The following is a 144179-nucleotide window of genomic DNA, read 5'->3' as shown; positions in this document are numbered from 1 at the left end:
ACAGCATGAAATACTATTTAGTATCTAACCTCAACCTTACTTATTTAAAATATATTCACTGCAAAAGATTAAACCTACAGCTTGTTACTGCCTCTAAAGTAAAAGACTTGTCATTTGCTTCTGAGTGAAAGAATGAGAGAAAATACATCCTAGTTAGTTCTGAGATAAGTATATACACTAGAATGTACAGTCTTTGTTAAGGCTGGCATAATTGTGCACATCTTAGATCTGTTGCATTTTGAGACAGTCCTTTCCTTTAAATAGCTTTACATATTAGGATCCAGTTTACCAGTACAAATTCTTCCTGCTTTTTAGCAGTGTTAATAACTAGACGTCTGTGTTTAGTTTTGGAGCTCACAGGGCTATTTCCTTCAATTCATCTCTTACCAGCATTTTTGCTTTTTTGGGAAAGTAGATTTCTTCTGTTAAAATATAGTTGAGGAAGGGAGGGAGGAAGGAAGGAAGGAAGGAAGGAAGGAAGGAAGGAAGGAAGGAAGGAAGGAAGGGAGGAAGGGAGGAAGGGAGGAAGGGAGGAAGGGAGGAAGGGAGGAAGGGAGGAAGGGAGGAAGGGAGGAAGGGAGGAAGGGAGGAAGGGAGGAAGGGAGGAAGGGAGGAAGGGAGGAAGGGAGGAAGGGAGGAAGGGAGGAAGGGAGGAAGGGAGGAAGTCACTGCTCCAACTCCAGTTTTCACAAGAATAAAGGGATTGTTGCTGTATAAAAATCCATTCAAAATATTCCTCCAAGGAAAATGGGTCAAATATTCAGCTCTAGCAATTGTGCTAAATTGAAAAATGTTCACCATAAAATCTTCCTCACAGTATTTTTGGAGCTGTTAAGAGGCTGGAAATCATACTTACCTGGTGAACATTCTCTCTCTTTTCATGTCTGTACATGGTTTTGTATATATTTCAGAAAACCAAACCCTCAGAACTCACAGATGTAAGATGTTATTTGAAACAATTTCTTCTGGCTCTGACTGGAACTTCTTTGATATGAGAGAGCTGTGGTGATTGACTGAACAAGGTTTCTGCTTTGACCTGAGGATAATTGGGAGACCTGAGCAAAGACATTGGAGGCATTGGAGGGCACCAATAATGCAAAGCCTCTCCACTTTAAATTAAGCTATCCAAAATGTGATTCAAATAGCACAAGCATATCATATGGAAACTGAACCTAACCCAGCTGGGTCAGTAAGTTTCAGTGTTATCATGAGTTGAAGGGTGTTTAGTGATTCACACAGAATAAATCAGGGCTCTTTGTCTTCTCTATTGGTCACGTGTCCCTATCATTAAAAAAACCAAACAAAAAAAAAAAAAAAAAAAACCAAACAAACCAAAACCACTGTTAGAACATGGACAAATTTCTCGTGTAGTTTCCCTAGATGTGAGGAGTCAAAAAGATTGTCACTCCTTCACCCGTGGAAGCAAAGCACTGTTTGTCACAAGTGTCCCACATACCAAATGTCTGGCACTTGCCACGCACCCTGCCAGGACCCCACAGATCCTGCTAGGCTGTGCAGTCTATTTGAAAGACTATCCTGTGTGGCCCCTTGACCTCCTCTACCTTAGGTCTGCAGTGTGTTACCATAGGAGCTTCATGGCCATACTGAGCATGGTTGCTCAGAGAAATCCAGCTTCACAATCATGCTGCACTGCTTCCCAATAAACTTGGAGCAACAAAGCTGTAGGTCACACACAGAGCTAGGCAGGTGTTCTCCTTGCTAGCTGGGGCAAGGTGTTTGGACCCACAGAGGAGAATCTACCACAGATCACTCCAAATGCTAAAAATAGTTCATGATCTTTTTTGTTGAAAGTAATTAGTCAGGTTTGCACTGAGGAGACCTGTTTGGTTACATTTGCAACTGATTAATTCCATGCTCTTGTGTCCCTAATGGGGCTCCATACTGTTACATTTCTGATTCCTTGCAGGAATTTGCAAGTGTGACTCCCATTTAACTTCTCTGTGATAAACAAAATTGGCTGCACACTCCAAATCCTTCATGAGAAAGCTTATTTACTATCCTTTTCATTTCTCTGACTCTTTTTCCGTGCTTTCTTTAGAATACTAACATCCTACTTGAACATGCTGCTCTTTTACAAACCTGGAGAAAAAAAGCAAACAATCAAAAAAAAACCCAGAACCATAAGGTGAAATTTCATCTCTTGAACCTTCTTTAAAAGTCACCAAGTTTTGCCATTCAGCTATTTCCCATAAGCCTCAACTTATTTTCAGAACTGCTGAAGTTCTCTACTTATAAGTAATGTCTCCTATTATTTGCTGCAAGCAGGGTTGCTGTACAGTATGGCTGCTACCTTTCTGTCTCATTTTGTTGAGAAAAAAAAATAAAAATTAAAAGCCGCAGTGCTGTATGAAAATGGAATAAGTCATATTTTAAAATAATATGTAGAAAGAACCTGACTGCGCTAATACAGGGGATCCTTTCATGTAGTTATCATAACATCAACGGTTTTTCCAAGGGAAAAAAAACAGCTTGTAGGCAGAAAATTTCATATCTACAGTGCAACTCATAGTGAAAAGAGAACCATATTGAATATTGCTTGCAATATTATTTATACTCCCATTTCCTACATTTCAAGAAGGAGCTGCCAGGATTAATGCTAGAAAATTAAGCATAATGTACAGGCAGAATGGGCATGGCAGTAAGTAAAAAGCCAGGGGAGCAGTCTGACATACAGACAAGAGAGAAAATATATTTTTTCCAACATACTGCAGGAGCTGGGTAACTTTGTTTACTATTCTTTTCATGGTTCGGATCTCTGGCAAACAGCTAGCTACAGCTCAGGTTATTTTGTTTGGTGAAATCTAAAAAAGTTAAGCCAACTAACACCATGAAACAAATGGATCGGAGGTATTTGAGTTTTGGGAAGTCAAAGTATTAAATAAATTCAAAGTTCATACTGTACAAGGTCTTAAGTTTTCAATGATTTAACCTGAAGGATGAAGTAAAGTAGAAATAAAAAGTATGAGTAATGTAACAAAGCAAATATAAATAAGATAACTACTGTATTCATGGTCTGCTCACATAGGAATTCAGCAAACTGGAGTGTTTTCCCTGAAAGAAGTTCAAAGAACACAGCGTTCTATTTGTGCTATGCTTTACTCCTTTCTTTGTCCTTGCCTCCTTCTACACTTGCTAAAAGCTTAGCAATACAGAATCAGAGTAGGAGTTTTGGTTGTGAAGCTGACGAAGTATCAAGGGTTTTCTTGCAGTCTCTGTGGGTGCAGTTCTCCACCATACAAACACCCACTGGATACAATAGGAATATAAACATAAGCAGCTGTGTGCACTTTGCAAACCCAATATTCCTGGATGCTGAATGCACTTTGCGTGCTTAGGCTTGATCCTTGTTTTGCCTGTGAATCAGGCCTGGTAGGTATTCAAAGAGCACTGAAACGTACTTCATAATAGGTCCTCTCATCCACCCAGACCTTCAATCTATGAAAAGATATTAACTAAAGTCATTTTTATAAAGTGTAGTCTATTTTACTGTGACAACAGTGGTAGATAAAGCAGTATATTTAGAAATCATCTGGCATAGCATAAGAAACAACTATATGAGGACTTCAGCTTGGACCAAAAATGAAAAATGAAAATTGAAAAATAGCAAAACTGAAAATAATATGCAAGTAATTTCCAAGAGAATGTGTTTTAGTGTACGTGTGTGACTTTAGTGTGACTTGCAGTCACCTTTAATTCACTTTTTTTTTCTTTTTTTTTTTTCAAATTTTCTTTGTTTGCTTTGGCTGACCTTGTTCTCACACAGATGGCACTTTCTACTCCTAAAGCAGATGAGCAGAATGGAAATTCTAAAAGTACATGTTAAAAAGTTCATTCTTTTGCTACCTGTCCAACCTGGAGGGTGCTGAAGTTTAATTTATGGCAATTATTGAACTGATCCAGGAGAGCTGATAAGCTTCTGGAAAAATCATGCACCCCTGAGGACTGGGATGCATGGACAAGTCCAACACCAGCTCAATGTGTACCTGTTATCTAAGCTTGCTTTTTGCTTTAAATCTAAGACTGAAATGTAGCGTCTTAAAAATATGTCAGTGAAGTAGTAAGTCTGAATGTAAAGGGCTTGCTAAATGTTGGATTTCATTCAAGGAGACGAGAAAGGCATAATTTCCATGGTATTGGCCAGATTAGGGCTTTTTTGTTGTTGGAAGGTAAGATTTTGTCAGGGAGGCTGGAAGTTCCTTGCCAGTAAATGGGCAGGTGTACAAGAAGCTCCCTTGAGTTCAGAATCTGTAACTCCTGTTTCATTTGCATTTGAAGGAGTATTTTCCATAGTCATTCATTTGCCATTGAGTTAATGTGTCCTTGCATAATCAAATAAAAGTGGAATAGAATTACTAATGATAAGAGGGATTAGAGCAAGGGCATGGCAAGAGAGCAGCCTTTCTTTGCCCACCTAATCTAAATAGACCTAAATTTTGGCTACCTCAAGTGATTTATTTTTCTTCCCAAGGTAGGAATAGAGATTTGGCTTTGCTGTTTGCTTTTTTTTTTTTTTTTTTTCCCTCTTTGTTTTTCCTCTAAAGCACACTCAGAAACCTAAATGCTGTGAATTGTCTGCAGCAGGTAATTCTTCATTCTGTAGAGATGGAGTGCTCTCATATGAGTCCAGGTGAATACTATCATTTACCTACCAAATCCAACCTGTCCATTAATGTCCATTAATAGCAGAAGAGTAAAAATGTTCCCTGTGAAACAAAGAGGAAAAAAAAACAAAAGAAAAAACAAAGCTGAAAAAAAAACTTCACTCCCAAAGGAAGATATTCTTAGAGCGTGCAAGTCAACGGTCACAACTGCATTAAAGCAACTGCAATTGTCATAAGCCTTTCAGATTACAGTGTGCCTCTCGTGAAGAGGCCTGCGCAGAGGGAAGAAGTAAGGCTTTAGTGAATGGTGCTAACCTTTTAGGGCTTGGAAATCAGCAACCTAAGCTTTCTTGTGGATTTTGCTTTATTCCTTTAAAAATACATGTGTGCATTTCGCTTTTGCAAATCATCTGTTCAGAAGGACAGATATATATCAACAATAAACCATTCTAAGTAACATAACCCACACAGGCTTGCACTGGCTTTTGCAAATGATTTGGACAAATGTTATAGTTAATTAGGAATTTAATGGGCAAAGGAGACGTCATTTTCCTTTTCCAATTCACCATTGTGTCCTGCATTTTTTTCCTAAGTCACTACTGACTTTGAGAAGAGTGTGCTTAAAAAAAAAAAAAAAAAAAAAGTAAAATAACATAGTCTCAGTGCAATAGACTTACACCAATTTCACATCTGAAATCCAGAGGAATTATGGAGTAAATAGATGAAGCTGCAAAACTGGGCAAATAACAAATGGTATCCACTGAAATAGTCTCCTGAAGAGAAGCACTAGATCCTTGTGGATCAAGTGTTTCCACCACTGTCACTGAAACTAAACTTTGTGACAACTAATACTGTTGAAGAGCATTGGAAATCCTAGGTACCTCCTTTAAGCAATACCAAGAGTGAGTCCAAGAATCACCCTAAAGTTTACAGTAGCTTAGTCTGTCGTGAATAAAGCCTTTTCTTAATCTTACCAAGCTCAGCTATTTCTTCTAAATTCTCTTTTCTTAGCAATGTAATTGAAAAAAATATAGCTATCTAATTTGAATAGGATTTGTAATTTGATTATCACAATAGTGCTTGAACACAGCACTGCCTGAGAGCCATAATAGCATCTACCTTCATCAGGCTATCTTCATCTATCTTTCTATTTTCATCTATCTATCTTCATTTTGGGGACAAGCTCTTTATCTAATGATTGGACAAGGGGGTAAATTACTTAATAAAGCAAAAATAGGGTAGATTTTGATTAAATATTAGAAATTTTTTGCTGTGAGGGCGGTGAAGTCCTGGCACAGGCTGCCCACAGAAGATGTGGGTGTCCTATCCATGGAGATGTTCAAGGCCAGGCTGGATGGGGTTGAAAATGGATAAATGGATAGGCTTTAAGATTCCTTCCATTTCAAGCCATTCTATAATTCTATGGTTCATTTTGGATTATGGGAATTATGATATAGGTAAGAACATACTTCAGAATTTGGATTTTTTTTTTTTTTAAATCTATCATCTTTGCTTATCTCCAAAATCACTTTATAATTTGCAAACTACATGGGAAAAGTGATGGTATTGAGATCCAGTGCAGCAGCAGAACACAGCGCAATAGGACTCCTTCTGTGGAAAGTGGAGCACATCTCAGCAATTATTTGCTGCAGGGAGTTAGGTAAAGTTCATATAATACCCAAGGAAAGTACTCATAGGGAAGGTACAATCAAAGCGGAGTGCTTATCCTCTCTGAAACAGCGAGATTCAGGCAATGTACACTGTGTTCAAATCACAGGAGGTCAGGAAAAAAAAGGTTTTCCTTCAATTGTAAGCAGCTTCACAGAAATTCTACTTTAACATTGTGTTCTTGTACCACAGAAAAAAAGGCATGTTCTGACAGAACCCACACTAGAGTGACTATGATTAATCGTAAATTCTTCACCTTGTCTCTAAGTGTACTTATGGTAGGCAAAAGTAGAAAGAACTGCATGCTCTCATGTTCAAATAGCATTTTGTTCCCTCAGTACTGAAGGTTCTATTCCAGCACAATAGTAAATCACTAAACTGTTTGTAAGAGTCTCCAGCCTGTACAACATTTTCCAGAACAGTTGTAACTAGCTTTCCCACTTGAAGGAATTAGGACTGACCTTCAGGTACACAGAAAACAACTAGGAATTTCTATGATCTTTAAAATACAAAATTCCAGCCTCACTGTATCTGTATGAAAGTTTTTCCTCTATTTTCCTTTAAGACATAGAAAATGTTAAAATGTGTGAGGCATAATGATGATCAGAATTAGAGTTCCTGTTGCATTGTTTATTGACATTAGACTATGCTATTTACCTGGACTTCAGCAAGTTGTTTGACACGGTCCCTCACCACATTCTTTTCTCCAAATTGGAGGGATGTGGATGAGATGGGTGGACCACTCGATGGATAAGAAATTGGTTGAAAGGCCGCAGAGGGTGGTCAACAATGGCTCCATGTCCAGGTGGAGGCTGGCAACGAGCGGTGTCCCCCAGGGGTCTGTCTTGGGACCAGTGCTCTGTAACATCTTTATCAATGGCATCGATAATGGAATTGAGTGCACCCTCAGCCAGTTCGCTGATGACACCAACACTCAGCGCCACCAGCTGAGTGGTGCTGTTGACACAATTGAAGGAAGGAATGCCATTCAGAGGCACCTCGAGAGGCTAGAAAGGTGGGCCCGGGTGAACCTGATGAGGTTCAACACAGCAAAGTGCAAGGTTTTGCTCTTGGGATGGAGGAATCCCAGGCTATACAGACTGGAAGGAGCAGTCCTTGAGAGCAGCCCTGCAGAGAAGGACCTGGGGTTTTTGATAGATGAAGAACTTAACATGAGCCAGCAGTGTGCTCCTGCAGCTCGGAAAGCAAATGGTATCCTGAGCTCCATCAGCAGAGAGGTGGCCAGCAGGGACAGGGAAGTGATTGTCCCTCTTACTCTGCTCTTGGGAGGTCCCATCTGCAGTACTGTGTCCAGGTCTGGAGCCCCCAGTACAAGAAAGACAGAGAGCTGTTGGAGAGGGTCCAGAGGAGAGCAGTGAGGATGACCAGGGAACTGGAGCATCCCTCCTACGAAGACAGGCTGGAGCTGGGCTTGTTCAGCATGGAGAAAAGAAGGCTGTGGGGTGACCTCATTGCGGCTTACAATACCTAAAGGGAGCCAGCAAACAGGAGGGGAATCAAATCTTTGAAAGGTTGGATAAATGCAGGACAAGGGGAAAAGTTTTTAAGTTGAGGGAGGGAAGATTTAGGTTGGATGTCAGGTGGAAGTTCTTTACTGTGAGAGTGGTGAGGTGCTGGAACAGCTGCCCAGAGAGGCTGTGGATGCCCCGTCCCTGGAGGTGTTCAAGGCCAGGTTGGATGGGGCCCTGGAGCAGCCTGGTCTGGTATTAAATAGGGAGGTTGGTGGCTCTGCCTGTGGCAAGGGGTTGGAGATTCATGATCCTTGAGGTCCCTTCCAACCCTGGCCATTCTATGATTCTATGATTTTGAGTGATATGCCACTGCTCCCAGGCTCTGAACAGATGTTTACTGAATTGTCCTTTTGCAGTGGTTATAGCTGGTTGCCTCTGACTTTTTGCAATGAAAAGGATAATCCTTAATTCTCTCTAAAGAACTCCCTGAGCTGTGGTCCAGAGTTCCAAAGAGTAGAAATTTATGTTCAGGACCTAAAATCTGCCAACAATGTGAAACTAATATTCAAGACATACATCCTTAGGAAAGTTACATCAAAGCCTTAGAATGGCAGAGATTTTTGCTTCAGTGTCAGTATATATGAATATCCACTCGTGCCATTGATAAGCCACCAGAAGAGTTCTTTGAAAGTTCCCACACCTTAATTTTTGTAGGAAAAAAACAGAGTATCAATCCATATCCTCTCAAGAAACAGGATCCTAAATCCTAAATAACCGAAAAACATAGACTATGTCTTCCATGCAAACTGAGTAGAGTGGAAGGAGAATGCATGCAGACACTGACCACTGCTTCTGGAGGCAGCTCATCCTCAGGAACTTGGGGCACCTGCAGGTTTACAAAGTACTTATGCAGGGAATGTGCAATAGGCCATAGCCTGGTGTGGCCATGGGAAGCTTTGTAAAAGGAGAGCTGCAGCTCTGTGGAGCCCTGCTCCAAGGTGGTTGTGTATACCAGCAGTAAGAGAGAGGCACTTCAAGATGGGCTTATTATCCCTGTTGCTTGTTTTGATCAAGTCTTGCTGAGCTGTGAAAATAGACCAAGTGGTCACCTTTATGCTTTTGAAATGCATATAGTTAGGGAAATTTCTGCCAAAAGATTTCATTTCCCTTTTCCTGATTTAGTGCTTCACAGCAACCTACAAAGAAGTCCAACGGACAAGAGGGAAAACAGTGCTGAGAAGAGGGAGTGTTTAAATATGTTTTTTCCATGTTTTTATCAAACACCTGCAAATCAAAATCATGTTGCTTGATCATAATATCTTGTACATCATACTGTATAATTGCTCCCATTGTACTCCTGCAGCACAGAGTATATGTCAATTACTGTTTCTAGATTTGGAGATGTATACTTTGTTACATCATTCCTGAAAGGCTTGAAAATAAAAGTGTTTTCATTTAGATTATTAACATTATGTAAATGGCAACGTAACTAATCTTGATTTGCTGCCACTAACTTGGAAATATTTAAACATTATTATTAACTTAGCTCAACATTCCAGTTTTATCACTGAAATTAATGCATTTAGGCTCAATTTAGGCTTGTCAACAAATAATGATCATAGATGTGAGCTGGTTCATAATCCAGAGGTACTAGGTTACAATGTGTTGCCATGGAAACTGTGTTTTATTGCATTTTCTCTACTTGATTTAAGACATTTGACAATCATAGCAACTGCTTCCCTGTCTTCCCATGTCATAAAAAATTCAAAAACACAAACAACCAATAGGGGAAATTCATGCAGTTCGTGGACCTTGCTATAAAAATAAAAAAAAAAAAAAAAGAAATGACAACCTTATACTTAATAGGGGCCTTTTGTGAATAGTTTATCTCACAGAATGTCTAGGAGTGTTGGAAAATTCAATCAGTGGTTAGTCATCGAATGGAGCTGTCTTGCCTGTGGTTCATTTTGTTTATTGCATCATATATCTTTTATGATCACTGGGACTTTAGCCTGAAACAGCATTTTCTTTAACAACAGCCATGTTTCCTCTAATGTTGTTTATTGCATCTGAAACATTGCTCTTTGAAACCACGGTACGTTTTCAGATGAGCAAAGGTCTGTAACAGAATACAGCATGTCTGTGTTTACTCAGGATCCTGGGTAAAAAATATCCCAGTTCATGTAACATTAATCACGTTGCCAGTGTTCAGCTGAGGTCATTGCCACATTCCTAGCAGTATTAAGCCGAGTCAAGATTAATCACATACATTAAACCCTGCAAGGAAAGCACGTGAAGCGGATCTGAAATTAGACATTTGGTGAAGGACTGGGAGAGCGCTGTTACAAAATATGTTAGCAGTGCTGCAGCAAGCTTTCAGAATGATGTGGGGTTTTTCCTCCTGTATTGCCGTCAGCTCATCTATATTTAAGGCTTTGTTGCTGTCTCCTTTATTTAACTCATTTTTTAGAAATTTTAGATAAAGCCACTAAAATCTTCTCTGAATTGCAGGAGTGATAACACCTCCCCCTCCCCCTGCATTATTTATTTATATATTTTAAAAATGCATTAGTGTGTTTTTATTTAACTGAAATAGGCTTTGGGGATGGAAGGAGGGAAGGAAAGGAGGAAGGGAGGAAGGGAGGAAGGGAGGAAGAGAAGGAGGGAGGGAGGGAGGGAGGGAGGGAGGGAGGGAGGGAGGGAGGGAGGGAGGGAGGAAGAAAGGGAGGGAGGGAGGAAGGGAGGAAGGGAGGAAGGGAGGAAGGGAGGAAGGGAGGAAGGGAGGAAGGGAGGAAGGGAGGAAGGGAGGAAGGGAGGAAGGGAGGAAGGGAGGAAGGGAGGAAGGGAGGAAGGAAGGAAGGAAGGAAGGAAGGAAGGAAGGAAGGAAGGAAGGAAGGAAGGAAGGAAGGAAGGAAGGAAGGAAGGAAGGAAGGAAGGAAGGAAGGAAGGAAGGAAGGAAGGAAGGAAGGGGAAGGGGAAAGGGGGAAAGGGGGAAGGGGAGGGGGAAAGAGGGAGGGGGAAGGGGGGAGGGGGAAGGGGAAGGGGAAGGGGAGGGGGAGGGATTATTTTACAATGACCTAAAAATGGCCTGCCATAACAAATCCCCTCTTCCTCTGCACATCTAAACCCCAGCATCTAGACATGCCCCAGTTGTAGCAGGGTGCAGCCATGGCCTACCAGTCACAGCCAGTGGATAAAAGTGCTGTCCTGCAGCAGCCATGTAAGAATACAGAACCAATGGAAAGCTGGGGCTGGGCAGTTGCATACTGGAGGAAATGTCATAGAATCATAGAATCGCCTGGGTTGGAAAGGACCACAATGCCCATCTAGTTTGAAAACCCCTGCTATGTGCAGGATCGCCAACCACCAGACCATTCTGCCCAGAGCCACATACAGCCTGGCCATGAATACCTCCAGGAATGGGGCATCCACAACTTCCTTGGGCAAACTGTCTTCTCTTCCTGTAAGTCCCCATATGGGCATCACCACATCACCTTTCCTTGACAGGAAAGGCTATTTTCTATGGAACAGGCACATGGAATCTCATCTTGGTAAAGAATCCAATCCTGGAATAGCTGCCTGGCACCAACCTTTGAGAATAATGATGTTTCTCCAGGAGTTCATACACTATTAAGTTTTCAGTCTCCTAATGAACCTTCAAGATTGAGAGTAGGCTTTTTGTAGTGGACCAGTGTTTTTTTTGTGGTTGTTGTTGTTTCTTTGTTTTTTAATTGAACTAATTTATATTAATTGGTTTCCTATTGCTGACTTGGAATTAATAGTGAGTGGATGACAGCTCTATGGCCCAGAATACCTGAATGATCCAGAAAAGGAAGAAGCCAGTGGGCAACATGGCAAGAAATCAGGTGACATTGTATTGGATTCCTTCTGTTTGGAAGAAGTTGTGCAGAGATTTACTTTCAGTTTCTTAAATCACTCACCTTGCACTCAACTATATACAGACAAAGATAAGAAATACTTCTTCAGTTACTCCCAATTTCCTGACATTTTGCAGCATTCTTCTATAGTCGTTGGTCTGGATGAGAATGTTCTGTGCAACAATTCCAAATAATTAGTCTTCCTAACTGTCTTCTCATTTCAGCTCAGCTCATCATCTCTTAGTATGTTGATCTAGCAGCAAAACCTCTCTGTCGTGAAAGCAGTTTTTTTTTTTTTTCTTCCCTTTATTTGCTTGGAATTTCCCCTCTATGAGGTCACATGCATTCCCATTCTAATACCTTGATTATTTTGGCTTCTCTTCTTTTTTCCATGTGAGGAAGCTGCTGCAAAATAAGGTGTTGTGAATGTACAGCACAGTCAATCTTCTGCACTAAATCCCTCATGGTGCAGATGCTGTGAAGACACAGGTGGACCTTTTCTTTTTAGTGCACTTGTGTGAGCGGAAATGGTTTCTATCCCCAGATACCAGAAGATTTTACCTGTTACTCAGAAAAGCTGCTTACATGAGTATGTCCCAGCCTGCTCCAAGATACCCTCCTAAGATATCAAACATACTTTAAAAAGTTGAACTTTTGGCTGTTCAGCTGTCAGGTGATGGCAGAAGGGGCAGGAGCCATGTCTCTAACCTCAACCTGTGTTCTGTCTCTCAGGCTCCTACCTGGCCCCATGCTGCCCAGAGCTCAGTCCCCACCAGCCAGGTGATCTGCTCCAGCCACCAAGAAGCCCAGCAAAAAGCTAGCGGGACTCCGCTGGCTGAGCAAACCTGTTGAGTCACTGAGAGGTCAAACTAGCAGCAGGGAGGATGGAACCACGCAGCTTGAGGTATGGGAGGGCAGTGTGGGTGGCCCTGCTCGATCACATCACTGTGCCATCCCATCATGTTCCTGCTGGCCTCACCATAATTTCACTGATCCACAAGTCTTTTTTTTTTTTTTTTCATCCATGCCTGGGACAGCAAATGTAATTTTGAATTACATTTTTAGCAATCAATTTCCTCCTTACTGGAGGCATTCAAGGCCAGGCTGGATGTGGCTCTGGGCAGCCTGGTCTGGTGGTTGGCAACCCTTCACATAGCAGGGGGAGTTGAAACTAGATGGGCATTGTGGTCCTTTTCAACCCAGGCCAGTCTATGATTCTATGATTCTAAGATTCTATGAATTTTGACCTTTTCCCCTCTAGTAATTACCAAGAACCTTCTACTGGAAGCAATGCCTTACCAGCAATGGAGGAAGTTTTGGGACACAACTGTTGGCTTCCAACATCTGATGCTGACCAAACAGAGGTGTTCAGTGTATTTATTGTAGCTGGTTTATCACTGTACTCATTCCTCTCCTCCTAGAAATTACAGAATATCTTACTTGCCATTTGAGCTAGCAATAGTCCCTCTAATTCGTTAAGTGAGCTCAACTACCTACGCAAAGTAAATAATTTGTCTCATTTTGCTGGACACAGTCGAGGGAACTATCAGGTCAGGGGAAGGCGATGCACTACCCCCAGGCAAAGCATGAGCAGTGCCTCTCACTGGAACAGCGGTTTGCAGAATGATGTCAATCTCCACTGCTCAGTCTCTTAGGGAGATAGCCAAAGTTTTGTTGGAGTGAGACATTTTTAAGGACCAATTAGGTATATATTGAATAAGCCATTAAAACATCATTTTATTGTAATGATTTGTAATGATTTATTGTATGATTTGGCTGACACGCCTGAAGGCTGTGCTGCCATTCAGCAAGGCCTGGACAGGCTGGAGAGCTGGGCAGAAAAAAACCAGATGAGGTTTAACAAAAGCAAGTGTAGAGTCTTGCATCTGGGGAGGAATAATTCCATGCACCAGTACAGGTTGGGGGATGACCTGCTGGAGGGGAGCCCTGCGGAAAGGGACCTGGGTGTCCTGGTGGATGACAGGTTGGCCATCAGCCAGCAGTGTGCCCTTGTGGCCAAAAAGGCCAATGGCTTACTGGGTGCATTAAAAAGAGCGTGGCCAGCAGGTCGAGGGAGGTGATCCTCCCCCTCTACTCTGCCCTGGTAAGACCTCATCTGGAGTACTGTGTCCAGTTCTGGGCTCCCCAGTACAAAAAAGACAAGGATCTCTTGGAAAGAGTCCAGCGGAGAGCCACGAAGATGGTGAAGGGCCTGGAGCATCTCTCCTATGAGGAAAGGCTGAGTGAACTGGGTCTGTTCAGCCTTGAGAAAAGGAGACTGAGAGGGGACCTGATCCAGGTCTATAAATATCTGAGGTGTGGGGGGCAGAATGGCGAGGCCAGACTGTTTTCGGTGGTGAGTGGAGACAGGACAAGGGGAAATGGCTGGAAATTGCAGCATAGGAAGTTCTGCACAAATGTGCGCAAGAACTTCTTTACAGTGAGGTGACGGAGCACTGGAACAGGCTGCCCAGGGAGGTGGTGGAGTCTCCTTCTCTGGAGATGTTCAAGACCTGCCTGGATGCCGACCTGTGCGACCTGCTGTAGGGAACCTGCTTTGGCAGGGGGTTGGACTCGATGATCCCTGGAGGTCCCTTCCAACCCCTACAATTCTGTGATTCTGTGATCTGCAAAAGGCTGTAAATTAGTACTGGCTTATTAAACTTTACTGTTGAAGTTATTCAAAAAGACCCGTGAATAGAAGGATGATACTAAAAAAATTACACATATTTATGTTTGCACATGCAGTCACACACATGCACATGCAGTCATATTACTGGCGGAACAGCTAAAATCAGTTTCTTTTTGTCTCACACAAAATAAATGGCAAACACACAGCTTGAGAGCTGCCAAGAAAGCTGATTACCAGCAACTATTTTATATTTTACAGTTCATTCTTTCACTCTGTATTTGTTTCTCTTCAGATGGCATACTCAATGCAACACAAAGTTTTGTAGTTTGCTGGAATTCCTAGATCCTTCCTGAAGGCTTGTTATTAGGGAGGCTGCTGAAAAGTAGCTGCTGGTTGATCCTGAAATGCATAATAGTAAGCAGTTATGGAAAGAAAAAAAAAAGAAGAAAAAAAAAGATTAAAAAAAAAAAAGATTAAAAAATGTAAACACTTATGAAGAAAAAAAAAACCCGGGACACTAATTTTCCTTATTCAGTATAGGAGGTATAATGTCTTTATAAAGTAATAATTAAAAGAAAAACAATTACTGGTGCCTTGTGCCTTATCTGGGCCTTGCAGCTGTGTACTTCTCCCTTTTGCATTAGCAGTGTGTGTTCTAAGGTTATGACAAACCATGAAAATTGCATCTTAAGAGGAGTTTTATTCTTTTTCCTACGATTTGATTGAAACAGACAGCTACATTTTGTGTATATATAATTAGGCAGTAAAATAGGCTTTGAAGGCAGATTTATGTTTAGTATGTGAGTCACACGCACACGAGTCTTTCATTCAGCAACTAAAGACTGATCTTTTTAATGCCTCAACTCTCTCAATGTGTTTTCTGAATGCTACATCTTGCAGGAAAGGGGAAAAAAAAAAAAAAAAAAAAAAAGAAAAAAAAGAGAAAGAGAGGATGGAGAAAAAAAACAAAAAGCCAAAAACCCCAGCTTTTTAGCCATATTTCTCTCCTTCTTTCTATTTTTTCCGTTATTTCCCCAAATGAAAAACAATCTGAAAAGCCAATCTAGCTAGTCTGCAGTGATTTAACCTTATGACAAACTGATTTTTATCATCTTTCTTTCCCAATTGTTGTCCAGGGCAGCACTGAATGCTGCACCAGCTCTAGGCGTATCTAATCCCTCTCATAAAAGGCCACTGTGGCTGTAAAACTGAGACCAATGGCTTTTTCATTCTCCACCTCTCAGCGCTCCAAAGTAATGGCATCAGAGTCTCCTCTTCACGTTTTTCTTTTCAGATGCATAGTTTCTCCCTTTAATAAGTCTAAAATAGAGAGAAATAAAAGGAACACAATCACATTTTCTTCAAAGCTTTTTCTATAAATGCCTTCTGAAGAACAGAATTTAGAAACAATTATCTGCAGTCTGAGTTCTTGTGACAACGTGTATGAATATAGCAGTGTATCCTTGGAATTTTCTGATCATTCTGAAGTATGTGAACATGCTAAAATGTTGGGCAGATAATACTCAAGGCTTCACGTTTTCTGCCCAGGATCACATTCAGGCATTCTTCCTCTCGCTGAAGCCTGAGGAACCGCAGACGTGATAACAGTATTACCCAACAGGCATAGTTCTCATACCTCATCTTTGCAAAGAAACCATGGAGAAAACATTGCCCTTACTTTATGCACATGCAACATAGCTTTGTCAACAACATTTCCTCCAGCACAGACAAATCATAACCCAGTTTTATTACAAAGAACATGTAAGAAGAGAAGGCAACAAATATTCTCCTGAAAAAACACTACCTTTTTTTTTTTTTTTTTTTTTTCCTCAAAAGCCTTGACCTCAGTGTTTAAATGTTTTTATTAATAATACACTCATGGATTATATTTCAGAACTAATCCCCCTTTTTGAACAGCAGTACAAGAGAAAGTTGGCCTGCATTTGATTACAAATTTTTATTTGACCTCAGAGGAATGCTTTTAACCAGCAAAATACAGAGTGCTAGATAAAAAGATTTACAGCTAAAAACAGCTCAAGCAAACTCATTTATCCATAGCAAAAAAAAAAAAGAAAAAAAAAAAAAAAAAAGAGGGCATTTTAGTACTCCTTACTAGTATCAATTAGAAACTATATTTTAATATCATCATTAGAAATAAAAATCAACAGTGTTATTCAAAAGCTATAAACTTTGCTTCAGGCAAAATTTAAACACCGTATTTTAACTGTGAGAGTGTTATATTTGAGCACTTAAAGTTACAGAACTGTTAAATTAAAAAGGAAATGTTATAATAAAAGTTGTATAACTTACCTTCATTTTGATTGTGGGAGAAAGGGAAGGAAGAGTATACACTCAGAAAAACACTTTCCCATAGTCCAGATTATGACATAATTCATAAGCATCACTGTCCTTTTGCTAGGCATCCTTGATGAATATAAGTAAGAATACACTATTTAGATGCAATGGTGTAATGATCCTCACTACATTTCTTTTAGATTCTTTTATATCACTTCTGTTGGAAGATAGTTGAAAAAATAGCACTTCTGGTTCCAAGACCCCACAGAACACCTTGGGCTTCAGGATTATAGCTGAGCATCTCCTAAGGGATTAAAACTTCTTTGTTCAGAATTTCGAAATGTTTTCAGAGGCTCTCTGGACCACAGAACATCTCCGTGGCTATCCACAGAATCACAGAATATCCTGTCTTGAAAGGGACATTCAAGCACATTCAGTTCCAACTCACATGCCATGGGCTGGTTGCCACCCACCAGATCAGGTTGTCCGGGGTCCCATCTAGCCTAGCCTTGGGCACCTCCAGCGATGGGGTGTCTGCAGTTCTCTGGGCAGCCTGTGCTGCTCAGCATAAGTAAAAACAAATTTCTGAAAAAGAGGGAGTGGGAGAACAGGGAACATGTTAATGTAACTCTTTCTGGTGCTCATCTATTAGTATTTGGAAGTGACCTGAGACAGCCAGCACAGTTTAAACCAGGACAGATCATGTCTGACTGATCTGACAGAATGACAGTTTCAGTGAACAGCAGAAGGGCAAGTGATGGAGCTTACATGGAGTTGTGTAAGGCATTGACATAGTCCTGCATCATATCTTATCTCTAAATTTGAGAGATATGGATTCCGAGGCTGGACTATTCAATGGGTAAAAATGGTCAGAACCAGAGGGTTTTAGTCAATGGCTCTACATGCAGGTGGAGGCCAGTGATGAATGGTGTCCTCCAGGGGTCTGTGTTGTGACCAGTGCTCTTCAACATCTTTATCAACAACACAGGCAGTGGAACTGAGAGCATATTTAGCACATTTGCAGACCACTAACCTGAGTGGCTTAGTTGATATGGCAGAAAGAAGGGATGCCATGTAGAGTGACCTGGAGAGGCTTGAAGACTGTGCCTATGAGAACCTAATGAGGTTCAACAAAATCAAGTACAAAGTGCTGCATTGAGGACAATCCCAGATATGAGTACATACTGGGAAAAGAACGCTTTCAGAGCAGTTCTGCAGAGAAGGACTTGGGGTCCTGGTAAATTAAAAGTTGGGTATGAGCCAGGGGTATTCACTTGCAGCCCAGACAGCCAACAGTGTCCTGGGCTGCATCAACAATGGGTTGGCAGCAGGTCAGGGAGGGGATTGTCTCCCTCTACCCTGCTCTCATGAGGTTTCTTCTGGGTTTTCCTTCCAGGTCTGGGCCCCCAGCACAAGAAATATATGCAGCTGTTGGAGTGGGTCCAGAGGATGGCCACAGAGATGAAGAATCTTTACTGTGAAGAAAGACTGTAGGTGTTGGGCTTGCTCAACCTGGAAGAAGGAGGCTCCAGGGAGACCTCATTGTGATCTTCCAGTACTTGAAGAAGCTTAAAGCAGGAGAGGGTCCAGATTTTAACACGGTCTAATAATAATAATAGGACAGAGAGCAAAGACTTTAAGCTGAAAGAGGGGAAATTTACATCTCGTGTTAAGAGGAAATTCTTTACTTGGAGAGTGGTGAAGCAATGGAACGTGTTGCCCAGAGACACTGTGAATGCTCCAAACCTGGAGGCACTCAAAGCCAGGTTGGATGGAGATGCTGGGCAGCTTCAGCTGGTGGGTGGCAACCCTACCAATGGCAGGAGGGATGGAACTGCATGATATTTAAGATCTCTTGCAACCTAAGCCATTCTATGATTTCTCTCTAATATCTAATCTAAACCTCACTGCTTTTATATTTTAGAGCTATCTCCCTTGTCCTTCATGCTCTTGTAATACATTTCATTATTCCCTTATTCAGGGAATAAGACAAAAAGTCTGCAGTCATCCCTACTTAAAGGCTTTGAAAATATCGAAACTCTTTATATAAAGCAAATACACCTCAGATCTGTGCACGATTCTTTGGACTGTATACCTTTCCTACAGTCTGATGGCACAGAGCAGTTTCAGGCAACGGAAGGTCTGTGTTAATAGTACTTATTTATAACACACACATCTAAATGTAACGCAGATGTTCTTAATCATGTCAGAGTCAATAAGATTCACAAACATGTCCTCAAGGCACCCTGTAAGGTAAGCAACCGCAATTACAAGAAATTACAAGCGAGGAAGCAGAAGCAGTGTGAGAAGATCCATAGGCTGAGCAGATCACTTCTTTCTTATTGTGGACATAAACAGAGCTCACTCATAACTTCCTTTCCCAACAAGAAGAAGGATCGACCAGTCACAATGATCTTTGTTATTTGTGTCACAGTTATAAAATGACACACCAGACTAATTCCATGACCTCTGCTGTGCTTCCAGCTCTAGACATGGAAGCAAAGATCATCAGAAGAAGGTTTGAGTGTTGCATGCATACTATATATTGATAGACTAAGAGAACACTGTGATCTTTTTGGGTGCTGTGTAAAATTTTCTGGATTCTCAGATGACTCACGGCAGTGTTGCTTTTCTGATGTTTTTTTTTTGTTTGTTTGTTTTGCGACTGGGTGTTTCTTGTCAATGGACTTCTGAATCTATACATTCCTCAGAAGTTTTTTGCTTTTCTTTTTGCTCTTCCTTGCCATTTCTTTTTGTGGTTGTTGTTTACCAGGCTTCTCTTTTTGCATTAACTTTTGTGACTGTATCTATGCAGTCAGTATTTAAGGATTGGATGTGCCTTCATAAGTGTCAACAGTGCAGTTCTACAGTGTTTAGGGGTAGCTCCATGGAGAACGTGAGTAAACCTTCAGTGTGAGTAGAGTCTCATCTGATCAATCCGCCTTTCCTTACCACTGATTATTATAGCTGCATTATCTTTGGCTGAGGAATTAAGGAAGTACCATCCATACAGTGGTTTTGTTGCCGATCCAAGGCAAGATCACTGAGTCACAGAGAAAAGTACCATGACCTTCACAAGGCCATGAACTAATTATGAGAATGCTGAGAAAAAGAACCCCTAATCCCTCATCCTCTGTGCATTCTTCCTCTTTTTATTCATGATGTCTTCTCCTTCTCTTGACCTTAATTCCCCTTGTCCTTTTTTTTTCCTGCTGTCTCACTCAGTGCCTCTGCCAGCTCCTCTTCCAGCAGATCCCTTCTTTGTAGTTGAGAGCAGGCAAACAAGAACTTCTACTCTTGTTTCTTGAAAACAATGAGAATTAATGGATGCTTTCTTACATGTTGCTGAACCAAACACCATTTATCAACATGCCTCTCAGCCTGATTACTGAGGCACGCCTCTTCTCCCGCAACACTTATTTTCTGCTTCATCACCTTCTGCAGCTCTAAAATTCAGTGATGTCAACTCCTGAACATATTCTGATAACTATTTTGTTGAGTTTTCAGGTTCATCATCATCTAGCACTTTTCTCCCAAAATCATGGTTTGTGCCCACCTTCCTGTCTTAATGCTGATGCACACCTGACCTTGGCTTTGAAAACTTTCACAGATTCATTCCTCACCTCACACACTCCTAATATGTGCAATCTGATTTTATTTGTGCCTATCTGCCTATCCCTTTTGCATACCCAGGGCCAAGCTCCAACCTGCTGTCTCTCCTTTCCCACTGGACAACAAATTGCTCTCACTGCAGCTTCTGCTAAAGGCTCCTTAAGTCTGACTGACTACTATTCTGCAAATTCCATTTCAAGACTCATCTTCCCTCTCTCTGGCCTATGACTCCTAGCCTTCTCGCTAATAAAACAATCTAATACTATTCCCTAAGCCTCAGTTTCATTTCCCCATGCTCATTTGTTCTCTCTGAAAATCTGAAGTACGGCACCCAACCACTGGCCTTGTGTACATTTTTCACCCTAGCACCACTATAATGTGGAATCTGCCTGACTAAAATACTGTTCCTCTATCCATCTACTACAAATTGTAATAAATTGTGAAATATTACGTTATTTTGTATGAAAATAGCTGTAAAAAATGCACTGTGTAATAGAGTACTAAGGCTATGGCAAAAGGCTGGAACACAGATTTTAACATGCATTGCCTGCTTCTTATCACACTCAATTTAATGAGAAATACATGCTTTTAAATATTATCTGAATGTTTACACTGCTCTACATAAATAAATAACCTCTTGTTTGAATTACTTGAGGAGAAATTGAATATATAAAGAGCTGAATGCTACATTAATGTCTGGGTCAAAGGTTTGTAGTACAAATTCTACAGCAGAATTTCACAGAACTGCGAGTTAGGAAATGGGAAAGAATCACCATATCAGTCAGTCCATTCTGACACCAGAATGGAATTATTCTCCATAGTATTCACTTTCTGTTGCTTTCCACATGATGGAAAGGAAGAACCTGTTTTGAGACACCATTTATTTCACTGAAGATTTCTTTGTTAGTATTTTTATTATTATTATTATTTATCTTCAGTTGGTGATTTATTATTATTATTATTTTATTTTTATCCTTCTTGCATTTAGGCAGCTTCTATCAGGTGTACCTTTGGACTGTCCCTATCCCCATAGGAACACACAGGGTTTTCCTAAACTCCTTCTTCCAGATGCTAGTTCTCAGGTGATATTTTGGTGCTGTCTATAAACACTACACAGGTACTTTGTTTCCAGACGTAACTATATTTCTGTGCTGAAGCATCAGAGGAACTGACCTTTAGATCAAACTGAGAGACCCCGTGAATACGCAGATAAAGGTAAGAGAGTCTACAGACTGTTCTAAGGAAGAAAACATCGTTAGCAATGCCCTCTTCAAAAATAAAAATAAAATAGAATAAAATAGTATCTAACATAAGTATCTGCCAAGTGCATGAATGTCTGTATCGCCAATTCCCACACTCCAGTTTATGGATCACTGGCAGGCTGTGAGACTGTAATAAATTATCCACAACGAATCTGCAGCACCAGTGGTTCGCACACACCAATTAAAATAGCGACCAAGAGGACCGCAGGACAGGCTGTGATGAATTCCGGGGGTTGTAAGGGTCTGCTAATCCAAAATGGTCGGATCAATGTGATCGTTTCCAACGCACTGCTGTTAAATATGCTCATGTCTGCAAAACGCTACGTGCAGCGGCAATGCCATTCACCCAATTAACCTGGTAAATAAATCCTCAAGAGAAACAGGACTTTGCCCTCTCCCTTAATACGGAAGAGAATGAAAAAACGCTGTTTCGATCACAGCAGCCCTGAGGTGCGACCGGCACCAACGCGCACGCGACACTCAGTCACAAAGGGTGCCGTCGGAGGAAATTGTCTGCATAAAGGAGATAACGGCTGCGCTGCAATCGCTGCTAGAATCACACGGTGTTTCCAGCCGCCGGCAGACCCGGTGAGGCCGGCTCGGCCGCGCGCCCAGCAGCAGGGCAGGGCAAGGCAGGGCAAGGCAGGGCGGCAGCCGGAGGCGCGCCTGGGGAGCGCGTGCCCGTCCAGCGGCTCCAGCCCGCACTCGGGCTCCCTGCGCCTCGCGGCCGGCCGCACGCCGGCTCTCAGCCTCAACGAATCAGAGGCCGCGAAAGCGATTTCTGTGGCGCTGATTGGCTGTCTGCCTCCGCGGCCCGGGCGGCGGCAGGGAGAGAGGCGCGCCTCCGCGGCAGGGGAGAGCGCGTCCCCGTGCCGGCCCTGCCAGCCTCGATAGCCGGGCCGCGGCAGCGGAGGAGAATGCTGGGCTCAGCGCGGGTGTGATGCCAGTTGTCCGGGGCGCGGCTGGGGCCTCGGGTGCCTTCCGCTGAAAATAGATGTTTGCCCGTGGTTTTTCCTAGCCTACGCGATGCGTGCGTCCGGCGAGATGTGGGGGGTGGTTCTCGCTGGGATTGTTAGCAGTCCGCGGCCGCGTTAATCAGAACCGGATTTCCCATTTTAGACAAACGTCTCTAATTCGTCGCCCTTTTGCCAAGCGGTTACGGGCGAGCGGGCCGGCCGAAGCCAGGTGCGGAAGCTGCCCGACCCCCGGCGGGGCTGCTAAGTACGTGAGCCAAGGGGCCGTGCCCGCCGCCGGCCCCGCTACCAGTTCCGGACGGGCGGTAATGCCGTGGGGCAACGGTATCCCTGCCCCCTCGTCCAGCGGCTCCGCCTCGACTCGTACTCAGACCATCTGTTGGCAGCGATTTTACTCGGTCTGGAATGATGTTCTAACAGTGGCAGATCGCTTCCCATCACCCCTTCCCCCACTCGGCGCTCAATGCAAATCGTCTCCTACTCGCTGGATAATAATGTGAAAATGACTGTAATTTCGCAGACGAGCAGCAGCCCAAAGTGAAACGTGTCTAAACAGAGGTCGATATTGAAAAATCAGGGCTATTACCTAAATCTGAAAAATACATATCATAACGAAACAGGAGCAGCGATACGCGGGCTGACAAAGCCCAGCCACCCCGCCGGACTCTGCAGGTCCCGCAGCCGCTGCCGGGTGACAGGCGGCATCCCGCACCGGCGGCAGGCCCGGAGACATGCGGGTGTTCCCGAAGAGATAACTCGGGGAAATGTCGAGGGGCAGTGAGTCTGGCCCCGAGGTGCGAGGCGTGCCGGGTCCCCACCGCCTGGCCGACGGGCAACGAAGAGTTAAGCGCAATTTGAGGCGGAGGTGCGGCGTAATGGCTCCCCAGCTAAACAAAGAGGATGATTAAGGGGGATATTTTCGAGCGACACAAAGCCCGATTGGGAAGATTTGTGTTACTAATTCCTGTGAAAGGATGTTCACGTGGTAGTTATATGGTCGCCGGCGTTCACAGTTCAGTGCGTGCGGCAGTAAATCAGGGGCCTGGAAACAAAAGGGTTATTTTCTACTCTCTCTCCTTCCTAAAAAAAAAAAAAAAAAAAAAATCCCCACACCACTAATAAAGGCCGACCTGCCTAACTTAAGGCATATTGTCAAGCCAAAGCACGGCCGTGGGCGCGGGCTGCTTCTGCCGAGGCAGCACGTGTAGCAGCCCCAGCCCGCCGGACTCCAAGCGAGGGACAGCTGGGCGCCGAGCTGTTCCCGCACCGCCTCCGAAAGCGGCACGGGAACAGCATTCATCACCGCCGCGTAAGCCGCCTTGGAATTAAATTAAAACAAAATGAGAGTCTTCCTCTCAAAGAACGAATCCTGGCACAGCGACTCTGCACCTTGGTTTTCTGTCTTGGCCCCGCTCCCCTCCCCCCCCCCCCCCCCCCGGCTCTATTTTTTTTTTTTTTCTTTTTTTAAGCCTTAAATGTTACAGGAGGCAAATTGGAACGAGAAGCGAGATTTGCAGCCGGCCGGCTGCAGCTGGCGCTCACACGGTACGGCCCGAGGGCTGCGGGGATGCGCGCACAGCCCGCGCTGTGCCCCGCGTGTCCGCGCGTCCCGCGTGTGTGCGCCTCGCTGCCTTACAGCCCGCCGGCAGGCAGGAGGAACGGCGGCCAATGGGAAGGCCCAATTTCATAAAAGCTGGGTTCCCATTGGCCGGGAGGGAAGGGGCATTCTGAACAAAGAAAAGTCCCTTTCAGGTACCGCTCTGGTCCCACTCCCCCTCCGCGGCCGCCGCGGGGGCACGCCGGGCCCGTGCGTGTGTGTGCGCGCGTGCGTGCGGGGGGCGGCCGGGCCTCCCCGCGCTTTTGTTTTTAATTTTCCTTTTTAGAAAGAAAGGAAGGTTCATGGTATCTGGTGCTCTCTTCTTCCCAATACAATAAATCTGTTGAAGACATTAGATTTTTTTTTTTTTTTCCAAAAATAAAAAGCGGCTGCAACAAACACACACCCAATGCAGTTAGAAGGAACAGGCCACCTCCATCCAGTACAGACCGTAAGTACGGTTGCGTGGTGTGTCTGTAGCACGAAGAGGGGGTGATTTTTTTTTTTTTTTTAATTATTATTATTATTTTTCTGCCAAGGGTAGCGTTGGGAGCCGCAGTGAGCAGGGCGGCCGCTGCGAGCAGCGAGCGGCCCCGGGCACGGCGAGCACGAGGGCAGCCGCGCGGCTGCGCGCGTACCCCGACGGCGCGCTGCCCGGGGGTGCAACGGGGCAGGGCCCGCCACAGCTCGGCACGGCGGCCGGGCGGGAGCGGGGAGGGTAGGGAGGGTGGGCGAGCGGGGCCGCCGCACGGCCCGTCACCCTGCGCGGCTCCGCGGGACGGGCGGCCCACAGGCCTCCGCCACCCATCTTTGCCGCGGCGCAGCCAATGGCGCCCGGCAGGGTCACGTGCGGCGCGCGGTAACGGAACCGCAGCGCCGCGGGGGTTGGCGGCACTGCCTCGCGGCCCGCCCCGCCCCCCGCCGCCGCCGCCGCCGCCGCCGCCGCCGGCTCATTAGGCGCTCGGCTTCCCCCCGCCGCTAATTAACAACGCCGCGCTGTGGCTCCGCTCCGCGCCGTCCGGCGAAGCGGGGGAGGGGCCGCTCGCCGGGATACAACGAGGGGGGAGCGGCCTGTCCTGAAAAAAGGTCGTCGGCTGCGTCTCGCCGGGCTCCAATTACCGCAGCGCGCTGCTGAGCGCCGCTGTCGGTACGGTGCAGCCGGGGGCGAGCGGCCCGCGCTGCCCCCCCTCCCCATTCCGGCCCCTCCCGGTATCAGCACGGCGCTCCCCGCCCCGCCCCCGCGCCCCCTGAAGTAACTCGAAGAAATCAGATCTGTCAGGACGGGCGAAAAAAATGCCACTTCCCAGCGAGCGGGCGGAATCCAGCCCGGATTTTCAGTCCTTTCTTCTCCTTTTCTCCCTTCCTCCCTTTCACTAATTTACCCGATGTTAGCACATTCTGCCGGTAACACCCGGCCGCCTGTGGGCTGTCGCACGGGATCGTTTCTCACTGCTCAGGCGGGCTCCGAGCGCGGGGCTGAAGATGGAGTGGGAAGTTGGGGATAACATTTTTATTTTATTTTTTTAAATTACTGTGACTATTATTACGATTCCGTGCTTACTCAGGAAAGCAAAACAGGCGCGCGCGCAAAAAAAAAAAAAAAAAAAAAAAAAAAGCAAAACAACAAAAAAACAACAAAACAACAACAACAACAAAAAAAACAGCAAAAAAAAAAACCAAACAAAAACAACAACAACAAAAATAACCTGATGCTCCAGTTCTGACAGTGAATGCTGCCTACCGGCATGCAGAGCTGTGAGTGAGGAGCAGCATCTTTTTTTTTTTTTTTTTTTTTTTTTTTTTTTTAATTATTTTTGTAAGCGAGGAGGAAAAACCAAACAAGCAAAAAAGGACCTCTGATCCGAGTGCCAAAGTAGGGGAGATGTGTCACTGACCGGGCTGCGTGGTACTTGCTGCCTACTGCGTGATCGCTTGCTCTCTAAGTAAAATGAGACACAGAGCTGTTGCTGAGACGAGTGGGAACAGCACTTTGATTTGCTGGTTTAATTAAAAAAAATGATAAAGGACTGAAGGTAAGCATTCTGCATCTCTATGTATAAATATTTCGATAAGCGGCTGTAAAAGGGAGAGATCCCTTTAAAAATCGTTTTAACTGAGCTTTGTCAAACACACACTCATTTGCGGTCACTGAGGCCACCTTGGTGCAGATCACTTAAAGTGTATGTCTTAATCAGTTTCCTGTACAGTCAGTAATACTGTATTTAACAGACCTAACAATCGTGTGACTGCTAGAATTGCTTGTAGGACTGTAATCTTGAGCTGATGTTTCTTAAGAAAGATCTTAATTCTTTTCTTTCTTCCTCTTTTTTTTTTAACTGTGGGTTTTGATATTTTTCATTTGTGCTTACGGGTTGGTTGTTTTTAATAGAAACCGTATTGTGTGAAGGAAAATTAGGTTTCTCTCTTCCCTCGACTTCCTCTTCCCCCCTCCAAATAAATAAATAAATAAATAAATAAATAGGGGCTTAAGTACAAAAAGGAGTAAAAAGATAATACAGAAATAACACAAAACTTCAAGGGTCTGATTTAAAGCCACAAAATCCATGGAATGTGGTGAAGAGAGAGCCTGTGTACTTCCTTTTCTGCCTCTGGTGCCTAGGTGGTGGTCCTGGGGTTAAATTACAACATGTGCTCCCACAGCTAGGCACCAGCTCTGAGGCTGCGTTTCCTGAGCTTTGTGGATTTAAATCACCTAGCTAATGGATTTTTTTTTTTCTTTTTTTTTCCCTTTTCCTTGATGTGGCTTTTGAGGATGTTGGGAGACAAGTAGGTTAAGGATGCTCACTGTGAAAGCATGACAGCTCTTGCCTCTGCTTTAACAAACTTAAGGGGGAAAAAAAATGTGGGTAGCAAATGATTTCAGTCCCCCCGCCTTGGCCTTTTTTTTACTAGTTGTGTTATATTCTGATAAGACTCAGACAAAACATGTTTGACTTTTCCTCTCCTCACAGGAAAAGGTGGATGTGGACCACAAGTTACAAACCCAGACACACCTGGAAAAGGAGGACGAGAAGAATTAAATCTAGAAAAGCCCAGCGGAGATAAACGAATGTCCCCACACCTCCAAAGGAAAGTTCATCGAATTTTTACTCTAGAGATCTCATCTTCAGGATGTCATTGAACACTTCCAGTACAGGAAAAGGTGTGGATCCAAACACAGTTGACACTTACGACAGTGGCGATGATTGGGAAATCGGTGTTGGGAATTTAATAATTGATCTGGACGCAGATTTGGAGAAGGACAGACAAAAATTTGAGATGAGTAATTCTACCAATACCACCAGCAGCAGCAGCACCAGCTCCAAGGATTGTGGGGCTCTGGCTTCCAGTGGGGCTAATACTACCTCAGCCTTAGCTGATGGCCTAAAATTTGCTTCTGTTCAGCCCTCCGCTCCCCACGGGAATTCCTCTCACAAAGAGACTACTAAATCAAAAGTGAAAAGGAGTAAAACTTCTAAGGATTCTAATAAATCTCTGCCTTCTGCTGCCTTGTATGGGATTCCTGAGATCGGCAGTGCTGGCAAAAGGCAGGAAGTCCAAGGGCGCCCTGGAGAGGCAACTGGCATGAATTCAGCACTGGGTCAAAGCGTGAGCGGTAACCCAAACGGCAATAATAACAGCACCAGCAGCACCACCGCCATTGCCTCTTCTGGGAAAAACAAGGAAGAGAAACCATGTAAAAACCAGGGCAGCCGAGGCGCCAAGCGGGATAAAGATGCGGGGAAGTCCCGGAAGGACAAGCAGCACGACGTGCAGCTGGGCCCCCCCAGCGGCCCTGGACAGGGCCCCTCCGGGCACCTTTATGGCTACGGGTCCAAGGGCGGTGGGGGGAGCGGCAGCTCCTTCCACTGCACCGCTGCCGCTGGGGAAGTTAGCAAAGGCGCCCCGGATTCAGGGTTAATGGGGAACTCTATATTGGTAAAAAAGGAAGAGGAGGAGGAAGAGAGCCACAGGCGAGTCAAGAAATTGAAGACAGAAAAGGTAGGACAAAGCTCCTCTCCATCCCCCCGTTTGTGACGGACTGCTTCGTGGCACACCTCCGTCCTTCCCCCACCGACGGCAAGGTGCCCCGCAGCCCGTCCCAGCTCCCGGCGGCACCTGTCCGTCCCGCACCGCGCGCAGCGCCCGGCACGCAGTGCCAGTGTCAGGCTGCGGGTGTGCGCGGGCCGTCCGCAGCGCCGCCGGGAGGCGTCGACGGGGACGCGGGCTCCTTCCTTGGGGACAAGGGACGCCGACGGCACGGCGTGCGCGGCGCCACGGGCCCCGACGTGCGGGGCGGGCGGCGGCGGGCGGGGCCTCCGGGCCTCACGAGGGCGGGGGGTTGGGAGAGGGGGAGAGGGGGAGGTGGGGGGCGCGGAACTCTGCGAATCCTGCGGGTCCGGCCGCCGGTGCGCCGAGCGGTGACATGCAGGAGGGGCGCCGAGAGGAGGTGTGCGCTTTCCTTCATCGGCGTAGCGGAGGGTGCTTCCCCGACGAATGCCCACCGTCGCGCTCTGGGGGAGGGCGGGCGCGGTGCCGGCATCCTGCCCTGCCCGCGCGTTGAGGGCCCGGGCCCGCGGCTGCCGGCGGGGTGCCCGAAGCACCGGCAAGGTGAGCGGTGCCGGGTGGCCCGGAGTTCTGCTGGTACCGCGTCGTCTGCTCGTGCCGCTCCCCGAGCGGCGCCGCTGAGAAAACGCGCTGACGGAGCGTCCTGCGAGTGTCGGCAGGGCAGAGGTCTCGGGGAAGAAGTCACCTTTCCTTAGCGCCCGTCTGTGCTGCTCTCTCGTTTCTGAGGTGTTGAAGGTTTTTTGTAGCGTCCAAGTCGACTTTCCAGGATTGGATTTGTGTGTTTGTGACAGGAGTTACCAGTAAAAATCCGAAAATATTTTTCAAGGGCTTGCATTCGAAGCAGGAAATAACGTGAATTTCTCATTGTGTGCGTGTTACTGCTTTTAATGTAGCGTGTCTACGGATGAATTTGAATGAGCCTTTGTGACCTTGTCTGAACGCGGATGAGAAGAGAGGCAAACGGGTGTAATTCATACGTATACGTTTGCACTTTTATTTATGGAGGTTCTGTTCACTGTGAAAAGGTGTCACAAAGTCTCCCGCTCCCTCTATTAACTTAGTACAGTAGGCATTTGCTTTTGTTGCCAATGGTCTTCAAATTGCAGCTCTCTAATCTGTTTTAACTATCTAGATAAATTGCCCTAATCCAGTCCTCACAATGGCTGTGGTTAAGGAGTCAGAGCCGTTTGATTGGATTCAGTGGCTGCCTGGAATGTGGGAGGTACTGCCCTTTTGCAACCCCCTTAGCCTTTTAATCTTCCAGCCAAATGTTCACATTCAACAATTTTGTTTAGCTGGCAATCTGAACATTGCAGTATCTCAAAGGCTGCTGTCATGGCAACAGCGATTAGAGAGCAGTGTGGTTTCTCCCGTTTTTGTGTTCTTTTTTGCTCTCGGGTCACACGGGAGACCGCACGAAGGATACACATACGTGCCAGATGCCGCGCAGTGCACTGCGCTGTTTATCGTTATGGGTTTTTTGTTTTTGTTCTCGCCTTGGCTGGAGCTGGGTATGCATCACTTGCACAAAGCACCTTGTATCTGGAAATATATAGTTTTCAAGCCTTGCATGTTAAAAATCAGTGTCCATTTATCATCATGTTGTGAAAGGCACGTCTCATGAATTTGGATGTGTCCTACTAGACAGAAAGGAGTTAATGCCCGCTGAGTGAAAATCCAAAGGTTTTTGTATGTGGTGTGAAAGACAACGCTGCATTTGTTTACTATTTGAGAAAAGCTTGGAGCGGATTCCCAGGACTTGCAGTCACTGCTTAGTTTTCACAGCGTGCTTCAGTGTCTATTTTTGGTCTATTTATTCTGTTTCTTTGCTGCGGAAAGTTGTGTAAAACATGATAAATTGATCTTACGAAGCCTAATTAAATCAGTGACTGTGTTCTGCTGGCTTTTTTTTTTAATGCAGAAACCGCAAATATGTTGTAAAAGTTGCCACTCCCCTGGTATGTGGATAAAGTCAAAGCATGCTGTAATTCTCAGATGTTTGAACTACATTCGTGCAGCCCATTCTGTGGTTAAGCCATTGGTGACATGTCTGAATAAGTAGCTTTGACAGGTAGGCTAACCACTCCTCAGGTTCTTGGTGTTAAAACCTGTTTCCATTTTCCATCCCTTATCCATGCTCTGCCATTTTTAGCACAGTTACTGTCTGTCAGCAAGAACAAATCTTCCTCTTTTTAGCCGCATTTCCGTATTTCTAACAGCTGCTACATTGTTTATCTACAGCCATTTACTTTGTGTGCGTTAGGGGAAGGTCGGGGTCTGCAGCAGTCACAGCCTAACTGAGGTACGGAGGGGTTGTATTTGGAGTGTAGAGATCTGTGTGCTTTGATGAAGATAATATGGAAAATCTGGAACTGCAGCCCGAGGTGCTGAGATGTGGCTTGTAATTGAATGCTTGGTGACACTCAGGAGCGAATGTCCCTCTTGTGTTGGCATATTCCTTCTCATTTGGTTGTTTAAAGGAGATAAACGTGCTGGCTGGCGTTGTCTCGCCTTGGCGCCTTGTGGCAGGACTGAAAATAAGCCATGCTTCATCGGGCGGCCTTGTGATTTGTGCCCGCTGATGTAAATCATTTAAGTACACGCTTTGATTAATGATGTGACAGAGATATGCTTTTCATGTGCTGTCCCGGCTGGCCTTGGATGTAGCTTATTCACTGTGAAATAAAAGGGCAAGCGGGTCACCCGCTTCAATTAAAGAACAAAGTCTATTGTTGTTTGACAGCAAACTGTTTTGAAAGCTGCACTGGGGATCTGGCTGCTGTGGAGCAATAAGGCTGGGCGTCTGCAGCGGTGCGGCTGGAGCCTGCTGGGCCTGGCGGGCCGGGCGCGGGGCTGCAGGCAGCGCTGGGAGCCCGCAGCCTGGTGGGGAGCTGCTGGGAAAGCGCCTGTCTTCAGCATCGGTAATTTTACAATTTTAATAACTTCGTAAATACCCAGTAAAAGGGAAGGAATTGATTATCCAGATGTCACGAGGTTAACCGTGTTCTCCGCGTTAAAGGGGCTTGCTGCAAGACTGTTTTAATTATAGCTATATAAAGACTTGTTTTTCCAAAGTAGCGTTTTATAGTCCAATAAATGAAATGTATGTTAAAAGTGCTAAGCAAAATCTCCTGTAACCACAGAGGTGTTCAATAACCAGATTCAAGTAACATGGAAAGTACCATCTGTTCCTAGTTTCCAGCCTAAGAACAGGAACCGAATGGTTGACATTTGCTCATACTTTCAAGACTCTTTTCTTTATTATTATTATTATTATTATTATTTTAAAAAGTTCACCTGGCACTTAATAGAAGCTTTGTGAGATGCAGTAATACAGGAGAGGCTGTGAAAACACATGTTCGTACAGACAGTTAACTGGTTCTGCTTTCATGTAAAGAGATTTCCAGAAGCTCAGTCACTGAAGAATTCATAATAGAGATCACCTCCAGCAGGCAAACACAATAAGGGTCAGATCTTCAAAGGTCTCGCTGTTTGCTAGAACCTGAACGATGCTGTTTTTCCCGAAGAAGTAAGAGGAAGGAGGAGAGGCAAAAAAAAAAAAAAAAAAAAAGTGACTCTCAAAAGACAACTTTAGCAAGCTGTTATCAGCTAACTAATTATGTGTAATAAAACCACTTACAAAAGTTTTCCATGCACAGATTAGAGCTGTTGATTACAGGAAAACTACTCTTTAAAGATAACTGGAGTCCTGTGCTGTTTGGAGATACCACTCCTGGCTGCAGCCTAAGCGCTGGATAAAGCGCCATCCGGCCTTTGTTTGGCCCTTTGACTGAAGCTAATAACTGGTCTTGTGGCACCCATGATAAAGAACATTATCTGTGCCTGCTCTGACAGGAGGCAGTCAGGTTGGTGGTGGGCTGTGGGGACTTCTGTGCAGTGCTGGCCAACCCACTGGCTTCACTCTGTGGTGCGCTGTGCTTTTCCACAGGGTTTGGTCTCTGGGACATCTGCTTGTTGATGATGGTGTGAGTCAGAAGTCTGAAAGGCACAGGTCTTCTTGCATGTTGAAACTCATGTTGTGGGTATATAAGAAGCAGTGGAGTGTTTTTCAGAAGCCCTATCCCCAGGCTTGCTGTCACTGATGTCTGTGGGAGAGCCTGGGCTGTTCTCTATTAACTGGACACATGCTGTTCATGTCAAACAAACACCGTGTCCCTGACGCTGCTGAAATGCTGCCAGGTGCAATGCTAACACCCTTTTCTCCCTTCTAAACTATTGGGATTGCATGTGTTCCAAAACAACACAGGAGATTAAAGGCCACAAAACAGGGTCTGTGCAGCAGTAGGTCAGAATGACCTTCCTGAGCAAAGGGTGGAAAGAAATGGAGTAGGAGATCTTGGCCAGATTGGCACTGAACAGCTGCCTTCAGAGTGCCCATTGTGTAAAGAGACTGCATTGTAATGGTTTTTCAACTCTCTTTGTGTTTATATGCTGTGTTCCTGCGAGCCTTAGGTGGTGCTACCAGTGTGCATGGTATCTGAGCATGTTTCACAAGCTTTGTCAGGAGGGTATTTCTGGGAACACCTTATCCACTATCAAAACTGCTACCTTTGTCTGCATTTTTGATAAATTCCCTATTATGGGTTTCCATCACCCACTCTTGGAGACAGATTGCCTCACTTAGCTTGGTGTGTAGTTGCTGGATGTTCTGTGTTTCTCGGAACTGTCTGTTTTTGACTTGTCAGCTGTATGTGGCAGATTTTTCCCATAGTACACAAGTAGGACTGCTGACTAACCCATGTCTTTGTCTGTCTTGTTCTGAACTTTGTATAGGGCATCAACAACCAGATTATTCTTTACTTGACGTGGCTGACACTATGCCAACTTCACCGTTGTTCTTATAGAATGTTCTAATGTACATTTCATATGTCACTGCATTTCCTGAAAGGATGGAAAGGTTATCTGACTTCTCAGTTGTGCTTTATTGCCCTGCAATAGAAATATATCCTTTCATGGGCACTTGGGTAGTGGTCATATCTGTAGACACAGTGACTTCGGTTGCAGGAATGGCCGTGGTTTTGCAAAAACCTAATGTTTCTCTAGTTAAACTTACATATCAAGGTACTATTTTTATTTCTTAATAACAATCACAGGGAAAATACCAATTAAAAAAAAAGAAATTGTGGTTGCATGTAACGCTCCCCGTTCGCTGGCAGACAGTGTAATGGTGGTCTATGAAAATTTCTTAGTATCATGTAATTGCAAAATGTAAATGGCTCTTTAAAATCTACAGAGCTTATTTATGTTTCTTTTCTTCTTCAATCTGGCAAACTTTTTCCCTTGTCATGCCAGAATGTTTCTGCTCCAGCACTTCTGTGCTGTAGTACTTAACTGAAAAGTGTAACAGGACAAGCTTTCACTTTTTAATTTGTCCAAAAATATGCTTGAAATAAGATAATTCAAATAAAGATTATAACTAGCTTTTGTAGCAGAACTTGAGGAGTTTTCCTAATGTATGATTTTAAATTGCAGATTTTTTTTTTTTTTAATTACGTTTAAAAATTAAAACCGCAGCTTACTGTGGGCTATAAGTAGCCATTTGGGCAATTGTGAAGTTTAAACTATGACTTTGAGCTGTGCTGTAGCTGGGGTTTCAGTAAGCACTCCCTGTTGCATTTCATCTTAATTCTGACAAAATGGTCTTGGCAATCGGAACAAAAACATCTGGATAAAGGGCTGTGAAACTATTCAGAGTGATCTGACTGACAAGCAAGTTCTTTATAATGTTTTTCATCTTTTTGAGAAAGCAAAAAGAAAATGCAAGGAGTAGGAATAGTTTCTTCTTGTGAACCTGTGCATATGTACACAGATACATTCTCTGTGCTTACAAACAGGACTCTTTGGATAATAAAATCTGATGAAGTAGGGCAAGCTGCAGAGATTGAAATAGGATTGAGGACTGCATAGTATGTTGTTGTTCTGCTTGAAGTGTTTGATTACCGAGAAAGGTTTGATATGTCAATTTTTCTATTAGGCTAGCGCTTAGTGATAGATCTTGGCTTTTCTACCATCTCCCCATAGTGTCCAGTGAGGCTGTTCAGAGCAAACTCATCAAGAATTTAAATTTGAAGTTCGTTTTTTCCTAGTAAATTTTAGAGTCAGGAAGCACAGTGTTGAGTTGTGTCCTTTGTGATAAACCTTCCTCATTATGACTTAACAGTCTTTGCACTATATTTGCACAGAAATAATGAGTGCTGAAAACCTGGCTCCCCCGTCTTCCAGTTTTTGATTTGTCCTAGCCTAAACCTTATTCCCGGGCACAAACCCAGCTTTGCTGAGGTGATTCAGTCTCCTGAGAATCTCTGCTGTCAAATAATAACATAAGAAAAATGTGCCCGTGGGGATATTTGAAGCATATGCCAATAGTTGTGTGTGAATGTAATTTATTGCAGTCAGAACAGGGAACTAGAATCTATTGATTGTGGTTACTTGTTGTTTTCAGAACACTGATATTCTGGTTGTTGAATTGTCTTGTCATGTTAACCAGCAAGCAGATGGCATTATGCCACAAACGCATATTTTACTTCAAGGAACTTCAGAGGTTTTGATGTGTTTCCCCCCACCCCCCTCTTATTTCCCCTGTGGCTTCTTTTTATTGAAGAGTAACATGAGAAGACCTGGTAGCAATTTTATTGCTTTCCCATAACAGTTTGAAATAATAGCTTGGTCTTTGGTTGCCAGTCAAGTTTCTACTAGTCAGCTTTTTTGTCATGTATATTTGCAGCTTGTCCACAGTAACTGGCTCTATTTTATATGCTTCAATTAGCAATGGAAGACTAAGCTTGAATTGGTTGCACTTACCTGAACTCCTCAAATTCACCCCGTCATTCTGATTTGGGCAATAGCTGGCATGTCACAGTTTGGTGTTATTTTGTTTTTTTTTTTTTTGTTGGCTGTTTTTTTTGCGTTATCTCTGGAGTTTTTTTGGGGCTCTGTTATATCCACTGACTATCATGAATTTGCACACTCGAATACCACTGCCTTCCCTGATGAGTTTTAGTGGTCCTGTGTTGAACTGTGGTAGAAATTGGTCTCCGCATTCCCATAGGTGATCATTAGACAAACACAGGTTTTATGTTTTTCATTGCTTCTTTCAACCATTAAGAAGAGTCAAAAGCCAGTTGTAATCTCTGTTCTCAGAGCATGCGGGTCCAGACTGAATTATTTTTGGATTTCCTGTTACCTCCTTGGCCCGATTTCTGCAGATGGCTCACGTTAAAAGCAACAATAATGTTTGAATTGGAAGAGTTAGGTCTTTGGGTTTTCATTCTTCGTGGAGAACTGTTTATTTGTGTGTGGTTTGCCACACTACATGGATAGCACTATCAAATCTGTGCTTTATTATAGGCTTACAGCAGTGGAGTAATGGCAGTAGTTGAACGTCTCAGAGTTTCATGTTCTTGCCAGTTCTCTTTTTAAGAAGGGGAATGGATCTGTATCTGTGCAGCAAAAGGTATTAGAAGGAAATGCAATTAGAAATAGATCTCATTTTTCAAGTCAACTCTGTTTTGCTGCAAGAAATTTCAAATGTGATTTAGTAAATATCGAGGGTTGGTTAGCTTACACTGAAGATACAGATCTAATACTCCAGAGGTATGCTGGCTATATCGAGCATGTTTGACATTAAGTCTTACCAGTTGCTTTTTTGCCCAGGGTTTAATGTTAGGCAGTGTACATTGAATTGGTTCCTGGAAATCAAAGGAAACATTTTGTTGTATTTTGAAAGCAGTTTGAAGATTGTTGTTTCACACCCAGTGTTACTGAAAATCTTACTCACAGACCTCAACTATGGTGTAGTTTTACACAATCCTTTTAAGGATTGGATTATATAAATGTATGTGTGTGTATATAAATTAATATATATATTTGTGTGTATATGTGTGTACATATGTCTGTGAGTATAGGGTGTATGCATACCCACATCTATAAAGAAAAGCTACTTTTTTAATAAAAACAGCAGCTGAGTTTTGGCTGATATTCTTTATTTACATTTCTTGTCCAGATCCTTTAATGGTCTTTCCTGTGATATTATACCAGATGCCATACACTGAAGGAGAAAGCTAGCAGCTGTTTCCTTCATGGCATTGGTACATTTTCCTTTACACTTTAATTTTTATACACTCCTCCAACCTTTTCGAATCACCTCTTAAAAAGAGTTTTTCCTTTTGCTTCTGACGTATCTGTTTGCAGGTTTGTGTGTTATTGCCTGCTTTAAAAATATGAAAACTTGATTTTTTTTTTTCTTCTGTTGAGAGCATAATGCTTTGACTCTTGCTCAACTCAGCTGGACAGTCATTACATTATGTTGCGTGAGCCCTGCTTGAGATGAGTCCATGTTACAAAATGGCCATGTTACACTATGACTGATTTGATTATTCCTGTAGCAACTTGAGTCACTGCATGATTTGTATTTTGTTTTTGCCCACCACCTGCAATAGTATTTGTTTCATTCCTACTGTTTCCTGTATCATCTCTCTGAAAGTAAGAGCTTCTTGGCTATGGGCTGTTATTGCTGAGATATGACTGAGAACTGCATGCACTACAGTGAAGCACATTCATTTTCAGCTAGTACCGTTTATTGCCTTGAGCATTGTAAATCTGTCAGCTCTTCACGATGCTTTCACCTCTTTCTTCATTTGCTCCAGCTTCTAGTTTGACAATGTTCCCCCGAGGCAGAATTTTAATCTGCTTCCAATTAGTTGCAAAATGTGACTCAAATTTCCACATTATGGCTGCTGTTTTACTTGCACACACACATCTAGAAACAAATTAATGCTCCTTGAATATTTATTTTTGATCCTTAAGATTTATTCTGGGAGGAGAACTTGCCAACTACGCTTAAAGTACCTCCAAGATTCACCTTTATAACTTAGATTGTAATACACATTTCAGGCTTAAAATGCCTCTTCCTACTTAATGTTTACAAAACCTTTTCAGCTGATATGTAATTATTGAAGATGCATCACAAATGGATAAATTCTAAAAATGAACAGTGCTTACAAGTAATGCTAAAAACACGTTGTGATTGCTATGCCAAATCAGGATATGAGGCTTTGTTTGTTTGTTTGTTTGTTTTTCTTTTTTTTTTTTTTTTTTTTGCAGAGCTGGCACAACAGATTTTATTTTTATCTTTACTTAGTTTTGCAGGATAAACATATTTGTTTGCCAGACATTGAAAACCACCTATTATTCAGAACTCCAGCAGTGATCCACATTTGTTGAGAGGGTGAGAGGAGAATCAGAGATCCGTTTCGTCATTAGTGTGTCTTCATAGAGACGGCTAATTATATCTGTTAGCATACTTCACTCAGTAGGTGTCTTCACTAGTGTTAGTAGTATGCCTTTAAAAACCTTACATAAATTGAGTTTTCAGGATCCTCAGGATATGTTTGTGCTCCTGTTAGTAGTTGCATTAGGAACACGGCCTTTGCAGTTCTGTTCATTGAGGAAGTGAATTCTTGAGTAAAGTCTGAAGATCGCTATGGAATGGGCTGGAATCTAAACCCTGCTGGGAGTGTAAACTTCAGTCCTTCTTTGGGCAAAGCTGACGTAAAAGGTTTCACAACAATTCTGTTTGATTACCTTCTGCCTGGCTGCCTTATGTATGTAGTTGCCTGTATGGAGAAACACAGTGTATTCAAACATACCAGTAGCTAAATTTATAGGTGCAAATCTTTAGTAGAGCTTAGCACTCTGTAGCTTGGCAGATTGATGTCAGCAACAGTAATAGACTTTAAATAGGCTCGTGGAATTTCATTGGGCGTATATTGCTGAAGTTGATATTGCTAAGTACCTGTCATTTCTAAATGAGATTTGCACCTGCAAATTTAGCTGTTCATTTGTAGTAATTCACTTACCTATATACGGATTTCTTTTAATGTTTCACTGTCTTTACTATCCCAAACTGGGGCTGCAGCCTGCTGTCTGCATGAGCATCTGAATGGAATTGAACACATGTGCATAGTGTTTGGGTTCACAGTTTCTGACAGAGTGTTCTCCACCAAGGACAGAAATGTAAAAGCAAGAAATAGAAGAAAATGACCTCGATGTTATTCTGTGCTTCTTTGGGTCAGAAATGACTCTTTACTGCATAAATGAGAAGCCTACCATCTTATTTATTGATTTGACTTTCTCTGGTGGACTCCTATGATTCACAACATCATTTCATGAGGAAAAAACATTTACAAACATTGTGAAATGCTGGAGTAGTGTGACCTTTTTGTTTTCCTCATGTCATATTCCTTGAAGTTCATCTCTGCATTCAAGGTGAACTGCGGTTCCTGTGATTATCAGCTGTTGAGGAAAGGGTGCAAAGGTAATTGAACCCAAAATATAATGCATGCATTTGTAGCTTACAGCAGTGGACTTAAAGACATCTGACAGTGCACTGGTGTACCACATAGAAAACACCTCCCATGCCCAAAGGTATATATGCAAACACATGATTGTACACACCCCCACTTTATTAACTTTTCAGTCAAAATCCAGAATGCTTTTATCACAGAATCAAAGAATGGCCCGGGTTGGAAGGGACCTCAAGGATCATGAATCTCCAATCCCCCTGCCACATGCAGAGCCACCAGCCTCCCTATTTATTATTAGACCAGGCTGCCCAGGGCCCCATCCAACCTGGCCTTGAACACCTCCAGGGATGGGGCATCCATAACTTCTCTGGGCAGCTGTTCCAGCACCTCACCACTCTCATAGTAGAGAACTTCCCCTGACATCTGACTTAAATCTCCTCTCCCTCAACTTAAAACCATTTACCCTTGTCCTGCAGTTATCAACCCTTTCAAAGAATTGATTCCCCTTCTGTCTGTAGGCTCCCTTTAGGCACTGCAATGAGGTCACCCTGCAGCCTTCTTTTCTCCAGGCTGAACAAGCCCAGCTCCCTCAGCCTGTCTTCGTGGGGGAGGTGCTCCAGTCCCCTGGTCATCTTTGTGGCTCTCCTCTAGACCCTCCCAAGTCCTCTGTCTTTTTTGTGCTGGGAGCTCCAGACCTGGACACAGTACTGCAGATGGGACCTCACAAGAGCAGAGTAAGAGAGGCAATCACCTCCCTGTCCCTGCTGGCCAACCCTGTGCTGATGGAGCTCAGGATAACATTTGTGTTCCGAGATGCAGGAGCACACTGCTGGCTCATGTTAAGTTCTTCATCTATCAGGACCCCCAGGTCCTTCTCTGCAGGGCTGCTCTCAAGGACTGCTCCTTCCAGTCTGTATGGATGCCTGGGATTCCTCCATCTCAAGAGCAAAACCTTGCACTTTGCTGTGTTGAACCTCATCAGGTTCACCCAGACCCACCTTTCAAGTCTGTTGAGGTCCCTCTGCATGGCATTCCTTCCTTTCACCATCTCAACTGCACCACTCAGCTTGGTTTTATGAGCAAACTTGCTGAGGGTGCACTTGATTCTATCATAGATGTCACTGATAAAGATGTTAAAAAGCACTGGTCCCAAGACAGACCCCTGGGGAATGCTGCTCATTACTGGCCTCCACCTGGACATGGAGCCATTGCTGACCACCCTCTGTCTGCGGTCTTTCAACCAATTTCTTATCCATCGAGTGGTCCACCATCACATCCACATCCCTCCAATTTGGAGATAAGGATCTGGTGGGGGACCGTGTCAAAGGCCTTGCTCAAGTCCAGGTAAATGACATTGGTCACTTTCCCTTGTCCACCAGTGCCGTCGCTCCATCATAGAAGCCACCAGATAGGTTAAGCATGAGCTTCCCCTGGTGAAGCCGTGCTGGCTGTCTCAGATCACAGCTCATTCCTCATGCAGTCAAGCATGACGTCCAGGAGGATCCGTTCCATGATCTTCCCAGGCACAGAGGTGAGCCTGTAGTTCCCTGGGTCCTCCTTGCTCCCTTTCTTATAAATGGGAGTGATGTGACCCTTCCTCCAGTCATCCGGGACCTCACCTGATAGCTATGACTTTCCAAATATGATGGAGAGCAGCTCGGCAACCACCTCACCCAGCTCCTTCAGAGTCCTGGCATGCACACCATCCAGCCCCATAGACCTGTAGACATTCAGTCTCATGAGGCGGTCTCGGACTTGCTCTGCCCTTACAGTGGGGGGGATTTACTGCCCCAGTCCCCATCTAGAGGTTTAGGGATGCAGGGCTCAGGGACATGAGAAATACTGGAATCCTGGCTGCCAGTGAAGACTGAGGCAAAGAGCTGATTCAGTACCTCAGCCTTCTCTTTGTCCATTGAAGCCAGTTCTCCTTTTACATTTACTAAAGGAGGTACGCTGGTTTTGGCCTGTCTCTTCTGGCCAATGTACCTGTAGAATGTCTTCCTATTGTTTTTCACATCCCTTGCCAAGTTCAATTCTGTCTGTGCCTTGGCTTTCCTGATCCCATGTCTGCAAGTCCGGACAGCATCCCTTTTGAGAAGCATTAAATGCTTTTGTTGATAGCTTATAGTTTTATAAACTCCAAATGAGCTTATTGCCTTTTAACCAGCACTAAATAATGGAAGAACCTATGAGCTTCAACATTGGACAGGAGCCAAATAGCCAAAGGGGGGGGGGGGACGCTGGGGGGGGTAGGAGAAAATGAATGGTTTAATTGTAGAGCAAATCAGCAAATCATTTGTTTACAGATTAAGACCTATTTGGCAGCCAAATCCTATGGACAAGGAGATGAAAGAGTGAGGCACTAAGGTACAGGAAATGAGCTCTATGTTTTGTTTTTAAGTCCTGCTATTTTTCACCTCCTCCCAAAGAGGAGCCAGGGACAAAGAAGGTAACAGCACCTGCTGCTGCTGAACATGGCGCAAGTATTTAGCAGGGAGAAAAGGGTGGGAGAAGGGAGCATTAATGTGCTGTGCACTCTGAAATCAATCTGACATCTGGAGCTGCTTCCTTGTAAGGGGCACCTGTTGGTTGCAATGGGGCTTGCCCTAATTTGTTTTCTGCCTCAATGGGGGAACTGGGATGTCCAGTTAATCTCAGAAAGTAATGCGTTTGCCTGAAGCCTTCTCCCTGAAGTACACCTGGGCATATTCACAATTTTTTTTTTCTTTATCCTTCTAAGAGAAATTTATTTATTTATTTATTTATTTTAATGGGCCTTTGTTTCAGTATTGTAATTAATGAGCGGGCGGTTCAAATGGTTCAACAGTGCTCACCTTTCCTGATTTATTGTTGTACAGCATTTTTTCAAAGTACTCAAGAGCTGGTACCCCGCTATTTGAAGATTTCATGAATGAGTGTATTTAAGATCAAACTTAAGAAAGTATTAAAGCACAAGTGAAACAACCTCTACTATTTAAGGCTGGTTAAGCTTTCTGTTGGAACTTCCTAGTTTTTTTTTCAGAAAATTGCAGACTTTCGATGCTTCTACCTTTCAAGCTGAATTTTCTCTGACTTCTTTACTGTAATTTTCCAATCATCACCACCATGAAAATTAATTTGGGAAGTTCAAACACGGAAAATGTATGTTAGAAAGCAAATACTCAAGTCAAAGAAAACATTCTGCTTTTATACGAAGCATCACTACTACCAAGGGAGACAGAGCCTTCTGGGAAGATGTGCCAAGATTGTTCGTGTGAAAACTGGCTTTGATTTGATCACCTCATGAACAGGCCTGAAGGGGCCTATGTATGCTTGGTTACAAGTATGCAATTTTCCATCTTCAGCTACTGCAACACTTAGTGTAAGAGAAGGAGTGGGCTTAGATTAGTGGGCTTGGCAAGTTGTGTCTGATGATTTAAAGCCATTATAAAATGCTCTTTTTGTTTGATTCCCTCTAAAGTAGGATATAGTAGGTAGTGAGGTGTTTATCCTTTTGACTCACAGCTAGTTCATGTAAAGAAGAAAAAGAGATCTGGGCAAAGATTGGCTTACCAGTTGTTTGTGTCTGAAATGCAGCCAAGAATTTCACTGGGAAGAAATAGGAAAATTTTCAGTGTCTGTTATGCTGAATAATTACAAGAGGAAAGGAAAAAAGTTAAATGAGCTTCAGGTGTGGCCTTTTTTTTAAGTGCTTGGCACTGCAATTGGTTGTTTCTTATAGTATTATTCTTTTTGCTAACATATAAGCAAGCATAAATCATACAAAATGGCTTGGATTGGAAGGAACCTCAGGGTTCATCAGGTTTCAAGCCTCTTGCCACATGCAGGGCCACCAAGCTCCCCAGTTAATACTAGGTCAGGTTGCCCTGGGCCCCATCCAACCTGGCCTTGAACACCTCCAGGGATGGGGCATCCACAGCCTCTCTGGGCAGCTGTTCCAGCACCTCACCACTCTCTCTGTAAAGAACTTCCCTCTGAAAAGAGCAGTGCCAGTAGCCCGTGCTATTAGACTTGTTCCCGGCAAACTGTAGTCTACCATCTAGTAACCCTAGGAGCTCTGTTCTTCTCAACAATTTTTTTTTTTTTTTTTCAATTAATTTCTTCTGGATTTCCTTACCCAGAAAATGAGAGTCTTTGTGGTAAAGTGCATCCATTGTGTTTACAGGTGGAATCTGCTTGCTTGGGAGTGAGCATCTGTGCAAGGAGGTTACTGCCTAGAAAGTTACATGAGAAGTATGTATGGTCATCATAGGCCTGGTCTTGTGTGTTTATTCCTTTTGTTTTCTCCTATAGCAATGCAGAGAAACAGTTGTTTCTCCTGGAACATTAAACTGTGGTCTGTAGTTATCTGATATCTATTTGGTAAGGTGAACATTGACATTGTATGGTTTGTGACTGAAAGCAATATTCTGAGTGAGTCTTGCAGAACTTTTTGTGCTGGCATTGTGATCTCACTCTGTGCGTTAGAACACTTATGGCAGAGCTGGCAGAAACACAGAAGCAGTCTATGATAGGAAGTTTGTTTCCTCAGGAGTAATCCCTCAACATGGTAATATTTTTTGCATCTAATTACAAGTGTATAATTTTATTGTTGTTGCTGCCTCTGACAGAGGCATGGATGGCCTTTACATTGCATTGTAAAAATGATAGCACTGAAGTAATTGGTGATGTTTCATAAATCCTCATGACCAAATTATTCCTTTTATTCTGTGGATAAGTGAGGCTCAACTGTCCATAGACTGCTTCACCCCAGACTACATCCTAATTTTTTGACCAGTGTAGTGAAGTCAGGCTTACTAAGCTTTCCTTCCTCCGTAGTAGAGTCAAACCCAATCTTTAAACAACGTTGCCCTCAATGTGTGCCTCAGTGAATTCAAAAGTAAAATTGCTTTCCAAATCAACAATTTAAGCCCAAGAATATTACTTCATCTCAGAATTTTGGAAGATTTCATATAAGCTCATTTTGATTTTTTATACTGAAAGCCAAAGGTCCAGTAAGATGATAAGAAACACAAAGAAAATGCTAATGTGATTTGAACTCAGTGAGGTAAAAATAGCTAGAGAATAATATTTATGGTGGCATAAGATCTCCTCTGCCTTTGATTACACGTAACAACTTAGAACTCTTCCAAGAAAAGACTGACAGATTTAATACTGCTTCCAGAATTGAGTGAAGGATGGGAGGAGGAAACCAGTTTAAATCAATCAAATTTTTTCAGGATTTTCCAGGAACCAAACCTTTGATGAGTTTAAATACAGAAGTCAAGAGTACCTCTTTTCTCTGTGTTGTTTGCCCTACCTATGTCTGGCCCTTGGGTGTTTTCAATCAGAGCTTGTCTCTATTGCATAAAGAAGTCATTGTCTTTGCTTGCTTTTGAAACCAACTCTTCAATGAGGAGTAGAATACCTGTTGTTCATTGCCATAGGTTCAGAAGTTTCAGTGCTTTATCTTAGAGAACGTCATCCAATCTGGAAACTGGGAGTCAGTATGCCACGTTTTTCAGATATCTAGGCTAATTGGTTTTATCCACTGCTAAATTTGTAAAGCATTATCTGAGAAACAAGGTTATGAGCAGGAAGGAATTGTTAGTTATTTTGAGATTAATTGACCTTCCTTTTAAATTACATTTTCATTTAAAAATAAATGCACTTCTTGCTTGAGGGCTGAATTACTTCATTCATTGTGTAGGGGGTGTAAGAGTAGAGCATCCTTACAAGTCTATTCAGAAGGGAAACATAATTCCTTTGCTTTGGTATAAGTCAGGCAGCACTGAGAAAAGCCAGTACTTCCAAGATCAAATCCTATTACTGTGCTGTAGAAATTCTTTGTTAGCTTTATCAGTTTGCCACTGTGGAAGTGGGCTATGGTAAATCTCATTTTCTTGACTTAAAGCAACAAAGTCACATTTTTGCTGAATCCTCTTGCAAAAGATTTTGTGCAGTTCTCTTAGAAGAAAATGCTTGCAAATTTGTCTTGGCTGTATGTAGCCTTTGCATCTGGATGTATAGTGATGGAATCTGTGAGCTGGGCATTAATGGAGCAGTGCCAGGACAGAACTGGCAGCTGACTGCCAGAGGATGCCTCAGCCTGCAAGTATCAGTGGAACACTTCTGTTAGCTTTCTGAAAACTGAAGTGGAGCTGTGATCCCATGTGGGGTTCTCACTGCATTTGCCCAGGGTACGATCAATGCCCATCACTGATGGGTACTTTCTCACATTTACTCCTGCTTTATACAGGCTTGATTGTTCCTTAGCTTTCTTCTAGTTGGGGGGGTAGGGGGAAAGGGGTGAAGGGGGAAGCCCAAGAAGTCTGGGTGGTCCGATAGCATGCTTATTCAAACACAGCATCCAGCTTGTTTGAAATAAAAAGTGACTGTGTGTGTGGTTATGTGTGCAGTTTTCTGGTGATCTATGGGGAGGTGAGGTGGGGCAGGTGGTGAGGAGCTGCCTTTGACACCCTCTGTTGGGTCTGGCTCAGCCGTGAGAAGGTGTGTGACTGCGGCCCAAAGGTCCTGAGTTTATTTGAGCATTAAGAATGATGCTTCCAGTCTCCTGATTAACCGGAGAAATTCATTGAACAGCAACAACAAAAATAAATAAAAATGTGTGCTTAGCATCTTTCTTTTTGAAGGTTACCACGACTTTGTGTTTAACTCTTTCTCCATCTACCTGATCAGTGATCACTCTTACCTTTGCCTGCATTTATGTTATAGTAATTCCCTGTGTAATTTGTCATGGAAGTGCCTTTTTCTTTTTCTTTTTTTCTTTTTCTTTTTTTCTTTTTCTCTTTCTTTCTTTTTTTTTTTTTCTTTTTTTTTTTCTTTCTTTTTTCTTTTTTCCATCTAGTGCCATATTCAGCATTACCTGAAGAGGTGGAAAGTAAGCAGAAACTTTCCTTTAAGGCCCTCCTGTTGGTTTGACAGATTGTATGTGTAACCAAATCTCTTATTCCCTGCTGTAGCCTGTCAGTTTTCCCTCTGCTTTCTGTGGATTTATCAACCAGTTACTGAGGAAAATATTTCCAAACTGATAGGAAAATGTGTTATGAAACTGCAAAAATGTAGCAACATTTCCAGGGGAGGCTGTATGACTGGAACACCTCTTTCAGGGCTTTCGTTCTGTTGAGGGAATTAAGTAGGTTTCGTTAGCCTGAAGTGACAGCGCCTTTGGAAACCTGAGTGTGAAATCTTTCTTTTATCACCCTGTCTTACAAGTGTCCATATAGACTTCCTCCTTATCAATATTTGCAAGTTCTCCAGTGTCTGGTATCAGGGCACTGCAGCAGCTAGGGGTACACAGGCAGCGGGGAGGATGGAGCTTTGGGGCATAATGGTAGGAGTGGAAGGGAATTGTTTCATGGGAGAGAATTGCACTCAGGATGGAAGAGAACTCACCCCTGTTGTTTTGAGGAAACTCTTATGGTGGGGATGATGTTAAATCACACCTGGAGGGATTTTTCTTGCCTTAATTGCCTGCACGCTTGCCAGAAGGCTTTCAGAAACTCATGTTCCAGTTTTGTAGATTGTTTTGGAGCTGGCACAATACAGAAACAGTCTTGTTAGCACAGCACTCTTCAGTGCTGAACAGTGTTTTGGGGATCTGTTACTGGCCTGTTATTTGTCCAGTATACAAGGTATAATAGTTAGGGTAAGCTGTGCTAATCATATGATTCATTGTGTGGGTGGTTTAATTTGGTAGATTCTCTGCTTATATGGCAAATCCATGAGGTGGCCAGGTGAGATGGTGGTGGAAATGGGACATTGTTCTGCTTTTCATGTGGAGCATTAGCTGAGTTCTAAGATATCTAAGATCTTGAGTTCTAAGGGAAACGCAATGCAAGAGATTGTAAACCATCTGATAGGTGTGGGCGCTCTCCAGTGTTTCTGTTGCCAGTGGGAGCTTACCAAACTGAGGAATCTTCTTTTTTTTTTTTTCCCCTTTCTCAGGCCATACCCACATTAGTGTTGCACATACTTTGTGTCACACTATGATGTAGATTCTTTGTATCTAGTGTCCCTCAATGAACAATTAGTTCCTTTTTGATACATTTTCACACTGTGGAGAAACAGATGGGAATAATGATTACCGAAAGATTGGTTTTAATTTCAGTGTCCCCACATTTTCCTATAAATGCTTGTGCTTGTTTTAACTTGGATTTCAAGCTGCTTTCATTCCAGCGAGGGAAGACTAACAAGCACAAGAGATGTGTATTGGCAGCCACTTATACATCAGTACACAGGGGTGAAAGCAAACCTCTGTGTTCCTTGGGTAATTGTTGCTGACCTCTGTTAGAATTCTTAATGGTTTAAACTGGCACCAGCTCCTGGTTCTCTGCTCTGGAACTTCGTCTTTCAAATGTTTACATGCAAGTATCTTGGCAGTTATCACAGTGATGACATATGCCATTTTCAGGGCTAGCGTGATTGACCTCAGAAACATGCCTGGGTATTCTAGAGAGACAGTGTATGAGGCGTGTCAGCACCCTGATGCCAAATGAACATCAAGACTATTTTGCTTTTTGTCTAACCTAATTAAAGATCTTAAAAGATGTGTTAATAAGCCACTGGTATGTACTGTGCAGAGACCTGCACCTTGTTGCTTCCCTGTAACTTGAGCTTGACTAAGTGTGTAAGTGGAAGAAATAATTGGTTGTGATGGCTGCAGCTGTAAATCGTATGTGTTTGGAAAGTGAAGGCTATAATTGGCATTTCCACAAAGTCTATGACTAACTTAACTCTGTCTTTGATTGTCAAATCACAGAATCAAAGAATGGCCAGGGTTGAAAGGGACCTCAAGGATCATGAATCTCCAACCCCCCTGCCACATGCAGAGCCACCAGCCTCCCTATTTATTATTAGACCAGGCTGCCCAGGGCCGCATCCAACCTGGCCTTGAACACCTCCGGGGATGGGGCATCCATAACCTCTCTGGGCAGCTGTTCCAGCACCTCACCACTCTCATAGTAGAGAACTTCCCCTGACATCCGACTTAAATCTCCTCTCCCTCAACTTAAAACCATTTCCCCTTGTCCTGCAGTTATCAACCCTTTCAAAGAGTTGATTCCCCTTCTGTTTGCAGGCTCCCTTTAGGCACTGAAAGGCTGCAATGAGGTCACCCTGCAGCCTTCTTTTCTCCAGGCTGAACAAGCCCAGCTCCCTCAGCCTGTCTTTGTAGGGGAGGTGCTCCAGCCCCCGATCTTTGCCGCCTCCTCTAGACCCTCTCCAACAGTTCTCTGTCTTTTTTGTACTGGGAGCTCCAGACCTGGACACAGTACTGCAGATGGGACCTCACAAGAGCAGAGTAAGAGAGACAATCACCTCCCTGTCCCTGCTGGCCACCCCTGTGCCGATCGAATCAAAGTTCAGTCAAATGGTGTTCGTTCCCAAGATGTTAACTTGCTGAAAAAGCCACTGCTTATCAGTTGGCGATATTTGTGGAATGAGCATGTTGTTAAATAAACGAATTAAATACCAATTATAACACAGGCATAGCAATATGAAAATGTGGCTATATGACCTTCCTAAAGATACAGCTTGTTGCTACTCTGTGCCAGTGTTATCATTAATTAGAAATAAAAATCTAATAATGAGAATGTTTGCTCTCTGATGAAGCAAAATGTGGAGATCTCATCCCTGTTTGTTGCTGCTGTTACAAAGACTGGTGTTGTAGCAAAATCCTCAGTAGTCACTGTTAAATCAACGTATTACTGATCGGAATTTTGCTCTGCAGATTAGCAGTTCTTTGCTGCCGGTATTTGCTCTTTCAAGCACCAGGGTAGCCTAAAATGGATCCAGATTGTGATGTATGGCTGCTCTTGTGAAACTGCAGCTGCGAATCTAAAAGGGGATGTAGCCATGCAGAATCGCTCTTTTAGATGGTCATTAGCACCGCATAAGTACAAGCCACTTTTTCAGATAGCATTTAATCTTCACGGTTCTTCTACTAGTATTTGATGGCAATGTCATTTGCCAAGCACTGAATAACAATGAATGTTTTATTGAAGTACAGTATTCTGAACCAGTGCTTTTTAAGCTGTTTAAGTGCTTAATTTTCATTTGACTGTTCCTTTTCATGCAAATGTGAGCGTAGCACAGAAAACTTGCACATTGCCCTCTGTTGTGCTATTGCGGTGGGCTAAGCCTGTGGGCCAGGCTTGTGAGCAGGAGAAGGAAACAGCTTAATTTTTCCCATTTATCCAATGCTTCAATTCTGTTCTTCATTCTCCATCTTACTTAGAGCATAGAACCACAGAATTGCAGGGATTAGAAGGGACCTCTGGGGATCATTGAGTCCAACTCCCAAATGAGCAAATGACTGCCAAAAAAAAATATATAAAAAAATAAAAAAAATCCAAACCAAATCAAAACAGCAACAACAGCAATCAAACTAACCAAACAAAAAACACAGATAACTTTCTGTGTGATACTGCGATATTGTGGAGAAAGTGATCCAGCCTCTCTTCCTTACACCCAAACAGATGAAAAACCAGATTCCAGAATTCTTTTACTTAAAAGGAAAGAGGAATTAAGTCTCCATTTTTCAATGCTTGGTTCTTTCACTTTTCTTGCAAGGATCTCAAAGCAAAGTAGTCACTAGGAGTTCATCTCTGAAACATGGGTTTTAATATAGTTAACAGCTACAATTGCAAACGGTGAGTCTATGATTCTAAGAACTGTGGTTAGATTTTTCACTACTCTCAAACCTACTTCTGTTATTAGGAGGGAATCAGAGGGGAAGCCATGCACCCACCCGGTGTGCTTTGCTTTTTTGAACACCTGGCCTGTTGTTTCAATTTGCGAGCTATCCTGAAAATCAGTTCTGCATTTTAAGATATAATTAAACATAGCATACAGGCTGCTGATAAAGTTTGTAATACCAAAGCCATCCCCATTTTATTGACAGTGAGACTGGAAAGAGCGTTCTGTTACTGAAAATGGCCAATGCATTTTCTTATGGAATAGCTCAATCAGAAATAGCTTTTAGAGCCTAAGTTCACAATGAAAGAAATAGAACTGTTATTTCTAGGTTTTAGAGCCATGAAGTATGAGTGCTGCTCCAGAAGTAATGCCTCCTATTTTATGATGTTGGCTCACAACATCAGCAAGAGACAGATCTTAGTGATATGACCACAGAGGCTGAACCTTCCCGCCAGTATTCCATTCCGTGTTGTTGCAATGATTGATGGCAGCAGAGGGGCACTCTGACAGAATGAGGTCTGACTTGGAAATGTGGCTGAACTAAAGGTGTGTAATTGAATTCTGCATGTGGAAAACATGGTTTTCATTGACATTCATTGATGCTTGCTGAACATTTATAGAGGCCAAATGGGCACAGTGAGATGGTATACTTCAGCAATGACAGCAGTAACTGTGATCACCTCTGCTGGTGATCTCAGATTTGTATGGGTGAGGCATGAAGGCTCTTGTTCATTGCTACAGATAATGGTGGTGACTGTTGAAAAACAGCGCTTTGTAGCTGAGAATTTGTTCTATCAGTTGGTGTTATTGTACTGTTTGTATCTTGCAGTTGCAGTTACCACAGAAATAAATAGCAGGTGTTACTTTAGAGTGGGCTCTGTGACATGGAAATCAGTCACGCCATAAACACTGGCTGCATTAATTCTTAAATTATCTTCAGACTGTTTGACATGATTTGAAATGTGAGTTAATATTCAGATTTTTGGACTCAGAACAGCAAATATTATACCTGTTTTAACAGCAGCAACCAAATACTGTGCAGAATGTAATCATCCTGATGCTAATTTTCAGTAGCGTGCATGGCGATTCCCTTTCAATTATAAACAATAATGACAGCACGTGGTCAGCTTGCAGTGAACACAGAACCTAACTGAGTTTAGGTTAGCTTAAATTATCTTGTGTAAGAGTGAAGATTTTCTTTATAAGGCAAGCCACAATTGAAGAAATTTGTGTTGACATAAGATTTTTTTTTCTTTATGTGTCTGAAGTTCTTCACTTACAGTCAAAGATCCTCCAGCTCCATCTCTGTCTTACATGTCTGCTTACATTTTCTCTAGAGTTATTTTTGGTGTGCTTATTCTTTCTCTATTCACAAACATAAATGTCTTGAGGTACCTTGCATTAGCTTTATTTCTGCTTGGCCATTAGTCATAAGCAGTTAGTTTCATTAATCTTTCAATATTCCTGCTGCCACCTGCCTTTATAAACAGCTCCCAGCTTTTCTGTTGGTCTCCTTGCAGTCCTGACAGGCTGCTGTAAGGACTCCTTGGAGCCTTCTTTTCTCCAAGCTGAAGAATCCCAGCTCTCTCAGCCTGTCCCCAAGGGGAGGTGCTCCAGCCCTCTGGATATTGAAAAGCTAATTTTGTGCAACCATATTCATGTCTATGTTTGGCATCAGTTTGTATTCATTTAAGTTTGAAAACAATATTATACAACCCTAATATTAGAGAATTCATTTCCTTTTTCAGCCAGCTGAACAAAAAACACGGCCTCTTAATAAATCTAAATTATTTTCACTCAGAAAATGTATATTTTTTTCCTTTATCAGTTATTCTGTGATTGAATCACATACTTACTGATGTGCTTATGAAGGTTAGCAATTAGGTTCAGAAGACTTCTCTCTGAAAAATGTTTTCCCAGGTTAGCTATTAACCAGCAAGCTTAAAATCATGAAATCATCTCCATTTTAATAACCTCCATAAAATGACAGAGATCAAGCACAGGAGAATATACTGAAATTAGTAACTTCAGGTTTTTGAAGGTAGCTTCTCACAGCACAGGTCCTTTTTGGACATATGAGAGACATACATCCTTTCTGAACATGTATCTGATAAGATATTCTCTTTGAAAATGTACTCTCAAACCATGTCTAGAATGAAAAAAATGTAGATATATACTTCTAAAATCCTGACAGCTGTTATGCTATGAACGTTAGATTTTTAAAGATCTGATGTGCATACAGCAGGCTATACTTCCAGGCATTGCTTTCACTGCAGGAACAGGAAAGCAAACACAAATTAGCACAGTAGTACTGTACACAATGTGGAGTTGTGGAGAACTGGTATGAGCTCACACCCAGCACATCTCTACCAGCAGCTGCCATCTCCATGGCTGTGTCAGCAGAACAGTTGCGTTGGACAACTGTCCTCTCCAGTGCAAACTATTACATATAGAGCATAGTTCCACTGCTTCAGAAATCAGCCTCACACTGAGCTGTCGTGTCCCACGTGCCCATGGTTCCTGGGTAGCTTCACAGAATCATAGAATCACAGAATCATAGGGGTTGGAAGGGACCTCCAGAGATCATCAAGACCAACCCCCAAAAGCGCGGTGGCATGCCAGGATGCATGCCAGGTGGATGAGATCCACCAAAATAGAGACAAATCAAGTGGGGTTTTTTGGCCAGATCCAAGCTGTGCTCACCAGAGCAAGTAGACTGATGTCTCTGTGTTTTGTTCTTTGCTGAGGGACTGCTCTGCAGTACGAATGCAGTACTTAACAAGCTTCCTGCCTGTGTGATTATGAACCAGTGGCTGCCAGTTTGCCATCCTCCAGCAGGATATGCCACTGCCCAGGCAAGAGCAGCTGATGGGGACAAATGTCTGGAAGAACAGAGCAAAGAGGAAATTAAAAAGTGTCTAATCTGTCAGAAAGTGTGTATTCTGGTGTAATTCTCACATGGCAGACTGCGTGAAAGTAGATCCATCCTAGAAGTTTCCAGCTTCTTATCCATTTGCTCAGAGGCTAATTGCTGAGATAGCTGATGTTAAGGTAAGGTAGCTCTGGAAAGTCTCATAAAGCAAATTCCCTCATCCCTAGCATAACTGCTAGTCAGCCATCTCACAAGGAAGTCATGGGGAAAGGCACAATTGTGGGATCTTTTCCTACATCTTTGAAGACTGGGAATGCACTTAAAGATGAGTTTACAGTATATTTGTACTTCTAGTATTCTATAATATTTTGTTAGTTGTTAGTGAAACGGAGCAAATGGATGCCTGCAAACCTGGCAAATGTATTTATAATAGCATTATAATATATAATGCAATATATAATAGCAAATTATAAACAAGTCCAGTTTTGGGGGAGAGGAAAACCATCAAACTCTTCTGTGCATGGGTGTTCCTTTCCAAATATCTGAATAATGACTGAGGTTGTATAATTGATATATTTGGGAGAGGAATGCATAGAGTTGTCGCTTTTATCGATCAAATAGAGCTTTTGCACCTTTTACAACCTCCTGTATGTTAATGAAAAACATTTTCTGAGAAATTGGCTGCTTTGCACTTTGTAGCTGATGCCAGCATTTTTTTTCATGTACCAGTGCAAGGCAAAGTGAAAGGAAAAATGCCTTGTTTTAGTGCGTGAATTACTCTGACAAGCTTTCACATTGCCCCTCCTCTTATTAATATTCTTTTTGATCTGAGCTTGTAAAACAGAGGATTGGCTGTTAATCTCTCGGATCTCAAGGGCTTTTGGCAGTGGCCCATAATTGATGTGTTCACATGGCTGTTGTCTGACTACTAATGATTAGACAGCAGTGTTATCTCCCAGCTAAATCTGTGCGGCTTATAAATCATACTCGATAAAATGCTGTTCCATTTCTTCATGCAATCGGTACATTTCTGTGTACTTTGACAGAATTGCCAGAGGCATTTCATGATTCCACGACAGCTCATATTAGGTTTATTTTTTCATTTCAGTTGGACAAAATGTTTGAATTTCTATAAAGTGCACAGAAATGTTTCTTTTTGTTAAGAGCCCATCGTGCTGTGAATGTAACATAAAGGATGTGTACAATTTGGGCTGATCAGAGAACAGAAGGTGCAGGTGACTGGAACATGACATTTGAAATGTGGAATACTTGAGCTAGTGCTTTCTTTTGCTTTGTTTGAACAGAAAGGGAGCTTCATTTGTGACAGGTGTTGATCACTTTGTTAGACTTTAAAACAGTCTATGAGACAGTGTATGAAAGGAGAAAGTTAAAGGTTAGACAGATGTACTGAAGCACAAGGTGTTTCAACAATGGTGTCTGGGATTTTCTGAAGGAAATCATGTCCTTTCTTTGTCCCCTTCTTTCTCAGCAGGAGAAGAATGGTAAACCCTTACTGAAACTGCAAACTTTTTTCTTGCTTTTTTCATGCCTAATGAGGGTCCCTAGGTACTGAGGTAAAACCAGTAAGGAAAAAAATCTTTGAGGGAGGGACATAAGGAGAGAGATCTCTGGTTACCTGCTTCTAAGCTACAGAAAGACCAAGATTTGACTGTCTGTTTTGGGGCCTGAAACCATATGATTTGATGCTGATTGTATTACTTTCATGAAAGAAAATTAAAAGAACACTAAATTTAGGTTTCTTTTCTCTGCTCAGACTGAATTGCTTCAAAACTGAAGCAAATAGATAAGATTTACAGATGTTTTCAGTACTGACTCCTGTTATTTTTCTTTGTTGTAGCTTAACTGTGGTTTAACCCAGCAGATGGCCAAACACAACGCAGTTGTCCACCATGATTCAGAAAAACAAAATCAACGAAGTAGAATTCATGGGTTGCGATGTAACTATTTACTAAGATAGAGAAAATGAAAAAGATAATAGTTGTGACTATATATGTAGATGTGTATATATGTATATATGCGTGTGTGTATATGTATATAACCAGTGATGCACAAGCAGTTGTTCACCACACACTTAGCAATGCACAGCTAGGCCCCGAGTGCCTGGCAGATAGTGAGATGAACTCTCATCCCCCTTCAAAACTCTCTTTGCACATGGTGTTATATAGTATGGGCTATCCCTTTGGCTAATTCAGCTGTCCTGATTTTGTCTCTTCCCAGCTCCTTGCTCCCTCCCAACCCCTTGCTGTCTGAGAAAATTTTAATGGCCTTGGCTCTGTAGAACACTGCTTAGCAACAGCTAGAAACATTGGTGTGTTATGAACATTGTTTTTCTTCAAGCGTAGCATCATACTAGACATTTGGAAGAAAAACAGTTTTGTCTCAGCTGAAAGTAAGAGAATATTCACCCCTTATTCTATTCCATTTACATCATGCTCAAGTCCCACAATTTCTACATATCCTAACTAATTACTCTCACCTATCTTGATTTTTTGATATATGTACTCACACATATTATTCTTACAGTCTCTGATACATCCATGTAAATTGTCCACGGTGTTCGTTTAGTTTATAACTTTAAGCTCCATCTGTCATAACAGTTCTTCAGTGCAGGAGGGATGATTTACAGTGTTGGGTTGCTACATACTGAAGCTAGTAATTCTTCCTTAACCTGGATGGTTCTTGCTGTAATACTGTTAACAAGACATATAACAGCCATAACGATGACATGCAGTGTTATGTAGCAATTTTAACATAATACAATTCAAATTATTGGCTGTTCTCACTTAGCATCAAATCACTTCAAGGTGCACAGCAGATATCCCCATCCTTCTGCCCTATCCACCACGTGAGTCCTTGAGCAAAAGCAATCCCACAAATAGGTTTGCCTTTGCCCGAGGCAGGAATAACACAGGCTGTCTTCCCCAGCATGTTCTTTATGTAATCCACCAGGACTACAGCCCCTTCTGTGGTATGTAGGTGGTTTGATTGGGCAAGACCAGGTTGACTGGCAGCCCTCAATCCCTGAGGGTTGACTAACCAGGTGGCTTTTGCTAAATCTGTGTCCCAGTGTTTTAATGTCCCAGCACCCATTGCTCTCAGTATAGTCTTTAACCATCCATTGTATCTTTCAGTCTTTGCAGAGACTGGTGCATGATAGAGGATGTAATATACCCAATCAATGCCATGCTCTTTGGCCCAGATGGTTATGAGATTGTTCTGGAAATGAATTCTGTTGGCTGACTCTGTTCCTTCTGGAGTGCCACATCACCACACCACTTGCTTTTCAAGACCTAGGATGGTATTTTGGGTGTTGGCATTGGGCACTGGATATGTTTCCAGGTTATTGCTTGCACCAGTGAAAACACATGGCATTTACCATGTGGGAGTGTGATGTAATCCACCTGCCAGGCTTCTCCATGTTTCTGTTTTAGCCATTGTCCTCCACATCAAAGAGATTCTATCTGCTTGGCTTGCTTAATTACAGCACATTTCAGATTCATGGATAACTCTTGCAATAGCATTCATGGTCAAATCTACCCCTTGATTCCAAGTCCATCTTCCTTTTTGGCTGGAAGTGTCATGGGCTCACCAAGCTAGAAATAGTTCACCCTTCTGTTGCCTGTTCAGATCTTCCCTAGCCACTTCACTCCTAGCAGCCCGATACATCTGTTGGTTGTATTGATCTTCTTCAGTGGCACAACTCTTGGGTACACGAGCAGCTAGCTACCTGACGTACCTTTACAATCGTATTCTCTAACCAGGCAGCAGTATATTTCCGCAGTGTAACAGTCCATATGGGTTTGCTTCTGCACTGCTAGTTCTGCTTCCGTGGTTGTAACCACCCCCACAGGGGATTTGCCATCATCCAGGAGTCAGGGTAGAGACAGAACACCAGCCACCTCTCATTCATTCAGAAATGCCTAAAGCCAGCTGGGTGGCTTTCACTTATGTAAATTGGCTCAATTCACCCTTTCCTGTAGGACGGCAAACTGCAGCCTTCCACATCCAATGCTATCCCACGATGTGACAGGGCCCATCAATGAACAGGGTGTATTTCTTCTCATTTTCTGTCAGTTTGGAGCCTCTTCAGCATGTCTCTTCTCCTCTTATGATTAATTCGGAAGTCCTTTCCTTCAAGCCAGGACCTGATCAGTTCTAAGATTCCTGGATGACTGAGATTCTCTATTTGACCTCCACAGTGTGATTTGCATAACCCACTTACTCTACATAGCATCAGTTGCATGATGTGTGGAGGGGAGCACAGGCAATCAGGGTGCCAAAAGGCGCTGTGCTTCAGTACCAACCACTTCCAAAGCAGCTCAGACCCCTTCATATACTGCCAATGTCTCGTTTTCAGTAGGAATATAAAGTGCCTCAGATCCTCCGTATCCAAAACCCTAGGGGTCAACCTCAAGTCTCCCCTGGGCTTTTCTGCCAGAGACTTCAAGTGGGGCCATTCTTCCCAGCTGCAGAGGAGAACATGTTGATTATGTCTTGTCCTGTCCAGACTGGCCCAAGACCTACTGCACGAACTGTCTCCTGTTTAGTTTGTTCAAAGGTTTGTTGTTGCTCAGACCCCATGTGAAGTCATTTTTCTTATGAGTCACTTGATAGTTCACAGATAGTAATCCAGAATATGTGTCCTCCAGAAACCCACAACACCTAAGAAGTCTTGTCTTTTTGCTAATTGGTAGAGATACAGCAGTTATTTTATTGATCACATCCATTGGGATCTGAAGATGTCCATATTGCCATTTTGTTCTTAAGAACTGGATCTCCTGTTCTGGGCCCTTGACCTTACTTTGCTTTATGGCAAAACAGGCTTTTAGAAAGATTTGAATTATTTTCTTCACTTTCTTAAAAAATTCTTCTGCTGTGTTGCCCCACATGATTATGTCATTAATATATTGCAGTGTTCAGTAGCATTCCCCTGTTTCAGGGCAGCCTGGATCAGCCCTTGACAAATGGTAGGGCTGTGTTTTCACCTCCGGGGTGGTCAGTTCCAGATATACTGGATGCCCTTCCAAGTAAAAGCAAACTGGGGCCTACACTCTGCTGCTAGAGGGATTAGCGATATCACTAGTGCCATACTACTTGGCTACCTTGGACTCAGTTCATATTCAAGCTCTATTGTGTCTGACACAGCAGCTCTAGTGGTATTTAAGTCAGGCCAAAGTAGTCCATTATTAGCATTCACTCTCCACTGGACTTTTGGACTGGCCATATGGGATTATTGAAGAATAAGCAAGTTTTGCTGATGATTCCTTGGTTCTCCAGTTGGCAAATCAGCTGATGAATGGGAATTAGGTAGTCCTGGTTGGTATTGTATTGTCACCTGTGTACAACTGTAGTAGATCAGCACCTACTGTTCTACCCTTAGCAACCCCACAGCAGGATTCCACGAGAGTCCAGGCAAGGTTGACAGCTGCTTGACATCCTCCATCTCCAAAGATATCTTCAGCTATACTGAAAGCTCATCCTTTTGGGTCCTTGAAGTACCCACTCCTGGGATATCAATAACAATGATGCATGGAACTTCTGGCCCTGTGCAATGGGTTGTTCTTGCCACTCATTTCCAGTTAGGCTCACATTGATCTTTAATACAGTTAGCACTTGGGGTTCCTCTGTTGTTCCAGAAAAACAGATGAGATTGCCCTTTTATAACTCAATGGCATTAGAGTACAGTGTGCACTGGTGTCATTTCTGTGGTTCTGATGAGCCAGGCCATCAAATCCACACAGTCCAATAAATCTGATTGTCCCTTCCTCCACCTGGCTAGGGACAGAGTCCCTCTAGTTCTAGTTATTGTATTTGTTACTCATTTCTCATGTATAAGATTCAGAAGGGTTAATGGCAACCTCAGAGATGAGAATGGACCAGCTTCTCTGTCTGGAGAACTGCCCACTGGAAACTTGAATTGCCATTTTCCTGGAAGGACCCTCTTTTGTGATTGTTTTCCTTTGCAACTCCCATACTAATGCCTGTAGGGCTGAAGTGGATTTTCCGTCTCATTTCCTCATATCCTCTCTGTGGTCATGTCAGTAAAATGACAGGATGTATGTGGTGCGTTCTCATTATATCCTCTCTCTTGAGCAGAAGTACACTTAATTATAATAGCTGAGATTCATTTGTACAGATGGGGAGCAAGATATATAATATTGGAATTGCTTGAACTTCTATGATGGTTTCTCCACAGCTGAGAAACAGGCCTGTAGGGAGGAAAAGAGACTATCTTCGTATTGTTGAGGTAGGCTGGTCACTTCATCCACCATGGGTCTTTTGTTGTCTTTCTAATTCATTCCTGCCAGGGAGTTGGCATATGATAATGGTGTCTTCTGTACAACTCTCTGCCACATCAGTCGTGTACATATCATGTCATCTGGATTTTGGGAGTTAATATTATTATCCAAGTAAATCTCTACCACAGCTTGTTTGCTCTAGTACTGAATACCTTCCTCCATGGTGGTCTATTTATCTGACTTAAATGCAAGATCTTCCTTGGAGGGATATTTTTCCCTCATGGATGACAAGAATCACCAACATAGAATGGAAGAACGGATCTCTTTTCCAATTTCTTTGTTAATGCCACTTTCTCTAGAAGGAGATCATATGATTCTATGACTTATCAGGCAGAGAAGCCAAACAGCTGGGATCTCTTTTTAGTCCAGACAACTGGCCTCACCATCCCAGCACCAGAGCAGCCAGGTGGCAATGCACTCATTTGGACAATGGCTGTAATTTTTTCTCAAATTAGTGTTAGAAGTTGCATGGTTTCTGTTACTCTTCCTCCTGCTTTTGTGATGGCCCTGCTCCATCTTCATCATCTTCTCTGAATTTATAAGCTTCTCTCTTTGCTAAAAGTTCTGGCTTTTGCAGACATATTTTCATCTTGCTTCTAGGGGCAACTGACACTGGTGTTGGTTGGTTCTCTGGCTGAATTGTGGGGCCTGTCACAGAGATTGGAGTGACCACGGGGGTGGTTGCAAGGGTTATGGCAACTGCAGGGCCCTTTAGAAGATTTAGGTAACTTGGTAACTACAGGGTCTGTCAAAAAGGTCAGAGCAGCCACAGGGCTTTGTCACAGGAGCTGGAACAGCCTCACAGCTCATCACAGGAGTTGGAGAAACTGTAAGGCCCATCACAGGAGTTGGAGCAGCTGCAGGGCTTGTGGCAGTGCTTGGAGCAGCCACAGGATGCACAGCATGGGTTAGAGCAATCATGGGGCTCATTTCGGGAGCTGGACTAACCACAGGACCTGTCACAGGCAGCGGAGCAGCCATAGGCCTTGTTGCAGGTGTCAGAGCAATCACAGGGCTGTATCTCTGGGCATGGTGCACCTTCCCCTGGAGGAATTTTCTTATTTTTCTCATCCAAATATGTGGAACTGTCTCTGGACCAATAGCATGGGTTGGAGCAAGCACAGGACTTGTTTCAGGAATTGGATCTGCTGCAAGGTTGATCACCGCAGGTGGAGGGTCCCTTGCATTGCCTTCGGGTTCAGACATATTCTCTTCCCCTAGAGGATGCTGGATAGCACTGAACAGAGCTCAGCAGGTATAGGCCAGGCCCCACCACGCTGCAGTGATTTGTGCCTCTTTTAGGACAGCCAAGGTGACAGTGGACCTTTTCCAAAGGTCTAGTTTTCCAGTTTTTAAGTTTTTTAATTCTGCAGTGGCTCACAGGTGAAGATCCAAACCTCTGGAGATGCCCATTGCTCTAGACACTTCCCTGCCACCCATAACTATCCCACCTCTGGGCAAATCTCTGGGTAATATTTTTAAATAATTGTTTAATATTAAACGTAACCTGAAACATACTCATAGAAATAGGAGCACACTGGTTTTGAACATCCTGAGGATATTCAAAATTCTCAAGAGCTGTTTTATCTTATCTAGAGAAAGAAGGAAAAGTGAAAGAGAAAGGGAGGCTGGAAAATGCCCTTCCCTCTATCTCCTCCATAGCTGGGCTCCCCAAGGAGACAAAACAAAGAATATAAAGACTAATGGCATCCACAGCATGGTTTCCGAAGCCGAGAGATGATTGCAGTGCCAAATTCACACACCACTTTAGTTTCTTCACTGCCAATTTTATGATAATATAAGCCAAGGCCACTCAGTATAGCAAAATAAAAACTGCAATCCAGACCCCAGGGATAACAAACAACACAGCAGGGAAAAAATAGACAGCAAGCAAGATGCTGTACAATGTAGTTCAATAAGAAGACTCAAAGAGTTTCATAAATAGTGAAAAAAAATGGCATATAGTGACTAGCAATTATCAAACTACCACAACACCCTGTGTTAACATGCTCAGGTCAGATCTGCTGTTATCTCAACCCTTCAGGCTCCATGTTGGCTGCCAAAAGTAGCTGCTGCTGTTTAACCTGGCAGGCGACTGAGCACCACGCAGTTGTTCACTCACCACCTCTTCCCCAGTGAGAGGGGAGAGGATCTGAAAAAAAACCCCAACCCAAAGTGGAACTCATAAAACCATTTACTAAGACAGAGCAAAAGAAAAAGGATAATCATAGAATCATACAATAGCTTGGGTTGGAAGGGACCTCAAGGATCATGAATCTCCAACCCCCTGCCACATGCAGGGCCACCAACCTCCCCATTTAATACCAGACCAGGCTGCCCAGGGCCGCATCCAACCTGGCCTTGAACACCTCCAGGGACGGGGCATCCACAACATCTCTGGGCAGCTGTTCCAGCACCTCACCACTCTCACAGTAAGGAACTTCCCCCCAACATCCAACCTAAATCTTCTCTCCTTCAATTTAAAATTATTTCTGTTTCATAATAATAATTATGATTATACATATATATATGTGAAAATATATATAACCAGTGATGCACAGCAATTGTTCACTAGCCATCGATCAGTGCCCAGCTAGCCCCAGAGCAACTGGAACACAGTCAGATGAACTCCCAGCCCCTTCACAACTCTCCTTCTGGATGGTGTTGTTTGGTATACAATATCCCTTGGGCTGGTTTATGTTAGCTCTCCTGATTCTGTTCTTTCCCAGCTCCTTGGGGCCCCCCAGCCACTTGCTATCTGAGAAAACTTCAATGGCTTTGGCTGTGCAGAATTGCTTAGCAACAGCTAGAAACACTGGTGTGAACCAGAGTGAAGCATCGTACCAGACACTGAAGAAAAACAGTTCTATCTCAGTTGAAACACAGTCTTCATGCTGTAAATTTAATCCTTTAGCTTCATTCATAAGGTTTTTTGCACACATTTTGTTCAGCGTAGAAATAGAAAAGGAAACATTCTGAATGAAATAAGTATTAGCAGTTTCCTCCTCACAAGACTTATTCCCTCTTAAAAATCTTCACATTAGATCTATTTGAAATGCTGATTACCTCTCTTGCTGGTAAAACAAATACAGCAAATTCTGCTATTAGTTCCACTTCAGTGAAGCTATTCTGGATTTACACCCAAGTAAAGTTATGCACCAGTAGAGGGGAAAAAAACTGACTGATTTGATTCCCTGTTCAGTGGAAATACCAGTGTGAAAACAGAGGCAAGGAGATCATTTTCAACTTAGTTTCTTTAGTGAAATGCTGAATAATTATGAACCTGTATGCCTCATTTTTAAGAATAGTAAGATATTAATCTGGTTCTTTAAATAGAGCTAGAGGATGGTGTTAGACTCTAGTGTTTAAATACTGTATGAACAAGAAAGTGAAACTTGCCAAAACAGAATTCAACATTCTGTGGAAAAGCCCAAGTTGGAGACCTCTGGCAGTATTATAGGAAGATCCACCTGTTACACCTAGGAAGCTCAAGGGCTAGCTAAAATGGAAGTTTTCATGTCAGTAGATACTGTTAAATGCTGATCCATGAAATGAAATGATGAATTTTCAGACCTGGTGTATTTTCTTAAAAAAAAATAAAATAATAATAATTGTATTGAGGGATCAACAGCCTGAATAATGTACAGACTTCAGAGTCTCAAAGTAGAGTAGTCAACAAATGGATGGGTGAGACAAAACTGACATTGCACGCTGACATTCAGAAAGCCAAAGAGGTGCAAAGAAGCCTGACTAAAAGATAACCTCGCTTTCCTCGGAGTCATAATTTACTGTGAATTATACTGATATAAGCTGACAAATCAATACAGATCCCTGAAAAGTAAAAAAATCACAAATCTATATTCTTGATATTCCTATATACACTCCAGAGTGGCTGCAAAGTCAGCTATTCCACCTGACTCTAGTCACATCATTGACTAACTTAAGCTGTCTTTTGGTACTGGATGACTGCTGCTGCAGAGTAATAGAGCAAGATATTTTTGGACACAGAAAATGAAAACTTGAAAAGAAATGCAACAATTAAAGTAAAACAGAAATAGTCTTTGAAATGAAAACCATCACTATCATAGTTACTTCTTCCATGGTTTCACAAAACTAAATCAAATGATATCTAGTCTTCTACCAGGAAATTTCTGTGCCTTCATTTTTTTTGTACTTGATCAAATGACAATATTTGATACTGGAGATCTGCATGCATGTTCTGCCTAAATCAGTTTAGAGAAATTCCTTTCTTGATGCAGTGTGTATGCTTGCAAATGGGGTAAGGATCTTGAGAGAGTTTTGGTGTTTGCTTGTTCTGTGTTAAAGCTTATCAAAGCAGTTGCACCGTAACTGAAGAAAAGGGTGAGAACGCAAACTGCACTGCTGAACAGGAGAAATAAAGTTTCACTGGAGGAAGGTGCTCTAGAATCTCACCAAATATGATTTTCTTGGGCTAAAAGAAGAGAAATGTCTGCAGTAGAGCTTTGCAGGTGATGATTTGGAAATCTTTACAGGCCTCTGCCAAACTTTTGAACTGACATTCAGTTTTTCACAGATGAAGCCTTTGGCAGAAGGATATTGCTGGCAGTTGTCAAATGCTAATCTTTCCCACAGTGAAACGGGTGAATGGTTGTGGAAAATCTCAAGGGTCTGGGATAGAATAGAAGATAGAAGGACAAACAAGTTTCCTTGCCTGGCACCATTGTCTCTGCATCAGACTCCGCTGAGAGATTTCAGATTTTCCTATGTTGATTTTCTTCCAAAGTAGTTTCAGTTATTTTGTTGGAATGTGTGATGGTGTGAATGAGATTAGAACAAGATTTTCTGGAGTTGTTGCTCTAGAACAGCAAGATAGGGCAGATGTATCTTATATAAAAACAAGGAAATCTGTCTTTTATCCTAAGATGTAGAAGAAAATTAAGGCTTCCATACAGGGCTAATTTCCTCTATTTTTCGCTTTTCCCCTTAGTCATATGAACCAGTAGTTACTAACGTTGAAGAGCGTGTCAGTGTCAGTTTCAAAGTTGGAGGTTTCTCCTTTGTTAAGGAATTATTTAATTTTGCTGAGGTTTTGGTTTTTTAAGTACATCCCATGATAGGACTGAGATCTTCTTCCCATATGGTTTCTACTAGAGCAGCTACTGGCGATGCTCACAGTAAAATGTGCACAATTTAAATGGCAAGGGGTCATGCTAAGCCTTAAACCTGCTGCTCTGCCTTTCTTCAGCCTTTGTATTGGTAGATGGATTAAATGGCTTTTGTTATGTGTGTTTCAAAATCATGTGGTGAGTGACACTGGAGTAGTGTATGACCTCACTTGGTCTTAGGCTAGTATGCTATTCTTCACTGAGATACATCTTCAAAGATACATGGTCATTAATGAGGTGGATCTACACATATTTCAGTGTCTACTAATGTTATTGCACATGTTAGAATTTCGCATCATGTGGCCTTTCTGCATGGCATCTATTTTCTAGCTTGTATTTCAGGACTGATGGCAGAAATATTTCACACATTGGACATTCACCCTCTGAAAGTTTTCACAGTAGAAATGAATGACATACATAGATACAGAATGCATTATTTTGAGTAATACTGTGAATTTGTTTCTGATCAGATCAGTACTATGGCAATTAGAACCATGGATGTTCTTTGGGTTTTGCTCTTCTTTCATTCAGGTGGGTTTCCCAAGGGAATTCATGAGAGAATGCATTCCAAAAGGTCTTAAATTCTTCCATCCTCACTGGAATCAGAATATAGGTGTTGGCAATTGTATGATACTGTGTGTTCTTCCTCCCAGTGTGCTGAACTTAGCACTGCCCACTGAAATCCTTCCTGGTTGTCAGGAAATTATGTGTAAAGGACAGAAAATATCCATTTGTAAGCAGGATTTTAGAAACTCACACTGCATCTGAAAGACCAGTTTTGATGAGCAGAATTTAATTTCAGCATGTGAAGTGCAAGAACAACTGAAGACAAACCCAATTTGTTATAAAGTCTGCCTGTTTCTAGTTAGAATGACATTTCCATATCCATATTCTCTCCCACACACAGGCTAAAGTCATGCAACCACCAGAAGATTTTTTCATCATGTTCGGATAGGGGAGCACTCCATGGAGCGCTGACTACAGTGCCTGGCAGACATGCTTCATTCTCTATGAGCTTTCTACTACCAAGAGCCATAGCTCTCTGATGCAATCAAACACTTGGCAGTGGAAAACTGCCATGAATAACACTCCAGCTTTGTAGCCTTTGTTACTAATCAGCTCTCAAAAGCTCTTGGAATTGGGTGAATGAAGAAAATACTGCTTGAATATTTTAGTTTTTTTTCTGGAGCCTTTTGATTACGTGTATAAAGAGAGCATCTTTGTAAATAATCCTTTTTTTAAAAAAAAATTATTATTATTTCTTACATTGGGTCATGTGGTAAACAGAGCCTCCTGCTCTGTATGCACCAACACCTGGGAATAATCATTCAGAAATAACAGTAAGAAACTGCAGTGTCTGTTTTTGACATTAACTTTCTTCAGTTTGACAGTCTGCCACCACCAGATGTTAGTCTGATGTGCCTGTTTTCCAGTGGAGACTGTGCCCTTCCTGCCTCCCTGCCTCCCTCTGCCAGTGATAGGTTACATCAGTGCCCTTTTGGAGAACTCATGGAAACTGTTACGTCATTACAGTGATCACTGAGAACCATACTTTGCTGTGCCTGTCTGTGAAATGTGGTGGGATGATTTTAAAACATGGGAAGCCCAGCAACGTGTGAGCTCTGTATTTCTTGTAAGGTCACGGTACTGTGCTGCTCTCTGGAGCTTCTGAGTTGAGCTGCCCAAGGAGGCTGTGGATGCCCCATCCCTGGAGGCATTCAAGACCAGGCTGAATGTGGCTCTGGGCAGCCTGGTCTGATGGTTGGCGACCCTGCATATGGTGGGGGATTGAGACCAGATGATCATTGTGGTCCTTTTCAACCCAGCCATTCTATGATTCTGTGATTCTTTGATTCTGTGAATTACTAAAGGCTTGGTTCTGGCCACAGCAGAGCAGCAGCCCCTTCTGCTACAGATGCCGTGTTTTGGCTTCATCCTCTAGGACTCTGTTTCCTGGAAAATACGAGCATTTCGTAGCAGGTCTGTGTTAATCAGAGCAGAGCACAAATATTTGAGACCGGTTGCTCTGTAGGGTACACTGCCAGATCCATGCCTTCTTCTTAGTTGTACCTCACTGTTTGTAATATGTTGGAGAGAGAAAGAAACACCCGTCGTTGTACTCTGCATTCACTTAAAACTTTTGCTAGTCTAGTAATGATAACAAACGTTTTTTTTCCTCTGGCTTTGTGATGAGCGTGTTTTATGGAGGAATGATGTTGCACGTATACGGGGAGGTTTTTCACAGCTTTCTGAAACACCATGTAAACTATCAAGCAGGCCACTCGATTGCAATCCTTGATTTTATAAAGGCTGTCCAAAGCTTCATTCTACAGCAGCAGGCCGCATATATCTGCCAGTTGCTGATTGGGTTCTCCTCCAGCTTGCACAGGGCAGCCATGTCCAGCCCATGGCCCAGCACAGCTCACAGCCCAGCCTGGCCCCTCAGCACCAACTCAGCATCAGTGCATGGTGAAGCCAGTCTGGGCTGAAGGTGGGGCTCAGGAAAGCACAGTGCAGGGCCAGCTAAAGTGACGGCAGACCATTTTATGATTTTGATACATTGGCTAAAAACATCCCCATGAGCAGCAAAAGATATGCAGCTGTGCTTTCCTGTGTGATAAGGGAATTTGAGAACAGGTTTCAAGATTGCTGGAAAAAGGAACGGTTTGGTGGTTTATTTCTCATTCCATTTTCAGTTAGCAAAAATACATTATTTGTGAATTTTCAAATGGAATAAATTGAGTTGCAATCAAAAGGTGATGGTGCCTCTTTACTGGACTTCTGCAAGCCCTCTCTTATTGGAGAGAAAAGCCTTTGCTTCATAGTTACATCATTTTTTGGCTCTAGGTACATTTGTGAGCAACTGTTTTGAAGGACAAACTACAGAAAGAGTAGGATTTCATCAAAAATCTCTGACGAACACTTTGGGAAATCACAAAGAGCGGCTACTACCACCACTGAACCAGACTGATGCATTAGTTTCACAGCAACCAGGTCACATTTCCCGACAGCGTTATGGCTTGGGTCCCTCTATTTTTTTTATGTTTTAATTAAAAAACATTAAAATTTAAGCTTTGTTACTTCATATGCATTAATTATATTATATATTTTCTGAGGGCTTCTCCAAAAATAATGCCTATTTTATGATAGTGGCCCACAAAGTCAGAGGCAGATGTTGGTGGGATGTCAGTAGAGGTTGAACCTTCCCAACAGTATTTCATTCCATGTTGTTGCCGTGTGACAGATGGCAGCAGAGGGGCAGTCTGACAGAATGGAATCTGACAAAGAAGTGCAGGTGAAGCAAAGGTGCAGAATTTAATTCCTGTATGCAGGAAAAACTTGCGCCTATGGACGTTCATCAGCTCTGAATGTTTGTAGAGACCAAAGAGTGGATGCAGCGCAGTGAGGCAGTGGGTGGTGTGTTTCAGCTGTCACAGCAGTGACAGTATGTCATCTCTGCTCGTACAGATTAGTACGAGCACAGCGTGCAGGCTTTTGTTCATCACTGAAGAAAATGAATAGCTAATGGTGGTGACCGTGTGAAAAAATAGTGCTTTGTAGCAGAGAATTTGCTCGGTGTTATTGTGCTGTTTGTATCAGTTGTAGTTTACGTGGAAATAAATGGGAAGCATTACTTCTGGATTGGCTCTAAGTCCCTCCTGTCTTCTCCTTGGTTTTAGCATAATCAAGATTAGAACCCAGGCTTATTATACAAAGATCAGACAAAATGTTTCTGTTTAATATTTAGCACACTCAGGGCCTGTGCACATGATGTCGGTTGTCTGTATGAGTGAAACTTGAAGTGCAATAATTAATTGTTGCAATGGCCATTCGATTTTCATTTCATTTGCTCGTTATGAAAAATGGCCACGTGATTTAGTGATCAGATCCAGGATACAAAGAATAAGTGGTGGAGGAATAACACTCCTCTGTCCTTCATTTTCCTTATGTTCTATTTGCTTGCTTGGCTTTAACTATGATCTATGTTAAGATACACTTGAATGAAACAGAAATGATAACGTGCAAGGTGTCATTGTGTCTTTCCTCTTGAACCTTCCTAGAGATGTCCAAAATTAAAAGCAACATAGACTTAAAGATACTTGAAACTCATTTTGTAAGTAGCTAGACAACACTCATCTTCTGAACTGCTGGATTGAGGAAAGATTTCTTTCCTCAGTTTTTCTGATTTCTGTGATCCAAATGGCCAAGTAAACATGAATTTTAGATGGTTCAGATTTGAGTGGGCACAATGATAACTTTGTTTGACTATCTTTTATGTGTCAAAAGACCTTATCACTGCAGTGAAACACCAAAAACTCTCAAGCCAAATCTTTATGCAGAAGCTCTGCTACTGGTTCTATTGGAAGTCATATGAGAAGGATAACTTTGAAGTGTTTAAATACAGGCTGCATCTGAGTTGTCTCTGTAAAGACCGTTTGTTGGGCAAACTGTATTGTTGCATGTTTTGGAAGCCCTTAGGAAACACACAGTTTGGACAGATTCATCTGTTATTTCAAGTAGAAAGATGTAAATGTTATCTGTAACCTGTAAGGTGGGTGACCTCAATGCATTTAAGAATGTAAGAATTCTAATACATTCAAGATTGGGTGGCAGGAGATTATATTTGATGGCATGTGGCTATTAGAATTGTTCCAAGTATGAATTTCTCTATGATGCACGTGAAAAAAAAAAATGTCATTTGTCTTTGTACTGTTTTTATTAATGTTTTAATTTAAATAGAAAATGAAGTTGCCCATTTACCAAATAAATTTCCATCTACAAATCAGTCTCTGTCAGCATTAAGAGAAAAGATTGGCCTTAATCCTTTTTCTTTATAAAAAGAAAGAAATTAATTTGTCTTTATAAAAACAAATTAAAAAAACAAGAACAACAAAAACAAACATCCACTGTTATTTCATGCTAGCAGTCTATAGCAATAGGGAATAGACTTGTAGAAACTTAGCAATTTGCCTTGTTTAGCATGATGGATAATTTTGTACATAATTCTTTGTGTGCAGCATTTGGACTGATGTCAACAAAATTGAACTCAAAACTGAAATTGCCCATAGTACACCAAATCCCTGCAGACACAAATGTAGTGTATGCAAACTGGGTTTTCTTTTGTTTGTTTTTAGCTTTTTTGTTATTATTATTAAATATCACAGCACTGTTATAGTAAGTTTGTCTGTTGTTTTCAGGTTGATCCCCTGTTTACAGTGCCTGCACCTCCACCTCCAATTTCCAGCAGTATCACACCTCAGATTCTGCCTTCCTACTTTTCTCCATCTTCATCCAATATTGCAGCACCAGTTGAGCAGCTTTTGGTACGGACTCGTTCAGTGGGTGTAAATACTTACGAAGTCGGAGTAGTAACAGAACCCGAATGCCTTGGACCCTGTGAGCCTGGGACCAGCGTGAACTTGGAAGGAATTGTGTGGCATGAAACTGAAGAAGGTAAATTGTTTTTTCCATTAGGCTTGTCTATTAGATATCTTAACGAGGAGATTCTGCCTGACTTACTAGTCTGTGGGAACATAATGTACAGTGGCAATCATAGTTGTTAGCTAAGCCAGTGGGTTTTTTCTTATAAAAACAAATGGCAGATTTTTTATTACTTAAGCAATCATATTTTCCAAATGACCCACCATGTAACCCCAATTAACAACAGAATTGTTTCCCACTGCTTTGTTGAGAAAAGTATATGAAGAAAAAGCTAACAGAGTAGCATAAGTATGCTGTTTAAATGTGTATGAAGAGAGGAATGTTCGTGAGAGGCATGTATTTATGAATGGCTTGAATTAACGCTTAAAAAGCTGGGAATGTTGGAACTGAGATACTCAAAAAACAGCACCATTATGTAATGATAGAAGCCCCAGAGACTCCTCAGAAATTCTAATTGTTGCTTGTGATAACTTTGCAATTTGGTTGTTTGAAACATGCTACACGGGGGAAATGTTCTAAGAGAGATGTTCCATATGGTGAAGAAGTGCTCTCTAAACCAGACCAATTTCTGTAACACCCTCTGACAGCATTCAGCCAAGCAGGAGAGCTGGAGAGCTGTGGCAAATAATAAATGTGATTGTTTGTGGTTTAGAACAAAGTAGAAAGAAGATTATACTTTTATATGCAGATTTTTCCATCTTGGTTTCTAAAGCTCGTTATTAAAAAGGCAGTTTTCTATAGTTAATGCTAAAAATACTGTGTGTATACCCTAACCTACTGCAATTTTTGTTTTAATAGTAGTGGATTTCTCTAGTTGTAGCTGCCTGATAGTCTTCCTATGACTGTTCTTTGTTTTTGAGGATCATTTAATTCTTAGTGGTCTACCATCCTCAACTGTGAGAACAAGATTATTTACAAAAGGATAAAATGAAAGAGTGCAGCAGTGCATTGCTTCATGATAAATCCTGGCATCCTGCAGACATATGCATAATGGCATTTGGTCCTTTGCAGTGATATATAAGACCTCACCCAAGTGCTCTACACCGTCCTCTCAAAAATCAATAGAGAGAGTCAGATTTACTCGCTTTTGTATGCTTTCATCCATCCATCTTTTTCTCTGCGTATGTCTACAGCAGATTCATAAGGTGCATTGATCCTTTTAGATTGTTTTTAAAGCACAATATAAATTCAGTTTTAAAATATCCCTGCAGAGATGACTGCCTGTAGCCACTCCAATTTTCCTCAACTTTCCTGTATCAACTGGACTTGAAATGTGTGGGTGTTAACTGTGACAACATGAAAGAGCGGTAGCTGTTAATAGTGTTATTCTTGCTGAATAAACTAAACTTCTGACCCCCACTGAATTTAAGAAGTCTGTCTCGTTAGAGCTTTGGCACCAGGAGCATTAAAAAAAAACAACTGCATTCTTGTCACAATGACATTCCATTTACCAGTTTCTCAGCACTCCACTGGTTTAAAAGCTCTTGGTATTTAGTAGAAATTAAGTCCCTTAACCTTTTCCCGGCTTGTCTGAAACAATTTCTGAAAGAACTCAAAATTAGATGATGGCATATTTGAACATAATGGTTTTGAATCTGCCAGTTTTCATGGCTTAACAAATACTGTTTTGCAACTCTGCTGCTGCGAGTGAGTATAGTAGTACATGCAGCGGGATTTAAAGCTGTCCTAGAAATGTAGCTGCTAGCATGCAGATTCAGAGGCTAAATGCAATGGATGCAGTATTGTGTTGTATGCTTTGTACTGCTGTTTTTCATGTCATACTGTTTCAGACTCTGCTTAAATGAAGAAAGTATCATAACTTGTATTCTGTTTTTCCCCAAACCAGTGTTCACAATCAAGCCTCTATTATGAAAAAACGAGTTCCTAATGATCAATTTTGCATTTTAAATTGAGTTTTGCTGTTCAGAGCACACATATGTATGTATTTAGCTGTTTTCAGATTTTTTTGACACATTCATGAAAGCAGCTATGTAGCAGCTTGCCTGAAACAATTTCTGCCAGATTTTAGAAAACAGGGTGCAGATGGGTCTTCTATTTATCTTCAGCAGAAGGATGATTATGAGATACTCATTTTCTCCAGCTATGATTCTGACTTTAATTAGTTCAGAACATGACCTTTGCTAAAACTAGTGTAAATCCAGAATATGCTGAACTCATTGTAACTGGTGAGATCTAAAACCATCTCGATGTTCATAATTCCCAACTGAAATATACATTTATTTTGTGATATCCATATGTTTCTTTTACATTCACTTCATTCACTGCTTTCCAAAGTCTACTAAAAACACACATGCAAACTGACATCTCTATCCATAAAATGGATGGCTTTTTTAAGGTAGAAGAATCCCAAGAAGCTAAGGTATGAAGATTTCTGACCTTGCTTTGAATTTTGAGATATTTGAATGATTTTGTATGTGTTTTAGCCACTCTGTAAGGTGAGTTGTAAGCTGATTAGAACAGGTTTGTAGTATATCTGCATATCCTATGGCATATCAGAACAGTGACCTAAATGTGCTGCTGAGCAGCCTTCATATGCTGCAGGAGGAGCTAGCAATCAGAATGCAAGTGCAGAAGGGATGTGGTAATTACAGTTATTAAAAAAAGAGTGAAGTGAGACAGGTGAAATCCAGTGGAGCTGTTAAACTCATTAATTCCAATACATGCTTTATAGAGAGGAAGGACTCAAGAATGCATGTTTTGAAAGTTTTCAGAGTCTGCAGTAACCAGTTTTTTGTTAGGGATGCTGAAGAAGTTCCATTGCATTTCTTCTTCACAGCCACAGGAATAGTGATGTTTGCTTTCATTACTCATGTTTTTAACATAATCACTACAAAGTGGGAGAAAAAGCTGCACTGGATTTCACACAAAATCACAACTGACCAAAGAGAGTGTTGTTAACTACAGCTTTTTTTTTCATTTATTCCACAGCAATGGATTCAGTTGATTTGGTGAGCAGATTTAATGAATCGGACTCTTTTTCCTGTTTCAATCCTAAGATATGTGTAGGGAAGCTGGCATCTGAAATCTGTCACATTTTATTTATTACAAGGCATTGTAACTAATCGTAGCTATGGTTTGCTAGTAAAATTTACTGAGAATGCCTGTTATTATTTCAGCTTTTCTCAGTTGCATTACTCAGTTGTGCAGTGTGTAATTTCTCCATAAGTATTCTGTCTGCATTTTTCTCTGCTTAATACTCTTGTTTAGATATGTCTTGGGAATGTATCCAAAGTGCTGTAAATACCTAAATTAAAAAGAAAAAAAAAAAAGAGATATTTTAAAGGAATTAATTGATGTTACCCTGTAGTAGTGAAAAATGGTCATAGGCAGGACCAATCTGAAAGCTGGCAGCTTAATGTGGACGTCTGATACCAGAAACAACCAATAATAGCAGAGATCTGTCATAAAAAGCAACTTGGTAGTGTTATTGGAGTATATTTTTTAGGTTTGTTTGTTTGTTTGTTTGTTTTCTTTTTTTTTTCCACTGATATTCTGGGAAGCAGTTGTCTGTATTTCTGTACTGAGAAATAAGGTTTATCTAGAATTGGGTACATGCTAAATGGGATAATCATCTTCTGGGAAAACAGTTTTGAAGAGAGTAGTAATTGTTTCTAACTTCCTGGAGGAAATAAAAATGACCCAGAAAAAAGGAAAACCACCAACCAGCTTCTAACAAACTATTGCCCTGGGTCATGTTCTGTTTTTGGTTCAGCATCTAGTAATAGAATCTGCCCATAGCTGTGAGAAGCACTACTTCTGATGATGTCTTGTTTGCTTTCAAACTGTGTAGGAGACAGCCATCCATCACCTTGCTGCCTTTGTGTGCAGAGCAAGCTGTCAGCATGCTGTGTTGGAGTTCTTGCATGGTTGCATTGACATTCTTCTTCTTGTGTGGTTTGGGTAAACAGCTTCCTGTTGTTGTTCAGTAATAGATAATGGAAAAATGAATTGGATTTTTTTACATGTTCTCTTGTCAGGGCTCTCCTGTTGTTTTTATAACTTGAGACTAGTTGTTGAATGTAATAAGTAGGAGTCTGAAGCTTGCTGTAATTAATTATACAGGATCTCAAAAATGTGGTGGGATCACCTGTAGAGGTTCCAGATCTATTAGTGTCAGTTCTGGCACTGTTTTGCAATAGAACACCTAGATGAGACAGAGACATGCTGACACTTCTGGGTGGGTTTTCCAGTCTGCCACATTCGCATCTAACATGCACAGACATTTTGAAAGCACACTCGCTGCACAGTATTGAGGTTGATTCTTCCTTCTTAAGTTCTTGTTTCTTGCTATGTGATGTTATGTTTGCAAAAACTATTTTTGAAAGAACAGAGTCTGTTTTAAATGTCTGGTTATTTATGTGTTCATACATGTGTGTAAGTAAGGGTGTGTATGTGTGTATAGAATTAAAGGAATGAGAAGTATTCTGGCTGCCTTTGATACCCTTAGCAATTTCTTGTGGTTTAACAACCACACTTTCCTACTTTCATATATAGAAGCACATGAATCCTATGTTGAAAAGTGTATCAAAAGTTCAGGTAAACAAATGCAGAAATTAGAGAAATTTATTTTTTTTTCTTCATAATATATTTTGTCAAATAATTCTAAACAATACTAAACAGAAATTCAGATAAATGTAGTTTGTAGAATCATTAAGGTTGGAAAAGACCTCAAAGACCTCTAATTCAACTGCCAACACTGTTGTCCTGAGCTCAGGCAAGGATTATAGAGAGGTAATGCTGTTTACTAAACCAAGCAATGAAGTTGAAAAAAAAGCCAACAGATAACCTTTCTGGCTGGGTGCATTTATATACTGCTTTTTATGTACCTTTAGCAATAAGTACACTGAATTTGTGGGGCCTAAAGGGCCTTCTTGATCATCTCACCATTGTTCTTTACCTTATCAGAGCATGTACGTGTTTATGAATGAAAATTCTGATGTTGTCTTCTGCAGTGTTTCTTATACACACACTGTATGAAACACACAGTGATGGCCAGTGTGGAAGGGAAAGAGTGCTTGCTCTAAGACAGTAGGGCATGAATTTCATTCTGATATTTGATATTTTATGACAATTATATGTTTGTAGCTGAAATGCTTGTTCTGAGATAACCAAAAGTGAACTGTGAACAGACTATAAGGCACACCCTTCAGTTTCCCAGCTAATTTTCTGCTTGCTATTTCATAGAATCATCACAGAATTGATTGAGCTGAAAGGGACCCTTGAAGGCCATCTATTCAATTAACAGGAACTTCAACAGCTAGATCAGGTTGCTCGGAGCCCTGTCCAACCTGACTTTGAATGTCGCCAAGAATGCGTCATTCACTACCTTTTTGGGCAACCTATTCCTGTACCTAATCACTTTTATTGTAAAAACACTTCTTTCTAATATCCATTCTAAATCTCCCCTCTTTAAGAAACAGAATCACAGAATCACCAAGGATGGAAAAGACCTCCAACCGTCCACCTACCACCAATATTTCACCACTAAACCACGTCTCTCAGTACAACATCTAAACATTTCTTGAACATTTCTAGGGACAGTGACTCAACCACCTCCCTGAGCAGCCCTTAGGGAAAAAAATAATTCATAATATCCAACCTGAATCTCCCCTGGTGCACTTGAAGCCAATCCCTCTAGTCCAGTCTGGTCCTCTCTAGTCCTGATAGGATGCAGGATAAGAGGCAAACCCCACCTCACCACAACCTCGCTTCAGGTAGTTGCAGAGAGCAAAAAGGTCACCTCTGAGCCTCCTCTTATCCAGAATTCCAGCTCCCTCAGCTGCTTCCCATAAGACTTGTAATCCAGACCCTCGCAGCTCTGGACAGGAGAATGGCCTCTCCAGGGCTTCAATGTCTTTCTTTTAGTGAGGGGCCCAAAACTGAACACAGTACTCAAATTACAGCTTCACCAAGGCTGAAACCACTTACCCTTGTCCTGTCACAACAATTCTTGCTAAAGAATCTGTTCCCTTCTGTTTTACAGCCCCCCTTCAGATAGTGACAGGTTGCTGTCATCCTGTCCTTGTAGGACAGGTGTTAATTCTATGGATTATATTTGTGGCTTTCCTCTGGACTCGTTCCAACAGGTCCATGTCTCCCCTGTACTGAGGATTCCCCATCTGAATGCAGTACTCCAGGTGAGGCCTCACCAGTGCAGAGTGGACGGGCAGGATCTCCTGCCTCACTGTGCTGACCATGCTTCTTTCAATGCAGCCCAGCAAACTGTTGGCTTTCTAGGCTACAAGCTGTACTTGATGCTGTTCTCACCCTAAATAGTTGAAGCAGATATTACTTTTAGGGGCAAGTCTCTATGCTATCCGTAGAGAAGTGGTTTTAAGGTGTTAGACTTGCTCTTACAAGCCAGGTATACAAGGCTGAATTGATGTAGTTTTAATGAGTTGCCATGAATCAACCAGCCTACAGTAACCAAAACTTTGCAGGCTCTTAGTCCACAGCAAACAGTAGATAAATCGTGTCAGTATAAACCTTCTCAGTGAAGGAGAAATGCAGAATGGATTATTGATGTTCCCTGCTGTCAGAGCTGTAGATTAGAGAGAAGTATTACCTCATTGAATTTAATTCTGATTCTTCTACAGAGCATTCCTTTTGTTCACAAATGCTCAATTAGTCATTAATTTGAACATTAATTTAAGGCTGTTTATTTTGGTGATTTAAAGCATCACAGATAAGTAAAGATCTGTGCATCACCCCTTGCATTCCTTCCTTACACAACTGCTTCAGATCAGGAAGCATGTCTAAAGATGATGTTGTGTTAAATGTTAAATTTGGGCCTAATTAGTCCTTGAACATGTACACACCTTAGGTTTCTAGCTAGTGTTAGTCCTATAGCATTGTTTAGAGAGGTGTCACGGCGTTGACCAGATCAATCTATGTCCGTGCACCTCTGCTGCATTAAGGGATTTTGTTTACTACATTATGCCTGCCTGTGCTATTGCTTCAGTTTTGCAGATAGAGATGTGATGCTAAGCAGAGCGTGGCCATGGTTCATTTGGAGCAAATGAGTGAGAATATCAGTGTGTCGTATTTTGCAAGAGCAGTAATAGCCAGTCTGTCTACAGTGAACTAGCAAATGGCACATTCTATAGCTCAGTGGAAAGACCGTCTTGATATAACCCAAGGCATGAATGAAAAAAAATAACAAATTTTAGACAGTGCTTGTATTTTTGTGTTTTGTCTCACTACTACAGAGGAAGTCTCTCTGCTCTGTTTGTACACAGAAATATATCCCTTCTACAAACAAGCAGATGGGGGAGGGGAAGGTGCACAGGAAAAGGAAGGAGGATAACTGAGGTTAGAATTATTTGCATGGAGCTATTTGAATGTGAAATTGAGCCTGATGAAGCAGTGAGGATAGGAAGACTGAAGAAGTTGCTTTAAGGAAAACAAGAGCTTTGAATAGTTAGTGTTCAAAACCAAATCCAAAACCAAATGCTCAGAAGTGAGACCAATCCCCTACAAAATACTTGTGACATCTGATGCTTGGGCTTGAGAATAGCAGGGGAAAGGTTGGCCACTGATGAAGAAAGTATCATAACGCAAGTGTTTTACTGAATAAATACCACTACAGTCAGGAATGAAATCACAATTGAAGTGATGTCTTTAACTGGTGTGAGTTGGAAATTAAACCACTTATTTTAAAATGTTCTTAGAATCACTCAAGTTTTGTACATAGCTAAACTAGTGTGGATAAGCTGTGATCATGTAGTTTTATCACCCTGCTAAATATTGCTCATACTCTGCAATATGGTGAATAGGATGAGTTTCTCCCTGTTACATGACTGTATGCTTTCACTAACACATAAAAACACCAGTTTAATAAAAGAACGTATTTATTTTTAAATAAAAATCTAATTTTTTTGTTGTTTCTTCTGCAAATCTGTAGCAGATCTGCTTTTGGCAGCGGGACTAACTCTCTCGTGTAAGACCAATGTGCAGTGTGATATCCAGATTTTCATTCTGCAGAATCAGTAGGAAGCTTACATATTATCAGCCAGAGCACAAATTCAACATTCTTTTCAGTTATTACCTATGTGATATGAACTAGTTACTAGTCCACCTGTTGGTGACATGAGACAATCAAAAAAGCAGTTCTTTGGCCCTCAATGTTACTGAAAGATTACCGTGTATATTTTTGTTCTAAGACAGGTAGAGTGGAAAAGTAGAGGTTGAGGGTAAAGACAAAGAATGTAAAAAAGGAAAAGCTCAAGGTGAATAGCTTTCTTGATTTAGACTGAAAAACTAAGTCTAGCCTTATTAAAGCTAGTGTAGCGATGGAAACTACAGTTGAGGTTCATCAGTTTTATATCCCTAAACTCCATGAGATATCCAAGAAAAAAATAACACCTTGGACTTAAAAACAAAACAAAACAAAACAAAAACAAGGGCAGAATTTGAGCCCCTTTATTTATTTGTTTATTTATTTATTTATTTGGGAATTGTCAACTAAATCAGAAGCACATTTACATAAAGATAAGCAGTATTTTATATTTACTATCTTAATATACATATCCAAGTGAATTTTTAAATGAATGTGCCTATGGAAATAAAAGCTCGAAGAATTAATTTTTAGGCCACAATTCAATACCCTTTATAAAGATACAATCACCCGCACACAAAGTAGTGTTTTCAAAAAGCATTATTTTCTTTCCCCTACATTTTTTTTTATAGATTTCAGTTCTTAAATTAGTTTACTAGGACTCTGCTTTTCATGTTATTTTAGTGTTCTTAAGAGATTTTGTTCCGAATTTTTTTTTTTTTTAAGTTTTATCATCTATATTAGAATATTTGCTTTTTCTCCAGTAATTTAGCAAATAGTATAAAGATACCCAAAACACGAAGTGAAGTTAACTTCTTGGGAAATGTCAGCTGGTAGCACTGAGAACTTGTGTTGCAGAGAAACATTTCCAGATCAGTCTTTGGTTAATCTAGAGGTGTGTTTTTCTCCAGTCAGTTTAAAACTTCTGCATTTAAGTAGATTGAAACAAGTAATTATGTTTTACTGCCTGTTTACTTTCCCCTACAGTGACTGAGCCTATACTGCTTAACCTTGCTTTCATACAGAACTGGCATTTGTGGATCCTTAAAAGCCTGAGGGAAGCTGTGACACCCTCTAGTTGGGAGATTTGTAAGTAGAAAGAACAATCTCAGGTTTCACTAGAGGAGCTGTTTTCCTTCAGGGAGGTGATAAACTGATGTCAATTTGTAGAAGAGTATGAGTTCTGATACGTGTTATGGATTTAAAAAAGGCCTTATCTTGCTCTCTACAATTTTGTTAAATTCCTGAAAAGCGTGACATGACTCCTCAGAAGGTCTGGTTTCTCAGAAAGTTTCACAATAAATTAGTTCTTGTTTCTTCAGAAATTTTGTTCAATCCAGTATTAGTGGCTGTGAAACTGGTTCAATCTGTGTGCCTCCAAGGCTGTTTCTTCAGAAGAACCATAAGCTATCAGCAGACTTGATTTAGCTCTAGAGAAAGAAATGTAGGTGGTTACAAAATCAAACAATAATTTTTTAAAAAATATGGGAATGGTGACAAATCCTAGGCTTGAGACCTCTATTTAGATGTGATAAAAGCTGAATTATCGTCAGTGGAGGCTACTAATATTTGCTGCTTTGTGAAAATCAGATAATTTTGTTATGAACTCTTTAATAAGGAATGACCTTTTGGCACGGTCATCATGCTCTTGAAAAAGTCTTTCGTGTTTTCCATTATGGTATGAAGGACTTAAATGTCTTATAAGTTAATCTTATAAAAATTACAAATTCAGTATTTGTAAGCACATTAGACCAATGTGACTCTTAAGTGACTGCATAGGTCTTTGATGGCAGTCACTCCCTGAACTTTCTCAACTTGGTCATTACTTTTGCCAAAGCATGGACCCAACTAGGCCTCATTTTCTCCTAAATAGAGGGCTGTTTAAGATGGAGTGAAACATCTTTGGTTTTGAAACATAATGATAAATTATTTCGTTTCTATTTAAATTGGCAAGTCAGAGTTTTTGGAAACGTTGCTAGCTGAGTTCTGATGAGGAGAGAAACAAAGGCAGCAAAGTTTGCTTCACAGATGCTGATGCAAGGCAGAGGTACATCTAGAGTGCTGCCAGCTGCAGCTGATCCAGTGTGTGAAAAGCTTCTGGCATTTGTTTAACGACATACATTTTCTTCCAGGGAACTTCTTTTGCAAACTTCCCGAAACAAACCTTCATATCTTACTCAAGGGTTGTCTCCTAGACTTTGTGTATTTTTGTGTGTCCCAAAAGCTGTTCAGTTTATTTCTTTAAATTTTTGTTTATCCAGAATGTTAAGTCTTGAAGACCTCAACATCTACTTGTTATACCAGAGAAACTGCAGGTGCCATCTCAGGTTTAAAAGACATTTCAGTGACTCTATACGTTCATATTTATGAGAATGAAGCTGCTTAGCATTTCTGGATATTTATTCTATGAAAACCAGTCTGGGGGTGTTTCCAGATGAACTGATAGGCAGGTTCTCCTTCAGATAATGATTACAGGTGGCACAAAGGTTCAAATTTATCAACTGCTTTATCAGTTTTTATGAATCACAAAGCTGAAGACTAAGTTCATTTCTTTACTCTTATCTTGATTCTATCCAGTCAAGTGACTTACTGAAGGAGAGGGACTTAGAAGGGAATTTGCTTCAAGACTGTAGGTGGTGATCAGGTTACAAATGGTTCCTTATGTCTAGACAAGGAAGTGACAGGAAATAACAGAGAGAAAATGTTTTTGTATCCTCAAAGGGTTATGGTGAGGAACACAGCTAGCAGTGCTGTGAAAACCAATCTGCATTTGTACAGGCTTGATGCATGCAAAGCTACTAATTTATTTCTAACTCCGAGGAGATTTAGAGTCTTTGCATTGTTGGCAGTAGCACACAATGTAGTTGTTATCCTGAGTAATCTTCAGTCTAGCTGTACTGGCTGATAGCTAGGAAGGACTGGAGTGTGCACTGAATTAGCTGAACCAGACAGCTTCTCCTGAAAGTTGCTCTGGGACTCCTCCAACTTTTTGGTATTTTACAAGAACACTCACAGGTTTTTTTGTAATTAATAAAGTCACTTAGTCACAAAGTAAGTAGGTGAGTATGAAAAGTAGATGACAGAATTAATGTTCTTCAGCTGGCAACATTATGTGGCTATTGGGGGCTCTCTGTAACAGATTTACTTTTGTCTGTTTTCTGCCTTTCTTTCACAAAAGCAGTTTTGTAGATCTATGATTTTAAAATAGTTTTTTAAAAAATGACCTGTGTATACCAAGACATTTGTTTGCATTCCTGTTACTCAGTTTGGCAGTGTTTGTGGACAGCAGCTATTTACCCTTTGGAATTTGGGCCATTAACATACCATTGTGTAAAACCAGCTTGATTCACCAAAAACTCTTCTGAAAAGGGATATGGCATATCGTTCTGCAATTAATTTATTCAGTCAACCTAATGGTTAAGCTTGGATCAGCTTTGAAGGGTAATTTTCATTGCTGGGGAACATTCTTGGCTATGAATGAATGCATGAATAATCTTTCTTTGAACCTTAAGAAGCACAATAGACACAATAACTCTTGAGTTGAACTTTACAAGTAGAATGGACTGATTTATGAGCAGCTGTTGAAAGTGCATCTAGTCAAATTATTTTTTAATCTTTGAAGCAGGAAAATATAGTATATTAATTACTGTAAACTGTTGCCGTGGTGGACATAGGAAAATTATGCAAGTCTTTACTACGAGCTTTTAATTTATAGATTAAAACAGAAAGTAGTAAATTTGACAAGATACATTGCCATAAACTGAGAATCACTTGTCAGGGCTCCAGCAGACAAGTACCTGGAGGTGTTACCATCAGTAAGTGCTCAGCCTGTTGATCTGTGTAGGTTACCTCTCATTTAGGAGATGTGCAAGGATTGTGTATGTTTCCCAGTGCCAGCAAGTTTACAGACCTGCCTAAGTGCCAGTTTCATTTTATGTTAAAGCTGTGATTGGAAGTGACCAAGGATCTGGCAAGAAGTTGTTCTTACTCTCACTGTTCAAAGCTTTAAGGTAGATGTAGAAGAGGGGCAGGCATCACCCACTAACTACATGGAGATTGTGTTGGGTTTATCTTCTGGGGGGCTCAGTTCTCTTCTAGGATCGAGAGATGTCTATTTTGTGATCACCAGTAGTGCTTGATGTAGCACCTTCTTAATGCTGGAGGAGAGAACTGTTCTTTATTTCTGAGTTTCATTGTCTACCATGTGCTGTGCTAGGGCACATGTTGGTCATCATGAGACATTGTGAATAACTGAAGTTGTATAATGAAGTTTGTATTTTAAGGAGTTCTTCTCAGAATTAGTTGCAGAAGAAGCAATTTTATTTTATTTTCTGATAGTTAACAGACCAAGCAGATGGGAGAGCAGATCTGGAGTAATTTCTCTGTCTAGCTGCCACGATTCTGCAAATTTTGATTTGTGTGGATATATAACTATTTTGTTTTTCCCTTTTTGAAAATGTAAGCCTGTAAGTCTTTGGGAAATTAGTCGCTGGTTTCCTTTTAAACGCGCACTTACGAAGCAAATGTTGTAGCAATGTGCCAAGCAGACCCTGTGTTGTGTCAAGTAGGAAGTGTAGCATCAGCAAACTGCATCGGCTGTGAAAGGCTTAAATGGGTGGCGGAACAAACTGTAACCACGGAGTAGTTGTAGAGCACATTTGTTTTATTCGACCGACCGGGTGCAGGGGGGAGCACTCCTTCCTAGCCTGCGCACCAAAAGTAGATAAACATCTCTATTTATAGAGGGAACACATGCATATTCATGTACAAGGAGTGGTTATTACAGTTAATTCTAGAAATTCATTACAGTATTCCATGCCTGTTCTATGCCCCAAACTCCACCCTAACTAATGACCCCATATTGTTCCCATTGTTCGTGCTCAACTACTTTACAATTCTAACAGTGTAACAGGTTAGCCCCTTATTCAAAAGCGCTCCTCAAAGTGTCATTCCTTCACAGCTCTTCGGGGAAAACGTTAAAAGAAAAAAGAAAAAAAAAAAAATTGAACTGCAATTCATTACAGTTTGCTACGGAACATGATTCATAATTCTGCCCACGTGAAATTTTGTATGCCATTTGACCCTGCCCTGTTTTGAATTTGAAATTAATGAGGCATTCAAACTTGCAAAATCTGCATTAACAGCAATGTGTGATTTAATAAAAAGTTGGAAATTGGAAATTTGACGTTCACAGGGGGAAGGATGAAAAAAAAACTTGTATTTCACTTTCTGTCTCCCCACTTTTCCTACTTATGCTCCTTCACACTGGAACGATCTAAAAGAAAAGAGTCACTTGAGCATTTAATAACCAACGTATTGTTGATGACATCGCCCTAATTACACACCAAGAGAGCTACATTTAACAGTAAAAAATGTTAGGGATTTAAGTTTGTGAATGGCAGCCAGGGTTATAGTTCTTTTTTTTTTTTTTTTTTTTTCTTTTTAGTATCCTTTTCCCTTGGAAATCTAAAGAACTCAGATTCTCACTATTCAGCATTTGAATCTTGGAGATCAAAAGGCCTTTTCTTCAAAGAGTTTCACGTTGTTATTTAAATGGTAATTGGTTCTGTCCATAGTGTGACTGTGAGCATTTTAACCTTAGCAGGTTTTCATTATTTTCAATTCCGTGCAAAGGGGGTGATTTGGAGAATGACAAAGATTAACTGCAAATTTGGAAGCTAGTTATGAACGGCAAGAGCTGGTAACTTTCGGGAAGACACGTATGCTGTTGGAGAACACATGTCTTATAACAATTTATTTTGCTGCTGTGACAGTCACTGTCTTCTTTACTGGTGACTTTTAAATCTGGAGTAGCTCTTCACTGACAAGGGAATGTTTCTGCATAGCATAGACTGTGGAGGCATAAACTACAACATTTGTTACTTGTCTGAATACTTTTGTTTCAATACCATAATCTTTGGAGATGAAGTCTTGGCCACAAAGCTCTGATCTCCAGGCAAATAGTATTTGAAGAGCAGTAATAGTAATATGTGGTGAATCTGACCTCTGCAAGATTTTCTAGGTAGAAAATGTTGTGGCCTTGTGATGTGTTGACAAGACAGTCATTTTGCTGTAATTTCTAGTCACTTCTTGCTTATAGGGATTTTGATCCTCTCTCTGGATAAGTGCATTACCTTTAGCTGTCCGTGTGATGAAGAATCATGAAAACTGCTATCCTTGTTGCTTGGAAAATGCTCAGATACTTTCTCCAACAGGTGTACTGCAATCCCACAGCCACTGTACTTAGCAAACAGGACCTGGTAATTTCTGAAAAATCTCTGAGAAAGCTAAGACATGACTGTATGTCTTGTGTTTGGTGAGTTGGTTCTCATTCAGCTGAAAAACAAAGAAAACAAAAGATCCTTAGATATAGTTACCTCTAAAATGGCTGGGCAGTACTCAGGGTTAAGAGGTCTTCATGCTAAATATTAAACAAGAACCTACAAGCCTGGATGAGAGAAACAAACAGATGAATGGTGTAAAATGCAACTGTTCTGTTTGTGTAAGGGAGGAGAAGCCCCTGAGTAATCTGCTCAGAGGCCTTTGTGCTGATGATGCAGCACCATCAACTGCATCAAGGCCCTCTGTGTTTCCCAATATTGTTAGGGATGTCTTCCCATTCACATGTTCATCTTCCACCAGCACTAGACCACCCAACATCATCTAACTTGCTGCCTTTATTCCCTTCAGTCTTTCCCTCCCCTCTGCCAGACATATGGTGCATGTGCATTCATGTTTTTGCTTTCTGTTCATGGAGGTATCCAGCTGGGAAAATAAGTCTGTACAATACTCTGCCTTCAACTGGCATTTCTTATAAATTGCAACAGGAACACCACTGTTGGAGGCTTAATAACAGGTAGAAAACAGCTCTACATATCAAGTCTCATCAGGACACAGAAACTATTAACATATATCCATACAGAAGGGGTTGGAGCAGAAAGTTCTTATAACTTGGGGTGTTGGTTGATGCATTTAAAATGGATTTGTTGAAAGCTGTTTTTTTTTTTGTTTTGTTTTGTTTTTGTTTTTGTTTTTTTTGGATAAAAGGCTTGACAGAAACGTAGTGATTTCAGCATTCTTTCCTTTTTTTTTTTTTTTTCCCCTGAATTGTTGTTTTAGAGATTTAGAGGTTTTAGAGCAACCTCACAACCTCACAAGAGGGTACTGTTCTAAGTAGTGAAGGGAAAAAAAAAAGAAAGGGCAATGCAACAGTTTTTTTCATTGATCTTTAAAATAACCCTCATCTCTTGGCTGATTCCTTTAAAACTGTCTAAAAAATATGTAAGAGTTAATTGTTGCTGTAGGACAAGGTGTTTAGGAAAGAAATTTCAGGTCATTTTTGTATGAAACACAGGTTTGGTAGAAATAGTAGCATTATGTTGCTAACCACAAATTTGTTTCTATTTTGCCCATAGCTCTGTAGAGACACAGGTCTTGTCCAAGGAACCCTAGGATAGTTTTGGTTAGAAAACACGTCACAATAGTGAAATGTTCAATGTGATGAATAAATTCATTGAATTGAGGTTTTTTGTTATTGTTTAAACTGGGAAGGCTGGGATGGGAATACTGAGCCAGGTAGGATCGGAGACACGTAGTATCACAGGTTGCTCTATCCTTCGTGAGAATGGCGGAAAGGACAGGAAACAGTGAACTTAAATTGTGGCAAGGGACTCAGGTCAGATATTAGAGAAGCATTTAACAGGAAGGATAACGAGGCATTGGGGTAATCTGTCTGGCGACTTAAGGAGACTGCCAATTAGATCTGTGCAGACACCTCCCAGAATAAAGGATTCTGATCAAGAACCAGCAAGGCAGGTGAACCAGACAACTTCTTGAGATCCCCTCAGCTCTCCAAATCAAGGGCTTCTGAGAACCAAATACAGAACAGAGAACAACTCTGTTTTGGACAGCCTAGTGATGAAGAAACCAACTGTTGAATCTATACATCTGAAAGGTGGGGGGGGGGGGAAAGGCAGCATGAGTGTTCTTGACTGGGAATTTACCTTTGTGCTTGGCTTAATCTTGTGTCTTTAGTACCAGTATCAATACCAGTGCCAAGCTTGTATCTCATAATTTGGCATAAAATTATAAAAGGCACTTCTCCAGTGATCTTTGCTTTTTTGTATCAATCTTTTAAAGTTATCTTAGGAATTACGAGGGAAAGACGTGTTCCAGACATAATGCAGCATATTGAGATCCAAGAATACCATTGATTCTGAGTGAAGTGCATAAATAACAGTAATTTTCCTTCCGTGATAGCAGCTGTTGGTTTCGCTTTGTAAAGTCATAAAGTTGCACTATTCTTCTCCTTTAGTTTTTCAAATTTTTAATGGCATATTTTTCCAGCACTAAATATGTATTAGCATTTATTTTTCATTTAAGGGGTACTGGTTTCACCTCTTCAAGTTTTACTTGGAGATGAGATAAAATTATTTTCTGATTCTGAAAATATGGCTTAGTATATTTTATGTACAGTGTCTGCAAAAGAATTGACAGCCAACCATAGAGATATACTTTTCACTCTTAATCTTCCCACTTTCCTCATTCTTTCCGTTATTTACTAGGACCTATTAGTGTTTACATTTTTCCTGGTTCTGTGGTGTTTTCCCCATGAATGTGTTTCTGTGGTGGTGTAATAGCAAAATAGCAAGCTTTACCAAACAAGATTCCCTTTTGTTCATCATTCATTTAATTATTATGATTTTCAGTACGATTTTTTATGCTAGTCTGTGTATGATTAAAGAAAATAGAACGTTTTCAGTACAGAAGTTTCTCTAAGGAAACAGTTGTTCAGTGTGTTATTCTTTGAGATTGCTTCAATGTGTGATTCCAATATGCCTTATTAGAATGAAAAAAAAGGTCTGTATTAATAGTCTTTGTAAGTTCAGTGGTTCAGTCACCAAGTAGTTTTATAAAAAAGGGAGAAGGGAGGGAGAATGACATTTTCACAGCAGCGAAGCATAACATGATATGACTTTGCAGAACTGAAGGTTAGTCAGAACGGTCTACCTGGCAACAGGGAGCCATTGCTCAAAAGCTTTTTTCAGTGTCTTTTCGATTTTCTGACCCTTGTCCTCAGAAAGGATAAAAGTGGCAGTTTTCTGCCAGCCTACCAATCCAGTCAGCTGAGAAGAGACCGCAAAAAGCTGAGCTTTTGGGTTTCCTTGAAGCAGTTCTTCTGTATGCTCAAGCCCTTGGAATCTGATTCAGTTCACCAAGCAGCCTTTTATCTGGCTGTTCCCAAAGGGCTTCCTACTAACAGAGTCTGTTTCTGCTTGTGTGTATGGTACATTTGATGCTGCAAAGAAAAAGGAAGTGTCTTGGAAGATGCTAACTGTATCTGGGCTGTCTGCCATATGATGAAGGGAAAAAGATATTCAGTATATTCTCTACAAATGTTTTTCATGGATGTTCATTAAAAATCTAGACTGCGCTATTTACTGAGCAGTGTCGTGTCTTTTTTAGGTAGTGAGAAGAATATATCACTTCCTCTTACTAAATCTGAAGTCCTTCATCTCCACTGTTGTTTCGTTTTTTTTACAAAAGCAAGTGTCTCTCATCTGTGGCATTTCCATAGGTCATTCTAACATTTCTTATTCAAAATTCTGTCTTTTCAGACAGAACAGGAAATGTCTTTCAGGAGAAAACACCCCTTTAGCCACGGACAAAAGTTAAGTTCCCAGGAGAGGCGGAAGGACCTCTGTGTACTCATGTACCCTTAGCAGTTACCATAAATAGATAGACTTACTTTAATCTTTAGTACTCTCATCCAACTGTCAGAAGGGGGACCACAAGGAAAAAACCTTGTTTCCATAAACCAACTAACTAGGTTAATGAAATACCCAAAGGATCGTTTGTAGAACCTTTGAGCACTGTGAAACTGTGAGCAAATGATGCTATGCCTCGACTGCCTCCTAGGTGAGAAGAGGGGCTTCTGCTGAAGTGATGATAAAGGCAGCCAACTGTCATTCCTATCACACCTTCCTGAAGTGTTATAAACTCCTCATTGTGGCATCTGTTGTTTCTGCATTTGCTTGTCTGTGGTTCAGAGAAGTGGTCCATTAACAGGAGCCAAGGGGTGGAGGCATATGGAGGTCTGGCCTTTCCCCAGTAGCAATCTTCCTGTCGGTAGTGTTGTCCTCTGCTCCTCATTAAATCCTAATTGTGTGTGTTTCTACTCCATTCTTCCTGCTAAGTTTCCTTAATCTCCTTAACCTCTGGATGAACATTGCACAGAAATATTGTGGGAGACACATGGGGAAGACAGTATTCCTTTTGCTAATTTCTTCCTGTTTTCAGGTGGTCACCTGCAGGTGATTTAGTGTTCTGAAACACAAAGAGTTTGTGAGTCAGACTGGTGGGTTTAAAGGCTGTTGTAGCCATACAAGCAGTGCAGAAGATAAAGAGCAAGGGAGAACTCCTTCTGTACAGTTGTCTCCCAGCTTGTAGGAGGGTGAATATTTACCCTGGTGAACCCTCACAATTTCCAGTGCTTTAATCTCGTATGTTGGCAAAATGGAACTGCATTCACATGCAGGGACCAACAGAACCAGATTGTGTATGTTTGATACATTGTGCTGCTACTCGGTGAAGGGAGAAGCCCACCTGAGGGATGTAGTTTTTCCATGCAGTATAATGATAGCATCATTTCACCTGCTTCCTTCCTGACAGAAGCCATTAGCTCTGGTGGATTAGTGGCTGTCTGAGTGGAAGTTGTTCTGACAAAGATGATCACCTAAGGAGTGAGCTGTAGTTTTCCATTAGGAGGGAGGTCAGGAAATTTATGCATCAGAGGATTTGAAAAGAGAGAACAAAACATTCCCAGAAGCCTTGCTTTTGTGTTCTGTCAAAAGCAGCTTTCTTCATGTGGTCAGAGGGAATGCAAGTGGCGATGAAATGTGTAGTGAAGAGCTATACTTAATCTGACTAAATATTAGGCATAAAATATCAGCCTTTTGCTTTTGCAAGCACATATTTTTTAGGTGGTACAATTTTTTTGCCTTTTGATCTTGCTCAGCGGTTGCAGGAATTTAAATCAACTGACATTTTCAGTATTGTAAATAGGTGGCATTAAGGATTATGCTTGTTTGTTCTGGTGACGGTTACCCTAGCTTAGACATGGCATTTATTTTTCTGTGAGTTAGACTATGTTACTAAGCATAATTCATAGCACAGTGGTAATGAAATTCACCAATATTGTCATTGAAGAGACTGGAAATTAAGTTGTTCAATGCCAAATACTAAAAAGAATTTAAAGGTGAGAGTTAGAAATCAGAATTATTCTCCAGGTTCTCTGTAAGGTGCCCTTCCTGGTGCGAGTTTGTGAAGAGTCTAAGGGAAGAGCAGAATTTTCCTCATTAATTCATGTGATGAGGAAGTGAAGCAAATCTCACAGCTTGTACAACAAAGTTTTTATTGCTTCATAAATTTTATTGATAAAGAAATTAGCTGGTTTCCTCTGTGTTTTAAAGAGAGTCAATTTGTGTTTATTGACATAGGGGAAGCTCATCTGTGTTTAAAAATAGATTTGTTTTCCATTAGAAAAGGCTACACTTGCAGATATTTGTATTGCTGTCATCTTAACTTAGCAAACCATGGCTCAAGATTCCATGGTTTCTTAATTTAACAACAACAGTTTTTCTAGCTGATTGGTTTTTTGATAAGTATGAAACACCAAGAAAGAGGTACAAAATGTTAAGAGAGCCACTGTGAAGAGCAGATGTGCCTAAGCCAATAAATGTTTTTGTTCATTTCCAAGAAGTTCTCAGCACTGCCTCTGGATGAAGGCTGCTGCCATATTTATGGAAGCACTTCAGCAGTACTTTCCTGCTTGTATAAAAACGAATGTTGGCTTGGTATGTTACATAGCGACAAATATATTCAAGAATTCATTTCATGTAAGCTGTATCATTCAGTAAAAGTTCTAAAACATTTTAAAACACACAAAACATACACAGCTCTATTTCAGTATTTTAATATAGACGGGTCTTTATTTGAAATGAAAGCTTAGTGAGTCTGAAAAATGAAAATGTCTAACCAGAGCCTCAAAATGTCACCCATTGTTTTCTCTGTATTTGCAACAATGAGTGTACAAGCTGGGATTTATGTCCCGAGCAATAAGTTAAATACCCCCAAACCTCCTTGGAATCAATTTCTCACGATCACGTGTGCAGATTGTAAACCACGGCTTTTACTCTGTGAATAAAGTTTATGTTTCCTTATGCAGAGAAGGCTGTCATCCCATGCTTCCTACTTTCATTGTCTGTTTCCCTACAGCACACAGAAGCCCAGCACGCCTGCGCACACAAATGCACATTCTGAAGGAACAGCTTTATGCTCTGTCAGTTTTGTATTATAAAAGCTCTGTTTTCTTTATTGCCTTTATCTGTAACATCTGTAAAATGTATTTAAGCAATGACAAATTTCTCTTTTGAGCCTGGAAAATAAATACTGTCAGGCTATTGGTAAGAGATTTGTTGGAAATGACTGTTCATTAAATTGTAAGGAACTGTGGGTGAGGCTAACTGTCTGAAGCTTCTGTGAGTAGGTGGCATATAGGCTGTTCTTGGTGAATGTACATCATCAGAGAGACAAATGTGCTTCATCAGCCTCTTGTTTTGTTCTGCTAAAATGGATAAAATGAGTGTTGATTTTGGAAAACTCAACGAAATCACTGTCATTTTTCTAAATCAGATATCATTCATCCTACAGAGCATCCATGAAAAACAATTTAGGTTAAATATAGCAGCATTGCTTCTCAGTTTTGTGAGCTGACAATGATAGCATTACATCTATTTCCCTTTAAAAAAAAAAAAGAGGGAGCTGTTCAGAGCAGTCCCTATGAGTGATAGCTAATTGACAGCAGTGTCAGCATGAATCCTTTTTCTTACCTACACTGCAAGTACAGTTCAAGGTGCTGGAGTATTTTATCATTTCACACTTCTATTCTGATTTTTGTCAGCAACATCTTATGTCCCTATACAGACCAGAAATGTGATGCTGCATGCATTGCTATTATTTATAAGGAAGGAAATAAGAGAATATTCATATAGGTAAAAAGTCAATTTATTAATATTGTGACTAATCAATAGTATTTATGTAAATAAATTGAAAGGCTGGGTATATTTTTTTTTTTATTGTAGTACCATAGCACTGCTGGTGTTTCTGTGTGCTTTTCTTACTGCTCTATCTATTCAGGTATCCACCCAGATAACTGTGAAACTTAATCTTCATGAGAATCTGAAAACACTCTATTTGATGGACTACAAATTATTAGCAGTTCTCATTCTTCAGGATGTATATATGCTTTCAGCTGAAATCCAGAGAGCGAGGGGAATCCTTCACTTAAAACAAGCCTTTAGTCTGCACTTGATCTCCTCAGGTTTTGTATGAAAAGCCATGCTAGACTGAATGACAGCTGAAAGAACAAGCTGCTGTATCAGGGGATTTAGCAGAAGGAAGCTGCTGTTCTTTCAACCAGCACCTTGACAGAAAGCTCACTGAATATCTTTCCAGCTCCGTCCAATTGCGAAGTCATTGCCTGAGAAAACATGTAGATGAAAGTATAACTTGGAATGCCTCTCACTACCTTAACAGTGATAATCAGGTTTAAAGAAGTAAACAAATATTCACATATGACTGCCAAATGATGTGCTGTAATTAAAAATGAGATCAGTCTTTCCAAAGGGCTGAATTTTTTATGACAGAATCACATAAAGCTATAGGTTAGTTTAAAAGAAGAGCTGCTCTCTTCCTTCTACTTATTCAGTACCCAGGGAAGTTGATTTCAGAGTCACTGCAATATCACTTCTATTAAAACAATTCTTTAAAAACTGTTTTATCCTCCCTTTCCTTTTTTTCATTCCAATTTTAACTTTGATAAATATTTAAAAAGACAGAGAAGTCAGCTGCCTGTAAAATCCAGCAACGTTGAAGTTCTTACCCAAAGAAGGGGATTCTGCACATTAGGTAACAATACATAATGGCAGTGTAAGTGGTGTGTTGGTGTCAGCAAGGTTTATGCATGCAACAGAAGTGATAAGCAGTTGTTTAGAAATAATTGTAGTAATTAAGGCTGGATGTTTTCAAAGGCAAATCAGGATTGTTCCCTGTCAGATATGCAGAAGTTCAATTTAAATGATCTTTAGACCTCAGGAAAATGCAGGGGAGAAATAATGACAGGGAGTCAATTCTGAAAGTGTTCTTCCATTTTGAGCATGTTAATAATCTTGAAACTCTACAGAACGGGTAAGGAAAAACACCCTGTTTGTCCACTGCTAGCATATCGTGGTTCCACAGAGGATATTTTAAATCAGATCTGTTTTAGTCACTAGTTTTCTAATACCCTTGTAACACTATGGAACATACCAATGTTGGTGTGACAGCTCCATGAGTCCAGAAGGCTGCAGTCAATGCTGTGCATAAAATTGTTTAGGGAGATCGTTTTCAGTGTGTAAAGATGATGAGACCGTCTGTTTCAATGCTAGTTATACCTTCCTTTCGTACAAGACTGTGTCTAAGGGCTGATCTATGTTCCTGACGAGTATTAGCAATTAAGAATGTGTTACTCCGAGGGAAAAGGTTCCTGGGCCATTGTTGCACAGCTCAGTCAATAAACTGAGCTGCTCACAATAGCCTTTCTTCCTTTCTGAAGCCTTTGACTTGTGCTAACTTTATCAGAGAGGGAAAAAAAAACAACACCAAAATGTGGACAATAGGAGCTGTGGAGTTTGGCTTGGGCCAATTGCAAGGAGGCTGTAAAAGCCACCAGGGAGCTTGATGGATTGGCTCTCATGCTGCAGTCCTCAGCACAAAGCAGTAATGGCCCTACCCCTTGTGAGGGGCTGGATGTGACACCTGGGGGTCACAGTTTATCAGCCTAAGGGACTGACGTTTCAGATGAGGCCAGAGTGCTGTCCATAATTCATACAGAAATTTGTGTGTAGATGCAAGAGCAAAGCAAGCTTTGTCTGTCTTGGTACCACTTGTCTTGACCATGGAAGGAATTAAGTCATGTCTGACCTTACAGCCTCTTTTTTGCTTTTACTGTCATAGAAGAATATTATAATGATATTGAAATATGTGTTTTTGTCGTGTTAATTGTACTTGCATGAAGGAAGGCATTGCCTTTGAAGACCATTTGGGGGATATTTCATTGCCAAAAGAAACATAGAGATTTTAACAGATAAGATTAAAATTCCTAGAACACTTAAAATTCTACCTACATTTTATACAACGTTGGTTTGTCCGCAGTGTCTGAATAGTTTTGTTTCTAAATGTGAGAAAGGTCAAAGGTGGATCAGCTCTAGTGCATGACAAAGCCAAATGAAGCTATAGGCAGCAGGTAAGGGAAAACGTACATAGCTCTTATTAGTGAGGGGAGAAATAGGAACTTGCTACACAAAGGACACCAGAAGGAAAATTATCCAAGCTGTGACAAAAGAGAAGTCTAGCAGAAAGGGTCCTGATCACTAATGGGAAATCTGTTAGCTGCTAACTTCTCTTGGCATTGCATCAGTATTGATGAGTAGCTGGGAGAGGCTAACTGGTTAACTAGGCATTTTACTAGTTTACTAGTTCAGGGGGTAATTTGAAGCAGGGAAAACAAAATCACAGTGAGCTGCTCTGCAGAGCTGTGACACCTATTGAAGCCAGTCAGTTGATAAGTAGCTAACTTTTGTTCCGTCCCAGCAAAATGACTACTTTGCTTCACTAGATGCTAACAAAAGTCCTTTTAAGTTTCTTCTGCTCAAGGAGAACACCATTAGTCATAGTTAATTAAGCTTGTTTACAGAAAAAGACTGGTGTCTTATGTGTGTTACTGAAAAACTTGCAACTGTTCTGGCCTTCTGTTTCCCTTGTAAAATAATTCTGTAATAGAAAAGGCATCACTGCCTGATGTTTTTGAGAAAAAATAACCCACAGGCTGTGGGATCAGAGCTGTAAAAATTGTAGCAGTTAGCCACCTTAATTTTTTAGATCTTTTTTGAAGCTTGAAAATGTATAATTTTTGTTATGTGGTTTTGAAATCTAAAAGATGGAGTTTCAAGCATGGTTTTGTTTTCCATTTGCTAACTATAGCAGACAAGGGTCCTTAAAATAATGGTACTCCAAATTCTAAACAGAAGAAATTGTGTAAGAATTGCATATCAAGATGAGTGTCAGACCTTTAAGGGTTTTTGTCTGCTTTTCCTGGACAGAAAAGTGGAATGGTGAGCCCCACTGTAACTCAGTTAATTGATTCCCTTTAGGTGCATGGGTGGAAAAAGAAAAGAGGGAAATCTCATTTACATTTGCAGGATCCTTGACTATACACTGATTTCAGATGTATGTATTTTACTGTGAAACGTCATGGTGGAGTGTCAGAGTCTTAATAGGGTTTGCCTCCTCAAACATAAAGCACATCCTTGCAAACCCTGCTAAATGAAGAAAAGATGAGGTGCTTTTTCCCATGTTAGCTCTTAGGAGAACTTGAGGGAAATCTTAAACGTTCTTTCCTCCCCTTTGTCTTGGAAGTGTTTGTGTCATCTGTTTACCCTCCTCCTAAGGTTTGGGAAAGGAGGACAGTGAAGCCTTCATGCAGTAAGTGAAACTTAACACAGGCAGATATACACACTAGCATACATGTGTACATAAAGTGTAGCTCAGTAGATTTCAGTATTTTCAGCCAGCAGTTTAAAATTGCTATTTTAAATTCCAGTGAGCAGAATAATAGAGAAGTTATCATGTCTAGGAACTGCAGTTGGCCTTTGTAAAGAATGGCTTGTTAGGAGGTTTTGTAATTTACTGAGGCCACAGCTGGCTGCCAGCAGAGCTACAGGAATGTATTCTCTCTAGAGCCTGGTAGCTGGAGATGAAAAGGATCCAAAGCTGTCACAAAAGCAAATAAATGCTTTGACTTTAAATGAAGCATCATAATTTATAAGAGGCTCTGCTTCTCAATCCCAGTGAGGTATATGGATCAGCCACAGCTCTTTGAGGTTGAGCAGAATTGTCTGCCTGGCTCTGCTGCAATTCTGGTATCTGCAGTCTACAGATTTGGAAGCATTTTCACGGTTTGGGCTTGGAATTGTTTCTTTATTCATGCTGTTTCTTTCCCACAAATTCTCTCTCTTTCCTTTCCCACTTCTTAATGTTTCATTAGCTGCTCTACTGTTTGATAAATAATTGTACCACTGTTTGCACCTGGCAGGTCTTTATCATGATGCACAGCACTGTGGGACTAATCACCAAGACGCTTGGAGGTTTATGGGTGCCTTTTGTCATCAATGATTTGTTTGGTTTTTACCATCCGAGTGAAGTGTTCTTGCAGTCTTGTTCTTCAATTAAAAGCTGGGGGACAGACTTTATTGAGATGTCTTGGTACTCCGCTTATGAAGAAAAAACACATTTAGGTTTTTCTTTGGTTTGGTTTGGTTTTAAAAGATGCACACACATGCACACCCGCATTAATGTATACCAGCTTCCTTACTTCTGCAGCTGCTTCTCAACAGTCTGCTGATTAAAACAGCAGGCAGTGGTCTGGTGTCAGAAATGAAGGATAGGAAGGAGGCAGATGATCATTAAAGGAACTTCTGAATACTTGTCAGAGTGAGGAAAAAATGGTTTTGTTTTCCCTTTATGATCTTCCTTCTCCTATTAAACAAGTGTTTTGCCCTCTGCTCCAGTCCTGTTTTGCTTTGCAATTTACTTGCTTTTAAGAGTGAAAGAGTTTAGGAGAGAAATAACTAGATGAAGAGATCCTGTAATTAACATCAGGTGCAGGAAGCGAGTAGGACAGATGAGTTCAAAAGCCCTATGTTCTGTTGCTTATCTGGTATGACATGTAGTCTAGCAATACAAGCAAAGGCAGTGAATTGTGCGTGGTGTTTTATTTTTATTTCTTTTCCTTTACTGGAAGGCAGAAGTCTGTCTGTGTGTTCTACAGCACAGCAATATAGAAACAGAAATAACTCTCCTTGAGAAGGGAATGGGAAATTCAGGGGATTACAGAACAGCATTTCCTGCTTCTAAATTTAACTGTGACATGTTTTAATCAGTGTATATGAATCACAGTTATGATTATGGGAGTAAAAGAGGAAAAAGATGTGGTTTTCCTTATAACACACAGATGTCAAACGATTTTCAATGTAGATTTTTACCGTCAGCTGAAATAGAGTAAGACTGCAATTTTATTTTGAAGCATCAGTGGAACAGTGAATTTGTTCAATTACGCTAGCCAAAGAGAAGGTATAAAAACAAATCCTCAGTTATCATCTGGAGATGAGAAACCTCTGGTTAGTTTATAGTAACAGTACTTGTGGTTTTTCCTATAAACACTATACATATGTAATCTCACACTGAAAAGGTGTGACAGCAATTTATCCACAAGTTTTTTCCTAAACCTGCCAAAATCTGATCGCTTTGATCAGTCTTAGAGGAGAAAATTCTGCTAATTGCTGTGGCTTCATAGTTTTCAAAGTCACCACTTGAAGTAGCTTGTATTGTAGTAGAACCGTTAGGTAAATCTACAAGCTGTCTGACCCAATCTGATCTAGTTTCTGGGAATATTACACACTTTTCTTTGAGCCTCTTATTGTTCTTTTAGTAAGTGTAAAATTTAGCCTTGTATTTGGTTGGGAGCATTTGTTTCCCTTTTAGCTGTCACCTTGCATTTAAGTCTTTTTTGTCATCTAACTTGTTTGGCAGACTATCTTTGGAAGAAACATGTACTGAAAATAATGTAATGCCGTAATAATTGTTATAACTGATAAGGGATCTTACTGATTAGAAGCTGCCAGTCTCCCAGAGCCTCCATATCTGACCATTTCGGTCATTGTTTTGTCCAGAGGCAATACCATTTCAGATCACCCTCAGCAAGAAGTCTAATGTGCTATTTTATTTTGTACTAAAGCTTGAAGAGAATATTGCTGCCAGCGAGGCACTAAAAACAAAAGAAGCCTGAGCTTCTTTTAGCTGACCAGTCAACTAAATATTGACCAGCTGTCTTCATGAGAAAGAAATAGATGACACTGAGTAAGCTAGAGTCTAGTTTTCCAAGAAGCAAAATGATTTTCCCAAATCAATACAGCTCATCAGATTTCAGAATAAAGGCTGCAGAAGATGTGACAGTGATGGAAGTGGCTGTATGTTCTCTTGTGTTTGAGCATGTGGACTCGTGGGGGAACAGGTTTTTTCATTTATTTCAATGCTTATTCTACGTGCTCTGGCATAAATCTTTACATTAATAAAATATTATTAGGTGGCATGCAGAGGTACTCGTCTCACTGCTCCAGCTCCATGGCTTCAGGAGATATTCGTCGCTCTGTAGTTGCTGCTTGTTTCTGAATGCAATTGACAGTATGTCGTGAATCCAGGGAATGTATGTTTTGCTTCTATCTCATTAAAGGCATAATGCAGCTTTTTGGAGCTAATGTGGTGTGATTGCAGCTTTAAATAAATTGTGCTAATGACTTCATGATGAAAAGGAAAGGAGAGGGCATGCCACTGAATAAGGTATATGTCCAGCTTTGGTTGACATTACTCAGACCTTACTGGAAGTCTAATGGATGTGAACAGAGTTTGTTATGCTGCTGAAGAGGCTGCTGTAATTTATGTGGCTGGAGCAGCACTGACTTGCTTTAGTGTCCAGCAGGGCAAATTGATCTTAAAGAGCAGGTTTTAGCCTTCCAGACCTTTTAACCTTTAAGCTTACTATGCTTTCATAAAGTACTAAATTAACACCACAGTTAAGTGTCTCAAAGGTTTATGACTGTGCCAACGGTAATTCATTATGTATATTTTCCTTAATGCTGTCGTATCTTCTCAGCTTTATTGTTATACAGTATTTGTTCACATAAAGTCCAGTGTCCAGGATGACTAATTGCAGATCTGTGCTCCAGATGGTTTAATTACAGGATGTGGTTAAAGTGACTTTTCAAACATCCAGCCTAGCAATACAGCAAATGCAAAGTCTTGGATTTCCAGGCCACCTGACAGTCATTACATCCTCAGACTTGCTGATGTTGATGTCTGTTACATGTGCACCTGCTGTAGATGCAGTTAAGTTGTTCTTCCATGCTCGACAGCGTGTGATTAAAGTAGTAAATAAATTACATGTCTACAAGATCAGTATTCAATATAGGAGACTTGATTTGATACGCAGAATGTTTACTGTTAATTTTAGGTTACTTTCTTGATAGAAGCAATCAGTAAAAAATAAGCCATTTGCACTGGAAGCCTAATGTAAACATTGTTCTCCATTTTTCATGCCTGAATGAATTGCAGGTGTATATATGGATATGGAATTTATGATGATGAAGTGGATACTTAGAAGCAAATGAGTAAGGCTGCTCATGCTAAACAAATTGCAATAAAAAAGCTTGACGTAATCCTAAGATTATAGATTTTCATCCTTCTGCTTTTTTTCACTTGAAATAATTCAGTTACTGTCTGAACAGTGAAGTCATGGATTAAAAAATGTGCCAGTTTAAGAATAGAATGTGTTTAATACTTAGAGGTATACTTGCTGATGATGGTTGTACTCTGGTTTGGCTATCCCCAGCATGTCTGTATTATTTGTACTTAAGAAAGCAGGGACAAAAGGCAAATGAAATATGGTTTGCCATCAGATTTGTGGGTTCAGTGATCAGAAAGATGTGAGGAACCGGTTTAGCTATAATGTTACGTCAGCTGATGATGTCGTGCCTTCTCAGTCTTAAGAACTGCATCTCAAGCTTGGAGACATGCTGTGTGACAGGACTATTGCTGCAAGAGTGTTATAATGAACTTCAAGAAAAGTAATCCTACAAAAATAATTACAAAACACAATGTACCTTAGCAGATCTTCCCTTGACGTCAGCAAAAATTGTATAAAATAATAGTGTAGTATAGAAAGGAGGTAGAACTGTTAGCCAAATGGGAATTTTCACCTCACTTATGTTTCAACAGTAGTTGTTGGTAACTGAAAGGAAAACAAGTGATTCCTAGATTTGGAAGATGGTGTAGGTAATCTTCATGAAATCACTTACAGAAGTGTTTGGAAAGTGTTTGTGCAGATTAGCTTTCGCCAGAATTTTGATGATACTTTTGGCCAAATTCTCTGCAAAGAATTGAGGGAACAGATCCTTTTTAAGAAAGGAAAACGCACGCACTGTCTCTTTCAGATAACTAGTCTTTTGAGTTGTCTGGCAATACAGTCAGCGTGAACTAAAATCGAATTCAGTCTCAGTTGTTATGTTCCAAACAAAAAAAGCAGCCTATGCTGTAAAATATGAAGGCAAGCTTTCCATCCTGCTTAACTGAAAAATATCTACTTAAATTGGACTTTGAATGCGTTTGTTTTCTAAAGCCAGTATTTAAAACAGTTGTGATCTACATTCAAGATACTAATGTGAGAATTTGATTCCTTACAGCATGATCTCATTTTCGAAGTTTTGAATACAAAGCTTAAAAATCCTTAGCTGACGTTTATTGCATTAAATGAAGCCATGAAAGCAATAACTAAGTAAATAAATATTTTTTCTTAGACTAGGTCCCTAAGTCTTTTTTTTCTTTAGATGAAAGGATATCTACAGAAGTGTATGCTTGTGAGACTTAAGGATATCCTTACGAGCTTGACATGGCTGATAAAAGTGCCATATAAAGGCAGTTAATATGCTCACACTCCTCTTTTGGTGCCTTGTGATAACGATTGCTTACTTCAAAATAGCACCTCTGCATTTTTTTATGCTCACTGTGAAAGAATATAACTGTTATCAAATCAAGAGGAAATAATGTGGATATCTTTGTTTTCAAATGTTTATGACATTATTCATGGTAAATATCCAATGACATTTCAGTGATGTTCTTTTCTGTGCAATCACTGAAAGAATTTAAGGGTAGGGAAGGGAAGCAGCATATATACCCCATCCACAGAACTCATAAGAAATGTTTCCTTTCTGGAAGTGATTTTATTACAAATCACTTTTGTAATATCTGACCTTTTGTTCTGTAATAAAACACAAGAGGAAATTGTCACCGTTATTTTATACAGTTTATTATGTTATTATCTATCAGGACTGCTTGTGTGAGGTGGTTTTGTGCTTTTCTAGGCATATATCAGTTTTTCCTAAGCAGTGTTGGGTTTTTTTGCCAAGTCTAGCTACCCGTGTTCTGGTTGTTAAGGTGATGAATGAACTGAAAATATCTCAGTACATCCAACATGTATAAAAATACCAATATTCATAATCTCTTTTTGCTTCTGATGTGAAGGGGGAACTTCCATTAGTAGTGGTGGACATGAGGTGACAATCTGTGTGTACTTTCACTTTATGTTAAGAGTTCTGAATATTGCTCTAACTTGGCTAATAAAGGATTTTGGCAGGAAAGAGATGGACAAGCTTATGGGAATTGAACTGTAAGGCTTCTAAGAAATGTGACCCCATTTTCCTCTGTGAGATTGCTTTTGGCAGTCGCTGAGCATTAATTGTTGACCAATTATTGTGTCTAAACCTTAATAATAATAGGGGAGCACTGGTTAAAATTTTTGACATTTGGGAAAGATTATTTCTTATTTGCAGCTACTTTATTCTAGCATATTTGACACTGAGAAGTGCAAAGTGTATTGCATTGTATTGTATTTCAGAAATATTGTGAGTAGTTGTGTAGTTTGCACATGGAATAACAATAATGAATTAGATTAAGACATCTGTTCTTCTGGGATAAGCTTTGATTTATTAAATCTAAATCATGTGGGTTGTGCTCTGATAATTGTTACAACTGACTTGACAACCTTAGCCCGGTTCAAGAAGCATTTATATGTTACTTAAGGATATTTGTCAGTATTGTGGGACTCTACCTCAAAAAAACTGGACTAGATATTTTGGCCAAATTTCCTGAATTAGAATTTGAGAGTCCAGATACCCTTATATATTCTGCATTACAAACATCTGATTTCTTCTTCCATTATACAGTAGTGGTAGTTTAAGGTTGTTTATAGCCTCTTGGGCATTAATTTAAAAGTGAAAATACATTTCTGTATTCAGATAGTCTGAAACTCTTGGGATTTTCAGACTGCCCTTACATTTTCACTCTTATTCAGACAATTCTAAGAAAATGATTTTTAAAAGATTGTTGCAGACTAATAGGCAATGGAGCCCTGGAGGATTTGGAGCACAGGTCCTATGGGGAGTGGCACAGGGTCCAATTTTGAGGGTCCAATTGATGCTTGGCTGAACATGGGCCAGCAGTGTGCCCAGGTGGCCACGAAGGCCAATGGCATCCTGGCTTGTATCAGAAATAGTGTTGCCAGCAGGAGCAGATGATTATCCCTCTATACTCAAGAGTGCTGTGTTCAATTTTGGGCCCTTCTCTACAAGGAAGACAGTGAGGACCTGCACTGTGTCCAGAAAAAAGCAATGGAGCTCTGAGGGATCTGGAGCACAAGTCCTATGGGGAGTAGTTGAGGGAGCTGGAATTGTTTATTCTGGTGGAGACTCAAGGAAGACCTTATCACTCTCTGCAGCTACCTGAAGGGAGGTACCAGAGGGAATGGAATGGCTTCAACTTGCAACAGGGGAGATTCGGATTAGATATTAGGAAAAACTTCTCAGGAAGAGTGGTCAGGCATTGGAACAGGCAGACCAGGAAGTCACTGTCTCTGGAGGTGTTCAAGATAGGCTTAGATGTTGTATTAAAGCATAGAGGGGAAATCTTGGCAGCAGGTGGATGGTTGGACTAGGTGATCTTGGAAGTCTTTTCTGACCTTGATTCTATGAAATGCATTTCTTGAAGTTAAACTGAAAATGCCTTCAATTTGTGTACCGACTCTGAGACATACAAGGAAGTGCTGGCTGAGGTTCTTTTTTTGTGGCTGAGCTCTGTATGAGGACTAGAATTCTGGATCAAAGAAGCTTGTAATAGTACACGCTGACTGAATTCAGCAAAAATAATCCTTTATCTTCAGTGATGCAGTTAACATACAAAGTACACTATTTACCTGTCTCATATCCTTTTTCATTTCTCAGTACTTTGGTCTAACAGACCTGCCAGTAGCATGTTGCTTTCGGGGTCAGTCCTACCTCTCATGTTACTTCTATTCTTTCGACCCATTTCTTTGATAACTTTAGAAGATTAAATGAACTACTTTCACTACCTGTTCTGCAGAGTCCTACCTATGGTTGTGTACTGTGCTGTTCATTAGGTAAAGGAAATTGAATCCCTAACACAGTTACTCTAACACAGCATGGGGATTAATCTTCCCTCGCACTTAGGTACTGGGACATTCACTAAGTCTAACAAACTTAACGAGATGGTAAGTGTAACTGACAGCGAGAGAGGAACTTATTTGTTTGCTTGTGAGGTATTGACTTTCTTACTCTTGGAGGTCACTTGAATGTCTTTTAAGAATTACTGAAATGTTTATTGATTTCAGGGTTTAATTATTATGCCTACTCCACATCTGCTCCTTCGGTCTCTTTTCTAGTAACAGATAACAGACTGTGTAGTTTCTACTAAAAGTTAACTCAGCTCTGTTAATAAATTAATGTATAAAGATAGCACTCATTAAGAGAGAGACAAGAATACAAATATTGAGGAAGATGGGGATTTATTTAGTGTGGAAGGAAAGCACTAGGACTGCCAGTGAAGCCGCCTTTCCTGGTACGTGGATGGCTTATGTGGGCTGAGTATGGGACTGTTCCAATAGCAAAGCCCAATTTCCACTTTGGGGCTCTGAGGTGTGTTGATACAAACAGGTTTCAAGGCACAGAGTAGTGCCAGCCCTGCAGAATGATGACAGACCAAGTGATCCATCTTAGCACTGAGGCAGCATTGACTCCCTCCTAGAAGCCACAGGAATGGGACAGAATGGTGTGGGATGGCTGCACCATAGCCATGTGGCTGCAGGCATTTCTGTCGATGACTGGGTCTCCAACACACGAGAGATCACCAAGATGCCACAGCTGGCAGCAATGCAGGCCAGGGGCCACTTCCTCCTGCAGTCCTGGCCCAAGCCATGAGCAGAGAAAGCAGTATGGCCACAGTCCTTCCAGGTCTTCAAGGTGCCTGGATAGCCATCCAGGCCTGAAGAGCCCTTGCATGCAAAATCCTGCAGCCATCCTGTTGTAGGGCTGACTGAAAACCGCATGAGGAATGATTTCTAAATCTGCTGCAGAGAATTTTCAAGGAAATCCCTTCTTCCTTTGTATCTCAACTAACAACACTTCAAACGCTTCCTTGATGTTAAAAGGCCCCTGAGGAAATAAGCTGCTAGCTGCATGTTTACTTTACCTTGGCTCAGCACAGAGGGACAGTTTGTGTGCAAAATTGGAAATCACACTGCTAAGACAAAGCAAGCAGACAGGCTAGAAATGTTTGGCGCAATGCCATTATTATATCTGTTCTGTAAAAGCTAGAGTTAGAAGAGGGGAAGCGTAAAGGAAAAACAAGTCACAAGGCTGGCAGCTGCAAATTAGTGTCTTAATGCCTCTTACAGGTCAGAAACGTTTTGCTCTGTGCCTTTCTTTGATAAGTAAAATACATGTGCTTTCATTGTATGTTCTAATGAGAAGAGGTGACTCGTGCTTATGTGTGGTTATGAATTAAAGGGGTCATTATGTCAGCTAGTCCATAAACAAGATAAGTTATCTGTTGGAGAGGAGGCTGAAACATTTAAATGACTTTCCCATCCCCCCTCGTTTATCTTTTGGTCATTTAAGATAGCCTTACCACACAGGCATTTTAAAGGGATAATTTGAAAATCATCCAAGATTCAATTACCTCTAGGTGGGCAGATGTATTTGCATTTAAAAGGGATTTTAAATGGAGAAGCAATTAAATTACAGTATATATGTATTTAAAAGATCTTTCTACATATCTTCATTGCTTTTTCTCTCAGTCTCACTAAATGCTTGTGATTTCAAGTCTAGTCCCTTGCTTTTCACAGATGAAAAGGCAAGGCAAATAATAGGTGCTTCTGTCTGTTAAAGAGAGCTTACATGTGTATGTGTACATGTTTGTGTATTTGGATGTATGCAGTTTCAAATAAATAGAAGCGTCATTATCATATCGTTCAAAGCATAGCAGATTCTCCTTGGTCACCTACTGATTTAAACACTGTGACTGGTGCTCAGTTTATGCTGGCTGGCTGCCAAGCAAAAGCAATTATGTGCAATAACAGCAAAATTAAGAGGTGAATGTTGCCGTTTTACAGCAGGACATGGCAAAAACCATTTCCTTCTGTCAGCTCTGTCTTGGTTGCACACAAAGTCAGGCATGCACACTCTCATACACATATACGTACACACACATATTTGCACGCAGGCTCTTGTTCTTTTTTGTTTGCTCTCTTTCCACTGGGTTTCACCTCGAGGTCACTGAAACTAGGAAAGAGGAAGCGTATAGACCACAGTGTTTGAAAGCAAACAAGAAAAAAACTCTGACTTTGTGGAGAAGGAAAAATATCGGAAGAAAAACAAAACAAAACAAAAAAATCCTACTCCAGTTGTTGTGATGTTGGCTGTGATAATACTTTGTTTTTCTCCCACTGGCAGGTGTCCTGGTGGTAAACGTTACGTGGAGGAACAAGACTTACGTGGGAACGCTGCTGGACTGCACAAAGCATGACTGGGCCCCTCCCAGGTAAGCAATTGTTCTAATTGTGTTTTTTCTCTGCTGAATGTGTTTTCACTCCCACTTTCCGTCGAGAGACTGTATAGAGATAATAAAAACCAAAAGGTTATAATTGAGAACATGCAGCCATGAAATGAGTAATTCTCTCTTCTCCACTGAAAACTGGGGGCCTGCAGGTGGGACGTTTTATTTGCTTTTGTTTTGTGTTTTTGAGAGGGAGTAGGAGATGCATGGGATTCAAGCAAAGGGAGATAAATATACATATATTTCCATAGGTTTGGAGGAATTTTCTCTCCATTGTAATTAGGTAGTCTCATTTTTTGCCATTATTGTCTTTTTTTTTTTTAATCTCATTCTTTTTGAGACTCCAACACTATTATTTGGAAAGGCATCTGTCCTTTAATACACATGAAAGTTATGAAAGTTCTGTTATGGGAACCAGTGTTATTTTGACATATCTCTTCAGTTCACAACTCCTTCTGATGACATCTGCTCTTGTTTACATTTAGGTTTTGTGAATCTCCAACAAGTGACCTGGAAATGCGAGGAGGAAGGGGTAGGGGGAAGCGGGCAAGGTCTGCTGCAACTGTGGCTATACCTGGAAATGATACAAGTTTCACTGAGTCTAGGGGACTTCAGAGTAAGAATCGAGGTGGTGCTAATGGAAAGGGAAGGAGGGGTAGCCTTAACTCAAGTGGACGCAGGACACCCCCAAATTGCTCTGTGGATGAAGTCAAAGCCAGCCCCTCATCAACAAACAAGAGAAAAACTAAGCCTCCTATGGAGCTAGACTTAAACTCCAGTTCAGAGGACAGTAAGTGTGGAAAACGTGTTCGTACTAACTCCAGGAGCACTCCAACCACCCCACAGGGGAAACCAGAGGCTACTTTTTTGGACCAAGGCTGCTCTTCTCCGGTGCTGATTGACTGTCCTCACCCCAACTGCAACAAAAAGTACAAGCACATTAATGGACTACGATACCATCAGGCTCATGCACATTTAGACCCAGAAAACAAACTGGAGTTTGAGCCTGACAGCGAGGACAAAATTTCAGACTGTGAGGAACCATTGAGTAATGCGGCACTTGAATGCAGTGAAGCAAGCACAAATTTGCCAGGCTTTGATCCACTAAAAGCACCAACATCTCCTTCCTCTGTTACTACCCCAGGGACCCCCAAGGGAAAAAGGGAACCGACCAGCAATGGCACCAGTTCAGTTATCAGTTGCAAAACTGGCAAGAATTCAGGCAAAAAGAAGGGTCTGAACAGTGAACTGAACAGCCTTCCAGTAATTTCTAACATGTCAGCCACACTGGATAATTGCTCTGTAACAGATGGCAATTTGCAAACTGAAATGCCAAAACTGGAGGCCGAAGGGTTAATAGACAAGAAGAGTTTGAGTGATAAAGGCAAGAAAGCTAATAACTGCAAAGTGGATAAAAACATTTCCAAACTGAAAACAGCCCGGCCCATTGCCCCAACGCCAGCACCGGCTCCTCCCCAGTTAATAGCTATACCTTCTACAGCCTTTACAACCAGCACTACAGGGACAATACCAGGACTGCCCTCTCTAACAACTACTGTTGTTCAGGCTACACCAAAGAGCCCTCCGCTAAAACCTATTCAACCAAAGCCCACAATTATGGGAGAGCCAAGCACTGTAAACCCAGCTCTCACATCACTCAAAGACAAAAAGAAAAGGGAGAAGCGTAAGCTAAAGGACAAAGAAAGCAAAGAGAGTGGAAGCCCTAAAATGGATTCTAAGCTGGGAAAGCTAGAGGATTCAAAAGGGTCTGGGAAAGATTTATCTGGACATTTTTTAAAGGACCATCTCAATAAGAATGAAGTGTTAGCTAATGGACTTTCTGAGTCTCAAGAGAGCAGGATGGCAAGTATTAAGGCTGAAGCTGATAAGGTTTACACATTCACAGACAATGCGCCCAGCCCTTCTATAGGGAGTGCCTCCAGGATGGAATGCAGCACTTTGGTGAATGGACAATCTTCAATGGCGCCACTGCATGTGTTAACACAAAATGGTGCGGACAGCGCTGCTGCCAAAACCAACAGCCCTGCTTACTCTGATATTTCTGATGCAGCTGATGATGGTGGCTCTGACAGCCGGTCAGAGGGTGTGAGGTCAAAGGCCAGCTCTCCTTCAGATATCATTTCTAATAAGGACAGTGTTGTAAAAGTACATTCTTCAACCGCATCACAGTCAGCACAAGCGAAAGAGTCCCATTCTCCCTATTACCATGGCTACGATCCTTATTATTCTCCAAGTTACATGCAGTCTGGACAGGTCAGTGCCCCAGCAGCTGGAAACTGCAGTACCCCACAGGGACTGAAGATCAAAAAAGAGGCAGATGAAGAGGCTGAAAAGAAGGAGAAGGGGGAACCGTCAGAAGCCAAGAAGAATGAAAGTGGTTCCTCTAATTTGCAGCCACAACATCAGTCAGTAATAACACAAAGACACCCTGCACTTGCTCAGTCACTTTATTATGGACAGTATGCCTATGGGCTCTATATGGACCAAAAGTCCTTAATGGCCTCTAACCCTGCTTACAGACAGCAGTATGAAAAATATTATGAGGACCAGCGGCTAGCAGAGCAGAAGTTGGTACAGACTGGGAGGGACTGTGAAAGGAAGAATGAACCTCCGTTGAAGGAAATTGGAAAGGATGATAAGCAGAAAAATATTCCGTCTGCAACTATTTCAAAGGCTCCTTCAACTCCGGAGTTGAGCAAAAATAACACTAAAATAGGGTCTTTGGTCCCTAGCAAAGGTGAGGAGACAAGCAAATCACAGATCCTTTCCAATCACCAGCAGCAGCTTCAGTCTGACAGTTTCAAAGCCAAACAAATGGAAAACCATCAGCTCATAAAGGAGGCTGTGGAGATGAAATCTGTCATGGACTCCATGAAGCAAACGGGCGTAGATCCAACTACAAGATTTAAACAGGTGAGATCACAGGAAATGGAACAAGAATGTCTTGGTTTGTCCTTAAAATGTATGGGATTTTATCCCTGATTTTGCCATGTTCTTCTACCTTTGCGGTCAAGCGAGCTCCACCATCCTTTTTTCATGCTGGATAGTACTGTGGTCTGTGAATAGACCAATAGACCTTTCAGTTGAGCTGCTTGAAAAGAGAAAAAAAGATCTAGCAAGGTGGTGACAGGATCCAGACTTAAGACTTGAACAGACTATTTTAAATTACATGCATGAATAAAAATAATTAGATTACTCTTTTAGATGTAAAATCTAAGCAATTTGCTTAGTTTAGAAATGAGACATTTCAAGCAACAAAAGCAGCTTCCATTGAGAGGACTTGAAGTAGATTTGAAACATGGTTTGAAGTGTTTCCTTTTTTTTTTTCTTCTTTTTTTTTTTTTGTTAAATGACAGTTGGCATTTACAAAAGATGGGTGAGCTGGTTCTTTGAAGAGTTGGCTTGAAGCTCAGCTAGTTATCTTAACCCAAGGTGACCTTTTTGAAACAGTTTAGTTCCCCTTCTCTCCTCAACCAACCTCAAACCCCTACGGACCCACACAATGGATGAAATCCTTTCTCCATTGAAGTCAGTGATAGTTTTGCTGTTGACTTCAGTGGAACCAGAATTTCATCCAGTGGCTCATGCTGACCTTCCTAGATGTCAAATTTCCTTCATTCCAGGCAATGTTACTGACTCTGTGTTCTGAACTGAAGCCTCAGCGCTTAACACTTTCATGTTCTGGGGGATGATACAACCCAAACTTCACCCTAGCAGTCTGTCTTTCAAGATGCAGTGGGGTCAGGTGAATGGGAGTTGGAGAGCTCTAAAGGAACTGGGATGGCACAGGCCTGAGAAAAAGAAGATTTCTGCTGATTCAAATGAATTTTTGAACCAGACAGTCCAAGCGTCTAATTCTGTGCTTATGTTTTCATTGCATGTGTATCTGTTAGAGCAGTGTTTGCACTTAGCTGTTCCATATTTTGCATTTAAAAAAAAAAAAAAAAATCTTGCTATTATTGTTCAGTACTGATGATTTTATGTAGTCTGGTAAATAAGTCACCTTTTTAATTCTACAAAGTGTCCATAAACTGTTTTATGTAATATATTAAGCAAAAAATGCATTTGTGATACCCTGTATATGTACCCTAAGCCTTGTGTTGACACTGTGAATGTTTATCCATGTGTAATTTTACAAACTTAAAACAAGACTGCCAACCCAGAGAAGCCTGCTGAAGTGTCTGATCTGGACTGATTTATGAATGTTTGCAATATCTGATAGCATAATCATCTTTTCAGCTAGATTTGTTTTTCGTATTCATTGTTCCAGGTAATCTAAATGCTCTGACGTATCGTTAGGCAGCTTTAATTTCGTGGTTTCGCAGATATTTTTTGCTCTCTACTGGGAAGATATCTCTGTGGGCTTTAATTAAAATGTTTTATGAATAGCATGGTCTCAGAACTTTGGTACAATGCATACGTATTTCATGATTAAAATAGTTAAAGGCATGAAGAAGGATATAAAATGAAGCAGTTGAATTAAATTTTGATAATAGCCTCTTAGTCTTTCATGGGAATGTTGGTTTGTCTCTGAGCTCAAGGCACTCTGTAGCAAGCAAATCTCTATGTAATATGGATATGTTATTAAACTAGTTGTTAAAAGTGCATTAAGTGAAATGTGAGGAATATCAATATTGATTTTTTTTCAACATACAAGTTTAGAACAAAATTTTCTTCTCCTCCATATTAGGATCCAGATACACGAACATGGCATCATTATGTCTATCAGCCTAAATACCTTGATCAGCAAAAATCAGAAGAACTTGATCGGGATAAAAAGTTAAAAGAAGACAGCCCTAGAAAAACACCTAACAAGGAAAGTTCCCTGCCTAACCTTCCTGTCTCATTAGCAAGCATTAAAGAGGAGCCTAAAGAGGTCAAGCGTTCTGATTCTCAATCAGTGGATGAGAGCAAGATAAAAAATGATGATCGAAAGACTCCTGTAAATTGGAAGGACTCTCGAGGTGCTAGAGTAGCAGTTTCCTCACCAATGAGTCAGCATCAGTCATATATCCAGTACTTGCATGCTTATCCTTATCCACAGATGTATGATCCCAACCATCCAGCCTATCGAGCAGTCTCTCCTGTCCTAATGCACAGCTATCCTGGTATGTATTCTGAAATTTGCCTTGTGCACTCGTTAAGATTTGCACATTCAAAGTGTAGTGAAGCTTGAATTTTATTATTTCTGATAGTAGCTAAAGCAAATCAGAAGCTTTGTGGGTGACGTTTGTATTGTTAGTGCTTCCACTTGGGAAAGTTCTATAGATCAAACAGATTTGACACAAAATGTTCCTTTTTTGAACTGTCACAGTTTCCAGCCAGAGTTTCCTCAATCCTTGACTGTCTGCTGTTGCTGTTAGACTGATGGATAGGTTATATCCTATAAAAATATTCTAAGCACTTACAGTCAAAACCATTATAGTTACTACTTCTTTCACTTAAAGAGGACCCATAAATGTATGAAATGGCTATCAGCTCAACCTTCTTTATAATCTCCATTCCATAATCAGCCATCAGGATAAAGTAGATATTAAAAAAAAAAAAAAAAAAAGAAGAGCAAAGCTTCTGTCTGATAGCCACTTGATCTGATCTTGATGTTACCCTCTCCCCTGGCATTCCCTTCTGCTACATCAATGCAACCAAAATGTGAAAACAGCAACCTGATATTGTATTTCTCGTTTATCTGCAGGGGCATATCTCTCTCCAGGATTTCATTACCCAGTTTATGGGAAGGTGTCAGGGAGAGAAGAGGCGGAGAAAGTCAGTACCAGCCCAAGCATCAATACAAAATCAACCACTGAGTCCAAAGCACTGGATTTGCTCCAGCAGCATGCCAGCCAGTATCGCAGCAAGTCTCCTGTTGTAAGGCTTCCTCTGTTGTTATTCAGGAGTGGTGCATTTGGAGATGTCTAATGAACACCATTTTAAGAAGCATACGATCTGGCATCAAGCATTGAATACATAATGCTTCTTTGTATTACTGCTTAAAATTAGTTTCAAGTCATGATGTTTCTGTGACGTAAATTAGAAGTGACACATGTAACAGGGTTCTTGTTCTCAGAGTCTGCCTAACTTAAATGAATGGACTTATATGGAGCCTAGATTCAGAGATACCTCCTGGTGCACAGTTTATTGCAGTTGGTAGGAAGCTTCTGTTTGGAAACAGAAAACGAAATGGGAAGTTGAGCTGTGGGATTTGGTAAGATACCCTGCTTGTATTTGCTGTGAAGCCATATCTTCCAAACAGCAGATTATTAGTCCTCATCTATGAAGATTTCCAATGTTGGCACAAACACTAAGACTTTCAGACAAGTTGGTGCTGGTTTTAATTGCGAGCAAGTCACTGGCTTTCATTCTATTTTCAAAAGGTCTTTCTAGCTATTCAGACAGATTTGATCCTAGAGTGCTTAGCGGGCTGAGAAGTCTCTACATCAGTTTTTCACCAGCTTAAGTACCAGAACCAGTTCATGCATTGGCAAGTCAGCCAAGCTTATGGGTACGTGAAATGGAAATCAGCATGGTGACTTCATCCTGCAGTTTGTTGTGCCAGAATCTCTGCTCATTGAATTCTTCTGTTGGGCAGATACACCAGCTTTATGTTAGAATCGAGTTCAATAATCCATTAAATTATTAGCTTCACCATTTGAATGCAGAAGGTCCTTGGCATTTAATGTTGGCAAGTGTTTTCTTTTTTGTAATTGTTGAGATTTCCATCTTTAAAAAAATAATAATAATAATTAATTAATCTCACATCAGTTTTCTACCACTTTTTATTGCTAGCCCGTGGAAAAATCGGCAGCTGACCGTGAACGGGAAGCAGAAAGGGAACGAGATCGTCATTCACCTTTTAGCCAGCGACATCTCCACACACACCATCACACACATGTTGGAATGGGTTACCCGCTTATACCTGGACAATATGACCCATTTCAAGGTGAGCAGAAGGTTTCGACTGATGAGATTAATTTGCCTTGTCAAATTGTTGCTTTGACATTGCAAGTCATGCCTACATGAGGCATTTTGAATAGAGATCCCCTTGTTAAATCAAAAATGCATTACATTTAAGAAGAAAGTTTGGAAACTCACAACTAGGACTGAAAGTAAATGAATAGTCTCATGCCTGAAGAGATACCAGGTTTTGTTACCAAGACTGCTACTTAGAATATTATTAAAGATGTACCAGTTAGGCTGTGTCACTTGTGTGCATGTCTTGATTACTGTTGCAAGCTGACGTTAACTGGATGAAAGACACTGAAAAACAAACAACCTCCTTTTTATATAATTAGGATTGTGTAGGCAATGGAAGAAGTATAGCAAAGACAAAAGCTTTTTATAATGAGGATATTTTATGTACAAGGCATTGTAGTCACAAGGGTTTGAGCTTGTTATAATTCCAGTGTCTGAAAGAGAACTCTTTGTATTTTGTCAGATGCAGTGCATAAAGTTACAATCAGGGAAAAGCAGCACAGTGACACATGATTCATTCTCTCTAGGTTTTATCCCAGTCTCTGACCGTTTTTCAGTGAGTCTGGATTCTAGTTGTATTAAAATGAGGTTTCCTCCCATGCAGCAAAGTATGTGCTATCACAGTTGCTGGCTAAAACAGCATTAATTCATTATGTTCACTTGGTGTCTCAGCAGCTATTTTTCCTTTGTAAAAGTCTTGACATGTCTCAGTTTGATTCAGTGATGCCATGTGCCTACGGGATGCATCATGCTTGTTCAGTAGGAAAACTATAAAATGGGAAGTCATTATGAGAGCATTGTATTCTGAGCAGCTGGCATGTCGTGTCTACAATTGACGGTGACTTTTGGTACTTGTTGTTTCCTAGTACCTGTTAATTCTACTGAGCTTACTGTTTAAGAATTCATACAAACCATTTAGCAGCATGCAGTGCAGTACTTGAAAAGGAATACAATCAGTAGAAATGTTGTATTTTCTTGTAAAATATCTCTTAAGGACATTTCAGTATACTTAGAAGAAGGCACATAGATCATACTAGCCAGGCTTCCTTAATGCTGTTGCCTGAAACATTTGCCATTGGTGTAATATTGACACCACGCCATTTCTTAATGGTGCTTTCTGTTTGTTTGCCTTAGCGATACTTCCTACTTTTTCTCACAAAGACCCATTAAAACCAGAAGTACATCAACATTCCTTCATTTCTTCTTTCCCTCAGGATTGACCTCTGCTGCCCTTGTTGCCACTCAGCAGGTGGCTGCGCAGGCATCTGCATCTGGTATGTTTCCTGCACAAAGAAGGTAAATAGCCAGTAAATCTTAAGTTATATATCTTAACACAGAGAGGAGAAAGCAAACAATAGATTTTATAACCTGATGGTTTGAACTTCCTTGTGTGAGGAGGAAATAAGGCTGGAGCTCTGGGATATTCATAGTTTTATTCTCATTGAGGTCACATTTTGTCCTGTTTTGCCTTTTAATTATAAGGTAGTTGATGAACAGGGAACAAGTAGTCTGCCTTCTGAGATTTTCCATAAATTACAAGTATTGGTATTGTTAAGATAAAGTAAGTGATTCTGAAATTATAAGTTAAAATCTACTTTTATGTATGTATTTATTTGTTTATTAAAAGGGATTAAAACTTCATGTTCAGTTACATCTGTGTCCTATGAGGAAAACTTTAAGAGTCTGTCTTATCTGGTTTGGTTGATTTTACTATCAGAGAGTTTTGCCTCTAGGTTTTCAGTAAAGTTTACTCTCCAAGTGTCATCCTTATTTTTCAAGAAGGAAGAGACTTTTCTGTACAATAATGATCCCATTTCAGCTGCAAAGCACAAAGCACCACAAACAGGGCTCTCTCGGTGCTGCCCTGTTAAGTCTTAAAGTTTGATTTATTAGTATTAGTACTATAAAGTTCTATGGTTATGGTTGTCTTTCTGAAAGCTGACTCTGAACACAAATGGGCGTGTAAAGCTCTCAGCTGAAATTATTTGAATAAGAAAGGTTGCTAGGTCAGAAAGGTCTGGTGCACACTAGGGTTTCAATGTTAGTGCTTTTTACCTGCTAATATGTTCCTGGCAGGGGAAGGAAGAGGACGTGGCTTGGATGTCTTTCCTGCTTGGGTTTGAGAGTGCTGTGCAGATTTCATTTCACAGTTTATCCGAGGTGCAGAAAATGTTAGGAAAAAAGAACAGCACATACTAAAACGTTCTTCTTTCTCTTTTCAGAGAATGATGAGTTTGGAGATGTACATTGTCATGTGACTGGATCACATGAGGAAGCGCTTTATTACAGACATCAGTTCCATGGTGTTAATTTGAGATGCCTTAATGGCAGGCAAAAACCAGTCATTTCATTTTTGTAAATTGCAGATTTTATCACAGAGTAACAAATGTTGCTGTAATTAGACTTCTGTTTTTATATATATATATGCGTATATATATATACATATATATATAAAAATATATATATATTCTTTACTTTTTTTGTATCAATAACCAGGCTCACACACAGGGTCTGCTGCTAAGTTGCAAACCACCTAGTAAAAGGAGAAATGTATTTGTCATGTTTAGAAAGTGTTAACCACAAAAGGTTGTTTGTTTCTTTTCTCTTCTTCTGTTTCCTTTTTTTTTTTTTCCTTTCAAATTGTAAATAAATAATGTTATGTATCAGTGTGCCTGAACCTTGCGTACCCTTCTGATATTTCCCACAAGCTCTCAGAGAGGCTAACTGTGATGACACTTTGGTACAATGTAGATGTCTATTTGGTGGCTTCTATTAAGATGCATCAGTGTAAAATGTTACTGTATTCGCTGTTTCATTGTAATTGTGTATTGTGAAAAATATACCTTTGGAAGGCATGGGGATCTTAGTACCACAAAAACTGTGTTGTACATAATGTAAAATTTTTAAATGGAAAATAATGAGCATCTGTGAATAATGAAATGTCTTTTTTGATAATCTTGAATGGCAGATAACCAATAGCCTGCATAACAGAAGACATCTGTGATTGTTCTATTACTTGAATAGTCCTGCAGTCTTTTTTTTAATGTTTACAATTATCCAGTTTTAGAAGAGAGACTTTAATGCCATTGCCTGGTTACTTGTTTTATGCTGTAATCTAGTTTATTTTATGTAAAATGTATATTGAATGCTTTCATTTTTATACCTGCCTTAAATAATTTGGCAATCAGAATAAAGAAAAAAAGTTGTTTTTGTACTTTCTTGGTGTCTATGGGCCACTTCAAAAATGTGTCTTGTAGGCGTAGGTAGCAGAGCCTGAAGTTGCCACACAACTCCTAGTCTGTGTCTCAGAAGCATTCCCTGGGACTCAGTTACCAGTGTGCCCAGCAGCGATTCTCTGCCTTCCTTGCTGGGTCTGCAGTGCTGTCTTCTCCCAGGGGCAATGTGGGACCCAAGCAGCAGACCGCTTTCTGTTGACCTCAGAAGGCTTGGAAGAGGCCCATGGTAGACTCAGGTGGCATTTGTGGTACTTGAAAAGGCACTACAGGTTTGCCTTTTTTGGCACAGCTGTGTTACTATAAAATACAGGTGATTTTTGTGTGATATCTGTATTGCCCTCAAAAATAAGCAGGTGCACAAAAATGGAGAACATATAGCTTAAAAGAAAAATGCCATTGCTGTGCTTAACCATTGGTACCTGTATTACCACAAAATAAATGTATTTTGTGGCCATATCGCCTATGTTGTTATATTGCACTAAACACAGTACACAGGATTACGAAGACACTAATTGTAACTTGAAAAAAAAAGTCAGATTTACTGGTCAGGTTTTTGAGGCTTTAAATTCTATCCTTTCCTACATATCCCAGTTGTATCACTTGTTGAAACTATTTTTTAAAGTTTAATATTGTTTTGGTTTTTTTTTGGCAGGGTGAATTAATGGAAGTTAGAGCTGTTTATGAAGTCCATTCCATTTCTCCCGCCTTGTGAATACTTAATACAGATGGATGAATTAAAGGTCCTCAGCAGACAAGCACACTTGGAGTTTTTATATTGCTATGATGAATCTGCCATTCATATTGCTATAATTGTTTTATTTTTGTAGGCGTAAAATCAGTTCACTTAGTGGCTAGTAGTAAGGCTTGTTGATTTTTAATATACATTATTTGTCTGTGGCTAACTTACATCTTGTTCTGAACACGTTCATAAGGCTCACAGTGCTGACATACCACAAACTAGTTTCATCAGAAATGGGCAGAAAAGGGTGCTTTTTTTGGAGATGGGGATATTGTGAATACAGAACTCCTGAAAAATAAGTGCCTTATGACTTCTATATTAAAAGCCTAGTTGGCTTTTGTACTGAGATATGCCATTGATTTCTTTTCTGTCTAGACTGCTAATGCTTCTGCAGCAAAACAGATCTTACAAATTCACACCATCTGTGATTTTGATTTGGTGTGGCTTAATATTGTGTTGTAGGTAACTGGAATGAATTACTCTGATTGACGCAGGGTAAGCAGCAGCTAAAATAATATTTAATGTTATAGCTTTATTATGTCCTTGAAATCTGTAAGAGAGGCTTATGGTCATTGCCATTTATTGTCTTCCTCCACTAAGGTTAATTTTTTCCCTCTATCTTCATAACTTTCCTTTTGATTTAATGCTTTCCACTTCCTTAAAAGCTGTGTAATTGGTTCAGTACTCCTCAAAGCCAAAAGCTGTTCAGCTACGTGTCCAAGCTTGACATGCAACTGCTGTAATCATCTAATCCCTGTATACCCAAATGATGAGCAGAATTAAACAGTAATATGAGGAAGGCAGTTTACAAACCTGGGAACTAAGGGCTGCAGAAGCTGATAGCTGGCAAAGGGCATCTGAAGCAGTGTGGTACAGATCTACTTGTACCTCGGGCAGGGCTTGCACTCCTTGTGACTTGCAACTAACAACCCTACTGCTCTGCTCTTATAGCACCTACTATCAATGAACCTACTCTGTCTTTCATCAAAATGTTGCCAGACATCTCTTAGAGGTGAACTAGGGCTTTGTTATTACACTTACTTCTCTGAGTTTCTAATCTGTCCATGCCATGCAGCTAGAGGAATGAAACGTCTCGTCAGTGGGAGCCCACCACACCAACCCACAAAGCCCAGCCAGGGAGCTATTGCCTGTGATGCTTGCAGTGGGAAAAAACAGATGTGAATCAAGAGGCGGTAGGTTGTTTTGTTTTGTTGTTGCTTTTGATCAGTCTTGCAATTCTGGAGGCTGAAATAGGATGGAGATCTAAAAGACAATTGGATGGCTGTCCTAGCTAAACTATTGAAAATGGGGCTCAAGAGAAACATTTTTCCAGTTTTGTATGTGGCCTTGGGGAACACTTAAGAACTTACAGAACTAATTCTGTGCTGTTTCCTGCATCCCTTGCTTCTGAAGGGTGTGTTGCGTGGATGTAATCACTGGGTCATAAGTCTCCAACAAATGCTGGCAGTGCATGTGCCTTCAGTAGGTGTGAGATGAGAGAACACATGAATCCGTACTAGAATGTACCATGTACTGCTGATAGTACAAAAACTGGCATAAAAAAGAGCTTCAGAAGTACATTTCTGCAGTTCCTCAGCCTGGCTGTTATCAGGGAGGGTGAAAGAATCATGTAAGAAATCTTATTTCCTACTTATTTCCTGCTTATTTCCTACTGGCATCACAATCTTGCCACTGATTGATCACAGCTAACAAATGTACTGTCCTCATCATTCTGCCTCAGAATATCTCACTAAATAATGGTTTGCCATGTAAGAGCTCTCTTGCTCTTTCACACCTGTCTCCTACTCTTCTCCCTGCTTGACCACTTAACAAGCTCTTAAGCTTTCGTCCATTCAGTACCATCAAAACTCAGTCTTCCTGTTTGTATAGCTAAAAACCCACGTAGATTTATGATCTCAACCCTTGATTACTTCTCTGCCTCTTTCCTTTTATCAACCTTCCTTTCTGAGCTGTGTTTTTAAATATATCTTATGCTGTGTTAATGCATCCTATTTCTCTTCAGCCTGAAGTGTTGTGGATAGTCTTGTTTCACCGTCATATAGAACAGGTCTTATTTATAGCTCCTTCTGAATAATAGCAATGGATGATTTTAACATAGATGATAGTGTAAGTTCTCCTGAGTAGCTAGAGCAGACCATTATTAACAAGGACATTTTTAGACCATTATTAACTAACAAAAGACATAACAGTTTTAAAAGGAATTTTGAAACCATTTAATAACACAGGAACTAGAAAAAAATATCAAGCCGATAGAAGCAATTTGATGGTGTAATCAGAGAGAAATGGAGGTATACAGTCATTGCTTAATGAACTAGCTTTGCTTTTATTTAGAAGGAAAACTGTTTTCTTCATTTGTTTCAGTTTTAATCTTTTATGTATCTTTCTATATCAACGCTCCGTAAAATCACCATTAATTATGATTTTCTTTGATGGTTTTACTTACATCAGCATTTCCTAACTTCACATAGTTTTAGCCTTTTCTTTAAGTTTTTTTGTTTTATTTTGTTTTTGAGCAAGTCCTACTTGTTACTTTTACTGAGAAATGCATGAGTATATGATTCAAGAGAAGTCACATTTGACTCACAGAAGCAGCATAAGCTATCTGCTTTAGTTTAAATGGAAAAACCCCAGGTCATTTTTGTTACGTTCTTCACCGCTTTCTTTAGAGCATGAGATTTAGAAAGTCTGTTTTTTATGGAAACTGGAAAACAAAAGAAGTCTAATAACCTGTATGTGTTTTTCAGCTCAGTTTCAGGACACCTTTACTGATCCAGAGACCATTTTCTGCCTTACCATAGTGCACACAAAGTCCTTTCTAACCTATCCAGTGTTTTTTAGCAGTTGAGTCTGTTATTCTGAAGGAGGGGAAAGCTTTTCAAAGACACTATTTTTCACCTTCTTAACCATTTTAAGGTAGTTTGATGGTTGTAGGAAACCATTAAAATCCTTATAGCAACTCTTAGGAATTGCAACCAGCTAAATAGTGTTCTCAACTCTTAAACTTCTTATCTAGGCTGATAAATGAGCAAACTCAAGGGTTTTGCACAGGTAACTATTACTTGCCACTGACAATATTTATCATGTAGAAAAGTTGTTATCCACTGTAATGTCATAAGGAAGTGCTCTGGGAACTTTGAAAGCAGATGTTATTATAGACAGATGAACTGCTATAGATTAAGGTGATAACTAGTTCTGTTTCAGTAGCTACATAGTGTTTTCAGCAGCTTTGTGAAATATTTTGAGGTGGTATAATGGTGTGTGTTAGTTATGTGATTTCCATCGTTTGAATTTGCTGATGTAGAACTGTGCTTGTTTGTAGTTTTCAGCATAATGCTTCAGGGTTGGTTTGTGAAACTGAGTAGTATAGTAGTGCCCGATGAAAAAAGAACTGAGGAAGCAACAATTCTCTGAAAGCCTGTTTAAACCCTGAACACAAATTTCAAGGTATGCATGTTGACAGATAGAGTAAATGGTTGCAGTCCTTGGCTGGAGAGGATGGATGGGACCAGGACAGTCCCAAGGAACCCCTGCCCCAACTTGAATGTGGTGAACCAAGGACTTGCAGTTTGCTGCTGCAAGACTTGTTTTGGAACTATTTCTAATAGAAGAGTATGCAGGAGATGTGCTTCAGTCGAACCCTTGTTAATATTTTCTTAATTAGCCCAGTGAAAGTCAAAACAGTGGCAATAAATAAATAAAAATAAATAGCCCCAGAGTTTTCTGATCAGAGAACCTCCTAGGTAGTACTTGCTGCAGTTTGCATTCATAAAACTTTTGTCCACGTAACACTAGAAATAACTTCAGGGAGCAAAGGAAGATTTTCCTCTCCCCCATGCCTCATGAATGACTGAAAGGGACAGGATTTGCACTTAGTTTTAAAAAGAACTGGCCTTTAATATGCGTGCTGAGATTGAGTAATTTTCTTGAACAGAACCGGTTTCTACTTGATAAGTCTTCATTCTGCTGTGCTGGCCTTCAGACATCTGCCTACCTTATTCCTTTGAGTATCTATGTTTCCTTGGTGACAGCAGAAGGAAGCAGATCAAGGACTAAATGGACTGTAGGGATGGCCTGACAGTTCTGCTTTTCCATTGCTTCTGCATGCCAGAGCAAGGCTTTTGTAATTCCTTTTCTCCTCACCTTTCCCTACCTCTGTCTCCAAGTCAGTTTTAAGTGTTTGCAGTGATAAGCCCCATCAAGCTGCTGATCTTTTAAGCAGAGCTCCAGACAGAAAGGTCATTAAAATGTCAGTGACACAGTATGTTTTCCATGCCTTGCTTTGGGATGTAACAATTTAATACCAGGCTTTGCCTCGAGTATCTGCTGAGACCCTTAATGATCTTCCTACTTTCAAGTGAACTGGTTTCCTCTAATAGAGAGTTTGCCAAAATCCTCAGCCTCTGTAGATGTCTTGTGACTTACTGATGTCAGATGGCCATTTTACATTTTATGTATTGTAATTTAATGTTGATGAGTAGTTCAGCACCAACATAACATTTTCTCATTCCCTTTCCTCAAAGAGCAGGGGGAGAAAATAGTAAAAAAGACTGAAGGAGAAGGACAGGGAGATTGTTCCCCAGTTGCTGTCATGGGCAAAAGAAGTGTAGCGTAAGACACTGAAGCAATTTGTCGCCAACTAATAACAGACCAGAGCAATGAGAACTAAAAGCAAACAAACTGAACCACCATCTTCCCATCCATATTCTTTGTTCATCTCCCCACAAATGCCACAGAAGAACAGTGGACAGTGGCTGCTGTGGTCAGCCGATAACACTATCCCTGCACCTCTCCACGGTCACTCTCCGCCCCTGCTGCACGTGGGTCCCTCCCATTGATGCCATCCTTCCCAATCTGATCCTGCATAAGCCCCCCAGGCAGCAGCTCTCCAAGCACCACTTCTGCACCGTGCCACTCTTCAGGCACTGCTCCCCCAGCCCTCGTGCTGCCCCATGGGCCGCTCTGCCTGGGCTGCAGCTCCAGCCCAGGGCTGCTTCTGTGTGGTACCCACAGCTGTACCTCCTCCAGGCCACATCCACACCTGCATCAGGGGCTCCTTCATGTCCACATGTGGAGATGCACTCCATGCAGTGCCCACGGGCTGCAGAGAGCTGCTGCTCAGTTGTTGGAGCATCTCTCATCCTCCTGCCCCATCCTCAGAGCACACAGAGCTGCTTCTCTCACACAGCTCGCTGTTCTCTCCCAGCTGCTATCCAGTGACAACTTTTCCTTTCCTAAACCTGCTGTTCAAGAGTGCAATCAGCACTGCTCATGGCCCAGCTCTGGCAACACTGGGTCTTTTCTGGAGCAGTTGAAGATGTCTCTGATCTGACATGGGACAGTGCTGGGCCCTGCTCACAGAACCCCTGCAGCACTGCTGATACCAAACCTAAGTAGATCATTTGAGTTACATACAGAGAGCGAAGGGAACTATTAAAGGCTTGTCCTGGTGGTTAGGCAGGACAGGACACTTTGACACAGAAGTCACCAAGCCAAAAACTGCTGAATCTGCCCTACAGATTCCAGTGTTAAACTCTACTGAAACAGGAGGATTTGGAGAGTCACAGGTCCAGCAAGATCACCCAAGCAGAATAAAGAACAGTGGCACTACATAAGTCACTAACCAACCTAGGGTGTAGTTAGAAAACACTGATACTGTGAATTGCATTGCTCTGGTGCATAAAACTCTGGTGCTGGACAGATGGCTTCGCACAGCTAACATAGAACGTACGTCTTCAGATCCAGTTGGACTGTCCTGAATGCTCAGGCAGCTGCTGTATGCTTACAAGTTGCTGCTGGCTCATGAGTTGTCATCTCAGTACAATTTGATTTCTTCAGTATCACGGGTCTGCAGCAGCAAGAGATACAATGTTTGTTATGCCACAAGTAGTGGAACTTACTGAGTCCAAACAAGTTACAGAAGATGAAGCAGCATAAAGCATGAAGTAGCCTGCAAGCTCAAGCATGGCCATGACAACTTAGTCTATAGAAGGCACTATGCTTGTCACCTCTCTAATAAATATGCAATTCCTCTATTTCCAAGAGAATGTGATTTCTCTTATCTTTGAACTGCTATACACCAAGGACAGGTCTCTTCGTCTGCCATGTGAAGACAGGAGTTACTGTTCTACAGAGAAAAGGAATATAATTGCAGAGTAGAACATTGTCAGCTAGGAGACTATCCGTCAAATCAGAGGTGTATTTCTGCATTTGCACTCCCAGTCGTGGCAGTAAATTGAAAGCTTTGGTTCTCTGTTTTCTTGTTAAGTAGATCAATTCTCATATTCTTTTGGGGCACATGAAATGGCAGTATTAGATTACTAGCCATCAGTAAGAAGGGCCTATATCTTCTCTCATTAATTGGCTGGTACACATTGTAAGAATCCATCTTGAGTATTTTTCTCAGTGGGAAATCATAGTTTTGTTCTTACTAGATCTTTTATTTTGGCTGCTGCATTTTCAAACAGCATGCAACATAGATAAGGGAGATCCCAGCTGAAATCTTCAGGACAGCTTTTCATATGTTTTCAAAATTTGTATCACACTCTCATATTACCTATCACGGTATTTGACAGAACCAGGCTCTTTCCAATGGTGCCCAGTGGCAGGACAAAGACCACAGGATGAAACACTTTGCTGTGTGGATGACAGCAAGCGCATTGCAGTGGATGATGGATCAGTGTAACACAAGCGTATGGAATTGGTTTTGGAGGGGGGGGGAGTGGGAGGGATTTATCAGGGCAGCTTAGAGCAGTGCAGGACCACTTTGCCTCTTGCCCTTTCACACACCCACACCCCTTTCTAGACTGTTTGTGGTTATATTTACTGTCCCTTAGTCCCTAGTGATAGCATCAAGGTTGGATGCTGTTCTTGAATCAACAATTAAATTCTCTCTGTTCTAACACCATCAGGAGTAAATTGCTAGCTAATCACCAAGGAAAAGAGATTTGCAGGACAAGTTATTCTGGGACAAGTGCAGCTAGTAAAGACAAGTTTTTAATGGCTTTCTCACCTATTTGGAATTTCATATGTTCAATAATTAGTGAACTTCTTAGTATTTTCCTATATGAAGTCACTACTAGGCTGTCTCTCCTATGGCTATTTACAAGTTCTTATGAAATTATAGGTCTTTGAAGCATCTGTCTGTAGTTTAATTGCAACAGACTCAAACGTTATGTGCAAGGGAAGGGCTACGTATAGTTTAATTACAGGAAATGAAAATGAGAGTTGTGTCAGGCTCTCCTCTTGTGTATGTCCTAAACAGTCAAAAAGGCAAACAGCCTAAAGGCAGCTGTGAGTGTAACCACATCTATTCCCCTCACAGCAGTGGGGTGACTGGGGCTTCCGTAAGGCCCTATATGTGCAACTGCATCGTGCTCTGCACCACAAGCGCAGTGCAGAATGTCTCCAGAGACCACAGCTGTAGTAAAGAGAAGTGGCTGTATTTCATTTGTTTTCTTAGAAGTGTACAGCCATGAATAACGTGGTAAACTGACATAAGCCAAGGTAGCAGCTCTTGACTTCTAGATCTGCCAGTAGTCACAAGAATGAATATAGTCTCAAATTATTCTGTTACAGAGGTATTTATATGTTTAGCTGTAGGTTTAACGTGTCTTTATTACCATGACACAAGGCACAGGACAGTCTGGATTTAAGAAAAGTTATGGGCATTATTTTTAATGTTTCTGGGTGCCAACAAACATCAGCGAACATTTCTGCTCTTTTATAATAAGCTAGTTCAGACATAGCAAAAGAAGGAAGGTTTATTTTTGAAAACTATGAGTAGTAACAACATAATGGTTTCGTTATCTAAATTTCAGTCACAACAAGGACAAAAAAAAAAAAATCCCTCTTGTGCATGCTGAAGAGCTTTTCAGTCCTGAAAAAAACAATACCATATTCACACTAATGTTTGCTTGCATAATATATTGACTGTAGACACACTGGCAGTTTTACATAATAACTTAAAAGCAGTCTTGATCATCTGAAAGGTTATAATTGTTCTTCCCCTTTCCTGAAAGGCTAATGAAAGGACAACTAAAAAGCAGAACTATATAGTTATTTTCTAACTGGCACTAACAAATTTAACCAATTATAGAGTCCATTCTGTAAGCAATGAATGTATGGCTCCCAATTAATCTAGTGTACCTCTAGGCAAGGTCTAAATCAGCTGGATACAGCTAAAGCAATTTGCACACAGCTAAAAGCAAATTGGAAAATAAGTGTTCATGCTACTGCCTATCTTCCCAAGCCAAATACACAATGGTATGCTGGCAGCAGTGCTCTGTCATGTTATTTGCAGCTATCAATTTTAATTATAACAATTATTGATTAGTTGGGAAAGTGAATAACCTAATGTTCAAATGAGATTGGCACGGCTTCTGGGGATCTTTCTTCCCTTTCATGCATAAGTCTGTGCAGCATTAAGAAATACTAAGAAGATACCTGCTTCACTTTACTGAGCTTAGCTAACTGTGAAGTTGCAGCAGTGATTTTTGTTGTTATTTTTGTTTACAACACAAGTTGATAAGAATTGAACAAGGGCTCAGTTCAGGACTGCAGGCCAAAAATTCCAAATGTAGGCACGTACCTATTTTCTTACTTAACCACCCAAGCAAATGAGCTGCTTTGTACATGAAGAGTGCTTCTTTTGCCCAGTGATTCCAGCTATTTGCTAGCCTACTTTTAGAAACAAGCTGCTTCTTTTTGTAGAACAGTGCTTCTCTTGGAAGAGAGAAAAGAGGAAATAGTCCAATCCTAGACGCACTGAGGGTTGTATGAATTTCAGCTAAATAGAGCCAAGAGGAGTATATCCAGAATGGAACAGGGTTTCAACCACAAAGGCTGAACAAAGGTCCAAGTTTTTGGTGCAATGCTCTCCTTTGCTATGTTGCTCAAGACTCAGTATTCACATGGCGTGATCCAGCAGGCAGACAGCTACTGAGCACTGCATGCCAAAGACTCCCTCCAGGAGCATTATGGACTGCTTTCTCCAAAGCTGGTGGGCAAAGGGATGTTTCCCTCCATGACTCAGTCTTTTCCAGAACTGAAACCTGTAGCTATTGGGGCAGCTTAATTGGACAACAAGACTTCTCCACTGGATCAAGAGCCAGAGAGCTTGCTAACAGCTCTTGACGTCAGAGAACACAAACAAAGCAAAAAATTTCGAAGGTGTTGGAGTGAATCCTGGATGTGCCAATCAGGGGAATGGCCGTGTCTTGTAACAAACAGCTTCCTGAGAGAAAAAAAGTGGCACCGTTCAGTAGACATGTGTGTGTCATTATCTGATCACCTTCAGCGTATGTACGCAATGGATATGATATCTCCTGCTCTGTATCTTGTGTTTCCAAGATCTTTTGCTCAGTGTCAGGACTTAGTATTCTCATTCAAATTATTTTACCCCATATTCCGAAGCTTACAGCAGGCTCTGCTCAATCTTATAAAGGTGTGCTTAAAGACAGAGCCCTGTCCCAGCCTTTTTCTTATTCCTTTTTTTCTCTTCTGTTGCATTAAGGGCAAAAACCAAATAGCAGTTTCCTGCTTAATAATATTTAACAATTTAGCATTGTTGTATCACAGAACCATTAAAAATTACAGTTTACAGTCCCTTAGCTGGCATAGGACAGTGCAATTCAGTTTGTTAGGCCAGGAATTGATAGTCTCACAGCTTCTCAATTATTTAAAACATAGTATTAATATTAAAATTGCTGTGCCTGTCCATAACTTTGGGATCAGAAACATTCTCCAAAGAACCATGCTCCCACCTACAATAAGTGCTTTTCACTTCAGATTAATATGTCTTCATTTGCCCTGTCACTGTGCAGACAGAGTGCACCTCAAGTCAACTGAGGTCAAGTAGGAGTCCAACTAGGCAAATTATTTTTACATTTAGAGAACGTGAGGTCAGTGCACTTGGGGGGATTTGAGCACCAAAAAAGGTGTAGATGTAGGATTTTATGGATTTCCATAAGTACTATCACAGTGCAATCCAGGGTAGTTAGGTAGTTAGGCATCTGGCAACTGTGCTTGAATGCTCTTGAAAATGCTTTTGAAAATGCAGCTGCATTTGCACCAGCAATGTTCAGACATTGTTGTTTTCTCCCTCTCCTGCTGCCTCAGGTCTGCTGAGATGTCACCCTAGCAGTAAGATGCAAAACTATAAAGTGCAGTAGCCTGCAGGACAGCTGGGAGCCATTCTGCTGACTAAGGCTCTGGGAGGCCAGTGACCCAGGATGGGTGGCACCATGTCCACTGAGTGCTGGGGACCTGTTTGCTTGGCAGTCTGTGCTGCATGACAGATAAAAGAAGTCAAAGTGAAAACCAGAGAGCATTAGACAAACCATCTCCTGGTTGGCTTGAGGTGGCCACAAGCAAATACATGGGAAAGAGCGAGAAGAAACCCATCTATGCCAGTATTCTCCCACCTTCTGACAGTTTTCTCACCCCCTTTAATTTTTTCTACATAATTATGTACAAACTTTGAATTCAGAGTGCTAGCTCATTCTCCTGTTGGATGCAATATGAACTTCCTGAATTCACAGTGTTCCTTGCCATGGATTTTCCACATGTACTGCACATTGCGTGGAGACCTGCTGACTGCGATGCCTGTTACCTTTATTTGACAAACATGGACTCTTGAACTGAAAATCACAGCATACAGTTTCTCTAATCACCTTCCTTCTGTGTCTCTTGTGATCTTTAGACTTAAATGTGTTTTCTCTTAAGTGCTCTTTTTTTCACACTGACAGCCAAACTAATTGTTGTGGGGGTTTTTTTGTGTGTTTGTTTTGCTTTGTTTTGTTTTGTTTTCCCTGTTTTCCTTTTCTCCTCTGTATGGAGTCTTTAAATCATCCTTGTCACCTTCTTGAACATTCTCTGAATGTCATTTACTATTGTAGAGGCAAATATCCATCTTTCCATTGTGAGAACTCCCCATTTATTTCCATCCTTTACCTCCTGGGTTTTAGGCAGTTACATCTCTATTTGTGCATTTATTCTGGTGAATTACCTTAAAAAACATAGTGTAGTAGTTTCAGAATTAATTTCTTTTGTGAAGGATCATGTGATGCTGCATTTTGGATTTGTGTGAAAAGTGGTGTTGCAAACTCAACAATACTTCTGTTATTGGAGAGCAGTAGTAGCACAGAGCCAAGGTCTTTTCTGCATCTGGTGCTGCCCTGCCAGCCAGGAGCTGGGGATGCACAAAGAGAAGGGAGGGGATACATCAAGGACAGCTGACCTAGACTGGATGATGGGATGTCTCATACACTATCATGGGAGAGGTGCTCAAAGTGAAGCGTTTGCTTTCCCAAGAAACCACTATGTGTGATGAGCCGTGCTTTCCTGGAATTTCTGCCTGTTGATGGGAAGTATTGAATGAATATCTTATTTTGCTTTGTGTGGCTTTTGCTTTACCTAGTAACCTGTCTTTATCTCAACCCATGAGTTCTTGCACTTTTACTTTTCTGATTCTCTCCCTCATCCCACCTGGGGTGAGTGAGGGAGCGGCTGGGTAGCAGCTGCCTGCTGGGTTAAACCAACTCAGTATAAGGCACGAAAGGTTTGAGGTGATGACAGTTTTAATTGGAGTGTAGAGATGTTATAGCTGTTTAGCTGCTAATTGGCAGGTTCCTGTGCTTGTCGTGGGGCTTGCTTGCCTTATTGTATGCTAGAGTTCAGTGCTTGTTAGTGACTGCTTTTGCTTCTGCCATTTGCTGTACTCCCTTAGCATCTTGTTTTGCTGTGCCTGGGAACATTTGGTAATAGTATGTGCCTGGGCTGTCAAATGGATGGGGTATCACTGCTTTTCCTGTGCTGCTGTATTGGACAGGCTAGGATTCCAGTATGAGCTTGAGTCAGAAGAACTGTGGCCCATGGATGAGTCCACATGGAAACATGTACATCTTAGTGTGTCTGTGGCTATGGTACAGCAGGTGCACCTTGTAGTGTTCATGTCTGTGGATATGGTCATACCAGAATACTTTGAACCATTTGTCTGAGTGGATAAGAACATTATACAGTAGTTATCTGAAGGTTCTATGGCCAACGGGTGAAGCCATGCCGGAGTAGGTACACTTTGAAAGGATTGTAGTCAATGGACACTTCCAAACTGGAAGGGACAAGGAGAGAAGTTCTTTGCAATGTTAAATGCTTTGGCTTGATTTGAACAGTCAAGGAGTGGAGATTGTAATAGTAATAATAAGTCTAAATTGTTGTAACTCTTTATTTAAGTTACACGTTATAAGGACATTCTGTAGCAGGAACCACTTGAATCAATGGAAGATGAACCTCACAAGGAGCAGTGCAAGTACAGCAGTGACTCAACATGAATTGTCTTTGGCACCCAGTAACTCCATGCAACACACTGCTTCTCCTGTCCTGAGCATCCACCGAAACAGACAGAAGCTAAGTCGTGGACTAAAAGAACTCAGTGGACATTTTATGGATGTGATATATCTGTGTATCAACTGAAAGGTTGTAACTAATGAGAATGTATTGGAAAGTGTAGGACATGAGCATGACGTGAGTGATATGGAATAAGGGGTGGATATTGTCATAGTTTTGTCTGAAATTGAGTCTTTTTTTTTTTTTTTTGTAAAGACTGATTTTATGTTTTTTTCTTGTTTTTTTGTTTTCAAAAATAGTGGGGATAAATCAACAATATTTTAGTTGTTGCAAAGCAGTACTTACACAGAGCCAAGGACTTTTCAGCTTCTCACATCACCCTGCCAGTGAGGAGCTGGAGGTACACAAGAAGCTGAGAGGGAACACCCCAATTGATCAAAGGGATATTCCATACCATGTAGTGTCATGCTCATCAATAAAATACTGAGTAAATAAAGAGGGAGGGTGGGATGTTGGGAATAATGGAGTTGTATTCCCAAGAAACCATTACATGTAATGAGCCCTGCTTTCCTGGAAGTGGCTGAACATCTGCCTGCCAATGGGAAGTAGTGAATGAATTCCTTATTTTGCTTTGCTTGTGCACATTGCTTTTGCTTTACCTAGTAAACTGTCTTTATGTCAACCTATGAGGTCTTGCACTTTTACCTTTTTGATTTTTCTCCCTTATTCCGCATAGGGAGAGTTGTGTTACTTAGCTCTCTGCTGGGGTTGAATCACAACATGGTGAAAATCTCTGTCAAAAGCCTTTTGGAAAGCCCACTAAACAATATTGTTTGTGTGAGCTGGTTTTCCATTTTATCCCCTGGAAGACTGTCAAGACAAACTAAGGCAGAATTTCTCCTGCCAGAAACTGTACACAGAAGCTAAATCCAGAAGAGCATTTTGTGTTTGCATACAGCAGGAATGAGAAGTCATGAGCACTTCAACATTTTAATCTAGTACTGTGAACTGTAATGTGATTTCATACAGGCCTGTGTCATACTAACAGGCAATGCCTGAATAACATCTGATTTGGCACTGTAAATCCAGTAGTGTTCAGGATTCAAACTATCATAATTATAGACTCACTAGTAGTGCACTGCCCAGTTCATCTAGTTGGCATTCAGTGAGCTAATGACTTTTTTATTGCTATAGCAGCATTCAATCAGAATTCACACAGCTAAACCCATGAGGGAATTTTGCCCATGCCTAACTAGAATTCACACAGCTAGTTTATAGAATAGGCAGCTTATTATTAAGAAATTACAGGTTCTTTTAGATTGCCAAGAAGTAATTCACTGCCTACGAAGTGTCTCAGGTGGCAAGGTTAACCAAAAAGAGTGCAAAGTAGTTGCAAAAAACTAAGAGTGACACAGCCAGGCCACAAGTACACTAAATTATAAATTAAGCTCTTTAGAGATTACTAAATTTCCCAGAGGAATTCTCAGCATAGCCAAGTGTATGAGCATTACACAACAGCATTCCCTACTTGAGAGAAAAGAGTTTCAGCCCATCAACTGATCCCAAGAAGCAACCCACATCTAACTTATCTACAATAGTATCTTCCCTAATATTCCCTCTCCCTTAAGCCATTTTATTTCTTATTCTGCCAGAGGACCTCATTACATACCTCTGTTCTGCTTAATGTAAAATTCTCTCTCCTCACTAATAAAATTATGGGCTAAAAAATCAGAATGCATGATCAGTGAGAGGGTGGTTGCACGTTGAAGGTGAGTAACTTTTGGGGTGGAGGCATGTTTTGGTGTTACAGTGAGCACATAATGAGCAAAGTTTACCTAAAGAATGCTACCTTGTCAAGAAATAATGGACTCTTGGCCGAGGGGTAGCAGGTAGCAGTTTTGTGGTGCCTTGGCATCACCAAATCCCCATCCTGGTACTGTTTTTCTTAGAGTCAGTGCATCATGTACACCTGATGTTTCCAACATCTAAGGTTGCCTAGGGACTTACTATGGATCACAGAAACTGGCTTCAGGGTCTCCAATTTGCTCCACCATCTATGGCATTTTATGGCATACAAACTGTATTCAGCTTCATACTCCTGTGAACAGTTTGTATCTTGGTTTCCAGTGAACAATGCTATACCTTAAGCAGCTATTCCACAAGCTAGAACAGAGCAGGTGAGACACAACTGTCTTAGAATACTTTACAGAAGACAGACAACTTAGGAAGGTGAGAATCATGCACCAGCAGCGGTATGTTCTTAAACCCACCTCAGTGTTGAGCTCCTAGAATCACAGAACACTCAATCTGAGGTAAGTCAGATCAGAGGAGGTTGCTCAGGGCTGCATCCATATGGGTTTTAAACAATTTAAAGGATGCAAATCCCACACCTCTTCAGTTCTCTCTTCCAGTGATTCACGACATTTATGGTGAAAACTGCGTGTCTTTATTATACCTAGCTGAAGTTTCCTGTGTACCAACTTATATCTGTTTTCTTTCCTACTTCTTTTAGGTTTGGGCAGGATCTGGCTGCACTTTTTCTACCATCCTACAAAGTAGCTACAGACATCAGTCAGATCTCCTGTCAGCCTTTCTTTACTAACACTGCACAAAACCAGTAACTTCTAGCCAAAAGGATGTTTATGCATCAGTTTGATAGCAGTAGCATGTTTTAATTCTTGTCCTTACAAATGAATGGGACAGGACCAGGATGCGAGTGTAATTCACATGGTGTTAGAATAAATATTTAAGATTTTTTTTTAATTAGATTTCTGCAGATTGAGTGATTAGATCTAAAAAAGTCACCCTGCGAGTTACAAATGATTTGTTAAGAACTGATTGAATGGTGTAGTATGTACAGCATGCACTGAGGCAGAGAGTATGTGCAAGGAAGTTCATTCCTAACAGAGTACTGACCTCTGAGGGGGCCATTAAAAGCTAATTAAAAATTAAAGCAAAGTAGGTTTCACCAGGTTGGGCTGAAGTGATTTCAGTACTGTGATACTGCAGAGTGTCTGACATGAACTTTGCGAAGATTTTAACTGTTAACTTACACCCTCCACAGCCTATGCATTGCTTTTGATGTCTAGCAGTAGGGATAGGAATCAGGAGCACAGCCTTCCCTTCCCAGTGAGAGACTTCGCCCCTGGGACTGAGCATTCTGACTGATCTAATGGAACGTTAGATGCCACGCCATGTATCTCCTCTGCCATTTTACTACTTTTCATATATAAGTGAACCCAGCAGGGAGCAAAGTAGGAAAGTGAGCTGAGTTTTTCCAGTCTGCTGGTTATATACAGTCTTCTCTCGGTCACTCCGAAGAATACACTGATGTACATTACCCAAACTTTGACTATGGTATAAAGAAGATAAAAGCCAATAAGCTGTAATCAGTTTAGAGAATAGCAAAAATCTTCCAGAACTGCTACCTTCAAAAAATTCCTGCTGTCCTGATAGGAAACACAATTGGCAGCTCACATGAGACTCTGATCATGGGAAGTCTGACATTGACTGTCTGCTTAGGTTATGATCCAAATCCAAATTCCAAAGCATTCAGAGCCAAGAATTTGAATACAGGCTGTGTGTCCTCCCATCTATAATCCTGGAATTTATTAGATGTATGTGTTTATTGAGGATCAGCTGAGATACTGAGTGTTACAAACTGAACAAAACTCTAACTTTTCTCTACCATAGCCCAGGCTCCAGTGTTTAGTTCAGAGAATGCAGTCAGCCCAAATATATATTCATTTTGGGTGCAGGAAATGTGGGTAACTCTTCCTTTGTGGGATATATCATGCAGTAGCCTTTACACCTGTAGATGCTAATATCCTGTTTTTCCATAGATTCACAGATTAATTCTATTCATAACAGGAGTTCTTGTGCAGGCAAGCACACAAAACTAAGTGCAAACAAATCTCCTTTAAGAATAAATTAATTTTCTGCATGTGTGGGGAAGAAACAATTCTGCCTTAAGAAAATAGAGTAGAATCCAACCCATTAAATATTTTCAATGTTGAATGTAGTATTTCCTCCCCACCACTCGCACTTCCGAATATTTTGTTCATATTTATTTCAGAAACAATAGTACAACTCTGGCAGAAGGCTTCATCCTGGTTTTTAGAGGTAGCAGTGCTAAAAATATCAAGCAAACCTGGGCAATGTGAAAAATGAATAATAAAACAAAAGCAGCTGAGGCCATTCTTGACAATATTACTGGCTAAATATGACCCATCTTGAATAATGCATCCATTTCACGAGTATTTAGGTCCCTCACAGTGGTTTTGTAACATGATAAGATGTATCCAAAGATGTCTTTTGAAAAAGAGCATAACATTGGATCTTATGCAAAGTCTCCATGAATGAATGTTCATTAAAAAAGCAGATGGTTGGAAGTAATTTCACATTAAAGGTTATTACTTTCTGTTTTTCTTATTTTCAGTGTGACACATTACCTGCTTCTATTTGTGAAATTTAATCTTTCATATCATAGAATCATGGAATGACTTGTGTGGGAAAAGACCTTAAAACCCTTCCAGTTCCAACCTCACCCTTCTGTGGGCTGCTTACCCCCACCAGATTGGCCAGCCCAGAATCCCTCTGGATGGCATCTTTTTTTTGTTGTTGTTGTATCACCTGCACCACTCAGCTTAGTGCTGTCTTCAAACTAGCTGAGAGCGCATTCAATCCCACTATCTAGGTCATTGATAAAGCTGTTGAAGAGTGTCACTCCCATATACACTAATCACATATATCTGTTGGTATACGTGCATGTGCATATTGAAAACTACATTCTGGATTTTCAAACTATTAGATTTTCAAAAGGCATAAGTAAAATAATTCATTAACCTTTCTGTAACTGTGGAAAACTGACAGAATCTATTTTTTAAATAAACCTGGGAGTATCAAGAAGTTTTTTCAGTACACACAAAGGCTGCTGATGTTAAAGTGGAGCTACTGATTGCAGCTGGTTCAGAGCACAGCCCAGCACTAGCCAGCACCTGCAGCTGTTGCCAAAAGATACAAAGCAAGAATTCCCAGCAAGCTGCAAGGAACACCACCCTGCCTCCTGTTCCAAGAGGGAAGCCAGCAGCATGAGCTGATGTAGAAATAGTGGTTGGTTGACAGAGACTTGGGACTGTGTGATGGTTGTGTTCTTCATCACCATTTCTAATTTGTTCACACATTTGTAAAATGTGTAATAACCTACTGCCTTTTGACACTGCTGCAGCATTACTCAGCTGGGGCAGTGCCAATCATGGAATAGCCTAGGGTGACCAAGGATGGGATTTTCTTTAGGGCAGGCTCCTCTTGGCCACTTCATCTCCCACCTCTCAGCCACTTATTCACCAGACTCAGTGCATGTGTGATTCTGTCATGCAGCACACTTCCTGAGGAGTCAGAAGCTGACACATCATGAAGGTTCAAGGGGACAGTAAAAATGCTGAAGTGACCAAGATCGTTTTGCTGGTCTTAATCTCCTCTTTATGCTACTTTGGCTCTGTTTCCCTCTCAGTATGTGAATTCAGATTTGCATGTACAGTCTTAATTATTTTAAATTCGCAGTCATGTCAAGGCAATAACAGTAATTTGGCCCAATGAATCAAGCAGAGAATAAAAACATGCTATTCCCAAAGATATTAATGGTCTTTGTTTTCACTTAGAGCAGGACTGTCTTTGGAGCAACAACACCAAATTTCACAGGTTTGGGCTGATTTGCTAATGAGAAATTCACACCACCATTTACTTGCCTCCAAATTCAACCCTCTCACTTTTCACTGGAATTAATGACTCCTGTGGGAACAGAATAAATTGGATGCACTTCTCAGGAGTAAAAAACATAGTGAGCAAACTTAAAAGATTTTGAGAGCAAAGTCCACCAAGGATGGAAAAAACACACACCAACACTAGGAGAAAGAGTGTTCGGTATCTTACTGCGGTGACTCATCTGCTGTGGCTGGTACTCCTCAGTGATGGAACTGCCCCCCATCTCAGTGAAAGCAGAGCCTACAGAAATCCCATTTTAATGAGCCCTCTTTAGGTCTCTTGCCATTTGACTTGCAGTGGTTCCTCCTGAATGTCCTGAGCCACTGAGGTCTTCACTTTGAGCGCTCTGGCAGAAGAACTAGGGTGGGCCCCATGGATGCTAGCCCTCAAGAGAAGCCCCCTCATGTCACGTTCTTCTGGCCTGAGTCACAGTGCAGGCACCAGGGGCTCGGAAATGCTTCATAATGCACTGCTGAATCTTGTTACATGGCTGACCTGCTTCAGCCAAAGGAAAGAAAGCCTGCATTAGCATGTGAGCAGAGAAAGTCAAAATGATCTCATTCATGGAGCTTTCCCCCATTTATGTAAGGGGAGCTGGCCCCCACAGCAGAGTGTGTCTTTCTATGGGCCACACAGGGCTGTCTGCTTAATTTTTCTCCTTCTTAACCTTTGCTTGTCCATGGGACTGAAGAGCAAGACAAAGCCAGGATTCTGCATTCTTCTTTTATATCTTAGCTACAACAGTGAGGAGCTGGCAGGGTTAAAAATGTTTGCACGTCCATGGGGATGGCTTGGCAGCAGAAAGCTGTCCTGGTGTCTGTGCCTGCAGGCTGTGAGGAGCGGCTGGCCTGAGAGCAGCAACCCTGCCAGGTCACACATACAGCCGGCAGCCAGGCCACCACTGTAAGCTACCGAGCTTAAATTAACGATAAAAAATGGCTTCTAAATAATAAAAGTCCCCAAAGCAAAACTTTCATCTAATACTACTAATTGCTTTTGAATTAGTTCTTCTCTATAATGCCACATTAGCACAGCAGCGCATTAATTATTGAACAATATTTAAATCATTTTGAGGCAAGAAATATGTTCATCTAGTACATCTTTTGGATGGGAGATATCTCTTGTAGCATGCTACATTTTAAAAGCATTCTTTTATTTAAAGTAAAATCTTTTGTTTGCCTCTCATCTTTCATAACTGCTCATTCTTCCGAAGACAAGGCTGCAATTGAAATACAGAGTTCCGAAGAAAAGTATTTTAAATCTAACAATTAATTCTTTTTAAAAATTACCTCTCTTAGCAAATTATTTTCCGAGCAGTTTGTTGCTCTATTGGTTGACAGCTTAATAAATTGCTTTTTATGGCAGTCTACCTGGATTTAATTAATTATTTATGATGCTAATAAACTAAGCATTCATAAAAATATACTGACTCTGCCAGCATGGGTCTTGATTCCTCCTTGCTGTTGAATAGATAAATTTCTCATTCTTCTGAAAAAGAATGTCACTCTTCTGCAACTTTATGTTATGAGTATTGTGTAAAAGTTTAAATTACTTGCCTTAAAGTAGTGAAAGAAAGAGATGTACTGTGGAAGAAATATATTAGTAAAAACTTAATTCTCTTATTATTAAATTATTCCACAAAACCTATTTTGTTTCCTTGTAAATATTTAAAAAACAACTTTATTATTTTGTAATATCTTTTTTGTGTTGCCTCATAGGAAGTACATTCAGGTACTTATTCTTCTGAGTTCAAACAAATATTTGTTCAAGTCTGCAAGCTTGGGTCCATTGGGGTATATGGTTATTGGTGTGTTGGCACAAGAGATGCAGCTCCTCAGGAGAGAGATCTTAACATAGTCAGAACATTCTGACCATTCAGCCTTACAGAGTGTTCCAAAAGTCAGAAAACTGGAATACATGTGTACTGACATATACATAGGCAAATCCCCCCAAATATATGACTTTTTTCTCCTTATAGGGCAGGCTATTGAAGGTAGTGACGCCAGTATGGCTACTCAGGCCCACACCAGAGATGCCCTGTTAATGTTGCAGGTGTCAGTGGGCAACATAGCACTGAATAAATAGTGGATTACTGGGAAAAGAAGAGGTATCATTATTGGTGGTCTACTTGGTATACGTACTGAAAATATTCTTCACAACTTCTAGAAAGGATTCTTCTTCTCTTCTATTTCTTCAAATGGTGTACTGTATCCGTTCACAGAATCACAGAATGGCCCGGGTTGGAAAAGACCTCAAGGATCATGAATCTCCAACCCCCCTGCCACAGGCAGAGCCACCTTTAATAAAAACTAAAAACTAAAACACTAGACCAGGCTGCCAAGAGCCCCATCCAACCTGGCCTTGAATACCTCTAGGACGGGGCATCCACAACCTCTCTGGACGGCCTGTTCCAGCACCTCATCACTCTCTCTTTAAAGAACTTCCACCTGACATCCAACCTAAATCTTCCCTCCTTCAACTTAAAAACATTTCCCCTTGTCCTGCTTATCTACCCTTTCAAAGAGTTGATTCCCCTCCTGTTTGCAGGCTCTCTTTAGACACTGAAAGGCTGCAATGAGGTAACTCCGCAGCCTTCTTTTCTCCATGCTGAACAAGCCCAGCTCCCTCAGTTTGTCTTGTTAGGGGAGGTGCTCCAATCTCCTGATCATTCTTTGTGGACTCCTTTGGACCCTCCCCAACAGCTCTCTGTCTTTCTTGTAGTGGGGGCTCCAGACCTGGACACAGTACTGCAGATGAGGCCTCACGAGAGCGGAGTAAGAGGGACAATCACTTCCCTGTCCCTGCTGGCCACCCCTCTGCTGATGGAGCCCAGGATACCATTTGTGTTCCGAGCTGCAGGAGCACACTGCTGGCTCATGTTGAGCTTTTTATCTATCAAGACCCCCAGATCCTTCTCTGCAGGGCTGCTCTCAAGGACTGCTCCTTCCAGTCTGTATGGATGCCTGGGATTCCCCCATCTCAAGTGCAAAACCTTGCACTTTGCTGTGTTGAACCTTATCAGGTTCACCCAGGCCCACCTTTCAAGTCTTTTGAGGTCCCTCTGAATGGCATCTCTCCCCTCCGCTGTTCCTTAAGCTACACTGTACGATGCTCTAAAGATTGAAATGAAGTGGCTTCTTAAGTACTAAATGAATCACAGGAGCATCTATGTTACCATGTATACTGTTAAATTGGTAAGAAGTGTTCTACGATATCACAGTCAGATCAAAGCAAATACAGATCCAGGATATTATGAGTCTTTTTGAAGTTCCTGAGATTTTATTCTAAGTTACTTCTAAGCACACAAAACACAGGAATACAATTGATAAATGATAGAGATTTACCAAGGGTAAAGAGTGTTTGATCAAATCATCTTTTATGGTAAAACTACCTGCTCAGCACTGAGGGAAGATCTGGAGATGTCATCTCCCTTGACCTTAGTATGGTGTTTGGCAAGCTTGCCACAGAATCCTCATTAACAAGCTGCTATGTTGGACATGTGGAACAGAATGTTTGTAGAAAACTGGCTGAAATAACTGATAATTGATCTCCCAAAGTCAAGATGACAGTCATTCACACGTATAAATCCTAGAGATGGATACCAAAATGGATTGTAAGCAATATCTTTATGGGCCTAGAGCATCCCCTAGTCAAAGAAAGGCTGAGAGATCTTGGACTCTTCAGTTTGAAGAAGACTGAGAGGGGATCTTATAAATGCTAATAAATATCTAAAGTGCTGGAGCCAAGTTGATATGGACAGACAATTTTTTGGTGGCTAGCAGTAATAGAACAGGGAATAACTGGCAGAAACTGGCATGCAGAAAATTCCATACAAACAAAGGAACTTCTGTTCTTGGAGTAAGGGAAAACACTGGAGAGAGTCCAGAGAGGCTGTGGAGTCTCTTTCTCTGGAGATATCCATGACCTATCAGGATGCCTACCTCTGTGATCAGCTATAGGGAACCTGCTTCAGCAGGAGGTTGGACTCAATGATCTCTGCAGATTCCTTCCAACACCTACAAATCTGTAATTCTATGATCAACATTAGAGGATCTTTATATACACAGGGATGAAGAGCCACTGCATTGAGAGGCATCAACAGGCTGGAAGATTTGACTGTGAGGAATGTCACTGAAGTTTGAAAACGTTAAGCTTAAAGTCCTGCACCTGGATGCAGTAATCTCAAAAACATGAGCTGGAGTCTGACTGGATAAAGGCCCTGGAATTCCCAGTGGTCACCAATGTGATTATGAACTAGCTGTGTGCCACGCATAAATGTTGGCTGAAGTTTGAAAGACAATTTGGAAGGAAGTCTGAATGTTATGGTTTCTGACTCATGAACCTTTCATGGATTTGTTAGTCTTCTTAGCAGAACTGATGAAAGGCACCATAATATTGCATAAACATAAAAACAGAACTTTCTAATACTCAGCAAAAGACTCAACCTTGGTGGAAAACCTCAGTACAGTAGACATACAAAACCTACCAGAAATTTCCCAAAACAGACCCTTTCATAATTATGAAGGCTGCAAATTATTGCATAATGATGAGGTGACAACATGTATAGATGGTGTAAAGGTAGCACCAAAATCTTTTAGATGTCACTGAGTAAGTTCTGGATTCAAGAATTTTCTAAGGATTCTCAGTCTTCTGCAATCAGAAGTTTTTCTATATATATACTACAAAAAAACTTTGCAAAAGCTTTAAAATTACTGTTTCTGATGGATATTATCCTAGAATCATAGAATGGCCTGGGTTGAAAAGGACCTCAATGCTCATCCAGTTCCAACTCCCTGCTATGTGCAGGGTCACCAGCCACCAGATCAGGCTGCCCAGAGCCACATCCAGCCTGGCCTTGAATGCCTCCAGGGATGGGGCATCCACAGCCTCCTTGGGCAACCTGTTCCAGTGCCTCACCACCCTCTGTGTGAAAAGCTTCCTCCTAATATCTAACCTAAATCTCCCCTATCTCAGTTTAAAACCATTCTCCCTTGTCCTGTCACTATTCTTCCTCATGAACAGCTGTTTAAGTGTTCCCTTTAGTTATTGGTAGGCCACAGTGAGGTCTCCCCAGAGCCTTCTCTTCTCCAAGCTGTTTATTATCAAGCAACTGCTCTTCACTTGGTTCTTCAGTGATACCCTTGAAGCATACTGGAGTTTCAATTACTTATATGAGAGAAATTTATCTCCAGATGCAGAGATTTTAGAAAATTCTTGAATCCGTAACTGGATGAAGTGGATATCTTCTACAAATCTTGTTAATCTCTTTTCTTACTCCACATTTGTTTGGAAAACAGGAGAGTAAATAGGAGAGAAAAGGAGTGTAGCTGTTTCAATCACAAATTGGATCTTTAGAATGGCTGAAAACATGAAAATAAACTCTGGTTGGAACATATACGTAGGGTTCTTGTTTGTACGTGATTCTGTATGGTTTACATATGAGAAAAGAATTTTAAAACTCCCTCTGAGACCTTGTGTGTTTTTTTTTCCCAAAGATAAATTCTTTCAACCAGAGTGCCACAGAACTCTTGGGAATCTGTATAAACTGTATAGGAAATTTTGTGATGGGCAGCAGCTATACTGACCTGACCGAGACTCTTTCTTTTGTGGAAGAAGTCAGATCCCAACAAAGAGTTCACCTGGACTCCAGGTGACTCGCAGGTATAAAACAATCTGAATTGTTTGTGTGGGAAATCACAAAATCCAAATCTGGAGGAGGCAGTTTTCATTGTCTGACTCACTCGGTGCTGAAGTGTATATGAAGAAAGAGGTAGAAGAGTAAGATGAAAGAGTAGTATTTCTGCCAGTAGAAGTATATCCTCTAGAGCAGAGCAGGCAGAAAGTACCCATAAGGAATGCAGGCTTAGGAGCACCATATGTTGGATAGGAAAAGGTGGGAGATTAGGATGTGGGGAAATCCTTACTGAGATAAAAGGAGGGATTCAATGACATGAAGAATTAAATCTCAGGGATAAAGAATGAGCGTGGTAGGAGAGAGCAAGTAAGAGTCAATAGGGTGCAACGAAAGGAGACAGATAAAGGAATTTAAAACAAGCATAAAATCATTGGAGAAGGAGAGAAAAAGCATGTGGGTCAGTAGTGGGTGTTGGGCATAAAATCATGGAAGAATAAATGGAAAAGAAATTCTCCTTTCAAAGAGAAAAAGAACAAATAGTTACAGAATAGAAAAGCAAGGCACAATATGCAGAACAATTTAAAATCTAAGATAAATAATATTGTAGAGAATGGAATAAGTCATAACAGATACGAAAGCAAAGAGAGGGAAAAAGCCTTAAGAGGGTAGAAAGATAAGTCAGAGAAAAAGATGACTGATTGTAATTGGATTTATTTATGTGTCTGCATTTAACAGTGTTCCTGTGACAGACATATTACGTCTTCCTAGATTTTGGTATTAGAAGCAGTGACTAACTACAGACTGCTACAGTCCATAATTTATCACATTTTATGATTATATTACTGGTGGAAAAACCCTTTACTAATGCTATATTAACTTAATCTGAGCAGTAGAGGAATTCTGTAGAAAAGGATAACTGGTAAAAAAAAAAATATTCAACTCCTCTCCACCCCATCTTTCAGTCTTTTGGAATAGAATGGAGTACAATTAAATTCAGCTGCTACATTTACTAAAAGACCAAAAAAGAGCTCATCTCTTTTTAAACAGCAATTTTTTGTCATAAGCCCTCTGTTTACAGCCCATCTGAAATTTGAGAGTTGTGTACCCTGCACACAGCAAAATCAGCAGCTTTCATTTAAGATGCTTTATTTTTTTCTTGCAGTCTCTTGCTAGTGTACTTAGCAGAGAATGATTAAAACCCATGCTCTATTAGAACTGTTGCAGTGTTTAAACAAGGAAGTCTGTGTTTGTTTAAGAGAATGGGAAAATGGTTATCTTGACAGATTAGACTGAAAAAACAGGTCGGCTGCAGTCTAGCACAGATGTTCAAATTTGCCACTTGGCTGTTTTTTGAGATCTTCTAAACAAAACTTTTTTATGTACTTGTGCCATTGCTCTGTTTGACACCTGACTGAGGAATGCGATTAAACACTTTTGTCAGGGATTATGTCTCTCGTGGGCTAGTGTTCACAAGGATGAAGTTTCCTCTTGTCTGTCTAGCTGTGTCATACATAGCTGAGGGGAACATCTCAAAATTATTAGAGCCCTTGGGAAGCCCTTTGTAAAAGGCTGGTTCATAATGATTGGGACAGAAAAGCAGTGAATGATTTAATGATTATTTTATTTTATTTTATTTTATTAGATCTACTGTCTCCATTTACTTAGTGACAGAATACACAGAAGTGATAAACATATAATTTGTCCATAAAATACTGAAGCTTTCTGCAAAATACATTCTAGTCTCCAGGTTGTAACACATATCTGGATGAAAATAAATGTTACACCCTCAATCAGTGTGAGATTATCATTTTCTAATACATTTGGGATGCGTGCTTCAACTGATAAATACATACAAGTGCTTGCTTAAACATTTTATCAGCTTCCATTAACAATATCATCTTGAATTAGTTATCCTCATATTGTATTCATGACAGGAAAGGCACTTTTAAAGCCACATCAATTTTCATTTCTCTCAAATCTACATACCTGTAGATGCAGTTTTGCTCAGTAAGGTTAATGATATTTCAAAAACCAACAGGAAGGATTTGAGGGATAAAGGACTCCAACCTAGAAGGAAAGATCACTACAGTGCTCAGACTTGTGACAATCATATTTGCCCACTACCATGAGTGAGAAAGGCTTCATGTAAGCATGAAACTGGAACTGGAAACTTCTTTCTAATTGCTGGTAGGATTTTAAATATTACTTTTATCATGACTTTCCTGTTCTCTTCTCAATCTTTAGACTTAGGTATTGGGTGTCTTTTTTTTTTTTTTTCCTTCTCTTTTTTTATCTTTTTCTTTTTTTTTTCTCTGAGATTACTTAGAACAAGCTGCTTATGATGGAAGTCATTGCTTGAAACAGCTAATTGTTACAAGATGCTAAAAAATCTTTGGGATTTTAGAGTGTGAAGGTATGCAAATAGCGATTCTTTGCCTGAGCAGTAGAACAAGTTGGCTTTGTATGTCACAGTACAGAAATAAATATTTTCTACGGAGTAAAAATGGATCCAGGGCTTTGTTAACTTCTGAACAATCTCTCCAGAGACTACAGTCCTCCAGGCTGAGCAACACCAACACTTTCAGCCTGCTTTTGTGGGAGAGGTCCTCCATCTCTCTTCAAGACACATTCCAAAGATCCACATCTTTTTGTGCTGGCTACCCAGACCCAAATTCCAGATGTAGATCCATGAGGGCAGAGGGGGACAGTCTCTTCCATGCTCTGCTGCTCTCCCTTGTTGATGCAGCCCAGGATACAATTGGCCTTCTGTGCTGCAAGCACACACTGCTGGCTCATGCCCAACTTTCCATGCACAAGTATCCCATGTCCTTCTCTGTAGCTCTGTCATCACCCACACTGCATCTGTCCTTGAGATGGCCCTGGCCCAGGTCCAGTACTGTGCTTGGTGTGTTAAACTTCATAAGGTGTACAATGACCTATTTGTGTATATCAAGGTCCTACTGAGTGGCATCCCTTTCCTCAATATGTTGACCGCACCACACAGTTTGGTATCATGTGCAGACTTGCTGAGAGTGCACTCAATACCACTGTCCACATCACTGACAAAGATGTTAAGTAATGCTGGTCTCAGGACAGGCCATTGAGAGACACCATCCATTTCTGGTTTCCACTTGAACTGCTGGCTGCAATTCTTTGAATATGATCATCCACCTAATTATTTATCCACTGAGTGGTACATCTATCAAATTCACTTTTCTCCATTTTAAAGATGTCGTGTGGAACACTGTCTGTTGCTTTGCATAAATCAATTGTTCTTCTTAATCCACCAATGCTGTAAACCCCTAGTAAAAGGCCATCACATTTGTCAGCTCGCAATTTATATCCTTGCCTCGTTGGCTATCACCAATCATCGCTCTATTCTCCATGTACGATAGGACATTTTCCAGAAGGAGTTTCTCCATGATTTTGTCTGGTAGAAGCTGGACTGAGTGGCACATAGTTCCCTGGGTTTTTCTTCTTTTTTCCCTCTTTACAAGTGGTGATGATGTTCCCTCTTTCCTAGTCACTGAGAACTTCAGTGGAATGCAGCAACTGTTTAATATGATGAATTGGGTCTCATCAGTTTATCCACTACCTCCCTCATGACCCTTGAATGCATTTCATAAGGTCCCATAGACTTGAGCATGTTCTGGCTCTTGTGGTGATCTCTGAACTGATCTTCTCCTGCAGCAGATGTTAATTCATTTTCCCAGTCCCTGCCTTTAGATTCTACAAGTTGGATGGTATGTCTTCAGCCCTCGCCAGTGAAGACTGTGGCAAAAAATTTCTCGAGTACCTGAGCTTTCCACATCCTGGGTAACCAGGTCCCCTGTTTCTTTCTGGAGAGGGCCTAGATTTTACCTAGTCTTCCTTTAGTCACTGACATCCTTGTAGAAACTCTTCTTCTTGCCCTTGATGTCCCTGGCCACATTCAATTCTATCCCGGCTTTGGCTTTCCTAAATTGATTTTGCCTTTTCAGACAGTGTCTCTGTTTTCCTCCCATGTTACCTATCCTTGCTTTCACATTCTATAGGCTTCCTTTCTTTCATTTGAGTTTGACCTGGAGCAACTCGTTCATTCTTGCAAGCTTTCTGACATTTTTGCCTGACCTCCTTTTTGTTGAGGTGGATTACTCTCAAGCTCAGATGAGGTGATTGCTGAATATTAACCAGCTTTCTTGGCCCTTCTCTCCAGAGTTTTAATCCATGGTACTTTACCAAGTAATTCCTTGAAAAGGTCAAAGTCTGTACTCTTGAAGACCAGGATTATGAACATATTGTGAGTCTCCTCAGTGCAGTAATAATGTCAAACTCCATCTTTTTATTTTCACTGCAGCCCTTGAGCTGTGAAGGTTCAGCCTCTACAGCCATCCCACCTACATCCATCTCTGACTTTGTAGGCGAGTGTAATAAAACAAGAAGCATTACTTTCAGAGAACTCCTCCTAAAATACATTATATAGTTAATGTGTAAGTAAGAAAATTTACTTAAATTTTTACTGTTTTTTGTTTGTTTGTTTGTTTGTTTTATTTTAATATAAAACATAAAAAAGAGAAACCAAAACATAAAACTAGGGATGTGTGATCTTGTTCTTGTGAAACTAACACACCAGGCCGGTTTGATGGCTGTGGCTCTTGGTGATTTCCCAAGGTGTTTATCAGAGATTTTTGATAAAAACTTACTCTTCTTGTGCTTCAAAATAGTTATTCACAAGTGTATAAGCTGCCAAAAAGTGATGACATGGATAAGATGTGACTATGAAGTGAGGGATATTTCTCTATAGCAAGAGAGGGCTTGTAGAAGTCTGATAAAGAGACATGATCAACTTTTGGTTGCAACTCAATTTATTCCATTTGAAAATTCACAAATAATTGTTTATGTTGACTGAAAATGGAGTCAGGAATAAACCCCAAAATTGATAACGTTATCAGCAATCTTGAAACCTGTTCTCAAATTCCTTTATCACACAGGAAAGCATTGCTACATATTTTTTGCTGCTTACAGGGATGTGTTTAGCCAGTGTATCAAAATAATACTGATTTGCCATCACTTGAGCTGGCCCTGCACTGAGCTCTCCTGAACCCCACTTTCAGCCCAGATGGGGTTCACCATGCACTGATGTCCAATTGGTGCTGAGGGGCCAGGCCAGGCTGCAAGCTCTGCAGGGACATGGGTTGGACATGCTTGGTGTACAGGCACTTCAAAGGGGAACCTCAGCACATTGTGTCCCTAGAAAGTGAGAGATTTCTCCATTGTGATGCAGTGTAGGTATTTCCTTACTTACCTGCCAGTGTTGTAACTTGCTCCCATAGCCCTAAGATAGGGCTGTGGACAGTTACTGTAACAAGAACAAATCAAGACTAAACAACCAAATTTCCTTCTGTGTTAAAACATTAGAATAATAGCTACAGATGATACATATGAAATGGTTTTAAGTTAAGGGAGGGAAGATATAGGTTGGATGTCAGGCGGAAGTTCTCTACTATGAGAGCGGTGAGGTGCTGGAACAGCTGCCCAGAGGACGCCCCATCCCCTGGAGGTGTTCAAGGCCAGGTTGGATGGGGCCCTGGGCAGCCTGGGCTGGTATTAAATGGGGAGGTTGGTGGCTCTGCCTGTGGCAGGGGGTTGGAGATTCATGATCCTTGAGGTCCCTTCCAACCCTGGCCATTCTGTGATTCTGTGATATCTTGACTTTAGTAAGGCTTTGTCTGTGTATTGCACACACTGCAACAGGAGATGCGTTGCTGTTTGAAGTGTTGTGATGCAGGAACAAATCTGACGGGCATATATTGTCTGGACAATAGCTGTCAAAACCATGGTCACAGGCAGAGTACATGTGAAGAGGAGTTACCATTCAGATGTTCTCAGGTCACTTTTCA

The 144179-nt window shown here is 41.0% G+C and overlaps 1 protein-coding gene across 6 annotated transcripts; it reads left to right on the top strand.

Moving 5' to 3' along the window:
* The first annotated feature begins 24207 nt into the window (after positions 1-24207).
* ZNF608 (zinc finger protein 608) lies at positions 24208-127588 on the top strand. 6 transcript variants are annotated; one of them, XM_052700586.1, is made up of 10 exons: positions 24208-24463; positions 26985-28014; positions 68641-68896; positions 103472-103559; positions 104060-106508; positions 108286-108703; positions 109288-109460; positions 110379-110532; positions 111779-111838; positions 112787-113778. In XM_052700586.1, the coding sequence occupies exons 2-10, from the start codon at positions 27145-27147 to the stop codon at positions 112921-112923; spliced, it is 4605 nt and encodes a 1534-aa protein (XP_052556546.1). In that variant the 5' UTR covers positions 24208-24463; positions 26985-27144; the 3' UTR covers positions 112924-113778. The 6 variants fall into 6 exon arrangements, with proteins under 6 accessions (XP_052556546.1, XP_052556547.1, XP_052556545.1 ...); XM_052700587.1 differs by lacking the exons at positions 24208-24463; positions 112787-113778 and adding exons at positions 25695-26045; positions 114453-127588 and having other exon boundaries at positions 111779-111860; XM_052700585.1 differs by lacking the exon at positions 24208-24463 and adding an exon at positions 25695-26045.
* The last annotated feature ends 16591 nt before the right edge of the window (positions 127589-144179 follow it).

The sequence above is a fragment of the Tympanuchus pallidicinctus genome, unplaced genomic scaffold (genome assembly GCF_026119805.1).
Source record: "Tympanuchus pallidicinctus isolate F22 unplaced genomic scaffold, pur_lepc_1.0 scaffold4, whole genome shotgun sequence".
Lineage (NCBI taxonomy): Eukaryota > Metazoa > Chordata > Aves > Galliformes > Phasianidae > Tympanuchus > Tympanuchus pallidicinctus.
The sequence above is the reverse complement of the archived record's forward strand: the minus strand, read 5'-3'. Positions and strand labels throughout refer to the sequence as shown.

Bases quoted from the DNA above. Each gene is read 5' to 3' on its own strand.
- ZNF608 (XM_052700586.1), top strand. From the start codon at position 27,145: ATGTCATTGAACACTTCCAGTACAGGAAAAGGTGTGGATCCAAACACA. The intron at 68,897-103,471 runs GTAAATTGTTTT...TCCCACTGGCAG, and splicing joins GTGGCATGAAACTGAAGAAG to GTGTCCTGGTGGTAAACGTT. The intron at 109,461-110,378 runs GTAAGGCTTCCT...TTTTATTGCTAG, and splicing joins ATCGCAGCAAGTCTCCTGTT to CCCGTGGAAAAATCGGCAGC.